This window comes from Parasteatoda tepidariorum, chromosome 1 (assembly GCF_982258835.1).
Source record: "Parasteatoda tepidariorum strain Cologne lab strain chromosome 1, Ptep-v5.0, whole genome shotgun sequence".
In the NCBI taxonomy this organism is placed as follows: Eukaryota; Metazoa; Arthropoda; class Arachnida; order Araneae; family Theridiidae; genus Parasteatoda; species Parasteatoda tepidariorum.
In genome coordinates this window covers 114,296,632-114,440,567 of record NC_141755.1, presented here as the reverse complement: position 1 = coordinate 114,440,567, position 143,936 = coordinate 114,296,632, and the positions used below count along the sequence as shown (strand labels likewise).

Below are 143,936 nucleotides of genomic sequence, written 5' to 3'. Positions count from 1 at the left end.
AATTAAAATTTTAATGAAAATTTCCACCTAACTTTCTTTTTACTTGCCACAATTAAGTATTTAAGTTGATTCTGATTATCAAAATACAATTCATTATAGTGCTAAAAACTTCAATATTGATGACAAGCATTCGTATTAAATAAAAATAATTAATTACTTAAAAGAGGAGAAAAGTGTTTGCTAATTCACTTTTTCAAAACGAAAATTAAAAACATTTTATCATGACAGACTTCATAATATGTAAAAGAAACTAGTAAATTATTTTTTTAAAATGGTTAATCATATTAGTAATTAAACATACAATAAATTCAAAATAACTTGTACATCTTGAATGCATAATTTTTTTTTTGTGTTTTTATTAATTGAAGGTTTATTGGCTATGTTTTTTTCTAGCCAGAATAATAACAAATGTGAAAACAATTTTGTTTTGTAAAAACTTGCTCATCAATTCACGATTAATAAATATACAATAATTCAGGTAAGTTTTGTTTTTAAACAGCCTATTCTATGAACTGTAGTGGTGCCATCTGTCAATCTATTAAGTAAAACTCCGAAACGGCTCTATAATTTTATTTAACATAAACTTTATCTAATTATATCATGACTTCCTTATTATGAAAACTAAATTTAAACTTACAATACCTAAAATATGTAAATTTATACAATTTTACTCATGTTAGAAAAATAATTCTCATCTAAAGTAGCCATTCCTTTAATTAACTACTCATTTACTAATGATAATTGAAGTATGAGTATTTATAAAATTTTGCTGTGCAGTCACATAACAGTCATTCATCTAAAATAATTATTCATTTAAATATATCCCTAAAAACCAAAGGTTAATTTTTTTTAAACTGATTTATAAAACTTCGAGCTCAGCAGGATTATTTTCTCTTTTTTTAAATTTTTCACCCAATTGTAATTAACATAAAAAATTTTTTGTTTCAATTACTTAATACTTTAAATCACAGATAGTTAAAAACCCAGATAAATCCCATTGCTTTCATAAACTATGGTAACATTATTTAAGTAAATATGGTTGCTTGCTGTGTTAATTAATTTTAGTATGGAAACGAGCTTCCATATCAGTGGCATACATACACTCAGGCGCGTCCCCTGTATGATTTGTAAATTTAGATTTAGGCTTTACACAAATTTTTTAAAATTATAATATGGAACAAGAAACATTCTATTTTAATTTATAAAATTAATTTTAAATTAGTTTAATATCATTTAATAAGGAATTAATAATTCGAGTGGAAAGGCGAAATCATAGCATTGTATACACTTTAAAGTGAAATTTATCTCATAGAGATAAGAGCTTGCACTGAATTAAAAAATCTTATAAAAAATATTTTTATTGCAATTCATTTAGTAAGGATACACAACCTTTTTTGACTGATGGTAATTTTAAATTAAACAACAGTGTTTCAGACACAATGCTATTTATCAGTCAACTTAGTAACATATTTGTAAAAATTAAATTCTTTTAAGCAAATTTATTCAAAGCCGAAGAATATCAAAATCTTACTTTGAAAAATAATATAAAGATTGGGAAAACTTGATGGTTTTTTTATTTTTTTTATCGCATCACGTAATACAAAAGGCATAAAATGAATTAATTAAAATTCTCTTGAATTGAAGTAAAAAATAGAAGAATATTTTGTAGAGCAATATAAATGAGGAATAATATTTTAATTCAAGAAATTAAATTGTTCTCATTTTTTTACTAAACATTTTTTTAACTTAACTCTATTTTCAAGAATGCTCTATTTCAGAGGAAAGTAAAGTTTTATCACTAAGAGGAAATTTTTTTTTCTCTATTAAATTTTAAATTAAACTTGATATTTTTTTCAAATTCAGTATTCTTTTCGAAAAATAGCTTCTAAATTGCATTTCTTTTTTTTTTTGTTCTAAAATTACCAATTTAATTTTACTTTCACGAATGTCTAAAGTTCAGAACAAAAAAAGTAAATTATTCGCCCTCTCAATTAAAAATCGGAGTAAAATAAAGTTTTCAATTTTAAAAATAACTTCAAAGTTGACTTTTTTCTTTTTAATTATCAATTTAACTTGACTTTATTTTCATAAATGTGTAAATTTCAGAAGAGGCGATGCACATTATTCGCTTCCTTAAATTAATTTCAGAGAAAAATAAAGTTTCGTACTTAAAAAATTGCTTTAAAGTTGAAAAAAAAATTGTTTTTTTCTCTATTTCTAATTTTAGATGGGGCGAAACTTATTATTGGCCCTATAATTAAGTTTCAAAAGAAAAAAAAATTTTTTTTTTGAAAATAACTTCAAAATGGAAAAAAAAGTAGTTTTTATTTTCTAAAATTACCAATTTTACCCTACTTAATTTTAGCTGCGAATGTTCTTCGCCCCCCTCACTAAAATTTCAGAGAGTGCGACTGTTCCCTCTGCCCCCCCCCCTCCCCTAGTTGGCACTCCAGGAAGTTGGGGTTATAGCAGACTAGTATAAACCGACCAATTACTTGTATTCTCCTTGTAATGATTAATGCATGCAATGGGGCGAAGATAATGGAATAAATTAATATTATGATAAAAAACAAGCAAATGTTGAAATAGAAAATTTATACGAAACCAATCGTTTAGAATTATGAAAAAAAATTCTGAAATTTCTCGTCATAATTTGGGTTAAACGAAGATCTGTTTACCAGATCCCCTCAGAACAAAGAAATAGGTTGAATATTTTCTTGAAAGCGGGTCTTTGACGGAAATTCGAGATTTAACTGTAAGCACAAAGAATTGATTGTTAAGAAAAATAATAGAGTTTTAAAAATTTAACTATCGACGCTTTCAATTAAAAAAATATATATGTATTTCTTTTCTCAAAAATTATATATATATATCTTTATATATAACCATCATAGGCTAGGATACTCAAGGCTGATGGGGGGGGGGAGATTTTCGACATTTCGAACGTAGTATCAACTTTCACATTCACGAAAAACCTTTATCAAAAAGGACTTTTTATCAAATGTTAATTATTTTTATTACTTAGAAATTTGGGCGAAATTGGACAAATATTTTCAGAAATATCAAATTTTAGCTTCAGGACAATTATTCGATACATTTCGTTCTAAAAGATTCCAACTTTTATACTGCCCTGCAGACCAATATATTCGGACCCTATTTCCTAGATAGTAGCTACTCCCAATATTTGAGCGTCAAGAATCCAAATGCTTCGAAAGAAGTGGTATGTTTATTCAAGAGAAAGCGCGTTTTCTCGTCCAATTTCATAACTCGTGAAAATTGCTAAGAATCTATAAATATAAGAAAATACTTTTTACTCGGCCTTTCATCAAGGAAACTGCGGTTTTTTAATAGGTAAATGGAGCCCAACAAAAATTCCAAATCTTTTTTTTTTTAAGAAAGAAAAAAATAGAATAGCCGAAAACTTTTTTTTATCTAATTAATAGTTTCAGTGAATTATAAATATTTTTATTAAACGCTGCAGATGCCATGAAGCAGTGTTCCCCAACCTTTTTATCACCACGGACCTGTCAACGTTAGATAATTTCATCGCGGCCCGCCAGGGGAGGGGAGGCGTTATAATTGCTTATATTTTAGATTATTTTGATTTATTAATTTTAATTTAATTGTATTTAAACATGCCTTAAAAATAAAATACAGTTACACAAAATAAATATAAAGGGTTTTAACTAACTAGAACGTTAAATCAATGAGAACCCTGAGCTTGTTTCTTTACAATGAGACGGTTCCATCTGGGGGTAATTGAAGACAATAATACGTTACAAACATTAAAAAATTTATGCCGCTACCGTCGGGGGCCCCTTTTATTTAAATCGATAAAATTTTAATGGAACACCGATATTTTTAATTTGGGGTATAAACCTAGGAATTTAAATTTAGTTTCAATGAAATGGGCAGCTTGGTACCATTTGATCCACGGACCGGGGATAGGGGAACACTGCCATAAAGGATATAAAATCGTATTTTCTCTAGAGCCTCATACATATAAAACATATTTTCCCTAGAGCAGCGTTTCCCAATTTATTCCGGATACAGAACTCGAAATCATTGATGTGGCAGAACACCTATTTAATAAACAAAGAGAGACTACCATTAACTTTGAAATGAAGAATTGATTTTTGTAATTGCTTTAACATTGTTAATATTAAAATTAGGTGCTGTGTCAGATGGACGAACTCTTCTGGACTTGTTCTAAATTTGTATTTAGTTTATGCATGAACTGAAAATGAATAAAATAATCCGAATTTCAGGAAGAAAAAAACAAACAAATTATACAAACATTGAAAATGGCTATTGGAGAAACACTTTTCTTTACAATTAAATTTGTTTACTTTTTTAGTATTAAAAGTTTGTTGGACACTACTAGTGCATTTATTTAAAAAAATCGCAGGAAGCTAAAGTGGTATGATATCACTTAATTAAAAACTTCATTTGTTTTAAAACTATACCGATTAGAAATAACATTCGACATATTTCACGCGCTCAAAAATAGGCGCTCAATTTCAAGACTTGCCAGACGCAAATGAAAAGAAAAACAGCTCATTTGAATTAACATTAAGTTGCCAATGAAAAATGAAGGGGAAAAACAAAACTACAGAAACTATTTTAAAAACAGCGAACTTTTTCAGTGACAATTTGCTTGAATAACTTAGAAGAAATAATCAAAATATTTAATAAATAGTGATTAGATATAAATATAATTGTAGCTTTCAAAAATTTTTACTAATTGAATTTTATTTTATAACCAACTCCGTAGCCTTGCAACTTTGAACCTAATCCAGAAAATAAAATATTTCCAGTATCAAGAAATTGGGAGAAATTTGCCTTCACGGAGGACTAACCCGCATTTCACTCCCACGGCTAGCCAGGCGGCAAGGGGACTCTAACCCATGATCTGTCTACCACTGAGTATATTTCAGCACTGGTCGGATGCGGAATTCCTATCTACCCGCAATCGCTGGAATTCGAACCCGGTTCACCTCACTGGAAGGAGTGCTCGCCTCTATCCCCTGACACATCACGGCTCAATTTGATTGAATTTCTTATTTTATTTTATTTTATAACCGTCGTTGAACAACCGACCCAATTTAATGGGTTTACGACTGCTAATGTTCAACTCCGTAGCCTTGTCATTTTAAACCCAATCCAGAAGACAAGGGAACTCCTGGATAGTGCATTGGAAGAAATTTTGCCTTCCTGGAGGAATCTTTTTGATGGAGGTAACCCGCATTTGCGTCACATGGAGAGGAAAACTACTAGAACCTCCCACGGCTAGCGTAACGGCAAGGGGACTCTAACCCATGGTCCATCTACCACTGAGGATGTTTCACGTCATTACTGTGGTCGGTGCAACTCTCTATCCCCTACTCTCGGTACCCGTTTCGGGAACTAGTATTCTAGAGAAACGTGTCTTTTTTACGACGCATTCGGATTTTTGACTCAAAACATAAGGAACAACCACAAATTGAAAAATACGGTCCAACAATTTTGTTAATTTGAACTAAGAATTTTATTTCTTACATCGAAGCAGAATATATTTTCAATGAGCCAACGTACTTTTAGTTATTTAGCATTAATTTAAACATTTTTGTCTTATAACATAAAAAAAAAATTTATTGAAATTTTTACATTGCAAGCTGAATCTTTCTTTGTTCAAAGCCTTTTTAAACAATTTCGGGAAAATATTTTGTTATTTATCAATTACTTTTGAAATTTAACCACATTCGAATTGGATTTTTTTTATACCCTTGTGTGGAAAATGGAAATATTTCCGCATCTACATTGCTTAAAACTACCGATAGTTCAAATATTAATAGTTTTTCGGTGTTCATTTTTTTTAATTTTACGCAATGTTGTTTACTATATTTTAAATGCATCGTTCATTGAAATTCCTAAGATCGGTGGTCGCAGCATTGTATAAAAAATTAAACAGTGGTTAAGAAGTAAAGAGCTCCCGCAACAGCCCGTAGTGGGTCATGGGGGACAAGACGGCACAAATACGTGACCAACGGCATGACCGTGGGAATGTGAGAAGCACTGCGCACTGGCCACCTTTACTTCACACACCAACTAATACCATCGATCTGAAGCTAAGTGAGCTTAAAAGCGCCTTTATAAATCGAAACCCAGCTCTTCTCAATGACAGTCTATTACCTTAACCACTGAGCCATCAAGGCTCAAAACAGTGTTATATAACTGTCGTTGAACAGCCGACCCAATTTTGGGTTTACGACTACTAATGTTCAACTCTGAAGCCTTGTCATTTTGAACCCAATCCAGAAGACAAGGAAACTCCTCGATTAGTACCCCTAGAAGTATTGATTTGTTATGGGAACATAGAGGACTTTGTGCCTCGACAGATTTAATGTGCATCAGTCACCATTTACTACACGGGGAGTCTGCGGCCGGCGGGTATCGAACCCACAACCTCTTGGACATGGGCCTAGTGCTCTACCAACCAGGTTATCCCAGACCTCAAAACAGTGTTAGGAGAATTTCGATAATTTTCACCAAATTTAAAGTTCAAACGTTAGAAGACTCTCCCAGTCGGACCTAACTGTCATCTTTAAAATTACCATCCAGCACCGACTAGGTAGCTTTCCATAGTAATAGTAAATACATATTACATAAGGCGAATCCAGCCGACCGAAGACTCTCCGTGTAGTGACTGGTGCACGTTAAATCTGTCAGGTCATAAAGTCCTCCATGTTCCCATAACAAATCAATACCACTGGGGGTTTGGAGATTGATCGTTTTCTGGTTCAGGTCAAAATTACGGTCTGTGAATGTATGAATGAGTGCGCCCTATAAACGGGTGTGACGTATGGGTGTAAAAGAAGTCGAATTTTTAGCCATAGATGGCACCACTGGAAAAAAAGAACAAAACGCACTCCCTCTGCCTTAATGGCCGACAGCAACAACGAACGCTTAAATTACAAAAAGGAATAATAAAAAAAAATTATATTTACATACTCCCCGCTCAAGAATGGTGACTGGTGCACGCTGAATATGTCGGATCACAAAGTCCTCCATGTTCTCTTAAAAATAGAAACCTCTGGGGGTACTGAAATGGAGATTCTCCGGTTCAGGCCAAATTACGATCTGTGGATGAATGAATAGCTGTATGAATGGGTCCGCCCTATAAACGAGTGTGGCAGAAGTCAAATTCTTGACCATAGCTGACACCACTGGAAAACATGAACAATCGCACCGCATCTGTCTTTATACCAGACGACAAGAACAACAACAATACATATTACATAAATTATTTATCTATCTATTCTAATAGATTATATAATAGTTCCTCTGACAAAGTTGACGACCTCTCTCAGATCGTACTCCTTTCTTTCTTTAAAGAAGTATATTAAACAAAACGCTTTAGCGGAAAAGACGAAGAAGCTTTTTTTTCATGTGGAAATCCACGCAGTTGCCGTGCACTTGCATGTTAAGTTTTTCGCATTCCATGTGTTTTCACTGTTATTTTTGAACATCTTGTGAAAGATTATAGTAGAACTAAAGTAATGAACAGTGAGCAAAAATATAAATAAGCAAAAACACCTCGATTAACTTTTGATCCAATGACAGCAACTTCAAGGGTTGAGGTAATCTGTTAATTAGTTAGCGCAGATGATACTTTAAGTTACGAAATATCAGATACAATAACGTATTTTCTCTGAATACCAATTTTCCTACGGATTCTCGACTCCCAAACTAAAGGAGATTGACGCAATATGGAAAATAGGGTCCCATAGTTTGGTGAGAGAAGAGGTCGAAAGTTTGATCACTTTATGGTTAATTTCACTTTTTGAGTATTTCGTCCTAAAACGTTTTAAGAAAATAAGACAAGTGCTAAACACATCGAATGTTCTTCAAGCAACTGAAAATGGAGACAAATGATTTCAGTCGGCACTTATCTGGAACACGTCATGAAAACAATCGATTTTACAGCAAAAAGTATTGTTGCTGTCGTAGGGAATTAAGGAAACGGATGCGATTGTTCTTGTTTTTCAGTGGGCCAAGAATTCGACTTCTGCCACACCCATACGTCCCACCCTTTTACAGGATGGACCCATTCATACATGCATTCATTCTTCCACTGATCGTAATTGTCACCTGAGCCAGAGAACAATCAATCTCCAATTCAGTACCCCCAGAGGTTTAATTTGTTATGGGAACATGGAGGACTTTGTGACTACATAAATTTAAAGGGCACCATTTACAGCACAGGGAGTTTTCGGCAGGCTGAATTCGAACTCCCGTTCTCATGAACGTGGGTCCAACATCCTTATCGTTACTGTGAAGAAAAAAAAATGCATGGAAATTTTCTGCAGAAATTACAGCAATTTTTTACAAGGCAAAAATTTTTTTTAAATGCTTCATAAATACATTAAATAATTCATTGAATTCCATAAATAAGAACTCTCATCAAGTTCTTAAAATCCTACTATTTTTACGAAAGAACACACCAATAAAGCTGTTAAAACCCGTGCATAGGGTTTCATAACTTAAGAAGCTCATTTAAATTTGCAAATGTTGACATTTTAATGTTTACAAATGATGTTAACATGAGGGGAAATTTTCTTTAACAATTATGCATTTTAAACATGAAATTTAAATTTACAGTTTAATTAAATAAAAAGCCTAGATACTTTTTTATATACAATACATCAAAAAGCATGATATTTAGGATCAAGCCAAGAAAACAAATATTTTAAAGAGGACTGGAATTTACATGCCAAGTTATGAAAATAATGCAGATAAGAGCAGATAATTGAAAAAATGATTACAAAAAACGAAACATCATGGTTTTGTTTTGAAAAGAATTTGAACACATAGTAGAGGGGAAAAGATAAATAGTTTGGTCCATTCTCATAAAAAAAGTAGGAAATAACATAATTTTCAAAATTAATAACATGTAACGAATAATATAATGTAATATATTAAAACCAAAAGGAAATGCACAGAGGAAGAAAAATGCTGTATAAAACAGTTACAAATGTATAAAACATTAATAAATATATATAATTATATCATATATATAATATCTTTTACATATATATATAAAACATAGTGGTCAAGGAAAATAATGCTACAACTAAATTTAGAGAAGTTCATTAAAATATGAGAAAATAGATTTTACAAATATCATACACAAAACTAAGTCAAAATATAAGCAAATTAGTTAGGTGGTTAAAAATAAGTAAACTATTATCAGAAAAAGACTAGTTAAACAAACAATAAGTGCCATATTTCCCCCCTTTTGCATTAACTATGCATTTAATTTCTTAAACTTTCTCTTTGGTTGGATTCAGATTATCTTAGAAGTGGATTGTTGACCTTTCAGAATTAATATTTTTATATTGTTTAAATATTTTTATTATAATAAATAAACATACACTTTTCTATTATTAAACTAGTTAAGAAAAAAAAATTCTGAGCAAATTGTTACTTTTATTATTTACTTTTGAGTGCACTACATGTTTTGTTTTGCTACAGGCATGTTTTCTTTAAAAAAAAAGTCAGTAACATTAAATACATAATTATAAAATATCTCTATGTAACTATACAGTTATTCATATATTTATTTAATAACTTTGTGTTCTAATATTTGTTAGAAATGCAGAATTATTATTTTGCTACAAAACTAATTTAAAATTACATTTTAAAACTATTTATTGGCAGTGATGATATTTTGATTAGTTTTAAGTATTTATCTAGGCCTTTAATGTTTTTAAAATATAAAGTTTGTGTTTTTTCATACTATGAATGTTTAGATAATGAGCTTTAAATAATAAAATAAGCATTAATTACTTATTTTGTAATTGATTAACTTTAACACATTAACTTTAATGTTACTAATCTGTGAAAACATCAGTTTAAAATATTAAGCTAATAAAAAATAGATTTGAAATTTGTGAGTAAGAAATTCAGTATTTTACATTCAATCATCTAACAATTTTCAGAGTTCTGCTTTCTGTAACAATATACTACATGCTCATAGCTGGCAATTCACAAAGTTACTTATTAATAAATAACATAAATGATTACATAATTGCTTAATTTTCATTCTTTTTAAAGCAGAAGAAAAGTTTACTACAAAAAGGCTCAAAAGCCTTTTTATACGCTTGAGGATTCTAAAACAGATACAATAATAGAGCTTCTTTATAAAAATGAGAAATCGAAAGAAAAACAAAAAGACATTACTCAAATTTCTCTTTCTATAGAAATAAAACTCAAGAGAATAAAAATGCTAATAGAGTAAATATCACTTGGATAAAAAAAAATTAAAACTAAATATACACAAAAAATGTCAAATCAACTTATATACAATATATACATGAAAATTCAATTGTCATTGCAGAAATTACTCTGCAGAAGGTAATGTTTTTCGTTCAGTTCCTTGATTCATTCATCTTTTATTTGCAATTTATTTTGCAGTTCTTTGACAAGACAAGTCAATTTCTTACAAGTCTCAGGCAACTGAAAGAAGAATTAATTTAAATCATTCATCATCCAAAGTTAATTTAATTTTTCTATTTATAAAAGACGAATCTTTTATAAGTAGTCATGTTTAAAACTTCAATCAGGCACACGGACAATAAAAATAAAAAATTTGGTTTCAAGCCAAAGTGTTTTTAAAATAATACAGTCAAACCTCCTGTCATTGTTTCAGTATCTTCCTGATGCGTATTGTCTTGTTTTGAGGCAAATGCTATTCTGATAATGTGAATAATGCCTATTTATATCTTTTTTGAAACAGGCAGAAGAATATCGTTCAAAAATTTCACCAACGTTGTTTTTATAAAATAAATAAAGTTATTTGGTTTTAAGAATAGAAACAATTAACTCCTGGTGCAAATTGCGGTTTTGTTACTGTTTGGCTCAAATATCACTGTTGATGTTTATTTATAAGCAGACGAAAAGGTTGAAACTTGTGTTGCTGCAGTTTTAAAATATGAATGCAAAAGCAGAAGAAATACAAAGACTGCAAAATGGAATCACAATCAGTGCAAACACTAATGGAAGACAGGACTCCCACTCTTTTAACAAAGATAAAATTAAGCCCTTTTAAGGACTTTTTTTTGTAAAAATTAAGGACTTTAAAAATAGAATGATTGTCTATCATTGAAAATACATATATCACCAGTGACAGAACCAATTATTTACCTTTCTTAAAAAAAATCAATAAATGGAAATAAATAATAAAAAATAGTTTTATTATAAGTAAGCACTGATATAATTACATTAATTAACAGGGCATGCCAAAGAAGTACCAGGCAATTTTTGCAAACCTGGATTGTTTGTTTTTTTTTTAAATTTTCAGGTTGTCAAAGGTTAACATCATCTATGAAACTAATCTGTATTCCAGTTTTAATTATTTTATTAAAATTGAATTGTAAAACTAAGTGCAGAAATTAAGATTTGCAATTTTATATTAGAAAAAAGACTAAATAAAGAAATTTGGCAAAAACATTGAAAAAATTATTACAAGTTCTTATATTTTGCTACTAGACCTTCAGTTGTGAGCCAATCTTGCTAAATATTCAGTTACACCAAAAAAATTGTTCCTTTTCTATTAATAAAATGTTTCATTTATAAGAGTAAATATTAAAAGAATGAATACTAAAAAGTTGAGTTACTCATGAGAATAGTTTTCTTAAAGCCATGTTAAACTAAGTCGTATTTCAAGTAAAAACAGGCCATACTAATATCTAAGTACATTAAATCATTCCACTATTTTTTCATTACGCTTAACTTAACATATTGTTTTAAATTCATTGCATCAAATATTTTTATGAAAATTTCTATGGAATAAAAATACAATTATGTTTGAGAAAAGGTATAGTTTTCAAACCAATATGTTTTCTATTAGTTCTAGGTGAAACATATAAATAAAAGAGTCAAAAACGATTTTTCAAAAGTTTAAACACATTCCTATGGCCAGAAAAGTGATAAGGTTCCTTAATTAAAAAATAGTGATAAATTATTTTTGCATCATGCATAGATTTTTACTAGTAATATTTCTTTATCACCCTCTATCATTCTTAATAAAATACTATCCTCTATTATTATTATGATTTGATATTTTATTCAGTTTAAAGCTGAAAGGGGTATTCTTTTTTTATAAAAAAATCTTGCAATATCACTTTATCAGGTAAAAAATATTGAAAAATTTTATGAAAAACATATTGAAAAGGGTATATATTTACAATTTCGAAATTATTAGTAAACAGCAAATGTGTTATATTTACTTTTATGATGAATTTTAGACAAAATTATTTCCAGCAAAACCTGTTATTAGGAATTAACTTTACGTAATGTTACTAAATAATCTGGCAAAAAACATGAACTAATTTTAAAGCAAACAAAAATTGAATAAGAATTAAAAACAGTATATTAAGTTGGAATGTTAGCAGAATAAAATGATTATTAAAATCTATGAATCTTTTAAATGAGGAGATCTAAATTTTTACGTAACAATCTGCTTATTCTTAAGAAATAAAAATAATAGCATAAAAATCTAAAACTTCAAAAAAAAAAATGTTGCAACAAAACAAATTATAAGTAGTAACCAAATATTTAACTTTCTTGTTATTTGCAAATCATGCTTTTTTACTTGGTACTCAGGAAAAAAATACTTAAAAGTATTTTTGAAAAAACTTTAAGTTTTCATTAAAAAGCCAATTAACCAGGATTTTGATGAAAAACGTAGGTGGGTTGGGATTCTTTAAACCCTGTTTATTACAGATTGGTTTAATTTTCAGTACAATCATGAATTTAAAAAAAATGTTACTGCTTTCTATAAATTTACAGTTAATACATATTGAAAAATTATACAAATTTATTTAATTCTTCAAGATTTTAGGAAATAGTTTTTGTTATGGATTCTAGTTCAAAAATACTTCCTGATGCTTCTGTTCATAGCATTTTACTTAATTCCTATAAGCATCATGCATCATGTACCTACCTACTTACCAATATAAAAAAGTTATATATATATATATATATATATATATATATATATATATATATATATATATATATATATATATATATATATATATATATATATATATATGTATATATATATATATATATATATATATATATATATATATACTTTATGTTACGTACTTACTTTTTATGTTACTTAAATGTGTAATTATAAAAATATCAAATTAATTCAGTTATTGAGTAGTAGTAGTAGTAGTTCATTTACGTCGCACTAGAGCTGCACGATGGGCTATTGGCGACGGTCTGGGAAACATCCCTGAGATTGATCCGAAGACATGCCATCACAATTTTGATCCTCTGCAGAGGGGATGGCACCTCCGCTTCGGTAGCCCAACGACCTGCAAGCGAAGTCGAGCACTTTACGGTAGCACAGTTTAACGAGGACCAATACCGCACACCCTCGGTCCCTACGCAGACTGATCCAAGTGGTCACCCACCCGCACACTGACCGCAGTCAGTGATGCTTGACTTCGGTGATCTGCTGGGAACCGTGTCTTGACGATCAGTCCACTGCAGGACGTCAGTAATTGAGTATTAACTAATTAGGATTTCTGTTTTTTGTAATTTTTGTTTGCAAAATAAAACGAAATGCTCATCAAAAAAATTACAATAAAATAAATGAGAGTTGTTTGGTTACTTTTAACGAAACTCGCAGAACATTTGTAACTATTAATACTTCGGCTGCAGAACAATGAATACAACAATTCTCCTTGCTGCAATTTCGGGAAACTAACCTTCTAGAAATCTCGGTCATTTCGGTGCTGCTTTATTGAAATTACATACATTTGAAGACTTGAGTGCTCAATTTAGCCTATTAAACCTTTATCAAGAAGAAGGACAGATAGAACAGTTTAGTGAAAGACATCATGATGTTGTAGTTCATTTACGTCACACTACAGCTGCACAATAGGCTACTGGTGATGGTCTGGGAAACATCCAATGATCCTAAGACATGCCATCACAATTTTGATCCCTTGCAGAGGGGATGGCACTCCCGCTTCGGTAGCCCGATGACATGCCCGCAAAGTCGAGCACTTTACGGTAGAACAGTTTAACGAGGACCAATACAGCACACCCTCGGTCCCTAAACAGACTGATCCAGGTGGTCACCCACCCGAACACTGATCGTAACCAGAGATGCTTGAAGCACATCACGAAGAATACAGAATCTTCAAGATTCGCACAGCCTATTGCGGGTGATACCACTCGGCTAGGGAGGCCCCTTTTCAAATTTAAATTTTTGTCTAAAATAATCGTTATCGGCATTTTTATGGAGTATATATATGTCCGAAGTCGAGAGTTTGTTCCTCTGTCCTAAGATTTTGCGACCAGGTTGTGACTGTCATGAATTTTTACATCGAAATTGTTATTTTTTCTAACAAATGGTTGTAGTTAAATACGATTATTTTGAAGTTTTTTTTTATATTCAATGTATATGGTGTACGTACATTTTAAATTAATAGTTTTGATCGAACTTTATGTAGTTTCAAAAATGGAAAGAAATCTGACAATCCTAAATCGAAAAAAAAATTATCCTAAATCGAATATTCTGTTGCACCTCCAGATCGCAGAGGAATTTTAAAATTAGCCAGTGCGAAGGTATATTTCAACAGCATCCTCTTCCGGTAAGTGATATATTCAATTACTTATTTTCAAAAAACTTTTCGCATTTTTGTTTAAATGATAATTTAAATAATTTACTGAATTGTTGTCTTCATTTATTTTTCTCACTGGGGCCGTTTTACGAACAGGCAACTTTAAAATAGCTGAATATTACAATGAGATTGTAAATTAGAAGACGTTGATAAAAGACATAGACGATAAAGCTCTGCGTTGCACTGTGGGCCAGAAGATTATGATCTTGGGCCAAAAGAAAAAAATTAATTTTCAACCAGAATATGTGTAGGCAGTTTTAATATATCCCAAATTAAGTATTCATAATCATTCCAAGGATTATAATTTACTTTTTGGACCGACGAGAGTACAATTTAATGAAAAATATGTTAACCAAAATTGTTTTAAATGTGACTTTTTAATTTTTATTTCAGAAATATATGTAGGAATTTTACCTTACTGTTACATTTTTATCAGAGTAATTAGTTAGTGTTAAATTATAATACAATTTTTCAATTTGTTGGATAAGTTAATACTCTTTACAAACTTATAGTTTATATCTTATCATTTGACATTTTACAATGTTTGAATGACTTTCGAAATTAGTTCCAAAAAGTTCCACGAGGTAATTAGCTGAACTTTTTTTTGTTTTCTTTGATGTTTCTTCTTTCAAAAAAACATGCCCCATTTTGCCCGTATTGCAAAGGTGGACTAAATATACCGAAAAACAAGTTATGTTTTTTTTCCAGGTTTTTGCGTTATTTTCTAATTTGAGTTATTTTGTAACATTACTTCGGAAATAAAATTTGCTTTTCATTTGTAATATAAAATTACAAAAACTATTATATTTTCATTGCTATATTAATTATTTAAACGTACTGTATTTTTTACTTTTGCTCGCCATATTTCAGCCGCCATTTTGTTTCACAATTGTATTTTTGAGTTCAACTTATATTGCTTTAATGTTGTCGTCTTGCATTGAATCCTGAATTTATAAACACATCAAAAACAAATTGTGATAAATGTTATTCAAAATATCGTTAAAAAGTGAGTAGAAAGAAAATAAAATAGTCAGATTTAAATAAATGCACAACGTTTGTACGCTTAAAGGAGTGGCTTAATAAGACATATTTCAAAATTACTGCAAGAATGTAATGCTCGACATGGCTATTCTTTGAGTTTTTTAAACTAAGTTGTTTCTTGGATCTAGCACTGGCTTTTTCGGTTTTTATAGAACGAACAGGTTTCTTTAGAAATGAGATTTTCACATGAAAAATTAAACTTAGAGCAAACAAGTAAAAATTAAAAAAGGGATCTTTTTTAATTATTTCAATAAAAACTATGCTTATTAAATTATAATGTGCTTATAAAAGCTATATACTTATAATTGCACATGAACTTATTATACTTTGTGCAGTGATCTTTGTAAGAATAAATTATGAATAGGATAATTAAACAATTAGGTAGCGATATTAAACACAAACTTATGCTCTTAGAATACCTTTTTATAGATGTGTAATCGAAATTTGGGTGGTACTCAATCTCAAAAATCCTTTTAATGTTTTGTTTTCTTTTCGGTACATTACTATAGGTAAAGTTAATTGAAAACTTTTTGTGCATAATAGTTTTCAAAACTAGTGCATCAAAAGATAATCTTATATAACGAATAGCTTTGAATATGTTAGTGGTTGAAAAATTCGGTAAAAAACAATTTTTCTTTTTTAATTTTAAACTCAAACTTTAAAATACGAAATTTAAACTAAATCGATGGAATAGTGATAAATTTTAAGAAACTGTTTCAAATTAAGATTTTTAAACTATACATGAATTAAGTTTTTCTTCGTGACTAATGAATGTCCTTTTCTTACAGCAGAAGCTTCACTATCATTTTCGTCAAGAGTGCAGTCTATCAGAATCACCAGAAGTCTGTGTACCTCTAAATTCCCGTCGATAGACAGAGCAACGCCAACAGAGCAATAGTTCATGGAAGTCTACTTGCAATAAAGTTTTGCCACACCCTACAATAAGTTAGTCTATATTTTTCTTCGAACTTAAAAATTATTTCGCAGCTGTAGTGAATACTTTTTTAACAAAACATTGTTTTAGAGAATTGACAACTGTTTCAAAATATTTATTCAAAATATACTATTTCAGTTGATGTTTTTTGTACAGTATAAAGTACGGAGACAAATATGTTACTCGAACCAATTGTTTCCTGTTTTGATCTTCATATCAGTATGCTTCTGCCTTTTTATCAGTTCAGAACTAGTTAAGAAATGAAAAAGAAGTCAAATAACTGACAGTTAAAGAATTTGTTAAACCTATGCATTCCTGTAAATTAAGCCGTATCTATTCTAATGTTAAAATCTGTTAAAATAATTAACTTATTGAAATTTTAAATCTGCCTTTTTTAAAAAAAAATTTAAACGCTTTTTAGTAATGAAATCTTTAATTTGCAAATAGTTTGACTGAAAATCATAAGTTGGACTTCTATTTGTGTGGCTTAAGTCTTTATTTAGTTAATTCTACGATAAATGCTGGAAGGAATAGTAATATGAATTGGCGCATTGAAACTGTAATCTATGTTAATTTCAACGTTAAAACAATTCAGTCTTCATAAACAGCTAAATAAGCAAAGTAATTTATAAGTTCAAATAAAAGTTTTAAAAAATTGCAAATCTTATATTTTAATTTCTTTAAAAATACAACAAATCTAAATGTTTTCAAAGCTTGAAACGGGAGAGATAAAAATCTTAATATGTTTTTGCATTTAAAGATGAAGGTTGGGTAAAAATAATTTCTAAAAATTAAATTTTTATGAAAAGTGAATTTAGATTTACTGGTTCTCTAACTTAAATCCAAAATTCCAACTCAATATGGCATTGTTTCTTTTTATTTTAAATGTGGATACAGATTAATAAATTGTTTCATTAAACGGAAATTTACTGTATTAGAGTAGTAAGTTTAAAAATTGTGATTCAATAGTAAAATATAATGGTTATAAGTAATGGGGGAAAAAACTAAAGGGGTAAAACTTAAATTGTAAAAATAGAATAATATTAAATTTAAAAACTAGATAAACTTACTATTAAACAGTAAAATGATAGAGAAATACAATATATAAATACGTTCACCGTAAGGGATAACAAAATTCAAATTTTCCAAGGGCTGGAAACCACTTTCAGTAATCTATATTGTGTATTCAGTAATCTGTATTGTATTGTATTCAGTAATCTATTGTATCAGTAATCATATTGTATTCAGTAATCTATTTTCTCCATAAATGCAACAGCTCACTTTTTAATTTCATGCATATCTCTATTTATTTTTTCACTTCATCATTATTTATTTTTTGTCCCACCTCCATAATTTTTTTTTAAAATAATAATCTCAATTTAACTTGGGCCAGCATTAAAAAATGCTTTAGATACACTAATAGTACAAATTTTGTTTAAGCAAGTAAGTGTTGAAGTTCCATCTCATTCTTTCATTAATGAGCTACATTATTACTTGATCATTTCACAGTAATTACAAAAATTACCAATGTTTACATTAAAATGTAACTTTTATTTTTCTTTAACAGCAAAAATTTGTTACATTTTTAAGGAAATACATAAATTTTAATATTAAAAACAAATTGAAAAGAGATATTAATTTAACTTTATCTACTGATTTTCTTTCAAGACTGACTTCAGTTTATTTATGAAAATAATTAAAAAATTCCAAACTATAGTCATAAATAGGGTTAACGAACAAATGTTAATAGGTTTCAAAAAATAAATCTTAAGATTAATAAACTGAGCAACCTGAATATGCAAACTGATTTATAAATGTTAAAATATGAGATGTTTGTTACGTATTTTACTTGAGAGGAAAAGAATTAAAAATTTCAATCATTTAAAAAAAAATAAGGACTGTTTTGTTGTTGACTAAAGATTTCCCAAAAGTCCCAACATCTTTTGTTGTGAAATTTTTTAAAGCCTGTAATTAAAAAATTGGTTAAATAAATATCAACTCAATCAATATAAGCTTAATTTAAATAATCCAATTCCAATTTCTTACAAATTAAATTTAAATTTCCAATTTCTTAAATTTTCAACCCAAGTGGAATAAACCCCTTTTCAAAAAGAAATATCAAATATCTAAACAGTTTAAAATAGCAATCTAGTTTAAATAATAACATTAATTTTAGAGCTATTTAATGTCATTCTCAAATAAGTGAAAACAAGAAGAAAAAAAAATTATGAATTTAATAAGTGATATTTATTAATATTTTATATAAAAGAATTTCGGTTATGTTTTCAATAGTTTATGGACAACTTTATTTTATATTACTTAAAAGAACATAATCAATTTATCAATACCACTAAATAAACAAATCACATATTAAACATAGATACCACTAAAATCATATATTGAATTCACACAATTACAAATAGCATAATAATTTTCATTATCAAATAATGTTAAGTATGATTACCCAAACCAACTCCTGAATAATATGATAAATAGATTATAAAATTCTCTTTAAAACTAACAAATATTTCTTCTTTTTTTTTTAAGTTAATGTGACAAACTTTAAATTTTTTGTAACTATACTGAATTTAATTTGCCTACATATGAATTATATAATACCTATTGTTAAACAATTGTATTTGTCATTTTTAATTCTTTTCCAGTTTGCCCTCTTTTTTTTTGGTTTTATTCAGTTTCCTCCACTGTTCTGGAAGAAATATGTTTCTGATACATTTCAAATTTTCAAATCCATGACTAATTCCAAGAATTTTTTACGACTTATTGAAGTTACTATTTTCTTTGATAAAAACAACCATATATTTAAAAAAGCATTGTAATAACATTAATTGAAATGATAGGTATAACCAAAACTGTTATACTCTGCATCTTCATATTTACAGATTTTAAATTTAAAAAACAGAGTAAAGAAAAAGTTGAAGCAATAAGATAGCTGAAAAAAATAAAATAATTTTTTTTCCCTTTCTCCTGCAGAATTATATTCTAAAGATACTTTTCTTGTTCATCTCAAAGGAAAGAAATATTCCTGATTTTTCTGTTCTAATTTCAGAATAAAAAAATTCGGCATTGACTGGCTTGCTTCAGATAGAACTTTAAATTTATAAAAACAAAATTTTTGAAATCACAGAAGTTTAAAAGATGATTCGCTCTAGAAATGATATTGTTTCATTTTTTGATAGAAAACCATAATTTTTAATCAACACAATAAAAACATTTTATACTTTAATAAAATATGACTGTGAGTGGGGATTTTGATAGAAATTTAGATATTTGGAACACCATGAAATTGGGAGAGGGGGAGGAATTCAATTTAAAAAATTAGATTTTTCAGCAAACTAAATCCATGACTTCCCATGATTTTTTTGAAAAAATAATTAAAATCATGACAAATTTGATTCAATACCGAAATTCATGAATTTTCATGATTTTCCAGGTCAGCAGATACCCTGTATGCTTCTTCCGGGATGAAATGCCAACAATGTTTAGATAGATATTTTTGTTTAAAACTTTTTCTATGTTTATTTGAAATAATACAGATTCCCATTAGAAATTAAGTTCAAAATTGGAAGAAAATATCCTTTTTTTTATTTTGTTACAATTAAACTGAATGAATTTATATGAATAATATAAAATTTAACTACATAAAATAGTTTTAAAGAAAAAACTGTTTGGTTTAAACCACATAGGTCTTTATTCAACTATCCAACCATCTATCTATGTTAGAAATTATTTCAAAAATATATGTTAAATAAAAATAAATAAAAAATTTAAAACTTTTAGAAAATTTTATTAAAAAAATTATCATTAATGAATGACTCACTCACTGCCTCATTTTGGCCACAAGACATCAATGAATGCCTCAGCTCATAAATTAAATAAAATAACGCGACTCTATCATGCGTCACACCAAAATATTAAACACTTAGACATTTAAAAGCCACCATCTTATATTAACCGCAAAAACATTGCTTTATATAGTTTGTCTAAAGTAAGAATTCCCCTAACCGTTTGTCTGGGCTTGTGGATGTGACTATGGTAATGAGGTCTAATCAAAGAATAAAACTAATTGACAAATTCAGAAAAAGACAAAATAAGTAAGTAATATTTAAAATAATAAATTAAAATCGAAAAGCGCTTAAAGTAGCTGAATCTAAAATTGTTTTATTTTAATTTATAAAGTCAGAAATACAATTCTAGCAGAAAACAACAAAAATTTTAAGATATGTGTGTTAGCAGGATAGTACTTCATCAGGGGACACACTGCCAGCCAACACACAGGAGCCTTTCAGTTGTCAGTGGTGAAATCAAAAACTGACTGCGTCCCCAAGGCCTCATAATGGAAAATCAAATAAGTAAAAGCAATTAAAAAAATTGAAATGTGAATGCAAAGAAAAATGAATGACAAACAGTCCCAATTTAAAAGTTCACAGCGTATGATTTAAAAGTACACAGACTAACATCTACTAAAGAGACGCCCACATATAAGAAAAATATAAATTGCCAAATCATTAAGAAAACTTTAGAAATAAGTCAAGTGCTGACCCTTTTTTGAAAATCCTGAAAAAATAAAACAGAAAAACATTACATGAGTAAAAATTTTAAAAAAGTGCTGCCATCTATATGGGGTAATGAAGTATAACTATTTCAAGTGGGGTAGCTGTTTAGAACAGGTTTTGGCTCGAGTCGACGAAAGAAAGGGAATCCTTTTCTTCGCCCTATAATGAAGAGAAGCTACCCTCCCTGAAATGCGCTATTCTTGGTTCCATAGCAGCTGAGGGCCACAGACTTTGTGGTGGGCAGAGTTCATATCATAGACAAACTATACCTATGCTTAACATATTAACCAATGTTCATAACGAGTACAAACTGGTTTTACAAGTAAAACTGGTTTAAAATAAAGTTTAAAATAATGACCACTTATTAATCTAAACAATTAAACATATTATAAAATAAAATAATGAACATGTTGCATTCAATTTTATAACAAAAAATTTAATCTTTAACAACTAGTATGAATGAGCATTAGAATTGTCATAGATTAAACCTCAAAAACAATTATTGCACTCAAAAAATTTTAAAAACTAAATAAATTAATATCTAACTATACTTTTCACTAACATTTAATTTAAAATATTTGCTTAACAAACCAATTGAAATCCTGAAATTTTAAGATTATTTAAATAAGTTTTAAAATGCATGTGTATATAGAAAATGAATTGCACAAACTCAAAGAATAACCAGTAGTCTGTTCAGGGTAAATTTACTACCGTTTAGCGGTACCTTCACAAAACCAACTTTTGAAAAAACGGTAGTTTAACAAAATACTTTAAAATAAGTAAGTTCAAAGATTCTCCACCTCTTAAAATTTTGTTTTTGTATCCCCATAAAGAAACTATAAATTCTAGAGTTTTTTAAAATGAAGCAATGAGATTCTCTCTCTATAAACTTTAAAGGAAGACAAAATTCAAACATTATTCTAAACATTTGAATATTATCTTCAACATTATTGTAAATTTATTCAAAGAGATCTGCATTTTTGTATGAAACGTTTTTTTCTCTGTGAAACTTTTTTCTGTATGACCTAGTCGAAAATTTTCTCATAATGAAAATAACTTATTTCTAGTACTGTTAAATGCAAGTTGAAATTTAACTGTGAACAATGGATTTTTAAATTTGGAAACAATTTTAAGCCCAAAATTTAACAATAGCGAAATTATTTTTTAATACAGTAAGACGCCAATTATCCGAACCCTTATTATCCAAACGTCCAATTATCCGAGCTACGTCCGAATTCGCCTTTTTTTTTTTAAAGTTTAGAATACTTTTTAACTTATCGACAATTTTTCTAAATTTAGAAGAATGAAAAATATCCACCACATCTGAAGACCATATTTAATTTACAGCCTTTTTCAGCAGTTTAACCTACATATCCCTTTAGCCCTCTTCAACTGAAAATTATCTTAAAAGAATGCGAGCTTCATTTTGACAACCTACAATGGTTGGAACGAGGAAGGTGTTTATGAATAGACAAGTGCTGAAGTTCTACAATTGGGGGATGGGTAGTTGTCACTTATGGTTAATGATTAGTAATAACAGTGCAGAATCTTAAATCTTGGAATAAAATTCTTAACAGAAAAACAAACAAAACTGAAGTTTCTGAATGAAGTTTCTTTTGGGTGAAAAGGTGACAGGTTATACAGCAGAAGAAATAGAAGACTGGTGTCGAGACAATGAAAATGACTCAGGATTTAAAATTCTAATTGATGATGAAATTGTTGTTGAAATTTTGAATGAAAATCGAAACTCCACAGACTAAGAGGAAGAAGTAGGTGATCAAGTTCAAGATAGTGGACTTTCTCATATAGAAGCATGCAATACATTAGATTTTGCACTGAATTGGTTAGAATGTCAAAATGATGTTGATCCAGTTCAGTTGATTTATTTAAAAAGAATAAAGGATATGGCTGCACAAAAAGAGCATCTTCTTTGAAACAAAAGTTTTTGCTAGATACTTTTGCAATGGAAAATAAAGAAAAATGTGGTAAAAATCAGTAATTGACAAAAAAATTATAAAAAAGCAGAAATATGATAAAAATAATTCAAATTGGAAAAAAAAGTAATACAAACAAATATTTAAAAATTTAAAAAAAATAAAGTTTTAAACACGCCAGAGCTATTTTAGATAGTACTGCTAGTCCTAAGCCTAGAAAAAGTGCGAAGGGAAGCAAGTGCATAAATAATAATTATTTAAACTAGATTTTAAACAACTTTCCAACTATCCGAACTTTTCATTATCCGAACCGCATTCGGTCCCGAGCAGTTCGGATAATCGGCGCTCTACTGTACATGGAAAAAATTTTACAAGTCATATATGATTTTTATTTGTAGTGACAATTTTTGAAAATAATTTCTTATTTTACCATATTTTTGTGTTGATTTTTTGATGTAACTTTTAATTTTCACAAATTATGCCTAAATTTTCACAAAATAGGTACCTCTCAAAAAAACCTAGACAGACCCCTAATAACTTTATCCTTAAATCTCATAACAGTTTTGAGTCATTTATAAAAGCAGTTATTTCTTTTAAATATATCTTAAAAAAGAAAACTCCAGAAATTACATCTTGATGAAAGGCCATTGTCTTAGTTGTATAACACAAAACTACCTTGCAAAGTCTAGTTTTTAGACTAACTAAATGAGAAAGGAAAAAACTAACTATTTTTAAACACTTTGATCAGCATTTAATAATAATTTAAATAATGCATAGTTAATTTTGAGTAACAGTTTATTGCTACTCAATAATTATGTAATGCTTAACTTTTACAAAGTCTAACTATGAGGCTGGGATAGCCTGGTTGGTAGGGCACTGAAGCACTAAGAGTTCATGGGTTCGATCTGCGCCGGCCGAAGACTCCTGGTGTAGTAAATGGTGACTGATGCACGTTAAATCTGTCGAGTCACTAAGTCCGCCATGTTCCGATAACAAATCATACCTCTGGGAGTACTGATACAGGAGTTTCATTGTCTTCTGGATTATTTCAACATTACAAGGCTACAGAGTTGAACATTAGCAGTAGTTGTAAACCCAAAATTGGGTAGATTGTTCAACGACGAATATATATATAAAAAAAGTCTAACTACGAACAAAAAAAAATTTGAGATAGTTTTGATGTTTTTAAATCTAACCAACCACAGTTTTTATGGGAAGTTTTACCAGCCAAAAAATTCCAAACTCTGAAGAGAATAATACACAATTTATGTTTATTATTATTATTTTTAAGAAGCAAATATTTTCTACCTGTGCTGTTTTATTTAAATACGATCTCCTCCCATTTCAACGTTCAGTTCATAGATATAAAGAAAACCTTCGAAAGATGCAACCATCACACACGAAACATTTTGTATTCTGAAATCATTCAATAAAATTAAACAATGCAATATGTATTACAAAACTGGACAATCACAACATTTATTTTAAATTTTGAAACTTTTATTACTTTATTAAGCTCAAAATGTTAAAATAAATGCTGAGTACAAAATGTTAAATGGAAAAAAAAACAAGAAAAACAAGAGCTTTAATTTTAAAAACACTATTTCCAAAAAGGAGTTTTAAGGAAAAAATATACATAAAATTTAAATTTGTAGATACTTTTGCTCCCAGACGACAGACTTTAACAAACCCCCAGCTTTAACAAACTTGTTTTTTATTATTATTTCATGGCAGTAAGTTTCAAAAAATAAAATGGCAAGAAATTTGTATAGTTCTCATTTTTCAAGTACTTACTTTCGGTGACATAAGTGATTTGAATGTACAGTGAAACCTGCAAAGTTGACCACCCTTGTAAGTTGGGCACCTGTATAAGTTGACCTCAATTATCAAGAACAGAATTTTTCCTATATAATATAAAGAAGCAAAAACCTTTGTAACTTGACCACCTGTCTATCTTGTATGTTGACCACTGAAATAAGTCAATTTTATCTAGGAGTATTATGAGATTTTATTCTAAAACCCTCATAAGTTGACCAGGAAAAAAAATTCAGAAAATTTTCTGTCATTCTGGCAATGTATGTTAAAATTTCACTTGTTTGGTGAAATAGTGTAAAAAGCTAATCTAAACCCTTTTGTGAGTTGACCATCAGGGAAAACTGTAAGGGGTCAGCTTTTGACCATTTCTTTCTTCAGTTCATTGAAGACAGGTGTGATAGTTGAAAAGTTGCTCTTCCAGTTGCAATAGTGAGCATTTGAATAAATGAATGCTCTGAAATATGCTTTGATCCTTTATTTATGGTCTTTGATCTTTAAGTGAAGTAAATAAATTTTAAAGTGTTCAAATAATTTTATTTTGTTGAAGTTTTCAAATTACATGTTTTCGTGTTCTGATATTTTAAGAAATTATATTTATTAAGCACTTCCCATGCATGACTAACAAAATAATTTTTTTCAAAAAAATTAGTTAAATATTAGAATTATATGTATCAAATTGAAGTTCATTCAGGTTTAAACACATTTCTTAAGATATTCATTTGCATATTTTCTGAATAAAATTTTTAAGTCAAGTAAAAAAGAAAAAAAAATTAAATATATAGCAACATGATATAGGAAATGAAATAGTAAACAATGACCCATCCCCTTTATAAGTTGACCACTTAAACAATGCACCACAAGTGGTCAACTTACACAAGTTTCACTGTATCATCAAAAAATTAGTTTTTTACCCATCAGCATAGGAAAAAATCCAGTAGATTTCATGAAATATTATATATTTCATGATAATTTTTGCATAATGTACTAAATATTTTACACATAAGGAATTTTAGGGATTTTTATAGTAATAAAAATAGAATTTTTTTTTAATATTTTCCAGTTAGGTTTCTAATCTAATAATGATACTGATGACTACCATAGAAATCACACATTTAAACATGGCAGTGAAAAAAGAAAAGAAAATCAGTTCAGAGAAACATAAAGAGAGAAAAACTAGTGATTTTTATTTCCACATTTGATTATCATGAACACAATGCCACATTTATATTAAAATCACACAAGCAGGGCAAGAGCAATGCTTTGAATGATCTTAAATAAAATTTGACTGGGTAACACTAGACATATTAGAGACATTGAAGATGTAAATTTTGTTGACCTTTTTTTAATTGTCCGTTCATAGTTATGAAAAGTATTTCACTCTATCTTATCAAATAATAGATATATAATAACACAGTTTATTTTTAAAATAATAGTATTTAAATTATAAATTATTTAAGAGTGAAAAAGACTGTATTAAAATATAATTTTGCTATTCTTTTTTAAAAAAATCCTGCTATTATATCTTTATTAAATTTCCTTTTCTTAGAGTCATTAATTTTTAGATATAATTAGTGAGATATGCACGATTCTGAAAATGGCACAAAAATTAAAGAATTTCTCAAAAAATAAGGAGAACTAGTACACACAGAGAACATTTCAAACAATATTTTTCAAATGGTATCTAAAGTTAAAAATTTTTTTAACAAAAATGAGTCATTTATTTAAAAATAAAGAAAAAAAAACATGTTTCAGGATGAAGGAAAAAAACAAGACACATTTAAGTAATAAAAAAAACATTTACTATTTCTTAGCTCTGTGGCTAAAATATGACGGGCTGCTACAAGCAATTCTTTGTGCAAGTGGGCCACTTCTTGCGGACATAGACACAACAATCCTATCATTCCTTTAGCAAACTGCGAGGAATATTCATTCACAACATTCTACAAAAAAAAAATCAAATTAAAATCACAGCTGGGTTAAATTATTATCTTAATATAAATTAAAATAAATTTAAATTAATTTAGGATAATATTACTCAGATAAACATAAATACAGTGCATGCTGCCTATTAAAATCACATCCATTTTTAGAACACTTGATTTTAAAAAGCAGCAAATTGTAAAAACCAAAATGTAGAAAAAGGCATTTCAAAATTGAATTTTAAACTAAATTAAATTGATTAAAAACTAAATTGATTACTACATTTATGTTTTATTTTTGCAAAATTTTAAATTAAAGATTCACCAAAGTTTACAGTTAAATCACAGTAGAAAAAATTAAATAAAATGCTCAGAAATTATTTTCTAAATATTCTAATTCACAACATAATAAAAAGAATTTAATAATCAGAAAAAATTCCGGTAGTTAAAATAGTTCTAAAAAAATTAATTTCCTCCTTCATTGTGAACTAATAAACAAGTAAGCAAGGAAATACGGGTGGAGGGATTAACCAAATATATCATCATATCAAGCCTTTCTTTTACCTGGCTTCAAATATAAATATACTCCATTTTTATTTTCATTAGCTTGACTTTATAAAAAATATTTATTAAAAAAAAGTAGAGAATGATTCTTAATATATTAGTCATTGACCTACTCACTTCATATATTCTAACTAGGTAAGCCAGAAAAGATAATGTTTTTATCTATGCATGCATAAAGTCAACATGTTCAACATCTTTGTTGAAAGATGGATTGCTCCTAAAATAAAACAAAACAAAATTTCTGTATACATTCTGCATTTTGTCTGCATTCTTCCCAAAGAACAAATTAAATGTATAAAATTTAATGTTTAACTTTGTCTCACAGAGTCATTGAACATAAAATTCTTTCACAGAATTCAATTGAATAAGCAAAAAACAAAACTGAAGAGTTTTACTGTATAAAACCACTCTGACTTGATCATTTCGTATAAAACGTAAAATAAGTAAAAAAGAAAGACATTAAGGTATACCCTGCATGCAAGTAGTTAATTTAAAAAGTTTCTCTCAATATTTTCTGCAATATTTTCACTGTGAACATTATAAAAATGAAATTAAAATGACAAGTCAGTCAAGGATAAAACAACAATCAAAATCAATAAAATAGATTTTGCAGCAAAAATCATGCAAGTTGACAATTTGTAATGTACCAATTTGATGGCCTAGTTTGAGAAGTGGTCAGTATTTTAAGAGGTGATGCAAGAGTGGTGGTAATTATAGTCTTGGTATACCTAGTAGGCTGATCAACGTAATAGGTTACATTGTACTCCAAAGTAAAATATTTGTTTCAATTAAGTAAGTTTTATTTTTAATAAGTGTAACAAAGTAATAAAAGCCATTATACAAGATATCGTCAATATTCCTTAGACTATTTTTTGAGTTGAATATATAACATTGTTTTAAGATATTTTGAAAAAACTATCTCTCTGTGTTGCCCTCTGTTGTGTGTGATGTGTGAATGTGGCCCGCCCTATGAACGGGTTTGTGGCAGTGTGGCGTGGGTAGTGTTGCTCGCCTCCGTGACTCACAGGTGCCCAATGGGCAACACTAAATGAGCAACACTTCCGGCATCTTTCGAGGTGAAGAACGAAAGTTCTAGTGCCTGCCGTTATTAAAAAAAAAAATATTTAAAAAATAAATTTATGATTAAGACTTGTTATAATTCAAAAAAAATATATATATATTTAAGGATCAGAGCAATTTGGAGTGGAAAAACAATACTCATTGATATTCCTCAGAGTTTTTCATTCAGTAAAAGCAAAAAAATATGGAATTCTTTTAAACAATGTCTATAAAAAATCTTGAGAAATTAAAACAAAACAGTTTTAGGAACAATTTGCCAATAAATTTCTGTACAGAGAATTTAAAATGAATTCACTCCTTGTGATTATTAACATTTATATTGCAAATTATAGGCCAATAAACTTTATTCACAAAATGATTCATTGCAAAACTAGTCCTCTGCAGCGTTTCTATATCCTCTGTTTATTTATAAATTGAATCATTGCAGAATTATCTTCCTCTCTTTCCTCCTCTTATTCCCTCATTTTATTAAGAATTATTCATAGAAGCATTTATCAATGTAATGGAAGCCGACATTTGAACTTTTAAGTGCAAAATAACTAATTAATCAAACAAGTGAAAAATCTAAAAAAAAAATTTAGTTTAAGATGCATTAATAAAAAATATAGTAGCCAGAGTAATGTAAAATGATAAATAACTAGTATTATTATGTATGCTATCAAATGATATCCGCTCAAGTCAATATTCTTCACCCCATGCAAATGCAAGTTAATAAACCTAAAGAAAAATCTTCCACTCAATATAATGCAAAAATTTACAAAAGTTGAATAATAAAATAGTTTTCAATGAATCTGTACACATAAATATATTAATACAATGAATTTGTACTGTGAAATATATTAATACAAAAGCAAATTCATCGAAAATGATAAATTACATAAATAATACATTCTTACCTCCACACTGCATGGTGGCCTTATGAAATTCTATGATTATTCTAAAAACTACTAATGTTTTCCTCATTTTGCAACTGAAATAAGAATATTTGATATGAATACTTGAATAACAATAAAACAGCAATAATATCAGTATAGGAGAAGTCACAAAATTCTAACATTAATCATATAGAGGAAATATATGTTGAGAAAGGAATCTGCAAAATTTCTCTTCAAGTTCTTATAAAAGCAGCAAAATTATAAATAGCAACATTTTATTAGCTAATCTGTTCAGGTGTAAACATCAATCTTTTGTAGTAAGGTAATTTCTGAAAAAATTAAAAAAAATTTTATCAAGTATTTAAAATAAAAAATTCGGTTTTGAGATGAAGCACAGTAAGTCAAATTTTATTTTCACTTTAAATTCTGTAACAAAAAGCACCACTCTTTTCCCACAATTTGAAGGGAAAACAAACTCTTAATCTTCTATTTATTATTATAAATGTAGAGAAGTAAATTAATAATGCTAGAGAAGAAAATGTTTAGTTTTCAAAAAATATTTTCAGCTATTCAAAATTTTGACCAAATAAACTTTACTTTGCACAATTTTTGTACCAGTATTTCAGCTTGCACCCAATATTTCAGTAAAATTTAGCACTTTTTTTAATCACACAGTATGGCTAATAAAAATGAATTCCTAGAAGTTTAAACTTTTCTAGATCCATGCTCTTGATTTTTATGTATTTCAATTATACTCAACAAATAACAATGCATGCAGAACAAAAACATACTGTAAGTTCTTGTTCTGCCTATAATGTTAGGGAAATTTAATTGATCAATAATTGTTACTATTTGGAAATATACATACCTGCTGGTTGATTTATACACAACTTATTAATTATTAGTTTTTTTTTTTTAAATAATATATATTATATATATAATTGAGTCACTTATTAAGAAGATAGTTGTTTCTTCCTTCCAATGATTTAAACATTAAGGACAAGATTGGTTTGTTATGAGGTAGCAAATGATGATTTGTAGGAAGCCTGTAAATTATTTCTAAAATTGTCTAACGAAGTTGCCGAAAAAAATAATACAGTTCAGTGGAAATAATTTTTAAGGAAATCGTAATAAAAAAGCAAATTAAAATATATAATTAAACAATAATTTTAAACAAATATTTTCAAAACCACAACAAGAATCATATTAGTTACTAGGGTTGAGCAACAAAACATTCATTCTTAACCATTGTGACAACAATATTTGATTTATATTGAGTAAATTTGAATACATATTGAGTATATAATTTTCAATAATGATAAATATCAAAAACCCAATTATCAATTACAGTTCTTGAACATCAAAAAATTGCACTCTTTATTGAAAATGATAAATATAGAATGTGATAATTTTAGGAGTATTATTGAGATTGATAATTATAGATTATAATATTAAGCTGAATTTTATATTTTGTTTGGTTAACAAAAACTTCACCAAAGACAATAGTGAAATTTTAAAAATATTGTAATACACTGTGAAATATGTATGTTTCGTGACAATATATCATAATATTAAAATTCTAATTAGGTTCAATTAGTTACCTTTTAAAAAAATTGTCAATAAAATATTAGACAACAGACAGATTTTCATGGTTAAAATATTATGTAACAAAAAGTAGAGTTCTCAAATTTAATTTTGAAATTATATGATGAAAATATTAAATATCCTATTTGCTAGTAAATTTAAAAACATTTAATAAATTGAACAGACAAAAAACTGCAAATACAGTGCAGAACCTCTTATCCGGAAATCAGAAAACCGGTAAACCAGATAACCGAAATGAAATTCGGAACCGGATATTAATTTTCTTCCTTTAAAAAAAATTTTTTGTCCCTACAAGATTTTGAGCCTATTTTGTTATTTAGAGCTTACGGCGCATCGAGTTGACGAAAGAACTAATTTAGAGGACGGATCAAAAGCTTTTTGTAGACGAATCTCACATAAGCACAAATAGCTTATATGTGTTATTAATGTTAATAATAACATTAGTAACATATATCAGCCTGTATATAATTTTTATTTCATAATTTCTTTCCTTATTTAAACTTAAGTGTATAATTATTTATCATTTTTTATTATTTCTAAAACTATTTCAAAATAATTTCTTAGTTTCGTTTTATAAACATTAATAAAACGGCATTTTGTAGCGATTCAGAAAACCAGAAAAATCAGTTATCCGGAATCGCGAAGGTCCCGATCATTCCGGATAATCAGTTCTCTACTGTATATTTAAATTTAAAAAAAGGTTATGCACATTATTATTAAATAAAATGCCAAAGATGAAGACATTAAGTAAGCTTTGTAGCAGGGCAAAGAACAAATCAAGACAGCAATTTAAAAATAAATAAAACAGAACAAAATTAGAACACATTTGGAACAGCAAAGCATTTTTTGAAACAGTTAGTTAAAAAGTAGAATTTACTCTACTTAATAGTAACGAAATAAAATTTCACAGCAAGAAATTACTTGTTCATAGCAAAAAGTTTTAACAGTTTCCAGAATAATTTTATCAATACAGAACAACAAATAATAGTTCCAAATCCAAACATGGAAAAATTTAATGGGACTGTTGCATCAAAAAAATGAACAATATCAATTCGTCAATATTTTACTCATACAAATATATAATTCAAATGTGTAATTGAGTTGAAGATTTCTTTAATCTCTTTAAAGTAGGGTTTCAATGATCTCAAAACAAAAATGCAATGAATATGCCACTTAACATTTATGTAGAACACTAATTTTAGCAAGCAATCCCCTAATTTATCATTTAAAAGTTTTATAACTGCTTGTTGACTGAAATCACATGAAAGAAAACAATCAATATTTGAGCAACTGGGAAATCTTACAAGATTTTTTATTGTATTTGGTGAAAATAATAAGTAAGCATATCACCCTTGAAATCGACATCATAAAAATTTGATGTTGCAAAATTGCTTATCAATTTTCCTTTCCATTGAATGACTTAATTCCCAAAGAGGTTGAAACAATGAATCCTCTGGGTAAGACTCTAAACCAAGTAAATAATCAATAGACAGTCCCTATATTGGAGCTACCAAACATTGCGATTTTGACAAGCACTTAAAAAAGAAAGAAAAAGGATATTGGATCAAAATTTTTCAATTCTTTAAATCTACTTTCTCAAAAATCTGCATTTTCATTCCTGGAAAATCGAATATTCAATACACACACAAAATTCAGGACAAATACGGATAAAATACTTTATATCAGGATCATCAGGACAATTACTAACCCTGACTTAATCTAATTTTTAAAAACAGCAGTCTTGAATATAAAAACAAACTGAGATCAAGCGTAAATAGAGAAAACCTGATTATTCTGCCAAGACATTAAAATGAGGTTGATTTCATACACACACTACATAATCTACAGACATTAGCAACAATGGGATTATTTTTTTAAATACTGTTCAAATTTTGTTATCTTAAACCCATATCAATGACTATTAACTGTGTTCATTAAGTTCATCAGCTATGTAAACTAAATAATTGACAACGTATGAATAAAAAAAAAATATAAAAGAGTAAAGAAAAAAAATTTAGATTGGCTACCTTCATAAAAAATAATACAGGATAGATATAAAAATACATACATTAAAATATACAAAATGATCCATTGGCATGACATGAAAATACATACATGGGTGGTTTTTTCAGCAATGAACTGTGGTTCTTCATCTCCTAAAATTCTGATGAAAATTTTTATAGCCTGATCCAAAAATGAAGGATATTGTGGATCACTAATAATAGTCTGAAAAAATAAAAGGATACTTTTATTACAAAATTAAAACACAAATATTTTATTAAAATATTCTTTTTATTATTGTTAGTCAAACATCTATTCAAATTTTTTTATTTAATTATTTATTATTAAAAAAAATATTTTTATAAACATTGCACGCTTAATTTCAATGGTGTGCCTCTAGTTTTTAGGTTTCAAATTCAAACTGTAATGTATCAAAATAAATATTTCTTTTTCTTCATTAGAGTAATAAAACTAATAACATGTTTATCATTAATAGTCTATTAATACTAATATAGGAGGGAGGATAAACAGTGTTTTTATGTCTCAACTTGCTTAAACAGTTTTTAAAAAGCTTTTGAGCTAAACATATCACTTGAATGCTCCTTAATTCTTAGAATTTAAATTCTTATTTGCCATTCAATTAAATAATTCAATGATCTTCATACAATTGGTGCTAAAACGTTTATTTCTAAATAAATAGATTTATCAATAAATGGGCAACTAAACTGCCAATTGCATTTAATGTAAAAGAAAAAAAATTGGTAAAAAAGTGAAAAATGAAACCAAAAAATTGGAGGCAAATTTAAATATCTAGAAAATGGGGAGGGGTTTGAAAAGGTTCCTGTAATTCGGTAGTCAAAATAGATTTGAATGCTGGGCTTAACGGCACAATGATTTTAATTATGGCATATATAATCTGCAAAATTATGAAAAATGAACTGTCATTTCTGAAACTGAAAAAATAAATTTCGAATTCCCCATACAATGACATTCTGAATATAACATTTTACTATATTAAATTTAAACCTTACTTCAAGCTCTCCACTCAATTCTGGCAAAGCTTTCAATTTACTTTCCTCCTCTATAAAGGAAAAGAAAAGAGAAAATTAAAGTTATGCAATATAAAAATCAATAGGAAAAGTGAATTAATGACAGATAAATAAACAAAAAATAAAATAAGCTATAATTACAGGTTACTACAATAAATACATAAAATATATTTGATCAAGGTTTTGCTTTAAAAAGAAATGTGGATTTGATTAAATTAAAAATGAGAAGTAAGAATATTTAAGTATGATTTTTGATCAGGTGCAGATAAATACAATGATTTATTTATAGGTATATAGTTATCTTTAAGTAAGTATGATTTAAGTAGATAAGTAAGATTTATTTATAAGTATATTACTTTGGTTATTTTATTTTTTGTGAATATCAATGTATGAGAATTGTAAACATTACCAACAAAGTAACATGAGCCATAAGTATATAGTTATTCATTAGGTAGCTACATCCTTAGTACAAAATATAATATCTATGTAATCTCAAATACTAAATTGCTATGAGAAATTTTCAAGTGAAAATAAATTCTGATTTTTCAATTCCCAATGACTAATTATTAAACTTACTTGCAACAGGATCTATGAACATTGATACATATGAGCAGTAAGTATTCATAACAGCAACAGGATCATTAATGGATGCTGATACACTCATTACTGGTATCCTTGCCATGCTTAACGACTCCAGAAAAAGCTATTCAATGATAAAACTCACCTCCAATTTTAACAATTCTATAAAAAAAATGTAAATATTTTTAAGAATTTGCATAAATTGTAAGGACTGCAATTATTCATAGGCAAAATTAGTAAACATGCATTAGAAATTTTAAAAAAACAGAGATTATTCTGTTTTATAAGAACAAGAAATGTTATATTAGAGTTTTCACTTAACACCACTTAAAGCTTCAGTCTCTAGCTGAGTTATATTCCATAAAATAATATAAATACAGTTGAAGCTCAATATAATGAATCCTCCGGTCCAAACAAAAGCGAATGAGATAACATGAGTTTGCTTTATCGTGTTTAATTATATTGCACATATTTACTTAGATTTTATACTAGATACCTTTTTAAAAAAGTAGAGTTTCAGTTATTTTGAGATTTATAATCCAAAATCAAAACAATATATAACTGCAAACTTATATTGCTTTAGGAACTGTGGATTTAATTTTTGCCTCTTACATGCTCGCACTTTCAGATCTGGTCAATATTTATTAGGTCTTAAGTACATATTCTCACAAACACATAATAACAACTAAGACAAGCACATGCATACATTTTTAGTAACTATTCGTTTGCGCCCAGTGAAGCAAAAAGTACTTGGTTACCCTTGATTAGTTTACCCTCACAAAAGGTTTAACAATTGCGTAATATTTCCACACAAATTAACTAAGAAAGCAGAATTTTATTTACAATTATTAGTTAAGTTTCTATACAGTAATAATGAGGGAAATATTTCCGTATCCTGATCTGTCATACCGACTATAAGGTAACAATTTATTTTTAAATTTGCAAACTAAAAAAAATAAATCAAACAAGTAGAAATTTGTCTGAGGATGGCTATGAGTAATATCCTTTCAGTAGGCTCCCTTTTACGTTATTTTTTTTAGTTTCTCAAGGACCACTGCATGAAAGCTGCCAAAACTAGGCATTTATTCAGCTATAGATCATGATACAGAAATCTTTCCATAATGAGGTACTTGATATAACAAGGTAAAATAAACTTACTGCAATAAGTGATTAGGGTAATAAAAGTTTAATAGGGTTGCAAAAACTACGGTTAACCAATTTTAAAAAGGGAGAAAAAAAGGAATTAAAAAGATTATAGAAAAACGGTCTTTACAGCAATTTAGACTCATTGAACTTGTATAATTATAAAGATAAAGCAACTACATTTATACCGGCACTAGGTTTGACAAATTTCCACGGCCCAAATATAAAAAAATGTTACACAAAATTTTCTTTAAAATATATTAGTAGCATTTAAATGTGCAATGCAAAATTGCTTAGCTTTTATATAAATAATTCCTATGTTGAAAGATTAAGAACACGTTATTGCGCTTATTACTATGAGAAATAAAAAACCATTCACACACCATTCTTAATTGACATTATCTAATGCTGATGCACATACTGGAATATTTCAAACTATTTTCATTAAATAATTAAGAGTATGCTTGGTGAAATGTTCATCACAGACTTTTGTTTGTTTACGAACTGATTTCATAATTATGTAAAGGATCCGGTTGCCTATTTCTGTACATGTTGCTAACCCGTTCAAATGGAAGTATTCAAATTGAAAAAAGCCATTGTCACTCAAGGCCAAAAATGCATTTTTTTTCTTTTTTACAATGTCGGACATAATAAATATAAATAAATGACTGAATAAAACCAAGGCTTAACACGATCTGCCGCAGACGCTTGCCGCAGCGCCAGCGTGAGACGGCAGATCGAGTTAAGCCTTGATAAAACAAAAAACTTCGTTGTCATTAGTAGGGAACATATCATCTTTCAAGCAACTTGAGTATTAATAAATTATTTATAAATAAAAAATTTTTTAATTTAAAGGGAAAAAAAAAATTTTTTTTTTGCCCCATCATTCGATCATCAGACTATTTAATACCCGGTAACATAATACGTGGTCCAATTAAAATATTATGGGTCAATATTAAGGTCTGATATCGGGCCTTGCGTTAATATTGAAAATTGACTTCGAATCGCCTCGTCATAAAGGTTTTTAGAAGACGAATTTCCTCATTTTAAAGCGATTGAGCGGACTATTTTAGATATGCGTACATAGTAAACTAAAGGGCCACATTGTGTATCCCCTATGAGGTCTATGATTATTTCCTCTGGTAGAGTACACTATTACCCGGTAATATAATACATGGACCAATTAAAATATTATGGGTCAATATTAAGGTCTGATATCGGGCCATGCGTTAGTTAATATTGAAAAATGACTTCGAATTTTTAAAGCTCTTTAGAAGACGAATTTCCAAATTTTAAAGCTTTACAGAAGACTATTTTAGATATACATACATAGTAAACTACAGGGCCACATTGAGTATCCCCTATGAGGTCTATAATTATTTCCTCAGGGAGGGTACTCCATAACCCGGTAATATAATACGTGGTCCTATTTGAATATTAAAGGCTAATATTACAGGGAGATATATGACCATATTTTTATACAGAATATAGACTTCGAATTTCTTCTTTTAAAAAACATAATATAAAATAAGTAAAAAAAATTTAAAGTCGACCCTTGCAGGGTTTCGAACCCAGAACTACATGTCAACCTTGCCCACAGCGCCACCAACTGCGCCACATTTCACATATCAGCCCCGCGAATATTTAACTTAAATATCCTCTTCTCGGTTAGACAACAAGACTTATTTTGGCCCATTGAGGTCCCACTAATTAGTTTATAACAAGTTCCTTTGGTACAATTGTTTGTTACATTAAACTCTAATTTCAGGCCCAGTTTGAAATTTATAGGTTAATATTATAGGGAGTAACGGGGTGTGATGTGTGAGTGCCTCCTGATACGACTTTTGCCTTTTTTCTGCCATTATTCGCTCTTTAACAAAGAAAAATAATTCTTTTCATATATAAAACACTTTATTCACTTAAAAATATTGAAAAAGAAGTTAAAAAAATAATATTAAATGAAATAAATAAATAAATAAATAAATAAATAAATAAAAAATAATCAGAATTTATCTGTTGATTAGCTATTATTCGCTATTTCATAAAGGAAAAATAGTTATTACTATATACAGAACACTTCATTCACGCTAAATTGTCGAAAAGTATATTAAAAAAACATTCTATAAAATAAATTAAAAAAATTCAAAGTTGTCCCTTGCAGGGTGTCGAACCCGGGACCTCCGTGCCTTCAAATCTAATTTTCCCACAGAGCTGCCAACTGACCCATGCTTCACATGCCAGGCCCGCGAATATACAGCTTAAAACACCTCCTAACGGTTAGTCAACAAAACATATTTTGGACCATTTTCGGCCCACTAATGTGTCTATAAAAAATTCCTTTGGTAAAATTGTTTGTTACATTAGACTCTAATTTCAGGCCGAGTTTGAAATTTATAGGGTAATATTATAGGGAGTAACGGGGTGCGATGTGTGCGTGCCTCCTGATACGACTTTTGTCCCTTTTTCAGCCATTATTCGCTCTTTAACAAAGAAAAATAATTTTTTTCATTTATAAAACACTTTATTCACTTAAAAATATTGAGAAAGAAGATAAAAAAATTACATTAAATAAAATAAATAAATAAATAAAAAATAATCAAAATTTATCTGCTTATTAGCTATTATTCGCTATTTCATGAAGGAAAAATAGTTATTTCTTTATACAGAACACTTCATTCAAGTTAAATTAACGAAAAGTGAATTAAAAAACATAATATAAAATAAATAAAAAAAATTCAAAATCGACCCTTGCAGGGAGTCGAACCCGGGACCTCCATGCCTTCAAATCTAACTTTCCCACAGAGCTACCAACTGACCCATGCTTCACATGCCAGGCCCGCGAATATACAGCTTAAAACACCTCCTCCCGGTTAGTCAACAAAACATATTTTGGCCCATTTTCGCCCCACTAATGGGTCTATAAAAATGTCCTCGGGTACAGTTGTTCGTCACATTAAGCTCTAATGTCTGCCCCAGTTTGAAATTTAAGGGATAATATTATAGGGAGATATTATATCCCTGCTATATTATATGCTATATATGGGATAATATTATATCCCTGCTTTGCGTATATTTAGCTTAGCATCTTCTTCAATATTTTTTAATGAATAAAGTGTTCTGTATATGAAAAAAAATTATTATTTTTTTGTTAAATAGCGAATAATGACTGAAAAAGGGACAAAAGTCGTTTCAGGAGGCACGCACACATCACACCCCGTAACTCCCTATAATATTAACCTATAAATTTCAAAGTGGGGCAGACATTAGAGTTTAATGTGACGAACAACTGTACCCGAGAACATATTTATAGACCCATTAGTGTGCCGAAAATGGGCCAAAATATGTTTTGTTGACTAACCGGGAGGAGGTGTTTTAAGCTGTATATTCGCGGGCCTGTCATGTGAAGCATGGTTCAGTTGGTAGCTCTGTGTGAAATTCAGATTTGAAGGCACGGAGGTCCCGGGTTCGACTCCCTGCAAGGGTCGACTTTCAATTTTTTTATTTATTTTACATTATGTTTTTTAATATACTTTTCAACAATTTAACGTGAATCAAGTGTTCTGTATATGGAAATAACTATTTTTCTTTTCTTAAATAGCGAATAATAGCTAATAAACGGTTAAATTTTGATAATTTTTATTTATTTATTTATTTTATTTTATGTTATTTTTTAACTTCTTTTTCAATATTTTTAAGTGAATAAAGTGTTCTGTATATGAAAAAAATTATTATTATTTTTTTTAAAGAGCCAATAATGACTGAAAAAGGGACAAAAGTCGTATCAGGAGGCACGCACACATCACACCCCGTAACTCCCTATAATATTAACCTATAAATTTCGAACTGGGGCAGACATTAGAGTTTAATGTGACGATCAACTGTACCCGAGAACATTTTTATAGACCCATTAGTGGGCTGAAAATGGGCCAAAATATGTTTTGTTGACTAACCGGGAGGAGGAGTTTTAAGCTGTATATTCGCGAGCCTGGCATGTGAAGCATGTATCAGTTGGTAGCTCTGTGGGAAAGTTAGATTTGAAGGCACGGAGGTCCCGGGTTCGACACCCTGCAAGGGTCGACATTGCATTTTTTATTTTTATTTTATATTATGTTTTTTAATATATTTTTCAACAATTTAACGTGAATCAAGTGTTCTGTATATAGAAGTAACGATTTTTCTTTTCTGAAATAGCGAATAATAGCTAATAAACGGTTAAATATTGATAATTTTTAATTATTTATTTATTTTATTTTATGTTATTTTTTAAGTTCTTTTTCAATATTTTTAAGTGAATAAAGTGTTCTGTTTATGAAAAAAATTATTATTTTTTTGTTAAAGAGCGAATAATGACTGAAAAAGGGACAAAAGTCGTATCAGGAATCACGCACGCATCACACCCCGTAATTCCTTATAATATTTACCTGTAAATTTCAAACTGGGGCAGACAATAGAGTTTAGTGTGACGAACAACTGTACCCGAGGACATTTTTATAGACCCATTAGTGGGCCGAAAATGGGCCAAAATATGTTTTGTTGACTAACCGTTAGGAGGTGTTTTAAGCTGTATATTCGCGGGCCTGGCATGTGAAGCATGGGTCAGTTGGCAGCTCTGTGGGAAAGTTAGATTTGAAGGCACGGAGGTCCCGGGTTCGACACCCTGCAAGGGACAGCTTTGAATTTCTTTTATTTATTTTATATTATGTTTTTTAATATACTTTTCAACAATTTAACGCGAATCAAGTGTTCTGTATATGGAAATAACTATTTTTCTTTTCTTAAATAGCGAATAATAGCTAATAAACGGTTAAATTTTGATAATTTTTATTTATTTATTTATTTTATTTTATGTTATTTTTTAACTTCTTTTTCAATATTTTTAAGTGAATAAAGTGTTCTATATAAGAAAAAAATTATTATTATTTTTTTTAAAGAGCCAATAATGACTGAAAAAGGGACAAAAGTCGTATCAGGAGGCACGCAGACATCACACCCCGTAACTCCCTATAATATTAACCTATAAATTTCGAACTGGGGCAGACATTAGAGTTTAATGTGACGATCAACTGTACCCGAGAACATTTTTATAGACCCATTGGTGGCCTGAAAATGGGCCAAAATATGTTTTGTTGACTAACCGGGAGGAGGAGTTTTAAGCTGTATATTCGCGAGCCTGGCATGTGAAGCATGTATCAGTTGGCAGCTCTGTGGGAAAGTTAGATTTGAAGGCACGGAGGTCCCGGGTTCGACACCCTGCAAGGGACAATTTTGAATTTCTTTTATTTATTTTATATTATGTTTTTTAATATACTTTTCAACAATTTAACGCGAATCAAGTGTTCTGTATATGGAAATAACTATTTTTCTTTTCTTAAATAGCGAATAATAGCTAATAAACGGTTAAATTTTGATAATTTTTATTTATTTATTTATTTTATTTTATGTTATTTTTTAACTTCTTTTTCAATATTTTTAAGTGAATAAAGTGTTCTATATAAGAAAAAAATTATTATTATTTTTTTTAAAGAGCCAATAATGACTGAAAAAGGGACACAAGTCGTATCAGGAGGCACGCACACATCACACCCCGTAACTCCCTATAATATTAACCTATAAATTTCGAACTGGGGCAGACATTAGAGTTTAATGTGACGATCAACTGTACCCGAGAACATTTTTATAGACCCATTAGTGGGCTGAAAATGGGCCAAAATATGTTTTGTTGACTAACCGGGAGGAGGAGTTTTAAGCTGTATATTCGCGAGCCTGGCATGTGAAGCATGTATCAGTTGGCAGCTCTGTGGGAAAGTTAGATTTGAAGGCACGGAGGTCCCGGGTTCGACACCCTGCAAGGGTCGACATTGCATTTTTTATTTTTATTTTATATTATGTTTTTTAATATACTTTTCAACAATTTAACGTGAATCAAGTGTTCTGTATATAGAAGTAACGATTTTTCTTTTCTGAAATAGCGAATAATAGCTAATAAACGGTTAAATATTGATAATTTTTAATTATTTATTTATTTTATTTTATGTTATTTTTTAACTTCTTTTTCAATATTTTTAAGTGAATAAAGTGTTCTGTATATGAAAAAAATTATAATTTTTCTGTTAAAGAGCGAATAATGACTGAAAAAGGGACAAAAGTCGTATCAGGAATCACGCACGCATCACACCCCGTAACTCCTTATAATATTTACCTGTAAATTTCAAACTGGGGCAGACATTAGAGTTTAGTGTGACGAACAACTGTACTCGAGGACATTTTTATAGACCCATTAGTGGGCCGAAAATGGGCCAAAATATGTTTTGTTGACTAACCGTTAGGAGGTGTTTTAAGCTGTATATTCGCGGGCCTGGCATGTGAAGCATGGGTCAGTTGGCAGCTCTGTGGGAAAGTTAGATTTGAAGGCACGGAGGTCCCGGGTTCGACACCCTGCAAGGGACAGCTTTGAATTTCTTTTATTTATTTTATATTATGTTTTTTAATGTACTTTTCAACAATTTAACGCGAATCAAGTGTTCTGTATATGGAAATAACTATTTTTCTTTTCTTTAATAGCGAATAATAGCTAATAAACGGTTAAATTTTGATAATTTTTATTTATTTATTTATTTTATTTTATGTTATTTTTTAACTTCTTTTTCAATATTTTTAAGTGAATAAAGTGTTCTATATAAGAAAAAAATTATTATTATTTTTTTAAAGAGCCAATAATGACTGAAAAAGGGACAAAAGTCGTATCAGGAGGCACGCACACATCACACCCCGTAACTCCCTATAATATTAACCTATAAATTTCGAACTGGGGCAGACATTAGAGTTTAATGTGACGATCAACTGTACCCGAGAACATTTTTATAGACCCATTAGTGGGCTGAAAATGGGCCAAAATATGTTTTGTTGACTAACCGGGAGGAGGAGTTTTAAGCTGTATATTCGCGAGCCTGGCATGTGAAGCATGTATCAGTTGGCAGCTCTGTGGGAAAGTTAGATTTGAAGGCACGGAGGTCCCGGGTTCGACACCCTGCAAGGGACAACTTTGAATTTCTTTTATTTATTTTATATTATGTTTTTTAATATACTTTTCAACAATTTAACGCGAATCAAGTGTTCTGTATATGGAAATAACTATTTTTCTTTTCTTAAATAGCGAATAATAGCTAATAAACGGTTAAATTTTGATAATTTTTATTTATTTATTTATTTTATTTTATGTTATTTTTTAACTTCTTTTTCAATATTTTTAAGTGAATAAAGTGTTCTGTATATGAAAAAAATTATAATTTTTCTGTTAAAGAGCGAATAATGACTGAAAAAGGGACAAAAGTCGTATCAGGAATCACGCACGCATCACACCCCGTAACTCCTTATAATATTTACCTGTAAATTTCAAACTGGGGCAGACATTAGAGTTTAGTGTGACGAACAACTGTACCCGAGGACATTTTTATAGACCCATTAGTGGGCCGAAAATGGGCCAAAATATGTTTTGTTGACTAACCGTTAGGAGGTGTTTTAAGCTGTATATTCGCGGGCCTGGCATGTGAAGCATGGGTCAGTTGGCAGCTCTGTGGGAAAGTTAGATTTGAAGGCACGGAGGTCCCGGGTTCGACACCCTGCAAGGGACAGCTTTGAATTTCTTTTATTTATTTTATATTATGTTTTTTAATATACTTTTCAACAATTTAACGCGAATCAAGTGTTCTGTATATGGAAATAACTATTTTTCTTTTCTTAAATAGCGAATAATAGCTAATAAACGGTTAAATTTTGATAATTTTTATTTATTTATTTATTTTATTTTATGTTATTTTTTAACTTCTTTTTCAATATTTTTAAGTGAATAAAGTGTTCTATATAAGAAAAAAATTATTATTATTTTTTTTAAAGAGCCAATAATGACTGAAAAAGGGACAAAAGTCGTATCTGGAGGCACGCACACATCACACCCCGTAACTCCCTATAATATTAACCTATAAATTTCGAACTGGGGCAGACATTAGAGTTTAATGTGACGATCAACTGTACCCGAGAACATTTTTATAGACCCATTGGTGGCCTGAAAATGGGCCAAAATATGTTTTGTTGACTAACAGGGAGGAGGAGTTTTAAGCTGTATATTCGCGAGCCTGGCATGTGAAGCATGTATCAGTTGGCAGCTCTGTGGGAAAGTTAGATTTGAAGGCACGGAGGTCCCGGGTTCGACACCCTGCAAGGGACAACTTTGAATTTCTTTTATTTATTTTATATTATGTTTTTTAATATACTTTTCAACAATTTAACGCGAATCAAGTGTTCTGTATATGGAAATAACTATTTTTCTTTTCTTAAATAGCGAATAATAGCTAATAAACGGTTAAATTTTGATAATTTTTATTTATTTATTTATTTTATTTTATGTTATTTTTTAACTTCTTTTTCAATATTTTTAAGTGAATAAAGTGTTCTATATAAGAAAAAAATTATTATTATTTTTTTTAAAGAGCCAATAATGACTGAAAAAGGGACACAAGTCGTATCAGGAGGCACGCACACATCACACCCCGTAACTCCCTATAATATTAACCTATAAATTTCGAACTGGGGCAGACATTAGAGTTTAATGTGACGATCAACTGTACCCGAGAACATTTTTATAGACCCATTAGTGGGCTGAAAATGGGCCAAAATATGTTTTGTTGACTAACCGGGAGGAGGAGTTTTAAGCTGTATATTCGCGAGCCTGGCATGTGAAGCATGTATCAGTTGGCAGCTCTGTGGGAAAGTTAGATTTGAAGGCACGGAGGTCCCGGGTTCGACACCCTGCAAGGGTCGACATTGCATTTTTTATTTTTATTTTATATTATGTTTTTTAATATACTTTTCAACAATTTAACGTGAATCAAGTGTTCTGTATATAGAAGTAACGATTTTTCTTTTCTGAAATAGCGAATAATAGCTAATAAACGGTTAAATATTGATAATTTTTAATTATTTATTTATTTTATTTTATGTTATTTTTTAACTTCTTTTTCAATATTTTTAAGTGAATAAAGTGTTCTGTATATGAAAAAAATTATAATTTTTCTGTTAAAGAGCGAATAATGACTGAAAAAGGGACAAAAGTCGTATCAGGAATCACGCACGCATCACACCCCGTAACTCCTTATAATATTTACCTGTAAATTTCAAACTGGGGCAGACATTAGAGTTTAGTGTGACGAACAACTGTACCCGAGGACATTTTTATAGACCCATTAGTGGGCCGAAAATGGGCCAAAATATGTTTTGTTGACTAACCGTTAGGAGGTGTTTTAAGCTGTATATTCGCGGGCCTGGCATGTGAAGCATGGGTCAGTTGGCAGCTATGTGGGAAAGTTAGATTTGAAGGCACGGAGGTCCCGGGTTCGACACCCTGCAAGGGACAGCTTTGAATTTCTTTTATTTATTTTATATTATGTTTTTTAATATACTTTTCAACAATTTAACGCGAATCAAGTGTTCTGTATATGGAAATAACTATTTTTCTTTTCTTAAATAGCGAATAATAGCTAATAAACGGTTAAATTTTGATAATTTTTATTTATTTATTTATTTTATTTTAAGTTATTTTTTAACTTCTTTTTCAATATTTTTAAGTGAATAAAGTGTTCTATATAAGAAAAAAATTATTATTATTTTTTTTAAAGAGCCAATAATGACTGAAAAAGGGACAAAAGTCGTATCAGGAGGCACGCACACATCACACCCCGTAACTCCCTATAATATTAACCTATAAATTTCGAACTGGGGCAGACATTAGAGTTTCATGTGACGATCAACTGTACCCGAGAACATTTTTATAGACCCATTAGTGGGCTGAAAATGGGCCAAAATATGTTTTGTTGACTAGCCGGGAGGAGGAGTTTTAAGCTGTATATTCGCGAGCCTGGCATGTGAAGCATGTATCAGTTGGCAGCTCTGTGGGAAAGTTAGATTTGAAGGCACGGAGGTCCCGGGTTCGACACCCTGCAAGGGACAACTTTGAATTTCTTTTATTTATTTTATATTATGTTTTTTAATATACTTTTCAACAATTTAACGCGAATCAAGTGTTCTGTATATGGAAATAACTATTTTTCTTTTCTTAAATAGCGAATAATAGCTAATAAACGGTTAAATTTTGATAATTTTTATTTATTTATTTATTTTATTTTATGTTATTTTTTAACTTCTTTTTCAATATTTTTAAGTGAATAAAGTGTTCTATATAAGAAAAAAATTATTATTATTTTTTTTAAAGAGCCAATAATGACTGAAAAAGGGACAAAAGTCGTATCAGGAGGCACGCACACATCACACCCCGTAACTCCCTATAATATTAACCTATAAATTTCGAACTGGGGCAGACATTAGAGTTTAATGTGACGATCAACTGTACCCGAGAACATTTTTATAGACCCATTGGTGGCCTGAAAATGGGCCAAAATATGTTTTGTTGACTAACCGGGAGGAGGAGTTTTAAGCTGTATATTCGTGAGCCTGGCATGTGAAGCATGTATCAGTTGGCAGCTCTGTGGGAAAGTTAGATTTGAAGGCACGGAGGTCCCGGGTTCGACACCCTGCAAGGGACAACTTTGAATTTCTTTTATTTATTTTATATTATGTTTTTTATTATACTTTTCAACAATTTAACGCGAATCAAGTGTTCTGTATATGGAAATAACTATTTTTCTTTTCTTAAATAGCGAATAATAGCTAATAAACTGTTAAATTTTGATAATTTTTATTTATTTATTTATTTTATTTTATGTTATTTTTTAACTTCTTTTTCAATATTTTTAAGTGAATAAAGTGTTCTATATAAGAAAAAAATTATTATTATTTTTTTTAAAGAGCCAATAATGACTGAAAAAGGGACAAAAGTCGTATCAGGAGGCACGCACACATCACACCCCGTAACTCCCTATAATATTAACCTATAAATTTCGAACTGGGGCAGACATTAGAGTTTAATGTGACGATCAACTGTACCCGAGAACATTTTTATAGACCCATTAGTGGGCTGAAAATGGGCCAAAATATGTTTTGTTGACTAACCGGGAGGAGGAGTTTTAAGCTGTATATTCGCGAGCCTGGCATGTGAAGCATGTATCAGTTGGCAGCTCTGTGGGAAAGTTAGATTTGAAGGCACGGAGGTCCCGGGTTCGACACCCTGCAAGGGTCGACATTGCATTTTTTATTTTTATTTTATATTATGTTTTTTAATATACTTTTCAACAATTTAACGTGAATCAAGTGTTCTGTATATAGAAGTAACGATTTTTCTTTTCTGAAATAGCGAATAATAGCTAATAAACGGTTAAATATTGATAATTTTTAATTATTTATTTATTTTATTTTATGTTATTTTTTAACTTCTTTTTCAATATTTTTAAGTGAATAAAGTGTTCTGTATATGAAAAAAATTATAATTTTTCTGTTAAAGAGCGAATAATGACTGAAAAAGGGACAAAAGTCGTATCAGGAATCACGCACGCATCACACCCCGTAACTCCTTATAATATTTACCTGTAAATTTCAAACTGGGGCAGACATTAGAGTTTAGTGTGACGAACAACTGTACCCGAGGACATTTTTATAGACCCATTAGTGGGCTGAAAATGGGCCAAAATATGTTTTGTTGACTAACCGGGAGGAGGAGTTTTAAGCTGTATATTCGCGAGCCTGGCATGTGAAGCATGGGTCAGTTGGCAGCTCTGTGGGAAAGTTAGATTTGAAGGCACGGAGGTCCCGGGTTCGACACCCTGCAAGGGACAGCTTTGAATTTCTTTTATTTATTTTATATTATGTTTTTTAATATACTTTTCAACAATTTAACGCGAATCAAGTGTTCTGTATATGGAAATAACTATTTTTCTTTTCTTAAATAGCGAATAATAGCTAATAAACGGTTAAATTTTGATAATTTTTATTTATTTATTTATTTTATTTTATGTTATTTTTTAACTTCTTTTTCAATATTTTTAAGTGAATAAAGTGTTCTATATAAGAAAAAAATTATTATTATTTTTTTTAAAGAGCCAATAATGACTGAAAAAGGGACAAAAGTCGTATCAGGAGGCACGCACACATCACACCCCGTAACTCCCTATAATATTAACCTATAAATTTCGAACTGGGGCAGACATTAGAGTTTAATGTGACGATCAACTGTACCCGAGAACATTTTTATAGACCCATTGGTGGCCTGAAAATGGGCCAAAATATGTCTTGTTGACTAACCGGGAGGAGGAGTTTTAAGCTGTATATTCGCGAGCCTGGCATGTGAAGCATGTATCAGTTGGTAGCTCTGTGGGAAAGTTAGATTTGAAGGCACGGAGGTCCCGGGTTCGACACCCTGCAAGGGTCGACATTGAATTTTTTATTTTTATTTTATATTATGTTTTTTAATATACTGTCCAACAATTTAACGTGAATCAAGTGTTCTGTATATAGAAGTAACGATTTTTCTTTTCTGAAATAGCGAATAATAGCTAATAAACGGTTAAATATTGATAATTTTAATTATTTATTTATTTTATTTTATGTTATTTTTTAACTTCTTTTTCAATATTTTTAAGGGAATAAAGTGTTCGGTATAAGAAAAAAATTATTATTTTTTTGTTAAAGAGCGAATAATGACAGAAAAAGGGACAAAAGTCGTATCAGGAGGCACGCACACTTCACACCCCGCTACTTCGTATGATATTAACCCATAAATTTCCAACTCGGCCCGAAATTGGAGTTTGGTTACAAACAATTGTACTAAAGGAATTTTTTATAGACCAATTAGTGGGACCTCAATGGACCAAAATAAGTTTTGTTGACTTACCGGGAGGAGGTGCTTTAAGCTAAATATTCCGCGCGATGTGCCCACTTAAAGCTTGGGGGGGGGGGGATTTTTACACTAAATTAAACGAATAGTTTGGGGGGGGGATTTAGACGAGAGAATTTTTATTTACGTACATAAATAGAATAAGCATTGTCATATTATGAGCAAGCAAAGTAGCACTATTTCGAAGAACCTAACATGGAAGGTGGAAGTTACCAAATTTTTTTTTTTTTGGGGGGGGGATGAATGCGTCCAAGTGCTTGGGGAGATGGGGACCACCACCGCATGCTAGTGTACCCAACCATAGGAAATAATTATAGGCTTAATAAGGGACAAACAATATGACAATCAAGTTTAATATGTATGTATATGTATAATATAGTGTTTATTATACTATGTTTCACCTTAAGTTGGCACTGCCGGGAAGGGTAGGAAATGTAATAAAAAAGTATATTTTTATTTTTAACGTTATTTAATTTTCTTACTGAAAATAAATTATTTGTGATACTGAAAAGTGAAATAAGTTCTCTCTATCTCTTTATTACATAAGTATCATTTCTGTATGCTTTGTTTTAAAAAAATTAAAAAAATTTTTTTTTAACATTTTATAAAGAAAACTAAATAAAAAGATCATAAATAAATAAATTTCTCATTTAAAAAAGAGGATTGGAACGAGTGCGGGGAGACTGTTTCATTTATTGTGAAGAAAGGGAGAACTCTATCCCCTGAGTCATTTTACCACCTGGAGTAAAATTATTCTTTCTGGATTATTCCTTACTGCCATATTCTCAGTTTGGAGAGGAAAACCACCTACGGTTAGCCTAACGTCAAGTAGACTCTAACCAGTGATCTGTCTATCACTGAGGATATTTTACATCAGCACTGTGGTCGGTGCAAGTCGGATGCGGAATTTGTATTGACCAATCATCGCTGGGATTCGAACCCGGTTCACCCCATTGGAAGGTGAACGCTCTATCCCTTGAGCCATCACGGCTCTAGGTAAGTGATATTGGTGAACGCCTTATAAAGCCACTCAGCTTCTTGAAGCTGGGTATATACTTTAGCTGCGAGCTGTCAATTTCTTAACCAACTAAACAGGGGTTCGAATCCCAGCGTTGACACCACACTATTTACTTCATTCCTTCAGCACATCAGGAGTTTCTACTGCCTGGCACTTCTCTTATACACGGTAAGGTGAAATGCAATAATATTCATACTTACAAAAAATGCATTTATACAGACCCAGAACCGAAGCAATCTATCCGGAGCTCTCATATAGCTCCCCACGTCACTCTTAGTTTTTTTTTTTTAATAATAACCTATTATCAGTCTTTTAAATTTTTCAGGCTTAACATTAAAAAAGAAAGATTCTCGCGTTTTTAATGCATAATTTATTTAAATACAGATAATTTGTGTCGGGTCGAAATATTTAATTTTCGATTGGATCATGCAACATTAGTTTTTCTTCTGATGTTTAATAATTATGACGTACAAATCCTAATACTATCTAAAATTCCTTAAATATCATGGTCCATTTTATAAAATAAAATTTAAATTAAAATCTAAAACTTAAAAACGCGCATAAATAAATAGTAAAAATGCTTAGCAGAGTTTAGCTCATTATCCAGGTGCGGAACTGCAGCATCAAAAACTGCTCGGCTCCCCTGATCATTTAATATGAAGTGATAGCTATGAAAGCATTATCTCATTCTAAAATAGTCTGACAATAAATTCCTTTGTTCACCAGATTTTTTACTTAAAATAAATACTTTAGGCTAGGCTTGAATGAACAACGTGAAGGTATCTAAAAAAGAAAATTAATGGCAAAAAGTTTTTTAATATATAGAAGATTAGCATTATTTGGTCCTTATCCATGTTTAGCTTTATTTATGATTACATAAAACGTGTCTGATATAAGGCGATTAAAAAAATCATTCACTGAATGATAAACTGAACAATCGTGTGTCTTTTTTTTTTTTTTTTTGCACTCAGTTTGGCTTTTTAAATAGTGATTTTGTATTTTGATTTCAGACATTCTGTGAAACTGGCGTAAAGGAGTCTCGTAATATCGGAAATGACAGAAGGCAATTACATTGGCAAACACCACTCTTTTTGAAAACAACAAATTTTCAAATGTAATTGGGGTTTTCATTTTTATTTTTCAGACTCTTATGATTTTGCTTCAAAATATTCTGCATTCCAAGAAACCTTTTAACTGTGAATCTTTTATAATAATAAAATAAAAACACTCGAGTGTTCAATATTTGCATCATAATCACCGTTTGTAATTAGTTTTCTTTTTTTTAATTGATTAAAATACTGTATCAATCATTCATTTTATTTATGAAGATTAAGCAAAGAATCATGTGAAATTTTCAAAAAAAAAAAAAAAGATAAAATTAATTTACATTTTAAATAGTCTTCTAGATCAATTTTAAAATTTTCCAGTTTTCAAATCTTGAATAAAAACGTCAGTAAATTTAAAAAAAAGTAACTTTGGTGTCCAGTTAACGGAGATCTGTCTAAGTGAGATCTCTCTGACAAAAACATATACTATATATCAGGGCTCGAAAAACCACCCGTCCTCGGCGGTCAAAAATTCCCCGCGGACAACGAATTTCTCGAATCCGACATCCGTGCGGACGGCCATTTTCCCGTTATACATTTCAATGAGTGGTGATACATTTTCAATTTTTGTTATCTTACAAGAGTCTAGCGCCTCACTTCTAAAATGACCCTTTAATCTAGAAATACAGCAACATACTGAGCATGGTGGAATTGATGTTTTCTCTGTCTCCCGTACTGCAGCGGTTGAAAAGGACTTTTCAGCAATGAAGTTACAAAAAAAAATAAGCATTACGTACTGGTCTTAAACAAGAAGCGTTAAACGCAATTATGAACATCTACCTAAATGGAAAACCCCTTTCAGATTCTTGTGCAGAAACCTCTGTAAATCATTAGCTTGATTGCGGAACTGGCAAACGTCATATTTGATTCATTTCAAAAACGCAGTACCCTCGGATAAATTGACATTCCAGATAACTTGACCTTTGTCATTTAAATTATTTCATAAAAGAAATAAATTATTTCATAAAAGAAATAAATTATTTTATAAAAGAAATACTAGGTTCCTATTAGTAACCTAGTATTCCTTTTATTACTGTATAATGCAATCCTAGTATTTGTAATCCTAGTAACTACTAATTCATTGTGCAATTTATATAAATGTTTGTAATAAATAAGAGAAAATTACATTTTTATTTATTTAGAAGCGACGGGTTAGTTTCAAAGGAGGACGGGTACATTGTTGGACAAGCCGTCCTCGGGGACGGGTAAAATTTCTGAGTTTTTTCGAGCCCTGCTATATATAGGTTCCCTGATATGGAAATATATTGATAAAAACTAACTGCAATCAGAGCAACGCAAGAATCAAGCAAGCTGATCATCAGACTCTAAACCAGTAATTTTGTCGCTTTTAACGATCTCCAAATTTGACTGCATACCAAGAAAAAAATAAATTTAAAAAAAATGTTGTTTACTTACCTTTAATACACTGTGAAAAATTACAGGTCAATGAAAATAGGGAAAAAGAAAAAAAGATAATAATAAAAATCTGGAGAAAAAAAATATATATGATTCACACTATTGTATTGATATATTTTGCTTTGGCTATATTTATACAATATTAGAAAGCACTCCTTTTTGCAGACATAATCGTGTGAGCTGATGAAAAGATTATATCTTTTATTTTCCGGATTTTTCTTAATTTTTTTCCTTCAGATTTTTATTATTATTATTTTTCCCTTTTTTCATTGTTCTGTAATTTTTTTTTCATGTTTTCTCCAGATTTTGAACTTATTTTATGAGTTCTATTTACTTGCAGCTTAAGCGCATCAAATAAAACTTATTGTTTTTCCTCTTTTTGTATTTATTTATTATGCTATATATATATATACCTTGTAACTATTCACATAAAGTGTTGGTCAAAATCTTTTTAATCCAAATGTTGAAACAGAAATTCTGTTACCCCTATAAATATTTAAGAAAACTCTCTGACTAAAAGCCAGAGAAGTTGACAGGTCTATGTTTGTCATGAGATTGCGGAGCCCTAACCTTCATCACCCTCTTGGCATACAATGGGCTGTTGTAAGAATGCTTTGATCTTATACTTGAACTATAATGCAGTGAAGAACAATGCTTGGTGCTAATTTTCAAATAAATCTCTTGGCATGATTCATTTATTTTTATTCTTTCATTATTCATTTTGCTTATTTTCTTGATGAATGTAGCAAGGAAAAAGTTATTTTCACAATTTTAAAGTAATATTAAAAAATTAAAAAAAAGATAACTTGTAAAGCCAAACTAAAAATTCTTTATTTAAACTATTAGCAAATGTTGATACATGCCTTCAAATCATATTTAGTACAAAACATTTGAGTTCATTTGAACACTTGCGATAAAAAGTTTTTTATTTTAAATTCTACACATGCAGCAGCCTATGAAGGGTTTAAGCCTACTGAGCCCATACAAGTTTTTGTGACTTTAGGCTCTGGAGTGCCAGAGCAAATATTGGGTGATCAACCAAGTGTGGAAATCCCCAATGTTTGGTACTCATTCAATGTTCCCACTCAATTTCAGAAGGAAAAAAATTCCCTGACTTTTCCAGGTATTTCAGGAAAAATTCAGTGAAAAATAAAAAAAAATCAGTGAAAATTTTTCATCAGAAATGATTTTACTTTTTATTTGTAGTGCCAAATACTAGATTTTGTGACCAAAACAATATCATTAGAAGAGGAATAAAACATGCAAGTTTGGCTAAAATATTAAATTTTTGCAACAAATAACTGTAATAGATATCAGAATTATTTAACTCAAAAGTTTACATAAAAACTGTGGTCTACCAGTAAAAAACTTTTTAAGAGAGGGGGAAAAAAAACTAATTATTGCGATTAAAAACTTTTTATTTTTTAACATAAATGATACTATCTTGTGATTTTTTTCTATTTTTTTTAACATAATTAAACCTATTTTGCAGCAGGCCTCCCATTCAATTTCTGAAGAAAAAAAATTCCCTGACTTCTCCAAGTATACTAAGTAAATTTCAATGGAAATCCAAACCATATTTTATCATACTATGCAATTTTTCATCCAAAAATTTTAAATTTTTTATTTATTTGTAATGTCAAATATTAGATTATGTGAGCAAAATCATATAATAGAATGAGAATGGAAATATAGAAATGTTTCTCTAAAAAAGGAATTCCAGTTTAGACATACTTTAATATAGTCCTTTTAATATAGACATACTATATAAAATGACTCTATTAGATGCTAAAATTAACTCGAATCTCGATAACTGATTACTGTTACTGACAATTCTAAGACTGATCTATTACCAGGTATGTTGAAGAATTTTTCCAGGTATTTTGTAAAAAATTACAACTTTCCCTGACAATTAGAGTCAAAATAAAATTCCCTGAAAATTTTAGGTTTTTCGTGTTTTGCCTGCCATTTTATTGACCCACTGAATGGATGAAAGGCTGTGTCAACCTTGCCTGGTCCGAAGCAAGAACTCTGAACCTAAGAATAAGAGTGCAACTTTACCACTGAGCCACCGGGACTCTTTACAGTTAAAACAAAGGCAAAAGGTATAACAGACAGAAATTTTTTTTTAAATACAGGGTATCTGCTACATTTTAGATTTTCAAATCCATGACTTTCCAAGAATTTTTCTTTACTTACAATTGAAGTTACAATTTTCGCCGACAAAAACACAACCATAAATTTGAAAAAGCATTGTAATAACATTAATTGAAATGATAAGTATAACTAAAACTGTTATACTCTGCATTTTCATATTAATAGATTTTAAACTTAAACAGAGTAAAGAAAGAGTTGCAGCAATAAAATAGCTGGAAAAAAAATACAAAAGCAAATAACTAAATACAGTCAGATATATGTTGTTATTTAAAGTTGTTTTTATTTCTTCTTAAAAGTGTTATCTAAAAAGCTTAAACTAGAATTTTAAATTGATAAAATAAAAAAAAATTCTGAAATCACATAAGTTTAAAAGTTAATTAATTCACTCTAGAAATGACGTTCTTTCCTTCATTTTTTGAACGAACACAATACTTTTTAAAGAACAGGTTAAAAACAATTTATATTTTAATAAAATATGACTGTGAGTGGGGATTTTGTTACAAATTTAGATATTCGTTTTATTGGAACACTGTGAAATTGGGAAAATTCTATTTTAAAAATTACATTTTTCGGCGACCTAAATCCATGACGTATCATGTTTTTTTTTTTAAATAGTTAAAATCATAAGATTTTATAACAAATTTTGTTCATTACCGAAATCTATGACTTTCCATGATTTCTCATGACTTTCCAGGTGCGCAGTAGAGATTTTTTTCCTTTGAGGCACAGTAAAAAGTAACTGCTATTTTTTTATTATACAATACTATTACAAGCTTTCAGTAATATTCCCTTATAATAGTTTAGTTAGAGCATATAATAGATTGGTAAAACTATTATAAGCTCTCAAGTTTAGTATTAGTCAAGTTTAGATTATCAGTTATAGTAATATTTATCTGTATCAACGTACATTTATCATTTATAAATGTATTCTTAAAAATTCAACGTTGTTTTACTTGATAAACAAATATTTAAAGCTAATATGAAACAATATTTATATTTTTATTAACAGAAAATATTTCATGTTAAAAGTATTTTGATTATTTATAGTATTATGAGCTTTAAGACAGTTTTGGAAGAAAATTTCCAGTATTACTGTCAAAAACCAGTTTAAGAAATCCAAAAAACTCAACCTCCAAGGTATAAAAACCTTTTTTAAAACCCAGGCACAAATTATCACTTTTGTATTTTTTTTTAACAATAAAAGGGATGAAAATACTGTATTTTTTTACTCGAAAAATCAATTAAAATGAACACTGCATAACACTCATACAAGCAAACTTCAATTAGAATCAATTAAAAAAAACAATCTCTTGTTTGCAACTAAATTGAGACCAAGTCATTAATAGAAAGTGACTTTAGTTCAAGTAAAAAAGAAATCAAAAATTTAATAAATATCTTCATTACATAAATATTTCACAACAAATAATCTCTGTGTTCAAAAGTCGTATTCTTCTATAACAATCTCTTCATCAGGCAATATCTTTACATTTTCATCTGACATGTTAGCATCATCAATTGGGTCGCTCTCCAAAACAAAAGTGGTCTTTTTCATCTAACGTCTTTCCCACTTGGCTATTAATATATGAAATTTTACAACAATAAAAGTAAGTAATCATTAAATCAATAGTAATGAAAATGATTATCAATAATGGTGAAAATAAAGATTGAAAGATAGAGAAATGATTTTTTTTTCCTTTTTGAAAGATATAGAATAATTTTCAATTTAAAAATAAAACATCCTTAAACTTATGTTTGTTTTTCATTAAATTTAGAAAACTGAATTGACAGAATACTACTAAGTATAAAGAAGTCATTAGTAAAATAAAATTTTCAGATAATTCTTCATACCTTGCACTTTCGCATTGCTTCAATTTTATATTACAAAATTATTTGCAGTAAGAGTAGGGGTTATTTCCTGAGCATATTTGAAGATTTTCTTAAAGTTAACAGATTTTTTTTTCTAATATTAAAATCAGAAACACAAAACTATGATGAAAATTTTAATTGCTTTTCCTTAATTCATTTAAAGATATTAAATTAAATGAAATTTAAAAATTTAAGAATTTTTTATTTATTTATTTACGGAATTTCTGAAATTTACATAAAATATGACTTTTTATCTAATATACATTTTTTGCTTGATATATGTGCCTAATTTTGGGAAAATGAAGATATAGAAATTTTGAATATAAGAACATGAAGATTGTGCTGCAGATTGACTCAGTAAATTCTGCTGTAAGGTATATAAGTTGCACTGCAATGCCATAATCAAAAATACAAAAGTAATAACCAATCAGAGTTTTTAAATGAAGGAGTACATTGCATAAAACAGATTTCATAAAACAGTTTGCAAGAACGTATTTAAAATTGATTTAAAATGGTTCCTAAAAACAAAATGCAACTTTCTAAACTAGCTAACATGCGGTGAATGAAATTATCACTAAGTTACAAAAGTTAAATTAAAAATAATGTAACTCTAGAGAAAAATATCAGAAAGTCTTTTTTTGAGTAGGGGTGTACGTTGAAATTATAATAATATTTGTTTTCTTTGAAAGGTGTATCAATTATGAAAGAGCAAAATCATTGATCTGTCTGGTTTTTTTTAAGAGGTACCTATTTTGCGAAAATTTAGGCATAATTAGTGCAAATAAAAAATTATATTTAAAAAATCAACACAAAAATATGGTAAAGGAAGAAAATATTTTCGAAAATTGTCACTACAAATAAAAATCATTTATGACTTATTTCTATATATTTTTCCCCATATATTCAAAAAAAATTTTGGTATTGTAAAATTTTGGGCTAAAAATTTTATCTAAATTACAAAAAGCATAAATCTGTAAAAAATCATTGTCCATAGTAAAATTTCAACTTGAACTTAATAAAAACATGCATTTAACAGTACTAATACTAAAAGTTATTCTAATTATGAGAACATTTTCCTCTGGGTCATACAGAAAAAAGTTTCACACAGAAAAAAATATTAGAAATGTCAGTTAAAAGAAATTTACAATAGTGTTTATGATAATGTTCGAATTTCGACTTCTTGTAAAGCCTGCAGAGGGAGAGCCTCACGTTTAATTTTAAAAAAACTCAGTGGGAAAAAATTCGCTTTGATATGGCGTAAACGACCGATTAGGTTTCCCACATTGACTGAACACGTGCTACCGTTTTGTAAAAGTCAGTTGGCAGGAAAGCTCTTCTTTTCCATAGATTGCAACAAGGACACAGATTTGCATGAGAACTTGCTTTTTTATTTGTGAAACTGCCGTTTTTCCTAAAGTTGAATTTGTGAAGGTACCGCTAAACGGTAGGAAATTTACCCTGGACAGACCCTTGAGCTCAGTATTTATTTAATATCCATAAAAACAATACAGTATAACCCTACAACAACACAGAATTCAATATAAGTTAGCGTTCCAAAATCGTGCAATTCTAAGATGTATTTATTACTTAATTCTATATATTTAAAGAATAATTAATACATTTAGGTATATATTTATAAAATAAAAAATACCTTGGAAAATATACTAAATTAAAAAATATATGACACTAAAATTTTATACTTTTACTGTAAAATATATAAAATTGTATCTATTATTTGAAATCAAAGTTCTAATTTTTGGTTAAATTAGAACTAATCCATATTGCCTTTATAGACAACTGCATTTAAATCCTTAAAAATATTTTCTCACAGCGCTTCTGTTTTGAGATTAAGCTCTTTTGTTCTCCTATACAGTTTATTTTTATGTCTGTACGGTTACCTACGGTTATGTACAGTTACTTTCTTATGTTTGTATTGTTTAAAAAATGATTCCAAGGAGTAAAAAATAAAGATTAGTTAAATAGCTGCAAAAAACAAAAAAAAATTTTAAAACTATAATTTTTATTTCTCAATCATAAGACCCTTATTTTCTTGAAGAAATCTTAAAATAGTTTTTAATTTTGGAGAAATTGTAATTGTTAGCACCTCTGAAAACAGCACAGGAGTGTGATGCTATTTTCAACATTTGTTTTGATGCCAGTTGATGGTAAAATCAGAAGGAGTAGGTGTGAACAAATTGTGTAAATATTTTCATAAATAAGCAGACATTCAATTTCAATATGAAGATGAAAGAAAAGCCATGATCTCCAAATAATCTGCTGTTGAAAAATTTAGTGTTAAGAGTTACGATTCTGAGAAGAAAAAGAATGGAACAGTCTTCTTCTCTAACTAAAGATAGTATTATCTCAATATGTTTATCTTTAGCGCAACTTTATATTTCATTTTACAACCGCATTGAACAGTCAAGCCAATTTCAGGTTTACAACCATCAATGCTTAACTATGTTTCCTTGTAAATTTTGAACCCAACCCAAAAGACAAGAAAACTCCTGGATCAAACATTGGGACTAACCAACCCTTGTAATGTTGCACACAATTTTTGCACAAAACTTAATTTATAATCCTAAATTGAGGTACAGTATTTCAGAATTTTCAATATTTATAAAACATTTTCTTGAGAGTGTAAAGACAAATGTATCTAGTCCATCTAATTGAAAAAAAAAACAACACAAAATTCTTCAAAAAAGACAATCTTTTACAAGGTCTAACATCAAAGCAAATGTACTACATTAGAGAATAAAAAGAAAGATAGTATGCATACAAGAACAAAGTAATAGCAATTGTATGTGGTCACCTTTAAGACAAGTTGGAATATTTTTAGATTTAAAAATATTTAACACATATTTTTTTCAAAATATAATTTACAATTTTATTAAAAAATATAATTGATCATTTTAAAACTAAAATCAATAACAATAAAAACCAAATTGAAGAGAATTTAATTGTTTGAAAGAATCAGGGGTGATTTTGAGCCGAAGTCAAAAAACCTGAAAATTTCTTGAGTAAAATCATTAATGATGTATTTCAAAAAATAAATGTCTTTATAAATTTAAATCATTGATATTTCCACAACATGAAATTCTAAATAAATTATATACAACATAATTTAAATTAATAATTTTGTAAAGAGATGCAAAGAATAAATTTTAGTTCCTAATATTTCTAAATAAATTATACAACAATTTTTATGCATAAATGTGCTCAATGATTTCTTGAAACTTCTGGGTCTTGGAATTTATGAAATTTTCGGATTGCGGTAAGCAGAATCATCTCTGAAGAATATTGGACTTAATACAGCTTAATTAGTAGATTGCATCACTACAAGGTTTTAAAAATTAAAAAATTAACATAAAATGATAATTAATTACCTAAAAAACTTTTTTATTTTCATATCTCCTTAATTCTTTTGTTAGTGTTACATGAGCTAAAATAAAAATAAAAATTGTAACAAATATTTTTAATCTATTTATTATGTTTTTTTTCCAAATAGAATATTAAAGTGTTAATACCAGGATTTAAATTCCTTATTTGTAATTTTGAAAGATAAGGAACTAAGTCAACTTGTAGCTGTCTCATACTAAGAGAAGAGCCTGAAAAGAATAGGCAATGCACTTAATTCCTAAGCTATAAAAAATATCCAAGTTGAACAATAAAATGTAAATTAAAAAGTTACCAACATTTCATAACCATAAATACCCATAGCTGCCAACATGGATAGGAATAAATCCAGTAGATTTTAAGAAAAAATAAAAATTTTATAACTGTTCCATAATTTTTTAACCGTTTTGGGAAGTTTGGGATTTTTATAGTCATCACAATACAAAAACTTTATTACACTAATAAAGTTTATTACACTATAAAACTTTATTACACTAATAAATAGTCTGCAATATTTTCCATTTATGATTAATATTAAATGAATTTGAAATGTTTCTTTTTATTATTTTTAACTTCTATTTTAAAAAGACAAGTAAATCATTATTGATGATTAAAAGATTTTACTATTTAAGTACAGAATAAAGCAAACTTAAATTTTCAGAAAAAAGAAAAGCTTTAAACTAATTACAATAAGTGAGGCTCGTTCCATTATGCACTAGCAATACTTATTTAAGTATTCAAGCAAGTGATAAATTGTGTAAAAATTCTATTCCGATTAAGGATATTTTTCAAAAACTTAATCAATTATAGGGAATTTTCTAAAATGTACGAAAACCAGGAGAATTTTTATTATACCAGTAGACCTGGGAAAAAAAATGACAAAATCCAGTAGTCATAATCCTGGAGAGTTGGCAGCTTTATGAATACCCATTTTAAAAACATCATCATCATCATCAATGGCTCGACAGCCAAGGGTGGGCCTTGGCCTTCTCAAGAAGTTTAAACTTCTGAAAAAGTTTAAAAACATACAAATGCAAATTTTGAATATTTTAGGTGGATCTAAGAATCTAGTTAAAAATTTCCAAAGTCTAAAAAAGTTAAAGCTTTCTAGGAAGATCAATGCTTCCTAATAATGAAAAAAAAACCTAGAAATATTTTCTCTGAGAATTGTAATCTATAGTAACTGTTAGGTTATTTTAAAAGATTTTGAGCAGAATGAAACTTTTTAGAAAATTAGGTTATTTATGCCCAATCAAATTTTATATCAACTATAATGCATGGAAGAATTAGTGGCTTTTGGATTTGGCTTTGGTTTCTCTTTGAATTGTGGCATTGTAACATAGTGTCTCTTTTATTATTAGAAAAAAATAAAACTATAATTTCTTTCCAAGAAAAAAAAAACTATTTTGAGAGAATTTAATGAATATTTACAGTTATACTGTTTTCAAAACTCACAACATAACAGTTTAGACAGCAATGAAGCATTGACTGTATTATTACTGCAGGAAGCGTTGCCAAATCTTCCAACAATAAATAAGCACCTTTTAAGAGTTAAAAATATATTTTTAATCACTATATACATTAACAAAATGCAAAATAATTTTCAAATTTTACATGATCATGATAAAATAACCAGTTTCTGACAACGAACTCTTTTCTTGATTATATTAGCTTTTATAAAAAGATCAAGAGTTTTTCCAGTCTGATATCAGGTGGTGGAGAATGAAGTCTAAAATTGAGAATATCTAGCAAAATGTAGCAAAGTTGCACATGAGAGAGCAAGAATGTCAGTGAGCCCAGCTCAGAAGAATCGCTTGCAGACCCGCAAGTATTTCATCAAACAAGTAAAATGATTGGCACTTTCATACGCTATGGATCGAGGGTACATCGAAATGGATTGTGGTTTAATGAATTGTGAAAATGTTGAATAGAATAATGTGAAAAACACGCTTCTGCATAATATGCGGCAAAAATCAACAAAGTAAAGAAAAAAAATCAAATTTTTGAAAAGGGAAAATTAAGCAGTCTTTAAAAACACTGAATAAAAAAAGCATCTTAAGGGCCTTTAAAAAAAGAAAATCGAAGATCCTTTAAGCACTTTTTAAAAACTCTATGCACCATGTATTAAAACATAGAAAACAAAATTCATTTTACAAAACTGCAATTAATCTTCAACTACTCACATAAGTACAGTGAAGTTAAGATATTTTTACTAAGTGGTAATGCTGGAAGCAAGTTTATAATTTTGCTTTAAAAAAATAAAAAATAGGAACAAAGTAACTATTAAAATAAAGTCTTACCACTAAAAGCATACTTCAGAGATTTTTGCAACCGCCTTTGCTGTAAGATAAAAAAAGAAATAATAAATAAATAAAATTTTAAAAAAATGAAAGCAGATACAAAATTACAAAACAATAATTTTGGCTCAATCAAAGAATCTTCATATATACCTTAGATAAATTTTCGTAAAATTGAGGTTTGTGCAGTGCTCTCCACCTCCTATTATTCACAGAGGACAAATTGAACATCAGACCGCTAGACGCCAGAGACACCATAAAATCATTCATTGTGTCACGACTCTGAAACAAATATATATATAGATATATACATAATTTACCTTAGAATAATGGTAGAGACAATTTCAGCTTTTGACTTTTTTTAAAATTTCTCAAGGATTTTAGTTCATGAGATTTTTTTTAATACTTAGCTATAAAGCTTTCAGAAGTTTGAGAAACCAACAATAAATTACAAAAAAAAAAAGGATTTTTTAACACCCTATGCCAGAAAGACAATCAAGAATCTTGTATAGATTATTTTGGTTGTTATTTGCAATTACAGCATAAAATTTCATGAACCTAACTAAATATTTATGGAGTTATAGACATTTAAAAAAAAAAATTTATTTGTCGTATGTTTTTTAAATTTTTTTTTATAACTTCAATATCTAATATAATTAAACAAAATTGCCAGAGAAATTCAAAATTAGTTACAAAAATATGGATTTAAAATTTGAAAAAAAAAATCAATAAAAACTACTTAAGATATGAGTATTTAAAGTAGCTCGCTTATATTGCGCACACACAGAAAATTAAAAAAAAATTCATATTTTTGTAATGAATTGTATTTTGGCAACTAATGAAAATTATCTAAGTTAAATAAAGAAATCTCAAAATGATAAGGGTCTTTCCACAAGTTTCATTTTATATTATAAAACAAGATTTATTAAAAATGATGTCGGAAAAAATAGACGAGACTACAAAATAAAATTTGCGAAAAACGCTAACCTTTTGTGATTTCTTTTAAAAAATACAAAAATTACTTAGAAAATTGCTTGAGATTTTTGAAATTTTTAAGATATTCAAATCAGTACTCTTTTCATCAGTTGCTAATTGCGGTTCACCGCAAAATCAAGGTTTCCATTAAAGTTAAAAAAAAAAAAATTTTGTGACTTTTTAAGGTATACCAGGTAAATTTCAATGAAAATCAAGATCATATTTTCCTCAGAAAACTTTGATACTTTTATCTGTAATGTGAAATATTTGATTTTTTGTGTAAAAAAATGTCATTAAATGAGGATGGGATTATTTCAGTTTGACAAAAATGTGCAATTTTTATAACGAATAATAGATGTCAGAATTATTTAACTTTAATCTCAATAACTGATTACTGTTACGGACAATTTTAAGACTGGTTATTTTCCAGGCATGATATAGAAATTTTCCAAGTTTTTATAACGAAAATGCAGCGTTCTCTGACTATTTCCTGATTTTTAGAGTAAAAAAAAATTCCCTAACAATTCCAAGTTTACCCTGAGCTACGGGAACCCTGAAAATTATGAAGAAAAAAAAACAGTTTAATCCAGATCCCCACAAAAAAAAATGAATAAATAAATTAAATATCTAAATAAGTTGTTCTTTAAATATTTTGAAATAAAGGCAAATAAAGGCAAAGATCATTTCATCTTTAGATAAAAGAGAAGAGCAAGAAATAATAATTTTTATGTGATTACTTTTTCTTTAAGTCTTTCTTTAGGAAATAAAGATTAAATTTAATTTTAATAACCTTAAGACTAATTCGAAAATTTTTAGAAAGGAAGAAAAATATAATGCATATCTTCAGACATATGAATATGAGACAAATTATACAGCTAAGAATTTACTTAACTAAATTACACATGGCACAGAAAAAATAAAAATTCAACTAGAACAAGTGATTCCAAGATTAGGGACTGGAGTATATTAAATAAATCAAATGTCACATGACTTTCTGTTCCAGAAAAAAATTTAACGTCCCAATAAAACCTTTGACATGAAACAAATTGATTTAGAAACAAGAATTTGATTCAGCCAAATGGTTTCTTTAATGAACATACAACAATTCCTTTTATTTCATTTTTTAACCGTTGTTGAACAGCCGACCCAATTTTTGGGCTTAGGACTACTAATGTTCAACTCCATAGCCTTGTAATTTCGAACCCGATCCAGAAGACAAGGGAACTCCTGGATCAAGTATTGGAAGGAATTTACCTTCCGGGAGAACTTTTTGATGAAACTAACCCTCATTCGCATTACATGGAGAGGAAGACCACTAGAACCCCCAGGAACAGGCTGATGGCAATGGGACAGTAACCCATGATCCGTCTACCACTAAGGATATATCACGTCAGCACTGTGGTTGGTGCAAGCAAGATTCGGAGTTGTATCAACCAGTCATTGCTGGGATTTGCGCCCGGTTCACCTCATTGGAAGGCGAATGCTCTATCCCCTGAGTCATTGCGGCTCAACATACAACATTTTATTTTATTTCATAACCGTCGTTGAACAGCCGTTTTAATTTTGGGTTTACAACTACTAATGTTGAACTCCGTAGCCTTGCAATTTTGAACCAATCCAGAAAACAAGGAAATTTCTGGATCAGTACCCCCATAGGAATGATTTGTTATGGGAACATAGAGAACTTCGTGACACGACAGATTTAACGTGCATCAGTCAACACTTACTACACGGAAAGTCTTTGGCCGGCAGGGACCGAACCCAGAACCTCTTGAACATGGATCCAGTGCCCTACGGACTAAGGAAAAAATTCCTCAATCATAGAGCCTTTGGGTATTGAAAATTTTGCCCTACTTTATAATTGAGGAAAGTTTGCACAAGCTAATGGGCACTCCATTGAAATTTAAGCTAATGTAAATATAAAAACAAAGTATTTGGTTTTAAAAAGAGAATTATTTTGGGGGTTATTGTTCCCACTCTTCAAATTTGTGAACTAAAAGATACATAAGAAATAGAACACTATTTCTCAAAGTTTTTAAATAAATTATTAGTAGTTTAAAAAAAAGTGATACATACATTCCATAGAGTGCTGACGTAATCAGCTTCACTTAACCAATGTGCACATTCAAAGTTAGCTTCAATATCATCAACAAAGGGAATATAATTCTCTTGCAAAAACAAAGTAAAAGCTTCGGCAGAAATAGATGTTTTATCAAACACTTCCTAAAATAATACAATACAAGATTAGTAAACATCAGCAAATGAATTAAAGTGATAATTATTAAATACAGAATGCATTGCATACCTGCCAACATTGGAGAAATAAAATAGTGGAAATTTTACTAGCGACATTTTTTAGGCTATGAGTAATGTTTTGAAACATTATGCATAATCATGTAAGTCAAAAAGAAAAATTCAAAATTGAAATTAAAAAAAAAACACTTACATTTAGCGAAGTAAAACATATGTATATAAATCTTAATCTAAAGAAGATTTTTTTTAAAACCATTATTTATAATTACTTAAACTATTCTATAACTGTTGTTAAACAGCCAACCCAATCCTGGGTATATGGTTACTAATATTCGACTCCGTAGCCTTGTAATTTTGAACCCAACCCAGAAGACAAGGGAAATCCTGGATCAAGTATTGGAAGGAATTTACCTTCCGGGAGAACTTTTTGATGGAACTAACTCGCATTTGTGCCAGATGGAGAGGAAAACCACTAACTATCAACAGCTATTAACACTAAACATTATGCAGTACTGGCAATAGCACTATCCGTTGAGGAAAAAGAGAAGTATTTTTGCCTTAAGCGGTTATTTTATCAACAATTTTTGAAAAAAATTTTTGTCAGCAAATACGGAAAAATTTGAGAATAACAGGAGATAGTTGTAAAGTACAGGAGTGTTCGTTAAAAAACTGGAGACTAGGCAGATATAGCATTGCAACCAATACATCTATTCCATAGACAAAATGTTATTTTAATGTCTGTTAGAAAGTTTGAATGCTCATTCCAATAAAACATGACATTTTTGTTTAATTTTTTTATAAGAAAATCACATCCAAAATAAGTGTTAAACATTTTTGCTCTTTCAAACACTTTGTTTTAAATTAACAAAAATATGAAAGCTCTCAGTAGTAGTAAAGATCATAATATTTTTGAAAACAAAAATATCTGATGTTTTCATATACATGCAAAATTTTAGTATATTTTCAATATAAAAATTAAACAAAATATTGGCAAAGAGAAGAAAAAGTTCTCAAACGTTAAATGTTTTTACTGTCACCGATACATCAGAATCTGGCTCAAGTATCAGGTCATTTTTATTTTACTAACATTTTAAAACCACACTAATTCACTCATTTCTTTTCGTTAAAATATTTGAACATAAAAGTAACTTTTCTGCGCTGTTAGTGCCTTTGCACAGCTTGGATTGAAAAAAAATCTAAAGCTAGAAAATATTTTTTCTAACCTAGCTGTTGAAGACAATTAGACATGAGGCTAGCCAGATGCTTATAAGAAAATCACATCAAAACAGAAAAGTCTTCTGCTTGCAATACATTAATACCATTAGTAAATTTCTTTAAAAAGGATTCAATAAATTCATGACTCATATTTTTCTAGTTTGAACTCTCTCTTTTTGTTAAGTTTTTTTTAAAAGATAAAACTTGAGGTATTTGTATTCTTCTTGATTTTAGTATTGCTTAGATTTAAGAGCTATCTGGACGCATGTTATTTAGCAGAAATGTATTTTAGTAATCAGCATAACAACATATGCTTAGAAGAGAAATTAAAAATTTAGAACAAAGTAGATAGAATAGCAGAAGAATAATATTTTTGTCAAAATAAGTTGTGCATTTATGAGTAAATACTTGCTGTAATTTTAGGTACTTATGATGCAGCAACTTCATGTTTAGAAGAGTAATTTCATTTAGACCACACCGTACGAGTCCCCATATCAAGTGTTGACTATATAGATAAATACCTGTATATTCGACTCTAAGAAGAAGCCTAGAATCGAAGGCGCAAAAATTTGTAAGTCAAAAGCTCAGGATGAATACTTGTTGGGTGGGAAAAAGTATCTAATTTGACTAGAATACATTGTTTTAACAAAAACCTCACATAACAAATGCATTGTATGGCACAAAAGATGACATCATATAAGAAACACTTGAAATCAAATGTAATAGTGGGAGAGGACAAAATCTTTTTCAGAACATAATACTGACAGTTTGAGAAATTATAGGTCCATATAAGTTCTTAATGCTGGTAAAGCACTTCTTATTAGTCCTCATTTAATTTTTTTTTTTTTTAAAATTCCATGCTGTTGACCATTAAGGCACTGGAGGTGTGATTGTTCTTGTTTTCTAGTCTATGCCCAAGAATTTTGACTTCTGTCACACCCATATGCAGTGTTGCCAAATTAGGTGTTTTACCCCGAAACTTAGGGGGATGTTTTATCTTCAGTGGGTATTTTAGGGGAATTTGTTTTTAGGGGTTTGTTTTAGGGTTATTTGTGAATTTTACTAGTTTCAATTTGGTTACATTCTAATATCAAATTTTATAACTGAATGTGTGAGATGGTAATATGAAAATCAATGTTAAACCAAAACAAAAAGATTAAGATTTAATTTTAGAACTAAACCCCTTTGTTGAATGTAGTAACTTATTACTGAACTCGATCAACCAGTACGTTTGGTGAATTTGAATACAAATTATTTAAAAATTTTAATGTGCATGGTTTAAAAATAATGACAAAGGATAAACAAAAAAAGAAGTACGCACAAAAGTACAAGAAAGATTAGGAACACAAAAATCAGTTTAATGGTAAATTAATAGTACAATTGTTCATCCTTCTTTCAATTATCAGCACATTATTAATTTCTTGATAATAAAATATTAAAAAGTATTAAAGCAACATTTCCTATACATTATTTAACTTTTGTACTATTTTATAATACTTATACATATTTAAAATTTTGGGTATTTTTAAATTTTTAGGACATTTTACAACGCCATCTGGGGTGATTGGTTACTGGTCCTTGACAAAACTGCCCATATGTCACACCTATTTATAAGGCAGACCCATTCATACAATCTTTCTTTCACCCACAGATCGTAATTTTGACCTGAAGCAGAGAATGATCAATCTCCTATCAAGTAACCCCAGAGGTATAATTTGTTATGAGGACATGGAGTACTTTGTGACCCGACAGATTTAATGTGCACCAGTCACCATTTACTAAGCAGAGAATCCATGGCTCGATTCGAATTCCTGTTCTCGCAATCGTGAGTCAACCAGGCTATCCCGGCCTTTTAATGTCATAAGTGTATATCAATAAAACTCTTTACTCTATTTTTACTATTACTATATTACTCATGGGCCAGGATAGATTGGTCGGTAGGAAGATGGCTCCATGTCCGAGAGTTCGAACCCCGCCGGCCGAAGACTCCCCGTGTATTAAATGGTGACTGATGCACATTAAATCTGTCGAGTCGCAAAGTTCTCCATGTTCCCATAACAAATCAATACCTCTGGGGGTACAGGATTGGAGATCGATCGTTCTCTGATTTAGGTAAAAAATTACGATCTGTGGATGAATGAATAGGTCCGCCCTATAAAAAACGGGCTGTGACGTGCGTGTGGCTGAAGATGAATTCTTGGCCATAGGATGGCGCCACTGAAAGAACAAGAATCACACACTCTGCCTTAAATTTGCTTGGTTTCACCAAGCAGGCTTGCCCGTATGGCAAGTCGCTTTAGAAACAACAACAAACCTATTTTTTATGTGAAACAAAAGAAGAATTTGGAATGTGGCTTTCACTTGAAAGCAGTTTAGATTTGAATAATGACAGTATTTATTTCTAAATTTTTTACTTCAGGATAAGAAATGAGAGGATCCTTTTCAAACATTTTCAGATGAGTAGGAAGTACATCTTGATTTGATTTCCTTGATGCATCACCTAAATAAAATAAATATCAGCATTTAAGTTATTTAGCAAGTACCACAATCAATATTGAATCCCATAGGAAATAAACTAAACTTATGCTTGGAGTAAAGAATTTTTCCCAATGCATGAAATAGAAACAGAGAGGAATCCCTTTTACTACCATCTTCAGAAGAAGAAACACTCCCTTGCACAGATAAGGGCTTCTTAAAGTCTTAAAAAAATATTGATAATTTTAAAATTGAAAAAGAAAATTAATAAACATCAACGAAAGGAAATGCTAACCCATACAAGATCCTTAAAGTGCAAAAAGTTGCAGTTAAAGTCATCAAATTTAATGTGAAAATAAATATGAAACTTCTGAAAAGTTTTTTAATTTTATTTCCAATACCCACCCATATTAACATTTTGTCAATTTAGATATTTACAGTGCACATTTGTCGGCCACTCTTTCAGGGGTACCATATCAGGTGGGCCAACGTTGCTCTCACAGTAAGGACAGATACTACAGAACATCCATGCTTTGCATGGGATTCTAACCCAAAACTTTTCTGGTGCAAGGTCAGTTCCCTGACCCCTACATAGTCTGGTCGGCACCTCTTGAAAGTAAGAGAAAGAAACAATTTAAATTTTAATTAATCTTTCCTTACACAATATGTTATTATTGTTTTATGATTTTTGCTGTATTTTTATAAATTAAGACATTCAATAAACTGAATATATCACTCATTCAGAGAAACAAAGTGAAGTGTTAAACTAAGCATCCTACAAGTTATGTTTTTTTGCTTTTTTTTCCTCATCATGTAGTTCACACAATTTTCAAAATGTTTTAAATTATGACAACCAAGAATCTATAGCAGCCATGAAATTCATATAAAAATAATATTTGCACTCTTATTTAAAATAGAAATGACAAAAAAAATATTAAGTGGCTTTTAAAATCTCAGAAAAAAATATAACTTTAATTTCAAAAACTTAATGAATAAAGAAAAACAAATTCTTTTTCTACTTTTTCTGTTAACATTTAATTTCTTTAGTTGAAAGTCAACCTTAATGTCATTCAGTCATTTTCCTATTTCTGTGAACTTTGACTGCATTTTCTTTTCTTTTTTATGGATATTTTTAAATAAAAATTATTGAATAAATTTTTGTAATTTTACTCTTTCACTTTTAAACGAGAATATTTTTTCTCTTTCAGGAATCTTTCACTTAGATGTAATATTTTTAAATGTTTGTTCATAGAGTTCTGTTGTTTTAAAAAATAAATAATTTAGGTTTCTTTTCTTTTTTATCAAATATTTTTTATGCTTAAAATATATATGTTTAATTTCGACTGAAGATTTTTCACATATTTCTTCTTTTTCTCCTTTAACATTAAAAAAATTTAATGCTTAAGATAACATATCTCTAAAAGCTTCTGAAATTTTTTAAATCACTATGTAATAAGTGTATTGCAAGTTTAAAAAGCTATCTTTTACTCCTTATAAACAAACAATATTCAATTGAAATAAAAAGTTAGAAAGCAAAAATAAGCAAAAGGAAATTTTAAACATATGTGTGTTAATAAATGCTAACCGAAAAAATTTGCTAACATACATATCTTTAAAATTTCGTTTTGCTTACTTTTGCGTTCTAACTTTTTGTTTCAAATGCTTACATAAGACAGATTTGGTTTTTAACTGCTTTCAGAGCCTTACCATTTTGACTTATTAATTTAACCATAAATTTTTATCTTAAAATTTGCTTAAACCAATTTCATACTCTGATTGCAAACAATATTCATAATACTCAATACTCCTCAATAATTTTTTTTTTTTTTTGCACTCTAAAAGTTTTTGTACTAACAGTTTTTAGTACTAACTAAACTAAAGTTTTGCTCATTTTTGGTTTCGAATTTTTTATTTCAATTGTTTACATAAGACAGATTTGGTTTTAGCTGCTTCTAGCACTTTTCCATTTTGACTTATTATTTTAAAGCTTTAACCTAAAATTTTTATCTTAAAATTTGTTTAAACCAATTTCATACTTTGATTGCAAACAATATTCATAACACTCAATACTCTGTAACAATTTATTCATGCACTTAAAAAGTTTTTGTGCTAACTGAAAAAAAAAAAATCTTATAAATATATAAACATTTAAGGGAATAAACTTTAAAGTTTCTTTATTTTTATATGATAGACTTTAACAAAGTTTCTAAGTTATTTTAAAAAATTAAATAAAAATAAAAGTCAAATCTAAGATAACACTATCAAAACCATAGTGCTTTTGTGACACACAAATTAAAAAATCACATAAAAATCATTATTAATAAATGCATTAATGAAAGTCTATAAAGTCTATTATATAATGGAAGTTCATTATATGATAAAATTTAACAATGTTTCTAAGCTATTTTTAAAAATGCAATATAAATAAAAGTCAATTCCAAGATAAACCTATCATAACCATAGTGCTTTTGTCACACACAAAATAAAAAATTACATAAAAATTAGAATCATTATTATATGCATTAAAGAAAGTCTATAACATTTAACATATAATGGAAGTTCATCATATGATAAACTTAAACAATGTTTCTAAGTTATTTCTAAAAATGCAATAAACATAAAGTCAATCCTAAGATAATTTTATCAAACGCATAGTGTTTTTGCAACACGAAAAATGAAGAATCATATGTTTATAAAAATTAGAATCCTTATGTAGATAACGTACAAGACATGCACATGAACTGCATAGAATTTATGGCATTCCGTATATCTCCCAAAGAATCCCCAACAATATTTTCAATTTCAGACTTGCTTAGTTTTTTGTAGCAGGAATGCACCTAAAATTTAAAAGAAATGAAACTTATTAATTTGTCTCCTTCAATGAGATCTGAAGTTGAATGCAGGAGACACCTTACCTTTGGTGAGTTATTAATTTTTGTGAGCACTTTCATCATCAAGGTTGGGGCAATTGCATTAAAACTAAAAAAAAAGTAAAAAGTATTCAACAAAAAAATTATTAATAACATGTAAAACACAAAGATTTAAAGCAAAATTCGTTGAATTCATAGTTTTCAATAATACAAAATAAATTAGATACTTATACAAAATAAGCATTAATAAAATAAACAGTAAAACTGTTTACTGAAACTTTTTCTTTTGCATTTATAAATGTGTTAATTTTTTTAAAAAAAAAGCCAAATTTTGTTTAATAGGGAAGCAATCATTTGATGTTAGTTGGCAATATCTTCTAATTTTTAAATGTATATTTTTGTAATTATGAGAGTGCTTAGGGTTTAAAAATGGTTTACTTTTGTCAAATCAGATAACGGAGGCTCACAATTGTCATCGGTTAACTGTATTTTTAGTTGAGAAATGCTCATTTTTAGGCACTCCATTCTGAAAATCCTAAAATTTACCATATTTTATATAGTGGTCAACAAACATGTTCAAATACGTTATGTTACAAAACCAACAAAACAAATCCAAAATACTAGGTGATGAAAAAAATATATTACATAAAAATTGTAGTGTATCAGTCAAAAATCTGTTCCCTGATCTATCTCTGTTTAATACACATAAAAGTAGCATTACAATAAAAGTATTTACCTAAAATTTTTGATTTTCAAAGAAAACTGCAGATCCTTAGGAAAAAGAGAACCTTCAAGACTTTAGCATTATCACTAATGATGAAAATGACTGGATGATAAGACTGAACAGCGTACCTCCTTTTGAGAACAAACACTTTGTTTTAAAATAATGAAAATATGTAAGCACTCAGTAGTAAAGATAATAATATTTTCGACAACAAACATATTTGATGTTTTCATATTTATGCAACATTTTGGTATGTTTTGAATGCAAAAACCAATGCAAATTAAATTTCCAATGTAAAAAGTTAACCTTACTTCTGATAAATATTTTCAGACACTATACACAAATGTGAACATAGAAAAACATTCATTTTATGTATGTTCATAATATATTTCAAATTCACTTTCACCTTTTACATTTAACAAACATTAACATAGATTTGTGCATATATAGTGCTACAGTTTTATGAAACTTGTGGCTGAGAGGTAACAAAATGTTTGCAAAGGAGAAAAAAAATCTTATAAAGATCTTCCAGGGGTGACTGTGAGCCCAACTCATAAGTCCTGAAAATTTCTAGAGTAAAATCATTCAAAAAATTAATATCTTTATAAATTTAAATATTTACTTTATAAAATAAAATTATCTTTATTTATTGTAATTTTCAAAACATGATATTCTAAATGAATTATATGCAACATAATTTAAATGAATAATTATGTGTAAGTTTACTTTTATCTCTAATCACATTTATTATTCCACCAGAAAAAATATTTAAAAATAAAAGAGATGCCAAGTATAAATTCTAGTTCGAAAATTTTTTTAATAAAATATACAAGAATTTTTATATATAAATGTGATCGATGATTTCTTGAAACTTCTGAACTTTGGATTTGCGGAAACTTTCAAAACGCGGTTAGCGAAAAATCCGGATTTTTCCGGAGCTCAATCACCCCTGATCTTCCATATTTTTTATTTAGGAAATGTATATTTTGCGATGTTAATAAATAACAATTCCAACGTAGTTGCCAAATTTTTTTAAAATCAAATTTTCATTTAAATAGAATTTTTTTTTTATTTAAATAAAAAAAAAATTATATATCCTAGCCAAATTATCTGATAAAATACATTAACAATAAGTTATGAATTAAACGTGCAATTTTAAAACAATAATATAGCTAAAACTATTAATATTTCTATTTCAAATGCTATTCAAAAAATAAAATAAAAATTTATTATTACAAACTAAACATCTAAATATTTAAGGACAGGGAAGCAATTTGACAGTTAGATACCTAATGAAGAGTAAAATAGTTAGTATCAGAACACATTAAAGAAAAATATTATTGAAAGTTTCTCTGGGCTATATTTCATCAAAATAGTTATCAGTTTTTAAACACTAATAGCCAGTAAATATGTTTTAAAAACACTTAAGGCATTCAAATAAACATAAAATTAAATGGGTATAATTGAACTATGTTAAATTTCTAGCCGATTGCTTTGCATAAAGTTAGTGGAAAATTATAATTTAACAGTTTGACACTACTCTTATCCACTTTCAGTCTCTAATTTTATTTATTTATTAGTATATTTAGAAATATAATAATTTACCCTTTGGATAAAACCTTTTATATTTTTATATTTTTGGATAAAACCTTCATTATCAATGAGATCAGACTTTAAAAAGCATCACACAGTAAAGAATGTAATTACAAATATATTTTCGACCTAATGATTAATCATAAATGGTCTCAATTATTTAAAAAAATCAATTTCAAATCAGTGGTTTTCTTAAAAAAATATATAGTTGATTTAAAACATGACTTAAATCAAAAGATTTAATTCATTTCAACTTTGTATCCCAATAATAAAAGTGAATTTTGAGTTTAGTAGGGTTCCAATATTTGTTAGTTTTTATCATGTAACAAAAGCGGCAGCAGCAAAAATTTGCCAAAAATATTTGACAGTGAAAAAAAATGCACAGGGGAAACAAAGTTGCTCTAAGAATTAATTCAAATTTTAAATAAAAATATATTTTCTCTTTATTTTTACATGAATTCTTCAATCTAAAGTAAAAACAAATGAATAAAAAACAAATATACCTTAGAATGCAATGAAGCAGTGTCGGATCTCTTATAAAAGCATTTGGAAACTCCTAATGGAGAAAAAAAACTTAAAAAAGTATTTGGTGCATTTTTGAAAGAGTATAAATAAATAAAATTAATAATACACAATATTTATTTGAAACATAAACTATAAACATGATTTAATGAGGAACTCAATAGTTTTCAAGTAATTTTTATTAACGCATTTATAAAACCAACTAGAAAATTATGAAAAAATTACTGTTCAGAAACATTTTTATTTTTAAAAATGACTAAATAAAAAAATGTATGAATAATCGGAAACTATTTGCATGTCAAAATCCAAAGTTATAATATTCGGAGAAAATAATTGAAGTCTCATAATTGAACTTAGATAAATATTTTTTTAATAAAAATTAATTACGACAAAGTATTTTTATTAGAAGAAAAGAATTAAACTTGATACTTTTTTGAGTAAGACCAATATAAAAAAGTTAACACAATAAACTGTTATATATAAAAGCTTGTCACAAGCAGCCATCAATAATATTTGTAAGAAAAATGTACTTGAAAATTAATTAATTACCATAAATTATTTTTATGTATCACGGATGAAAAGCAATTTTTGAATCATGGGAAACAATTTGAACATAGGAAACATTTTGAAACAATTATAACAAATTCATAGGAGTGCAAAAAATGGTAAAAAAACAAACAGGAAATTAAAATTTTCATCTGCTTCAAACTGCTAATCAAAAAAATAAATTTTTTAATAATTAGCTTGAAATTAATGTGATGGTCTCACTTACAATTATTTTTATTCGTTTTTCAATTTTTAATTTTTTTTCCTAGTTTATTTGTTCAAATTTAAAATTACATTTCATAGCAAATACTGAACCTATGATAATAAACAAGACATTAAAAACAAAATTGTTGCAATCCAATAATAAGAGAAAGGTTACAAGTAGATCAGTAAATGAAGAATGCAGTTGGAAAAACATTTGTTTTGTTATGTTTATTTTCTTAGTAATTTTATTCAAGACAGTTCAGGGATTAAATTGAAAACCCTATAAGCCACTTTTGGTTAGAAGTGAATTTTACAAATAGGTGAATAGGTTCTTAGTGAATTCTACAAATTTATCTTTCCTACTTCGCCTTTTAAACTTTTAGAAACTTCCATACCATTCCAGTGGGCAGTAATTATAATTTCTTTGTGCTGTATTTCTGAGTCCCCATGGACAACAAAACAACTTTGGGAAGAAGGGAGGACTCCTTCAATTTTTAAATTATTACAACAATCTCATTGACAAGTAAAGTTTGAAACAGTTTTAAGTCGAACTTGAAGGAGAAAAAAAAAATTTTGCTCTCATATCCACGAACAATTATCTGAGTTCTTTGTTTCAATGTATTACATTTTATAGAATTGTGTTCTAAAAAGAAAAAATTATACAAAGTGTGAAAAATTTTTTTTTTAAACATTTAACATTAAGTTACAATTTTTTATTATTAGAACAGTGTTTTCATCATAGAAAAAAAATGGGTGAGAATTTCTCACCCTTTCTCAAAAACAGGGTGAGATTTCAAAAAGTTAAGTGAGATTTCTAAAAACTAAAAAAACACAAAAACTCTTGAAAAAAAAATCATTTCTTTAATTATAATACATTTTTAACGTCTTCTATTTTTTAAAGCATTGAATATTTTTGGTCCATCATCAAAGAAGATTTTGCCTTTACAAGGTATTTGTCCATCTTACATAAGTGTATAAAAACTTTGAACGTCTTACATGAAGAAACCTTACCTACGGTAAACACGTGGTTGCAGAGAAATGTGTTCTGAAAGGGGTTCCGTGGTTCTGTTCTGTTGCTCGAAAAGTTTCTGAACAATACTGGTAAATAGGGAGGCTAGATAATGAGGCAGATGTTGAAAATAATGAAAGATCCAGGAAGAAAAGTGAAACGGATTTTATTCTAAAAGGCGTAATTCGAAGCTTTTTCCAAAATGCGAGAAATTGGCGAATTTTGAAATTCATTTATAGAATGCGCAAATTTCTCGGGGTAATCATTTTTTAATGCGAGAAAAGAAAAAAATATGCGAGATTCTCGCGTTCTCGCGCTGTAGTGAAAACACTGATAGAAGAAAGGGGGGGGGGGAATTTCATTTTTTTAAAATAATAATAATAGTCTGTATTTTAGGATACATTTTAAATAAGCACTTAACTTATTAAAAAATGTAACTCATGTTTGTTTTTAACAATATTTTATCATTTTTCATACAACAGAAAATGAATTAAATTATCTTCATCATAATGTAAACTTAGTTTTTAAAATGTACACAAGATCACTATGAAGCATCTTTAAAGAAAAGTCAACAATCCATAGAAAAATGAATTTCCTTATTAAAATAAAAGGCCTTAATGCAGGAATGAGATTAAATTTTTTTTTTTTTAAAAATAACACAGAAATTTAATTTTTTTAAATAAAATGTGATCTTAGTTTCCACTCCTAAAAATTTCCTTGTTTGATAATTAAATAATTGAATAAAGAAGTCTCACCTCAATAAGCATAATTCTTTTACCGTTTGAATATAAGAAATATTTTGAAGATTGTAAGAGAAATCGACTGAAGAACTGTGCTTGAGTTTCCCTGGTGGTTATCTGATCTCCAAAGCAGAACAAGCCTAGCAGACATTTTAAAAATATTTAACATTTATACAAAAAGAAAATATCATTTAATTTTTGGAAGGTATAGAAGATGTTAGAGAAGTCATATACAGGCAAATAAAAAAATTTTTTATGCAAAAATCCTAGTTTGAATAAATAAATAATGGACAATTACAACATCTCTTTTCTTTATTTTCAATCCTAACTTACTGAAAATTCTCTCCTGAACAAAAAAATCTAATAGTTTTTTTCCTTAAATGCTTATTTATTTAATTATTAAACGTTTAAATTGCCCACAAAGGCCTCCGTAGTGGATGCAATCAAAAACTATTTCTGATTGGTTATGACGTCGCATGTGCTGAATGGAAAATTTTGTGAATTGAATTTACGGTGTCCAAAATAGAAAAGATTTTAAAACTTCTAACTGTACATTTATCACTAAAATAACTAAAGAAATGGTTATGCAGCTCTTCACAGAGAATCAACTTTTCTTCTTTGGTGAAATCAATGGTGTTAAAATTCACAGAAAATATTCAGGGGTCTGTCTAAGCTTTTTAAAGTGGTACCTATTTTGCGAAAATGTAGACATAATTTGTGAAAATCAAAAAGTATATTAAAAAGCCCACACAAAAATATGGTGAAATAAGAAATTATTTCAAAAATTGATACTACAAATAAAAATTATTTATGGCTGGTAAATTTCTATATAAATTTTTCTCATATGTTCAAAAACAATTTTGCTATTGTAAAATTTTGGACTTTAAATTGTATCCTAATTTAAAAATCCATAAAAATCATTATCCATACACAGTTTCAACTTGAATTTTATAAACACATACATTTAACAGTACTAGCACTAAACGTTATCTTCATTTTATGAGAACATTTTCGACTGGGTCATGCAGAAAAAAGTTTCACAGAGAAAAAAAAATCTTTCATAAAAAAATTAATAATTAATTAGAATAAATTTAAAATAATGTTCAAAATAATAGTTCATAAGTTAGAAAAGTTCCATTTCAAATCGAAATGCGTAACTAAAAGAGGGTTTATCGTTTTTACAGGGATATAACAACAAAATTTTAAGAAGACGAGGGTAGAGAATCTTGGAACTTGTTTTTTAAAAAGTATTTTGTGAAATTACAGTTTTTCCTTAAGTTGAATTTGTGAAGGTACAGCTAAACGGTAGCAAATTTGTCCTGGACAGAGCACTGATATTATTTTATTTAAGTTCTTTTAAAAAATAAAATAATGTTCCATTGCAGCCCTATAGCCTAATTAAAATCAGTCACAATTTGGATAGAAGTAGTACACATTTAGATATAAGGTGGATGATTTTATTATTCGGCATAGCATAAAAACAAATCAGTGTTTTCATAAATCTAGTACATTCAAATAATTCTATCCATCATCGTTTACAATCTTTGTGCTAATGTTCAAAAAATCAGGTAATGTAATCTAATTTTGCCTCCTTTTTTTCCTTAACTAGAGTTGAAGGATTTTCTTTAAGTAAATATTTAGTAATGCAGTTCTTTCTTCTTCGCTATATGTTAAATATTTAAACACACATTAAGACTCATACATATTCTCAATATTATTCTTTGAGTAAATAGGAATTTCTCCACATAGAAATTATTTTTATTTTCAAATTTATAATTTTTAATTCCTTTTCCTGCTATAAAGTATTTTCAAAATATGGTAACTGTTATTTTTTCTTCTAATTTCTGCAAATCTGCTTGTCAGAGCTTGCAAAGAAGAATTCTAAAATCGTAAAATTAATGCATTATACATTTCTAAGGAAAAACTGTTTATTGAAACAGGTGGAAAAAAAAAATCTCAGGTTAAGCATCCAGTAACCCCAAAAACGAATCAACACTTTCAAGAATCTATGTGCTTATACTTAAATTTTAATTTAATTTAGCAACATAATTTCAGCGAATAGCTTTAAACTAGACATTTTTGTTTTACTAAAGCTAAAGAATTAAAAATAACTTATGCAAAATGAAAAGAAATTCTAATGCACATTTTTTAATTATTTATTAAATGCTTATAGAGACAGTAATGTTGATATCTTTTTTGAACATTTTTAATTCTGCGAAAAATTATTTTTATATGTATTTATAAAATTTAATTCCTGTTTTTGTAATGTGGAACTAAATAAATACACATGTTTGATTTGAATACTCTTCTGGATTAATGCAATTAAAATAAAATTAATAAATTATACTATAATATATTAGTTTAGTATTTTTTTCTTTTTACTTATTTTATTCATTTATTTATTATTATTATCTTTATATTTTGAAAGAATGAATTAAAATTTTTACTGGGCTCACAAGTTTTATTAAAGGCTACTGCTATGCTGAAGATAATTTCCTGCATTAAATTCAAGCTAGAATAAATAAATAATATCAATAACTTAAGCTTTTCTACATTTTTTAAATCTAAAACTATTCTCTATAAAAAAAATAGATTCAACATTCTTTGAACTTAACATGAAAATAAATCTTCAAAATTAAATTGAAATATACTTTAAAATTAAGTTTAAGATGGCTAAAAAAATTAAAGCACAAATTTATTTTGCATTTATAATGCATCATTTTAATCAGTAATATTAGACATCCATAACTCATTACAAAAACCTTTTTATTGAACTAAAAATTAAAAAAAAAAGTAATATCTATAAAAATTCAAAAATAAAAAAAACTTAGAAAAATACATTTCAAAAAAATATTCTGCCGAATATTTGACTGATCATTCAACCAACTGAATTTTTCACAGAAGGGCCAAATACTCGTTACATCCCTCCCTAATTTAAATGCAATGTTATTGCAACTAGAGAAATTCATAAAATGGCGGAAAACGTGAATTTTTAAACTGCTCACTGTTTGTAGTTTAGATTTCAATTTTTTGTTGCTTAAGTGATTTTTTTCGATAAAAAAAAGAAAATGTTTACGATATAAAAAAATCTAATAATTATTAAAATAAAATAATAAAGTACGTTACAAAATAAGCATTGATTTTTATTTTGAACTATCACAGTTTTGTTTTTATTTTAAGCTTTTGTTTAAAATCTATAAATTTTCTTCAATTAAAATATTTAATTTGAATTTATATTACTTAATTATGACTAAACTTCTTCCTACTTTCATTCTGTGGGCATTGCAGTTTTTTTAAATTTATTAGAATTTAATTCTAAAATGAATTTTCGTATAGCATGATATGATAAAAAAAAACATTTATTTTCTTCAATGCTTATTTATTTTGATAAATCTATTGTTCATATAATAAAAATAGCAAGTTTTTTTTTGTAAGAAAAAAGTATAAGTTTTTTTATTTTTGAATGAATTCTAATAATGGAACACTACTAAGTTATTGATATTACTAAGTTTATTGATAAAAAAATGGAATGCTAATGATTAAATAAACATTACTACATTTGTCATTAACATGTCTAAATACATGTGCGGCCCTTCGTTAGCCAACCTGCTAAGCAAGTGGCCCTTCACTCAAAAAGGTTGTGCACCCCTACTTTAAATGATTAAAAAAATAATTTATATTATGTATTACTCAACTTTAATCTTAATTTTTTTTACCTGATTTGTTTCCGCACCTGATATAACTACTGTAATAAAACATTAAATCATACTGTTTTAATCTGATACTTCAAATTTTTTTTAAGCTGATACTAATCTGATAACTAAATCTAAATTTAATCTTTTTCTCCATTCTTAGCTATTTTTATTCTATCTTCTTACAGGTTCTGGGTAATCTTTATTTATGCTCTAGTAAGCATTTTTGTTTGCAGATCTATATATTTATAATTTTTCTTTATTATAAGATTATACAAATTTAAACTTAAGAGCAAATTTAAACTTATATTATGAAATTAAGAAAAAGAAATTTACACAGTTTTATTCTATGCATGTATGCCTTTATATAACCATGAAGTGCATCTATTATTATAAATTCATTATACATATATTTATAACGATAAAAATATCTTGCAGAAAGATATTGGTTCTAGTTAGGTTTGTCGCAGAAAGCCAGAAAAAATTCCGCCACCGGGCCCACCCTAAAAATTTCCTCAAATGATAAAAGAAGTTTGAATTTCTATTTTTTTCTCTTTGTAGCAACAGATTTAAAAGCAATTGCTTACTTTATGCCTTTGCGAGATGTTTATTTATAATTTACTGTGCATAGCTCAGTACATTTCAAAATTAAAAACAATTTGGAGAATGATAAACCAGAAAATATATTTGAATAACTGGAATTTTTTTAACATTTTCTAATAAAATTCAAAATAAAACAAACTTCTAACTTATTTACACAGACAACTTGAATTAATCAACAACATAACGAAATTGTAGGTCTTCCTTCCTTACTCATCATTATCATAGTTGGCCAGACAGCTCAATGTGGGCCAATGCCTTCCTCTGAAGATTTCTCCACGAGGACTTCCGATTTATCTTTGATCTCCAATTCTTTTTATTAATTGCAAGAAAATCAGACTCCACCGAGTCAGCCTATCTCAACCATAGCCTTCCTCACTTTCTTGCTCCAGTTGGTTTAAAAAGCAGCATCATTTTTATTGTATTGTCATCACTCATTCAAATCACGTGGGCCATCCAATTTATTTTATTTATTTTTATGTATTTAATAATACAGTATGGGACCCCTAATCCGGCAGCACTTAATCCGATCTAATTTTTTTGTTTTAAGAAATTTTAATTGATAAGAGGAAAAAAAATCAGTTATATTCTCTTTTTATTTGGAATTTTATTCTGTTGAAGCAAGTAACTTTATTTTATCTTTAAAAATAAAAAAAAGCAGGAAAAAAATAAATCAGTGTCAAAGGAAACATCTGTTTCTAAAGCAGTTTAAAATAAAGTGAAAGGGGAAAGTAAAAACACCTGCATTTCCAATGAACAAAATAAAGAAATGGAAGTTGGAAAAAACTGATCAATCAATCTTGACAGCTGTGCAAGTGCTACTGGTTTGTCCCCACATTTCCCTCTCCAATTTGACCATAAATTAGCCACACCCTTTTGACATTAAAAGAACCACTTGGGGTACAAGATGAACTATCCCTTTTGCTGCTTTTTTATTTGATGTAAATTATACTCTTTTGTTTTCTTATTAGTTATTAACTGGAATTTTTTTTAATTTTTTTTTATCGTATTTAGTTGTTAGCTTGTTTTTTTTAATTGTTATTAGTTTTTAGCTTGAAACTGGAATTCCGAGGAATTTCCGAAATATGGAATTTCATCAGTCCCATTTGAGGTCCTATACTGTATAGGGTTGTTTATAAATCTTGTATAGTTCAAAGTTATATCTCATTCTCCAGTAATTGTTTTCATTTACAACACCAAGTATACTCTGCAAAATCTTTCTCTCAAATATTGCGAATACTTTTCCTCCAGTTTTGTTATTGTCCAAGCTTCAGAAGCGTATGTCAAGACTGACCGGACAAGAGTTTTGTAGATTAAGAACTTTGCTTTTCTAGAAAGAAACCTAGATTTAATAATTCTTCTCAGCCTTATTTGCCAAATAGAGTCGGTTTTTTATTTTAGGAGTCATTCTGCTGTCAATGGTAATAATTGATCATAAGTAAATAAAACTCCTTACTGTTTCAAATCCATAAGAATCTATTACAAGATAGGAGAATGGGACTCTGTTTCTTGAGAATAATATATATATTTTTTTCTCTACATTTATAACTAAGCCCATTTATCTTGCAGCCACCTCAAGGGCAAGAAATGCATCTTACAGGACAGGAAGGGAACGAGCAGATTATTAATTGTTAAGGTTGGAGTTCTTATGTAAGAGTATCAAGTAAAGTTAAGTATTAAAGTATTATTATTAAGTATTAAAAAAGTATTAAGTAAATAGTTTTGTAAAACATAAATTAGATAAATGCCATAAAGCTTCTTCTTTTTAAATTTAAAAATTATACGAAACAAATAAATGTTTTCCAAATTTATATTGTGATTATTAATTATAAATAATTTATTTAGTCTAGTGTAAAAAACTTTTATGTATATTTTTCTATCAGTTCTTTTATTTCAGTTGGTTTGTAACAGTTTCTTTTTATAGAAACTCATCAATTTTAACATCGAATTTTAAATTATGTGAGTGTATGCTGAGGATAAACTAACTCATAAATTGTTCCAAATTATTTTTATATGAAACGGCAAAGTATTGTTAGACATGCGCTCCTTGAAAAATGGTTTCAAGCTTTCAAAAATGTTACTTTCTTTAACTATGCTGATGTAAGTTAATTGTCAACATTTATTAATTTTCAAAAATGTCAACATTTTAACTAAAAAACATAATGTAGAGGATAGAGTTTAAATAGCAAGGTTAGAGAATTAAAAAAAAAAGATAATAATTTGGTTTTCGGCTGCTTACTAGGGTCAAGGTTTTTGCTTCATCAAGGGAAAACTGATGGCCAATGTGAAAATTACATAAATAACCATTTAAAAAAAATACATGTTTTGTAACATTTGTAAAACTTTCCGAATTAGAATTTTTAAAGAAGTTAGCTACCTACTAATATAAGAGTTCACTCTTGTAATTTCCAATCCTGTATAAAATATCCTACTACCCTACACGGGGGCACAAAAATGAGCACTTCATAAGATTTGCGAATAAGACTAAGTAAACTTGGTTTGCAGTATAAAGAATGGATATTATTTACATACTCATTTCCTTAGTTCATAAAAAATATAATTTAAAAAATTAAAAGAAAGGAAAATTTAGGTTTATAATACCCCTAATTGAACAGGAGTAACAATTGTTACAGTTTTTACAATACTTTTTTAACTCTGACATTCTTCTCATGAGATAACTTCTATTGCCAACGATTTTGTCCTGTCTCCTGATCAGCACTCAAAAGAACCATGATCTTAATACAGCTCTTCCGGCTTCTCACAAAACAGTAATGAATCATTCAGTTGCGTCCCTTCGTCGAATTCTATCACAGACATAATTCTGGTAGGGAAGTACGGTAGTGTATCTACCACTACATATATATACAGTTGAACCTGTTTATCTCGAACCTTTTAATCTCAAAAACCTCTATAACTGAAAATTTCTAAAATTCCCAATATTTACTGTCTAAAGTCAATGTATTTTCCATGTTTATGTCGAAATATTTTTTTAAAACCTCCGTTTCTCGAATTTCTAATAATAGAGCTGGTTTTAAGAATAGCTGAGAAGATGATGAATAAGAGGTGGAAGGCATCAGCAAAGATGATGAAACTGCAGTGCCAGATTTACCAGAATGGAATGGAAAAAAACTCTAGTTTTAATGTTGACATTAATTTTGAAGATATTTACAAGTGGACAACTGCCTGGCAACATGCGGAACATTGACAGATGCGGAAATCATAGATAATGTCAATGGAATATCAGATGAAGAGGCTAAAGATCATATTGATGAATCAAAAGTGAATGCAAAAGAAGTAGAAAAAGCTGTAGAATTCTCATAAACTATTCTTGAATCCCAGGAAAATTTTGGCTTTGATGTATTTATGATCTTTCTAATCTCAAAAGAATAGTCTAAACAACATAAGGTTATAAGTCACAAATCATGGAAAAATTATTTTCAGTGTTAAATGTATGTTAAAGAAATGTTATGTAAATAGATGTATGTGGTATAATTAATTTACAGAAATGAGGATATTTTTCTACTAAAAACATTTAAAGCACTTTTAATAGAATTTCCTAATTAGTATACTATAAGTACCTGTATAACTTGAAACCTCTTTATCTCAAATTTTTTGCCTTTCCCGTGAGATTTGAGATAAACAGGTTCGACTGTAATTCTAATTCACTAGTATACAAGACATGTTAACTCGATTCTATGTAGAGCTACCTTTACATAGATGAAGATTGATATTGTTGATAACTACTATCCCCCCAATGTATACTAACTGAAATAAAATAATAAGCTATGCACTGAAAGACAAAATTATTGAGAAATGTTAATAATTCGTTTAAGAGAGGGTAAAAGGGCTCTAGTAGCGTAAGGGATCCTAGATCCTAAGGACCCATAGCTTCCAAAAATCTAACAGGATCACTGATGAGTTTTAAATGAAATATCAATCTTCTCAAATTATTCTTCTTATGATATATCGTTATTATCCCTTTAATTCAGAGACAAGGATTATGTTTTGAGAAATAATGTTAAGAAATAAAAAATAATGAACTGCAAAGATCAATTCAGAATAATTTATTTTTTTGATGTTTTCTAATCTAAATTTATTTACTTTTCATTTGATATTTAACTGACAAATTGGGTTCTTGTCTTATTTTTACAGTAATAAATTTGCAAATTTTTTTTAACCATTTGAGTTAGTAATATTGAGTTCTTTAGTTATAATATTGTTTGTAAATAATATTAAGCAATATTAATATGTTTTATATAACTAAGCAATATTAATAGAACTTTTAAAAGGTCTCTTTTACATACCATATGAGAAAAGACAAGGTTCTAAAGTGATGCAGAAAGTATTCCCGCCTAACAACCCCATTTGAGATAGCACAGGCTGGTGTCGTAAATTGTGTTTTCGCAATGGAACATAACCAACGAGCAGTTTTTTATGTGGCTAAATAATATTATTGATGCTTGCATTTCTAACTTCTGTAATTACTTTCAATGAATGCATAGCCTATAAATATTCAAACTGAATTAACTCACGTAAATATGTATAGAAACTTAAACAAAACAGTTTAGAGGCTGTCAATGTTACCCAGATAATAAAAGCTAAGAATGTATTTGAAATAAAAATTACAAGCTACAATCTATCAATCATCTCACACAGTTTCTCAATGTTTTAAGTTAAAATTTCAAAAATGATTGAAAATTTTTATCTTTTTTATTTTAGTAGTCTCCATAAATAAAAATGAGAATGTATTTCACAAATAAAAAATCATTTAATTTTATAAAGAAAAAATTTCTATGATTTTCTTTCTTCATAAATGCAACAATTAACTTTTTAATTTCATGCAACTAAAACAAATATAATTCAATTCCATCCCAACTGTGTACCAAAATCAATTTAACAGGTTTACTTTGATTTTTAATGAACTTCCTGGAATTAAATCTCTAGCCAGCTTAATTAAATGTTAACATTAGATATTGTGAGATTAGTACAATTGGCTTGAATTTTGGCTTTGTCCATTTTTAACGGATCTCTTTCTGTATTCCAAACCAACAATTAAATATGCACTTCGCAACTGACATTTAATCAGACAGGTCATAGTGAGTTTATCTCCCATGGATTATTCGTATTTATATCATTATTCACAATACATTATTTTTTCTTAAAATGTTAAATGTAAAATAGACAAAAAGAGCTCTGCATTATTATTTTATGAAATAAAAATTTTGTACAGTCCTCCGTTTCCTGATTTTAATCATTTATGATTTATTTTATTTTCAACATATATCGTCAACAATTATTATCGAAGCAACATCACCTATCCCAACTGGAATTGTAAGGTTAAGTACACTTTCTAAGTTTGTTTTCTGTTAAAATCAACAAAATCTACTTAAATTGTTTACTTACATCGCCTTCAAAATAATCGCCACATCCAGAATTTGATCATTTTGTTAATTTATATATTTGTTCATAATATTTAATTTTTTACATAATTAAAACTAAAGAAATAAATCTGTTTGCTATTAAAGTTATTGAAAAAGACATTAAAAATACTTTCTCTGATCTCTAACACATGTATTTGGTTGAGTCAGCTGTCGTACAAGTTCTTGATCAACTTCAAATATAGCTTTGTTTTGATCTGCAACCATGTCTGCATCATCACCAGGATAATGTTTACAGTAAATAGTGAGCATCGTTTGTAAATTATTTCTAAACAAATAAAAATGTAGGAAAAAATTAATGAAGTAAAATCATTTCATTTCTTTTTAAATTGTTTGTAAATAAGCAAGGAGAAAAAAAAAGGATTTTCATGAGAACAAATAAAAAAGCATATAATATGTAGTATTTTTGACATATTGGTTCAATTTTTCAACTTATCAAGTACAATGAAAAATAGGAAATATTGATGTGTCATGATATCCATCGAGTAAGGCAGTTGTCATTTTTTTTTAGCGATTGCAAAGTCTTACATTTTGAAAAGCTTCGGACTGATATTTTACACATTAAACAGATTTATTTTTAACCTAAGAAAGTAAAAGTATTATATTAAAAAATATTCACAATTTCTTCTGTTTTCAAGTTTATTTAAATCAAGGCAATGCATACACATGAAAAAGAGAAATATATGGTTTTTCTTGTAATCATTGTTTTAGAATGAAAAATTTGAAAAACTAGTTTGAAAGTATAATTAAAAAACATGTAAGCTTGATGTGAGTATGCTGCACAGAAGTCAAAGTAAAAATAACATTATGATAATTCATGCTCAAATTAAAAAGTAATGTAACAATGGTATAAACTATACTAATAAAAAACTATAGGGACAAATATATACAAAAACAATATTGATTGGAGGATCAGGATAAATCTAATCAAAGTATTCATAAGGAAACTCCAAACAGCATTAATAAAGGTTAAATTTGTATTTATTAATTTATTGAAGAAAAAAGCTAAGGAAAAAACTATGAAAAAAAAAAGAAAAAAAAACAGAGATCATAATATTAGGGATGATTTTCAAAATTGTTAAAAAAAAATTAAGCCAGGGGTCTGTCCAGACATTTTGTGAAAGGTTCGTTTTTGTAAAATTGTGAAAAAATTACTCGTAATTTGTGAGCATAAAATAAACGTTAAGTAACATTCTTTCAACCAGGGTCCTGCTTTTATGAACTTGTGCAAATAGGGTCCGGTTATTGCAAAAAACTTTTTCAAGGAGTTCTTAAATTGCAAAGACATACAAGATTATGCTCAACAAATTATAATTAAAAAAATTAAATTTTAAAAAATAAACAGCAATTGCAGCTACTAAATTAGCTATGCAACATATAAATATTTGGTATTTAGCCTATAATGCTGAACGCAGAATATTAATTTCGGACGAATAAAGGAAGAAGCGTCTGCCGAAGACAAAATTTAGTTCATTTACATCTGTCTTTCTCTCCCCCCCTTCCTGGAAAGGGTTTATTCGATTAACAAAACAATAATGAAGATAAACAAATTTGTGAAGTGTTTGATTAAAAGATAAATTGAAGGGTCCGTTTTTAATTTAAAATATTTTGTGAAGGGTCCATTTTTATGAAAAGATATTTTGTGAAGGGTTCGTTAACGGACCCAAATTTCTTCTAAACAGACCCCTGGAAGCTGTTCCCTAAAGAAAAACTTATTAACAATACTTTATGTATGATTATTCTTTTTAAAAATGTATTTGAAAGAAACAGAGTCCCATTTCAACAAGGAAATTAATCTTAAAAAAAAAAAAAAAAAAAAGAATTTGGACGAAATGGAGTGGCGGGAAAATGGAAAGTGTCGTAAGCTTTAAAAAAATAGCATTCTTAGCTTACACCTCCAATACTTTTATTCTAAACATTTAAAAATATGGTCTTTTTATTCTTTAATTTTTTTCAACTGAATTTCCTTTTGATGATGGAAGGCATTGCAATCAAACATTATCTCTCTGATCTGAACACTTCCAAAGAGTTTTTGAGAACGAAAATTCAAAATTAGTAAAAATTTTATTCTAGTTATTTATTTATTTTTATAATTTTTTTTTCCTTAAACACTCATGCCTTACAGAAAATCGTCCCATTCTATTGGCGATCGAAATGGGCTACAGGTGGCATAGAGCAGAACTCTCTACGTATGGCAACACTTAGCATGCCTTCACCATTAGCGTGTGGAGAGTCATAGAAGAAGGAAGTTTCTGTCTTTATTTTCAATTAGATTAAAATCTTTTAAGTTAGGAAACTATATGGAACTGAAAACTACATTAAACATAGTTCTAAAAGAACGCGTGATGGAAATTCATAAAATTATTTTGAACAATTAAATAAGAAAAATATTAAGAAAAGACATTCCTATACAAATGAAAAGAGGAGGAGAGGGAAATGTGCCAAAGGCATGGAAACGGCATCGAAAAAAAAATCGAACAATTTATTAACCCGCTCTGTTGATGATGTATGTTCATTTTTGTTTATGAAATACATTTAAATTAAAAATATTAGTTTGAAATTAAGAAAGAGTTTTTTCTTTTACAACAGACAGAATTATTGTTAGCTTGTTTAATTTTTAATTTATCAGATTGCAGCTAATAAATGTTTACGAATTTTTCTTAACAACCTCCCTTAATTCATACTTTTTTTAAATCTCTTTATCAAACATGCTAGTAAAAGCAACAACAAAAAAAAGTGTTGCAAATTAATATTTAACCCAGGAAAATACATAAAACGCCATTCATATTTGACAAATTACAGCAGAGATAAGTAGAGTGAATCAACAGCAAAACAGGTCTAATTGGAGGTTGAAACCTGAAGGTTGTTCCAATAATTGTCTTTAACCACTTTGTTTCCTCTTCCAACCAAACCTGATTCATTGCTCCTGAATTTTTGAAGAGGGTTTGAAAAATTGGTGGTTTTTAGGAAACATTATGCATATACTGTATAAAATGATAATAAAAATAAGCCAGAAAATTTAAATTTGCTTCTGTATGATTTCAGCAATAAATTTAGCCATTTTATCTTTTTCTTTTTTTAAGTAGCACAAAAAATCATTCAGTAAATATATATATATAAGTTCAAAATGTAGAGAAAACAAGGGTGAGTATAAAGTGTTACACAAAGAGTAAGATGCAAAGTAAAGAAAAAAGTAAAGTAGGGTAAAGGTAAAGTAGGGTAGGGTAAAAAGGGGTAAACAATTTTAGCCACGGATTTGCCCGAAATGGATATGCACATGGAAAAATTATATAAATTAACGAAGAAATTTTTTTTAGTAAATTATTTTAGCCACAGATTTGCCCGAAATGGATTTGCATATGGAAAAAATTAACAAAGAAAGTTATTAGTAAATAATTCTGGCCACGGATTCGGGCAAATACGTGGCTAAAATTATGTGGAAAACGGGCAATATTAGAAAGCACTCTTTTTTGCGGATATACTCATGTGCGCAGATGAAAAGATTATATCTTTTATTTTACAGATTTTTTAAAATTTTTTGTTCTCCCCCCCCGGTTTTTTGTTATTTTTATTATTATTTTTCTTTTTTCCCCTTGTTTTCTCTACATTTTGAACTTATATGAGTTATATTTACTTGCAGCTTATGCACAATAAATGAAACTTATTGTTTTTCTTAATATTCTTTGTGTTTTTTTGTTTTTATTTATTATGCTATATATATACTTTTTCTTTCACTGTTCTTAAAACTATTTTCTCTTCTTTTTATTTTACAGCTTTTTTTTAAAAAAAATAATCAAATAAATAAATAAACAAATAAAAAAAATAGTCAAATTTACTAGAGCCGGTGCAATGAAAAAGTACCAAAAACAAAATAATAATTATAACAATAATAATAAAATAAAAATAAATAAAAGCACATAAGTAATAAGACAAGATAAGTAAAAATGAGGTTATTCTATGAGCAGACCTATTGATGGTCTAAATTTTATTGGAGAAAAATTAATTTAGAATAAGAGAAGCATTCAAATTGACACAATACTTACGTCATTGGTCGCTGCTGAACAGCTTGTCCAGGAGTAGGGACTTTTAATGTATAAATATCCTAAGACTGTAGAGCATACATCAATCTAATAAAAACTAGAGTTTCTTTATGTTGGTACTGCTTACTTGGATTAGTGTTTGAATCTGAAACAATTTAAATAAAGGAACAAAATTAAACGTATAATTTGATAGGGAACACATATTAAAAAAATAGTAATGGCAAGTCAAATATTCAGGCAAAAATAGTATTTAATTTGTAAAGAAATAGCATGAAACACAAAAAATAATGTAGTTTTTTCTTTTTAATTTTTATAATGATAAAAGAAATAACTCAAATTTTATGAGGATAGCATGATAGAAGAAATATGAACAACATTCACTTTTTCTTTGAGAAGAATGTAATCTTAGAAACTCTTTTATAATTTTGAAAACTATGTAATTTTTACCAGAGGAATATCTTACTATCAAATTTTATTCTTACACCTATGGTGACAGCAGAAGCATTGCAACATAGCACAAAAAAAGTTGAAAAAAGATTAAGAAAGTATGCCACTAGTTATATGCTATATTTTTTATGGGTTACAACAGCGAACAGCAAAAATAAAGGGAAAAAAACTAGCCAAAGTGAGATTTTGATAAAATCATAAATACATGCAATTTTAATGGTATTAGAAAAAGGTACGATTCTGACCATATTTTTTTTCATTGTGATTAACAAAAATTAAAAAACTACTTTTTAAAAATAATTTGTTTAAATAGTTTTGATAAACTATGCTTTAATGCAATTCCAATAAAGCATGTACATTAAGGAATATGTAAAACAGTTTGAAATATCCCTTTGGAATTAAAATTAATATTAATCTTCTAAAGCAAAAATAAGCCAAATATAGCCTAAAAATATAAAGAAAATTACATGTAAAGTTGAAATTTAAAAAAAAAATATATTCAACTGTAACTAACTTGGGTAACAAGGAAAATTGAATTTATTGATTTATATATTACAGAGTGCGTAGCCAAATCTTTCAACCAAAAATAAGCACCTTTTAAATACTTTTTAAGTACACAAGAAATACTTTCAAGCACTATATACGTTAACAAAATGCACAATAATTTTCAAACAGCTCACATGATCACTCTTTTTTTTGATTATATTAGTCACCATAAAAATATTGAGATATTTATCGATTCGATTTCAGAGGGTGGAAATTGAAGCCTTAAATTGAAAATATCTTGCAAAATGCAGCAGCGTTGCACATGCGAGGGCAATAATCTCACCTGACCAACCTCAGTAGACGCACCTGTGGGATCCAAAGTATTTTATCGAACATGTAAAACAATTGGCGCTTTTAAACGCTACGGATTGAATGTAAGCCAAAATAGATTGTGGTCGAATGAATTGTTAAAAACGCTAGAACAATACAATGTGAAAACTACTTTTTTTGCATAGAAAATCTACATGGTAAAGAAAAAATTCTCATTTTTGAAAAGGGAAAATTAAGTACTTTTTAAAAACACCTCATGAAAAAGCGCCTTTAAGGGCTTTTAAAAACGAAAATAAGTACCTTTAAGTACTTTTTAAAAATGCTACGAACCATGTATTATTTGAATTTATTGATGTGACACGTTTGCCTAAAAGGCCTTCTGGTCAAATTTGAAATTATCATTATTACCACATTATTACCATTTTAACCACAAACCTAAAAAAAGTCAAAAAACTTGGACCTTTTTAATGTTTTGTAACAGCCTTGGTAAAAGTTTTACAGAATTTTGTAGAGTGAAGGATAATCAATGATTGAGCTGGTGCCTTTTTTTTCCAAATTTTTACAAAATTAGAAGGACTTTCAGTCATAATATATAAGTTGCTATCTATACTTACTAGATTTTTGGATGGACACCAGAATCAAACACACAGCCCCCTGCTTTCAGAGATGTCAACAACAAAAAAAGAAGATATTTACTTGTTAGTAAAAAATCTAAAATTGACATAAGGTATTATTTTTTCAATAATGCAATTTTTGTGAAACAGAAATGTTAAAAAATAATCCTAAAAATTTCTTAAGCTTACATAAAGGAAGAAAAGGTGAACATATTGTATTAATATAATATACAATTAAAATCATAAAAATTGGTTTTAAGATTAGAGAATCTTTCAATTTCAATATAATTTTCTTATTTTACTTTTCCGAATAGTTAGAGAATGGAATGGTGTAAAGAATGCAATTTAATGCCACAAGAATCAAAACTATCACCTTAATGACTCATAATATGTCCATCCAGTTCCAATTAATATATTTTCATCAAAAAGCTCTTCTAGGGATGGCACAAATTCTGAAAATAGAAAACTTAACTTTACTTGAAAATAGGGTTAAAATAAATTTTTGAAAACAATTTTGTAATTCCCCCCCCCCATTTAAAATATAGATACTGTACTTGACATGGCAGAAACAAACCTGTTAATTGATATATGATTTAAAAAGTGCTTGATAAAATAACTAGAGAAAATGAGTTTAGATTTTTGGAAAGAGCATACATTTCTTTTTTTTTTTCTTTTTCTTTGCCTTTCAAAAAATATTTTTAGTTTGAATTCAAGTTTTTCTCAAAATAAACTGAAGTTTTATATAAATTTTTATAACAATAAACCAAACATTTAAAAAAAAATTCCAGATAACAAATGGGAATTCGTTAAATTAAGGCTAGCAATCTTTTTCAAAAATTCTAAGAAGTAACTGTAACAACTGTATATTTTCAACAGTAAAACAGAATGATAAACACCGTAAACTCTTTTAGAGAATGATTTTCTTTAAAACAATAGTAAATTGGGTTGAAATTATGTTTAAAGTGAAACTTAAGAATTGGAGAAATCTGTGAGTTTGGTAAGCTCAGCTCCAGAGAAATGAGATGCTCTAAATAGCAACTAGCAGTTCATGAAGACCCCTAATTTTCAAGCAAAATACAAAATCTTGTTGCTAGTGTTGAAAAATCTTTGTTTCTAAACACTAGTGATTTTCAAAGCACCTTTGAGCATTAGTCTATTTTTGAATTGTAAGCTGCAAATAATAAAATCATCATAAAATCAGTTTTCTTCCTGTTATTCAATAGAAAAGTGGGTAGCAAGTAAATTTCGGTATATTTATCCGAGAGGCTCAACCTTTGGAGGGCTAATAACATTCTTGAAAACGTTTAAAAACCAATTAAATATTAAAGCTAGAATAAATTAATGTTAATAATGCATTCACCCCCCTTTTTTTGGTAAATATAGTTGATCTATAACTACTAATAATTAAATATTTGAATTCCAACTTCCACAAACCAAAATAATTTAAAAGCAAAAAGAAGAAACAAAAAAGTTTTAAATTTTTTATTAATTACAAAATATACATATTTAATCTAGTATTCTTTATAAGATATTTAAGGTTTATTAACTTGACTCACTTAGAAAATGAATTTTTTTTACTGTTCTAATTAGACATGTAAGACTTTTTTGGAGGAAAACTAAATTCACATTGTATAAATATATGAAGAAATAGTTATCAATGTTGAAAAATTTGTAAGACTTTTACATTATTGAACATACGTAATATCGTAAGAACTATACAAGGATATTTTTTCAAATGAAACATTTTTTATACATTTATATTTTTTAATTTAAACATTATTAGCAATTATACCATTGAGTAAAATCTTTTTTTAGTTGTTTGTTCATAGTTATGAAAAGTATTTTACTCCATCTTAGCAAATGAAAGATATATAATAACATAGTTTATTTTTAAAAAAATAGTATTTAAATTATGAATTATATTAGGCTGAGAAAGGCTGTTTTAAAATATAATTTTGCTATTCTTTTTTAAAAAAATCCTGCTATTACAAACACTTCTACTAATTTCCTTTTCTTAGAGTCATTAATTTTCAGATATAATTAGTAAGATATGCACAATTTTGAAAAATGGCACAAAAATTAAAGAATTTCTCAAAAATAAGGAGAAATTGTACACACAGAGAGTTAGTCATTTATTAAAATTTCTGAACTGAGAATTTAAAATTAGTTAACTCCTTGTGATCATTGAGATTTATATCGCAAATTATAGGCTTATAAACTTTTTTTATAAATTGATTAATCGCAGAACTATTATCTTCATCTCTTTCCTTTATTCTTTACTTCTCTTATTCCCTCATTTTATCAAGAATAATTCATGTAAGCATTTGTCATTGTAATGGAAGCCTATAATAATACCTTTTTAAACTTTTAAATACAAAATAAATAATTAATCAAACAAGTGAAAAATCTAAAAAAAAATCTTTTATAAGATACATTAATAAAAAAAAATAATAGCCAGAGTAATGTAAAATGATAAATAACTAGCAGTATTATGTATGCTATTCAATGACATCGGCTTAAGTCAATATTCTTTTTCCCATGCAAATGTAAGTTAATAAACCTATAGAAACATATTCTACTCAATGTAATGCAAAAATTTACAAAAGTTGATTAATAAAATAGTTTTCAATGAATCTGATAAATCATATAAATAACACATTCTTACTTCAAAGCTGCATGGTGGCCTGAAGGTCTTATGAAATTCTATGATTATTCTTAAAACTACTAATATGTTTTCCTCATTTTCCACCAAAAATATGAATATTTGAATAAAAATAAAACATCAATAAAATCAGTATAGGAGAAGTTATAAAATTCCAACATTAAACATATAGAGAAATATATGTTGAGAAAAATATTTGCATAGTTTCTCTAAGTTTTAATGAAAGCAACAAAATTCTAAGTTTATAAGCCTTTTCTTAGAGTAATTAATTTTTAGATATAATTAGTGAGATATGCACAATTATGAAAATGGGACAAAAATTAAAGAATTTCTCAAAAATAAGGAGAACTCGTACACACAGAGAGCATTTAAAACAGAAATATTTTTCAAATGGTATCTAAAGAAAACATTTTTTTAAAAAAATTAGTCATTTTTTTAAAAATAAAGAGAAAAAAAAACATGTCTCAGAATAAAGGAAATTTGCAACTAATTTAGGATAATATTACTCACATAAACATAAATACAGTGCATGCTGCTTCTTAAAATCACATCCGTTTTGAGAACACTCGAATTTTAAAAGCAACAAATTTTAAAAACCAAAATGTAGGAAAAAATCATTTCGCAGTTCAATTTTAAACTAAATTAAGTTGATTAAAAACTAAATTGATTACTACATATCTGTTTTATTAAAACAAAACCTACATTTGACATTAACATGAGCTACATTTTTTAACTTAGGAGGGTTTTAAAATATTATATTTGATAAGTGAAATTTCAAATTAAAGATTCACTATAGTTTGAAAGCATATAACAGTTTCTAAAACATTAAATATCCTTTTCTATTTTGTAAAGTTCATTTTAAGAAATTAAGAGTTCTTCTGAAATCCATTGAAGTTAGATTTACCTTATTGAATGATTGAGGATCCATGACATTGAATGATAGGCATTTTACAATTTTCTTAGTACATAAACAGTTTTCTTTTGGATTCCTTTAGACTCCCCTTTTCCTAATTTTTTTAAACTTTTGCCCTTCAATTTCAACACAAAATGCAATCAACACCAATAACTTTGTTCATAGAGAACAGATAAAAATTGATTATTTACATGTATACAAAACTTGAGAATATAGAAAATTCTAATCATTCAAACAAGAAAAAGCAACGTTTTTCATTGTTTTAAACAAAAGCCTTACAAAATTTTGTCACATTTTTCTGTATTTAAAATTTGTTAGTAGTGCGCTCAACATTGTTATACCACATTAGAGTACTTCTAAGCAGCAAAGGGATTTCCTTAAAAATACAGGATAAAAAATATTTATTAAAAAAAATAAAGAATGATTCTTAATATATTAGTCATTAACCCACTCACTTGATATATTCTAACTAGGTAAGCCAGAAAAGATAATGTTTTTACCTGTGCAGGCATAAAGTCAACATAAACTTCTTCGTTGAGAGATGGATTGTTCCTAAAATAAAACAAAACAAAAATAAAATTTCTGTAAACATTCTGCATTTTATCAGCATATTTCCCAAAGAACAAATTAAATTTATAAAATTTAATTTTAAACTTTGTCCCACAGAGTCATTGAACATAAAATTCTTTCACAGAATACAATTGAATAAGTAAAAAACAATACTGAAGAGTTTTATTGTATAAAACCACTCTGACTAGATCATTTGGTATGAAATATAAAATAAGTTAAAAAGAAAGACATTTAAGGCATATCCTACATGCAAGTAGTTAATTTAAAAAGTTTCTCTCTGTATTTTCTGCTATATTTAGACTGTAAACATTATAAAAATAAAATTAAAATGACAAGGGAGTCAAGGATAAAACAACAATCAAGATCAAAATCAATAAAATATATTTTACAGCAAAAGTCATGCAAGTTGACTATTTGTAATGTACCAATTTGATGGCCTAGTTTGAGAAGTGATCAGTATATTAAAAGGTGATGCAAGAGTGGTGTTAATTATAGCCTTGGTATACAGATTTCAATTATAGAAAAAGAAAAGACATTCCAGCTTCAATCAAGGATAAGAATAAAAACTGAGACCAATAAAATAAATCTGATTTCATTTGGATACAACATTTGTTTTAATTAAAAAAAAGATTAACAAGCTTTTATTTTTGAAAAAGATTACAAAATATCAAATTTTTTGTGATATTGACAAATATTTCTCAGGCTAACTATTTTGTAACTAAATTATGAGCTGGTTGTAAGATATTTAAAAAAAATTATATTCTAAGTTTAGATGATTTGATCCAAACAGAATAAGAATTAGAAAATTATATATCCACATTGAGATGCATTTTATCAAAGAGAATACTTTATCGTTATCTTATATAGGTCATGTTGCGAATTAATTGAAACTTTATTGGATGTATGAGTTTTTCTATAAAATTCTAAATTATTTTTTCATGACTGTTCTGAAATTAATCAAAATTATATATTTTAGTGATATTTCACATTGCTAAATTTAAATTAGTTTTCATTTAGATACTAGAAAATTTGAATAAAACAAATACTATTATAGCAAATATGAGAATCAATGCTAGATAAATTAAAAGTTATGTAAATACTGACTATGATCATTATCAACTGAAAACTGCTTCCAACTTCTAGAATCTAAAGTGCAACATTTTTAATACTTCCAGAGATTTCTTAGTTATCTTATATAGATATATTATCATCTAAGAGTAATTTGGCAAACAAAGAGACAATTATCACTTCATAGACTTTTTCAATGTTGAAATATAGTCACTAATATTAAACTTTCTATGGTAAAAAAATATTTGAGTAATGTTAAAATTAAGTTACCTCTGTTGAGCTGTGGGTTGTAAAGTATTAGTTGTCATTATCAATGGCACAAATTCTTCGACATCTTTATGAACACTCATTTTATATAGCTGGTACATCAAGACAACAATTATAGGTAGCTATGTCAGTGCCTTTAGGGACATAGTAGCTATAGGGATTAAATAAAATTGTAAAAGAAATCAAATATATAAGCAATATAAAAAAAAAAGAAAAATCACAAAGTAACAATTTTTACTGCTAGAAAGTAATTTTGTAATTTTTAGTATAAAATTTTTCTTTAAACACACATAAAACTGGAGAACCATGCCATTAATTTGGTTAAGAGAACTACCAGTTATTGATACAATAAATTGGTATGCCTTCATTGTGTATTATAAGCAACAAAGTATGACATTTATAAAAGGATGGGTGAGTTCAGGGACAGGGAGCTTTTAGAGCTTGCTCAAAGTCCCTTCGGTTTCTGAAAAGTAAACAATAATTTGAAAGTTGAGTTTTTGAATGATCCAGTACATATTTTTCACATGACATCATTTTTCTTAATCTAATAATTTTTTTAACAATATTCAGGAAAAACAAACAAGAAAAACAATCAAAATTTAAAAAAATAATGAAATACAAATCACGATTTTTGGAAACCTAAGGAACATTCTTACTGATTGATTCTTCTGTTTAAAATGCATCAATCAAATTTTCAATTTCTAAGTTTCATATAAATTTTAATTTTCTTGAAAAGGATAAAATAAAAAACTGTTTGTGTACCATTGCAAACACTAGCATAAAAAATTAAAGTTTATTTTTAAAATATTTTAATTCAATACAAAATTGTTTGTTAATAAAAAAAAATGTAATAACTCTACTCTTTATCTCAAAATTAAAGCAAATTAAAAAAAAAACTGTATTTGAATTATATAGCTAGAATACCTAAGAGCAAGTTCCAAAATCTCCAAGGCAGAGAACTAACCGAAAGTAAAAGGACACAGGTAATGCTGTAAGTTAAATAAATATTACACTAATACAGTGTCTTTTCAATAACTTAAGAAGGTTATTTTTCAATTTTTGTAAGTCTTTCAAACTGAAACATAATAAAAACTTAGCTTGAAAAGTAAATTTCCAAATTCTAAATTTAACTTCTTTTTTTTTAGCTTGAATATTTAACTAAAGATAGTTAAGTCAACTGCATGTTTTAAAAAAAAAATTATAAAATATCAGAAATGTAAAAAACCACACAATGTATATTTTTATGCAATCTGTAGTCAAAAGAAATTGTATGTAAATCTTTCACATTTATTTAATTTAATATTTATACTGTGAAAGATTAACAATGCCTGACTTTCTAAACAATATTTTAATTTTCATAAAAATTAAAATATTATTATAATATTGTTATCATTAAAATTAAAATATCTTCAGCTTAATTTAAAAAAAGTTTACTCTTAAAAACTTTGTATTAAAAATGCAACAAAAAAAGCTAAATAAGTATATGTAATTCAAAACTGTGGGATAGGACATTTAACAAAGAATTTAAACTCTTAAATAAAAATTTTAAAAAGTTTAATTTCAAAGGTTTGTACTGTATCTAATTATTCTAAAATAGTATAATTACAAGTTAGTATAATTACAATCATAGGTAGCTCTGTAAGTTCATGTAATTAAGTTGATAAATCCATAGATTAAATTTATACTAATTAATAATAATTAAAAAATAGATTCTTAAGATCAAAATTAATGTTTTCTTTTTCTTTTCTCTTCCAGCCTCTTCTCTTGTAATTTATTTAAAATTAATGTTTTAAAGTTAGAGTATGTTCCCTACTAAATGCTGAATCTTATTTTGCACTGAAAGGGTTTTGTTTTAATTTTAATCATTTTTAACCCTACAAACTCTCTATAAACAAAAGAATTTAACCTGCATTTGTTTTATTAACTAGGATATTTATTTATTTATTTTTAATTTAATTCTATGAACGTTAAAATTTTAATGTTTAAACGGACTTTTGAATTATGTAATGTGATAAAAAAAATATGAATTTTCCCATTTTTTAAAAAATTTATTTCTATTTATCAGCTCTTTTCTCATAAATTGATTCTGATTGTTTTTTTCCCTGGGTAATCAGTTCTTAATTTAAACATTTAAAAGTATTTAATTTTACGCAAATATATTATAAGGTTACCTGATAAAAAGAATTTAGTGCCAAGAGTAATGATGTTTTTAAAACAATTGCTACCTATAATTGCTGTTAACATGCCTGTCTAAATTCTTGGGCATGCAACCCTTCATAGGTCAATTTGCTGTGCATGTGGCCCTTCACTTCAAAAGGTAGTGCACCTCTATTTTAATAATAGTAAAAATTTTCCTTAACTTTAAAGGCTTATACAGATTGAAAGCATGCATATTTTACAGATTGAAAGCATGCATATTTTACAGATTGAAAGCATGCATATTTTACAGATTGAAAGCATACAGATCATACAGATTGAAAGCATACATGATTTTTTTTTCAAGAGATGTTAAAGTTAATACAACTAAAAATTGATTAAAAGCATGCATACATGAATCTTTATTTCAAGAGATGGTTAAAGTAAATACCACTAAAAATTGACCTGAAGTTTGAATAAATTAAGCAAGAAAAAAGATTCCAAGCACGTTTTAGAATTAAATTATGGAAAAAATGCTTCTCACGTTAAACTTTTAAATGAAGTTACTTCATAACTTTTTTAATTTTACTTGAATATCATTTTTAAATTCAATAGCATCAAGAATAATAATGCAAACAATTATAAAATGCAATTGAAGTCTTCAAAATTAAAATATGAATGAGCTTTAAGAAGGTTTAGAAAGAAAAACAGACCTTTTAATGGGCTCCTAAAACCATATTTAAATTTAAGGCTTTTTTAGGAATGGAAACCCTTTTATACTTGCGAATAAGCTAATTTTTAAATATTACCAAGGCTACAACAAATAGTCTAAATTTTATAATGGTTTAGCCAAATAACTATTTTTATTGCTTACTCAGAAAATACAATAATCTTATTAGCATGCATTTAAAAAGGCTTTTAAACACAAGACTTGAAATTTTGATATTATATGAACTAATAATTAATTTAATAACTAATAATAACAGATTCACAGACGCTAAAATTATTTTTACTCACCATCTGAGTAGTTGAATTTGGACCCCTTTTTTAACTTTTCTCAATTTGAATCAGTGTTATGGTAAATGTTTCTTTCAATAACGGTTCCAACGTAGCTGCTAATAAATTTTTTACTTTTGGAGTAGGTCGTGGTTCAAACATAAGAAGCAAGTAATTAGGCAGATCTTTGTAAATATTCTTTACATAAAGCAGAAACATCTGTATCTATTCTTTAAATATATCATTATTTTCACACCACTGCATGCAACCTTTAGATTTCCCAACCACTTAAGTTTTATTTTAAGATATGGTACATTGTGGTTTAACAGGCCATGTAGGTGAAGAGTACCAAAACAAACAATATAAAATAAGTGAATAAAAAAAGTATTTAACCCCATAGAAATAAAAAAAAGAGGTTTTAATTACATTAAAAAGATTTATTTAGAACAAATTACCAATGAATGGAGAAACTTATAAACACTGAATGGAGAGAATTTCTATATTTTTTAATAATTCTTTTTTTAATTTATTTTTCTCTGCTTAATAAATCATGAAAATTTTAAAGATTTCTTTCACACTGGACTTTAAAATAATAAAAAAAGTATAAATAATTCAAAGTACTAATGAAATCTTCCTGTTGTGTTGTGGGGGAATCATTGATATTTCATATCCCCTAATATTTTGAGTTAGTCACACTAAAATTAAAAAGAACCCACAATATATTAATTTTTTTCATTATAACTTTCATTTAAATTTAGTGCAAAAATAGCATATTATTATATTTAAAAAAATTAATTTGTGACTAAGACTAATTATTATTAAAAAAAATTTTTTTTTTCAGGATCATAGCAATTTGGATTGGAAAAACAATACTCATCAATATTCCTCAGAATTTTTCATTAATGAAAAGCAAAATTTTAAATTCTTTTAAGCAATATCTATAAAAAACCTTGAAAAATTAAAACAACAAAACTTTAGGAACAATTTGGCAAGAAATCTCTGTACAGAGAATTTAAAATGAGTTAACTCCTTGTGATCATTGACATTTATATTGCAAATTATAGACTTTATAACTTTATTTATAAATTGATTAATCACAGAACTATTATCTTCCTCTCTTTCCTCTATTTTCTCCTTTTTTTACTCCCTCATTTTATCAAGAATTAGTCATAGAAGCATTTGTCATTATAATGGAAGTCTATATTAATATTTTTTTAAACTTTTAAGTGCAAAATAAGTAATTAATCAAAGAAGTGAAAAATCTAAAATCTTTTATAAGATACATTAAATGACATCCACTCAAGTCAATATTCTTTTCCCCATGAAAATGCGAGTTTAAAAACCTATAGAAACACATTCCACTCCATGTAATGCAAAAAATTTACAAAAGTTAATTATTAATAAAATAGTTTTCAAAATAGAACAAGTGTGAAATATATTAATACAAAAGCAAATTCATTTGAAAAAGAAAAATCATATAAATAACACATTCTTACTTCAAAGCTGCATGGTGGCCTGAAGGTCTTATGAAATTCTATGATTATTCTTAAAACTACTAATATGCTTTCCTCAGTTTCCACCTAAAATATTAATAAAAATAAAACATCAATAAAATCAGTATAGGAGAAGTCATAAAATTCCAACATTAAACATATAGAGGAAATATAGGTTGAGAAAAATATCTGCATAATTTCTCTAAGTTTTTATGAAAGCAACAAAATTCTAAGTTAATAAATAGCAATATTTTATTAGCTAATCTGTTCAGATGTAAACATCAATCTAATGTAGTTAAGTAATTTCTGAAAAAATAAAAAATTTAAAAATTAATCAAGTATTTAAAATTAAAAATTCGGTTTTGAGATGAAGCACAGTAAGTCAAATTTTATTTTCACTTTAAATTCTGAAACAAAAAGTGCCACTCTTTTCCCACAATATGAAGAAAATACAACCTCTTAATCTTTTATTTATTATTATAAAATGTAGAGCTAGAGAAGAAAATTTTCAGTTTTCAAAAAATATTTTCAGCTATTCAAAATTTTTACCAAATAAACTTTACTTTGCATAATTTTTGTACTAGTATTACCTCGAAGAGATAAATTTAATTTTAATTAGAATATTATTTATAATTACGGGCTTACAAATCCTGGGCACACGGTTGCCTAAAGACTTACAGCCCAATATTTCAGTAAAATTTAACACTTTTTTTAATCAAACAGCATGGCTCATAAAAATGAAATCCTAGAAGTTTAAACTTTTCTAGATCCATGCTCTTGATTTTTATGTATTTCAATTATACTCAACGAATAACAATGCATGCAGAACAAAAACATACTGCAAGTTCTTGTTCTGCCTATATAATTCAAATGTGTAATTGAGTTGAAGATTACTTTAATCTCTTAAACACTTTGAAGATCTCCTACATTTATCCAATCACTTCCTTTTTCAATCTAAAATATGATCACAGTTTTGTTAAGTAAATTGTTTTCATTAACTATAAAAAAAAGAATGGACAAAAAATTAACTTCTTAAAATATTAACTTAAGTATAAAAAATTTGTTTTAGTAATTTGTTTTTTTGGGCTTTAATGCTTTTATAATGAACTTGAGGTACAGGCTTTTCATTAAGCATAACAATAACTTTTAAATAATTTACCACATATATAGAAACTACAAATAAAAATGGTCTAAAATACATTTTTTTAGACATAAATAAATCTAAATAATCAAAAATACAAATTTAGGTATAGGAGTAAAATAAAAAATAATAGTTTGATAACTTAGTGCTAACTCTATACTATAGACAAACATGTAGTGAGCATTTACACAAAATTTCAATAAAATAAGACAAACAAATATTTAAAATATCACACCAATACCAATAGAGAAAATTAATGAAGCAGGTTTTGAGATACAGCAACTGCACTTATATTTAAAAAAGAATGAAACGGAAAAACCAGTTTGTGTTCTTTTTTTTTTTTTTTATTTAGACACAATAAAAAGTAGTGGGTACATTTAATTAAATTTGTTAACTAGCTATATTCTCAAGATTAGAATGTCAAAGATAAATTTGACCTCAATTCCAATTTAACTCTCAATGAAATAATAAAAGTTATAAAATAAAAAAATTTAAAAAGAAAAACTTTTCAAAGAGTTTTTTTTCCTAGCACACATTGCTAATTTTTAGGAAACTTATAAAATAAACAAAAATCAGGAGAATTTTTAATGAATCGGGATAAATTAACAAAATCTGGCAAAGCTGATAACTACAAATTTATCTCTTGAAATAAAAGTACATGCTGTTAAATAGCATTGCTATCAATCAAAGCAATGAAGAAACTACTTTTCGTAATCTTCTTAAACATTCTTTTAAATAAAGCATCTGAATGGCGGAGAACAGTTCACCAAACTATTCGAAAATGCCTCTATATAAATTTCAAAAAAATTTCTAATTATATTTTTGTACTTTACAACTTAGATGCAATTTTATACCAAACTCTGGAGTGATTTTCTTTGTCAAAAACTCCATTTTTTAAGCTTTTTAGTGCACCAGTAAGACTTTAGATGGTTCACAATGCTGAATTAGTTGCATGATTCCTTTAGCATCAGCATGTGCACTGAACAACATATACTGCACAGACATTTCAACTTCTACCTATTTAAAATATTCATGTCATGAACAGAACTTCAGATCATAAATTTATTAAAACTAATAACTAAGTTAATAACTAACTTACAATCTGGCGATTTTCAAATTCAATTTACTTGGCACCGCTAATGACTTTATGACCAATCGTTCCAGATACACAATAACCTGGCACAATTAACTATAAAAAAAATATGATCAATTTTAATTTGAACAAACATTTTTAACATATACATGATTTCTAAAAAGTAACTTAAAATAAAGTAGCCCCTCACTAGGCCACAAGGAAAAGGTTCATCGTATTAAAATGCATTTCTGCCAATTTATGCTCTTTGCAAGATCGATTTTCTTAAGTGGTAAGAAATGAGAGTTGAAAAATCACTTAAAAACTTAGTTATGGTTACAATTATTCGAAATTAAGTTTAGGAATTCAAATGAAATAGTGTAGGGAACCACTGCCAAACTAGATTCGCCATCACTTTAAATATAAAAATTATAAAAATATAAAATGTAATCTAAAAAGATTTTTTAAATTCCTTAATTCAAGCTAATAGATTTTGAGACAACCAGTAGATATTTTAACCTGCCTAAAACCTCACATCTTTTTTTCAAGTCACTTAAAAACTTGCCTTATTATAAATGTAACTATCATTGTATGTATCATTTTACTCTAGTGTATCATTTTTTAATCAAGAATTGATTTCATTTTCAATGATAAAAGTATCTACAAGTGTCACAGATGAAACAAAGCTATTTGTTCAAAGCACTCTTGAGTAGGAAAATATTGACAAAGCTCTTTGGCATTTACTGCGTTTCTGAAAGTTTATACAGACGGACCTGTTTATATTGCATCTTTCGAGAAAAGCAGAAAATTTGAAATAAAGAGGTTTTTGAGTTATACAGGTACTTTAAAAAATGTAATTTAATTAAGAAATTTGATTATAAGTGCCTTAATTATTTTTTGGAGAAATATATAGGCATTTCTGTACATAAATTACACCACATATATCTATTTACATAAAAAATTTTAACATACCTTTAACACTGAAAATAATCTTTTTAAAGATTTTTGACGTCTAACCTTCTTTGTTTGCTATGTTGTTAATTATTAGAAATCGAGAAACAGAGATTTTGAAAGAAACAAGGAAAATGCATTGAATTTAAATAGTAAATGTGAGGAATTTTAGAAATTTTGAGATATAGAGGTTTGAGATAAACAGCTTTAACTGTAATAATAAAGGTCTTAGTTCAAGATTGAAGTTAATTTGACATGTTAAAGTTGAAAAAACATGAAAAATTAACATGTATTACTGTAAGTATTACTAAAAATTTAATACGGGGAAGCAAGCCCAGTCTCATCCTAATCGAGAAATAAAACATGATTTGTTTAACATCAAAAAGAAACTTAATAGCATTTTTTTCAAGTAATAAACAAAACTAATAATTCTTAAGCAAGAATAGAATTATCTACAAAACCCAGTAAATGTAAGACAATTTAAAAGTTTTATAACGGCTTTCTTAAGAAGACAAGCGAAAGGGATTAGAACTATTGGAACAGAAAGATATTACAATTTCATTGAAATGACGCGTTAGAAATAAATCTGCAGTGAATAGAAATTAATCAGCAAAAAGAATTTCCAAGCTACTGAAACTATTTACCATTCCATTAATAATTAAAAACTGCTTTTGTTGTTTTCATAGAAAAGTTTTAACCCTTGAGATACTCCTTGGATAAAACTGTATTTCAAAAAACTGTAAAAGATTCTCTTATTTCTTCTACATTAGAGACACAGGTGATTGTGACTCAAAGTGAAAAACCCTGAAATTTTATGCGTAAAAACTCGATAACAAGTTATAAACTTATATACAATTCACATTTAATATAAGTTTTTGAAATAAAGATTTATAAATAAATTATCTACCTTTAAAGAATATCATACTTTTATGGTAACTAATTTAAAAAAAACTTAATTCTTATAAAAATTGCAATATTGGGTTCTAAATTTGTGTGAATATTAATCACGATATTGGATTTAATAACGGAAAAATACAAATCCCAATATTGGATTTTTGAAACTCATAAATAGAAATGGGGATGCATTATTTTTAGATCCTGTGAATGTGAATAGCGACATTGGATTTTAAATTCGCGCGAATGCAAATAGCGATATTGATTTCAAAAATGCGACAATACAAATTGCGATATTGGATTTTAAATCACATGAACACTAATCGAAATGTACGATTCTTAAATCACGTGAATACGATTCACAATGAGAAACTTTTAAATACGAAAATCGATGTTTGATAATAAAATCACATGGATATGGATCGCAATATTAGCGGATTCCGGTATAGTTTCAAATATTAAATATGACCGACTAACAAGAAAATTAAAATTGCCGAACAATCACATGTATGAGAACATCTCTTTAACACGATTTAGTGAAGGTTTCAAAATTTGAATTGCAGAACTTACTTTAAATTTTAGGTTAATTTCCAGCACAGTTTCAAATAATAAAAATTACCAACTAACAAAAAAAAAAAAAAAAAAATCAAAATTGCATAACAGTCACATGTATGAAAACGTCTTGTGAACGTGATTTAGTGAAGGTTTCAAAATTTAAATTGTAGAACTTAATTCTCACTTTAAAGTTTAGGTTGCAGTGAAAATTTTGTCAGATTAAAAGTTTTTATTCGCGGAGTCAGCGAATCAATGGTCTTGAGATACGCAGAATTCTGCGAAAAAATCACATGCTCTGCTCCTAGACCTGAAGGAATGGTGTAAAAAAAGGGGGGAAGGTACGTTCGGAATACAATCAGCCCAGCAGAGAAATATAAAGAAGGGAGAAAATTTTTTAAATCATTAATAAAATTTTAAAATTGGAACTATGTGAAATTATAAGAGGAGTTATTATAAAGCAAATCAACAAATATATTGAGATATTTATATTGAATAAAACAAAAAATGCCATGTATCATTGTAAAAAAATAAATACTTTAAGTGCTACACTTGATAAAATTTAAAAATACTAAAATTAGATACTCACAATGATAAAATTAAAATATTTTTAATGAAAGAAAAGATAAAATATTTTATTTGTTTAAATCAACTAACTTGATATGTCTGAAATTAAACATAAACATATTACGGTGCACAAATATTTTCTTGATTTTTTGGTTGGTTCAAGCTATGAACATCTTAGAAAAGGTGGCAGCCTAAATGAAAAAAGAATATTAGAGTGAAGAATTTTTATTCACATTTTAAAATCAATAATGTAGGTTTTTGTACATCAATATATTTACTTTTTCAGTTAGATCAACAGCAAAATAGATGGGTATTTTAAGATTCATCTTCTCCCAGTAAATTTCAAGAAGAATGCACATCTCTTGAGCATGACCCAGAGCAAAAACTGGAATTAAAACCTAAATGAAAAATAATAAACATTTATGCACAGATAATAAAATGCATTCAAAATTTATGAGTAAAATGGATTCGAAAAAAAAAAATTCACACTAGTTTAAACCTCTTTATTAACATAAAAACTAACCTTAGAAATGTAAAGATTTTTTTTAACAATCTAGTAGCACAATTATAATAAACATTATATATATAGAGAGAGAAAATATGTATACCTGGTGTTGAAAATGCCATATACTTATCTCCTCATATCTATTTCATTATTAGTAAAAATAAAAAATTAAAACTGAAAAATCTGTAATAGAAACTTTTTTTATTCTGTTAATCACCCATAACTTATGTAAGTAATTTAACGTTGATAAACTTCTTTCAAAAATCAAAAGACATCTTCTTTTAAGAATCAAAAATTTGTTACTAAATTCTAAAATAATTAGTAGCAGAAAAAACTTTAATTTACAAGATAAGGATAAATATATAGTATTTTTTTTAATTCAGTATTTCAGAAAATATTATAGATATTACACTTATAGAAGGATAAATTTCTTAAGTCTACAAGGGATATTGAAAATATTGTTAAATAAAACTTCACATTAAAAGAAGAGAAAAAGTGGCTTTAACCGCTTTTCCTCATAATTTATTAATGTTACCAATTTCTCTTAGAAAGAAGCATTTTTTTCTAGATCACAGATCAAAAAATACTAGAAAAAAACTAAAAAATTTTTTCTTAATGAAGATTCCTTTTTATAATATAAAAACTTTGTATAACTAGTATTTCACTGTACATAAAGGTTATAGATTCTAAAAATTTCTGTAGTTCTATTTCAACATCCTGGATCCTAATTATTTCTTAAATTTTAAACCAGTACAAACAATTAATAACATAACATATTATTAAAAAAAATCTACATGCATTTAATCTAGATAAATTTAAAAAATAAAGAAGTATGTTTTATGATTAAAAAAAAACTTATGATTAATGGTTCTTCATTCCATTTCTACTATTTAACTGCAATATATGCTATCTTAATTTCTCTAGACCAGTGATTCTCAACCTTTTTTTTTGTTGCGGCACACTTTTAACGATTTCGAAATTTGACGGCACACAATGAAAAAAATTAGATTTAAAGTAGTTTAATTACCTATTTTATACTGAGTTAAATAGTTTGTGATAATAATTTTGAATGTGAAATAAAATAATCTGTACTTCAAAAGCAAATTTATTAAGGGATTAATTATTTCTTTCAACCAATTTTTTATTAGTTAGTAACAGTTATTTATTTTTTGCTAGTTATTAATTGTTAGCTTGCTTTCTACAGTAATTAACTGTTAGTTTTTTTTGCATTAACTGTTATTTTTTTGTGATTTCTTTTTAACTAGTTCTTTTGCTAATTATTAATTGTTAGCTTAATTTTTCTAAGTTATCCTTTGTTAATTTGTTTATTAATTGCATAGCTTACTTTAGTGATTACCTCTTATAACATTTTTTAAAATTGTGTGTCATATATAATTTAAACACTTCCATCTTATTTTATTATTGTCAGAGACAAGACAATCGCCGACAAAGATGTTCACGTGGTTAAAGTGTGGAGAAATTACAAAAAGTATATATGTATATATATATAAATTTTTCTTTAATTTAAACTTTACTCATAATAAAAAAAAGGATTTTAATTTTTATTGTATCATTTCTAATATTTGGCGGCACATTTTAAGAATTTGGCGGCACACAAAAGTGCCGCGGTACAGTGGTTGAGAATCACTGCTCTAGACACTAGTCTTTCATGCTGGCATTTGCTACAGTTAAGTAATTAGTAATTAGTTTCATCCATTAAACAAGAACTAGTTGTTTAAATGGGAATGCTTAAAAATATATTAAAAATAAAAGAAATTTTGGCTTAAAATATATTCAAACTAGAAATTCTTTAAGACTAAATAATTTTTAACTGTTAAAAAGGAGGGTTTTTTGTATTTATAGACAAATTTAAAAAAAACAACACATATTTTTTTTTTTATTTTAAAAGATATGATACCCATCACTGGATATCTTATTTTTACACCGATTGTAACCAATTCCTTTTAAATTAGGCTTTTCTAGACCATTTAAATTAAAAAGAGTTAGAAACAAAAAAAAATTAGACTGCTAAAATAGAATCCTTGTCAAATAGGCTTTTCTACCGGATTCAAATTAAAAAAAGTTTAGAAAGAATTAAAAAAAAAAAATCAACAGTAAAAATTGAATCTTTGTTAAACAGAATTTTTCACAATATTCAAATTGAAACTGTTTTAAAAAGCAAATGCACATGAGAATCACAGAAATAGTAATATTGCCAATAGTAAAATGTGTTTTAATTAATGCATTAAATATACGAAAAATTTTTTGAACACATATTATACAGCTATAAGTAAACAGAGTGCTTAGCCAAATATCTCAACAAAAAATAAGCAGCTTTTAAGTACTTTCTAAGCAATCAAAAAATATTTTTTAACATAACATAACATAAACTTAGTAGGCTTTACTGTATAAAAAAGAAACTGAAATATTTAATATTACTGTAAATTAAATATTTCAAATAATAAATCTTGCCCAAATATTTCAATATTTTTTTAAATAACTTCATATATATCAAATATTTCAAATACTTATAAATTATGTTATTTTATACTAAATAAAAATTAATGCAATTTTGTTTCTCTGTGTCCATTCATAAGAGTATAGTCATTGAATGTATTTCATTTTAATGAAATAAAAAAGTCAGAGTCATGCTAATGTGAATATAGTTGTTTACTTGCCTTCAATTAATATTTATGTTGTCTCATAGTAGAAAAAATAATTATTAGTAAGTAATTTTAAAAACTGAATGAATAAAATTAACATGTTAGTGTACTAGGATGTATTTTTTCGTATACTGATTTATATGCTACAGTGTAAAGTAGAAAGCTAAAAGTCCTGCCTGATGATTTCCTTTTAAATTTGCTTGAAACATTTCTGAAATTTTTAAATTTAGAATAGGGTTAAACTTTTATAAATGACATGCCTTGCATCCTAACAGTGATAAGACACTATTTTTGTACATTCAGAATGCAATGGGATAAACTGGATAAAATAGAAGAAATCCTTAATTATCACAGAGAACAAAATTAAAATTTATAAAAATTCATTGAAACTAAGTTTTTAAACAGGTTTTGTTCATTTACAATGAATTTGTAAATTTAATACAAAAGATAAAACTAAAACTATAAATTCCACATTTAAATTTAGTCATAAAACAAAAAATTAAGGATGATAAGCTTTATTAAGCATTATTCTATACTTATATTTTATTCTATACCAATTTGGAGTGAAAGATATTATTCAAATAAAATTAATTTCAATTAATTATCATTTATTTCAATGCTTTTGTTCTAAGCAATTTCACTTTTTTATGTCCTAATCACACTTAAGTTCAGCATTTAGTTATTATATGACAATACTAAACATAAAAAATTATTAATGTTATTTACACAGTAAAACATAAAGGCCTTGCTTAGAGTTACTCATTAATTTAAACATATAATTTTAAATAAGAAAAAAAGCCCCCCCCCCTCCCTAAGAGCAGTTTTGTTCCATTGGGGTACAAACTTCATGATCTTGTTTAAACTTAGTATACAGAAACAGTAAAACATTAATGCTAGTACATAATTTACACCCCTTTGAAAAAAATACTTAGATTAAGCTATTTTTCTATTAATGTATTAGCATTAGAGATGTAGAAATTAAAAAAAAATTTACAGCTAATTTAACACATTGGACATTTATTATTCAGAAAGGTATCAACATCTCACAACTGAATATGGATTAAATAAAAAATTGTGTATTATTCATATTCCGAAACAGATTTGTATGATCAATTCTTTAAAAAAATTACTTGATACCTATATAAACTTTTGCATTTAAAAAATATATTTCAGGCAAATCTCTCCACCTTTAGGTGTTACTTTTGAAGTCACAAATAATGGGAATTATAATCAGAATTTAAGGGCTATTAAACCATAACCACTCTCAAATAAAGAAAACTAAAAAATTGAGATTTCAATAATTTATATGAGCAGTTAATTGAATTTTTCTTCAAAGTTAATAATGAATTAACTATTTTCAATGTAAGAAAAACTAAATTGTATCTTAAATGTATATAATTTTGTAAAATTTTAAAGAAATATAGATCCCATTGAATTAGCAATAAAACTGATGACTGATTTTTTTGGACCATTAAGAAACATAAATAAAAAAAATGTGATTGTCAATTAAAATAACTTTGCACAATTTCTTGATTCATAAGAATTTAGGACAATATATATCCTTCTTAATGAAGAAAAAATATTTTATTTCTTGAAAAAAAAAAGTACTTTGAAAAATTCTTATTCATAAATGTTTTAAACTAAAATTAAAATGCTTTAATTATTTATAGATCAATACAATAAGTTAAAAGTATTACACTTATTATCGGGAAAGATTTTACTTACCAGATGAAACAGTGAAGACAGAATTGTAGTCAGACATAGTAGCTTGCTTGGTTGAATCATCTTGTATGCGCACAGGTTGATTTGTTTATGATCCTTTGTTCCAAAGCTCTTGCCATATCTTCCTGTTGCTCATAATGATGAGTAACCAAAGCAACAGATTCAACTTTTGTTTCAGGTTCCTATAAAATAAATGTGATTTTACTTAAAATAATTATTTATACAATTGCAGAGGTACACTAACCATTATTTATACACTAAAAGCTTATGGAAATTTAAAGTTAGAAAAATTTTAAGATGTATATAACTGTTAGTTTGTATTTTTCACAAGTATTTATTAAAATTTTATGAACTTTCACTAGAAAAGAATAAAACGCTTAATGAACATTTATTTTTAATTTATTAATGTATTTCAGTTAACAAAATTACGTTATTATCTAGTGAAAATGTGAGAAATTTTTAATGGCCACTTTAAAAAACTAGCTGCCTTTTCAAAAGGAAAATAAAGAAAAATAATATAATTTTAGTTTTTTTATTGACTTTTATATCTTTGAAAAATTGACAGTTAACAGAATTTTTTTTCACAAAAAACATGATTACTAAGAAGCAATGATTTCATTTAACCACATGCAACGACAGAAAATTCGAAAAATAGAAGGGTGGTTTAAATAATAACTAACCATCAGGTCAGCTGATAGCTTCTTGTTTTTGACTACCAGTGATACCAATATCAATTCTTTCATATTTGTAATTTTCAGCATCCAAAAATACTTCAAGGATGTTCAACATTTTCATCCTCTAGGTAAGAAAACAAATAATATTTTAAATTAAGTACATAAATAAGCGAAGTTACCAACATAAGAGAAAAAAAGAAGAAAAAAAAAACAATCCGAGGATTTTTCAAAAATGTAAATTTTACACCAACTCTCAAACAATGTAGATAAAATTCTAGAAAAAAGAAATTTTAGAGATTTTACAATCAATTAAAAGAAACTGGCATTTTAAATTTGCTGCACATCTTTTAGCTTGCAGTTGTCTTTAATTGAACTTTAATACTACTTGTATCTATCATTTTACAAATGATGACTGGAGACAAAAGAACTGTTGCTCTCACATGGACTTCAGAAGGAAAACGAACTAGAGAGGTTTTATGGTCGAGATAGAACATTGCAAACTTAATATCTTTATATATAAGTTACAAAACAAAGAATTAAAGATAATACTTCAATTAAAAAATAGCAATCGGAATTTTGAGAAATGATAATGTTTATAAACATTAGTACATTTCAGATTAACAAAATTAAGTATTATAAATGAACAGAAGAAGGTCCTTGAATGTTGAGCACTGTCTTAATGAATTGTTTCAGTTTTATAATCTTCTGTGTTAATAATTTCTACCAGAGTAAATTCCTTGTTTACTTTGTTACTGAATAAATTTTGATACTTCAAAAATGGTAAAAATAAATTATTGGTTTAAAATCAGTTACGAAAGATTGCACGAAAATATTTCTACGCTTTTAGCTTACTTGTTTTCCGTGACTTTTCAGTTTCTTTGGAATTCAAAGTTTATACGGGGTTAGATAAAAGCGCACAGCGAACTATTAAATGAACATCTCAAAAAGGAGCAGAAACAAGAATAAATAACTCTATTTTAATTGTGGAGCATGGACACTAGAGTATCGTATGGAAGCCTAGCTTAATGTAAAATTTCCCCTACAATTGAACTTGAACAAAAAAATACGGAGTATCTTGTATGGATACAGAACCTTCTATTTAAGCTGAATTAAAATTTTCATAATAATTAAAGTACTTAGGACAAAATTGTATTTAAGTTAAATTAATTTTTAAATACATAAAAATATTTAAATAATTGATAGGATTAGTTAAAACAGGAAACAATTTCCCAGAAGTCAAAGATTTTTAATGACTTAGTTATTATATTCAAGAAAAAGTTAAAAATAGAATAACGATGCTAAAAATTAAAATTTAAGTTTTAAAATTAAAAACACCCATTCGATAAGATCATTAAAAGCGAGATGCCTAAGCAAATACAGCTAGTGAAGAGATAAGTCACAAAGCAAAAAAAAAAAAAAAACCAAAAAAAAACGCTCGAACTTAAAATTGGTCAGGGAATCGGGGGGGGGGGTCGAAAAAATTTCTATCTTTATCCTTTTAGCAGAGTGCTGTGTGCAAGCGAAGAGAATTGGATGGTGGGTAGAGGAGGAAGTTTGTTTACGTGCGCCGTTGCTAGGCAACCAGAGTTAAGAAAATTGTTTCTTTGCTCTTAAAAAGAAGAAAGATAATATTTTAGAAAAATTTAAGAAGTGCGCTTTCTTTTAATTGGGATTGTATCATCTATTAAATTTAAAATCGCCTTTGACCTTTTGGCTGAAGAGGGCCTAGATTCATTTGGGGTAATTTTTTAGTTATTTTTTTGGCAAACGAAAAAAAAAAACGGTTGGAATGTTGAGGTCGAAGTGAATAACTTCATTCCTAATGAACCAAGAGACTTTAGTAATAATTCTAAGAGTTTTATTTTTGAGTGTCTGGATGCTCATACGATTTGCCTAGGAATGGGGATTCCGTAAGTAAGGATGGGTCTAATGATGGAGGTATAGGATAATAGTTTCGATTTGAGTTTACTTTTACTATTTATATAGCAACTAATTTCACCTTGAGCAGCCTTTGCTTTGTCGAGAGTTTTTGTAACTCTCTGTTAAATGTAAACTGGAATCAAGAGTGATTCCTGAATATTTAGCATTTTTGTCCCAGGGATTGAGTTCGTTAAAGACGGTCAAGGGAGAGGGAAAAGAGCTAATTCTTCTTCTTTTTTTTTCCTTTTAAAAATGACAGCGACAGGTTTAGAGGCATTAATTTTGATTTTCCAATCAACGAGCCAAAGCATCAAATCGTCTAAGCATTTTTGGAGATCCTTTATGATTTTTGATAATTCCCTTGAATGGGTAAAATGCAGTAACACGAAATTTGAAACCAGGGACCGGGGGATATTAGTAAAGTAAAGACAAAATAAGAGGGGGGAAATGAGAGTACCTTTCGGGGGACTTTAATAGTTTTGGGGTCTCAGATATGATTACGAAATTTTACACGGAAAAATATAATATTAATGAATGGGTTTGATAATATGAAAAAAATGGGTCGAAAAACTAAGTCGAACGAGCATGTAAGAGAGGGCAAGGTCGGCCCCATGATATTTACTCACATTTTCTGGGTCTTCATGATCAAATAATTCTTGCTCTTCCTTATCATTTTGAACTAGATTATGTCTGAGACTTATATAAATGTCCATAATAGAGCTACATCTCAAATTAATAAAATCAAATCTTAATAGTGTATCTTAAAATTATTTAATTTTCTAGATATTTCTTTGCATATGGATTAATAACAGTGCCACGAATTTTAAGTGGTTATTTCTACTTCTTGAATTCTACATTTATTGTATACTATTGTCTACTCCAAGTATAGGCATTCCTCCCCATTGCTTTCTAATTATTATTAATATCTGTGGACTGATCGTTAAGAGATCACCCCAGCAGATCACCGAAGTGAAACATCACTGGCTGCGGTCAGTGTGAGGGTGGGTGACCACTTGGATCAGTCTGCGTAGGGACCAAGAACATACGGTTACAAAAGCGTAAAGTAAAAATTGCAAGGTAATAAGTAGATATAGTCTCATTTTAAAAATACATTTCTTTTTTTACTGTGTTTTTAATTAATTCATTAATTTTGAGAGTAATGAATAAAATTAAAAAATAAAATAAAAACATTGAAAAACTTTCAATTTTGAGGAAAAGATTTCAAAGGGATAACGGGAAAGATAGTTCTAAATTTAATTAAAACTATCTCCTTTATGATTTAAACATTGTAAAAAAATGTTTTCCTTCAAAATTTAATTAGACAAATATTTTGAAAGCACGACAATATATAAATTTTCAGATTCAAATAAAAGTTATTTATTAAAATATATTCCACAAAATATTAACAAGATTAATATTATTAATCATAGCGAATTTATATAGATCTCTAAACAATTAAGCAAACTAAAAAAAATTCATATTACAAAAGTAAATTAGTGAATGGCTCCTAAAAACGTTTATTATTCTTTGTTACTTGGTGCAGAATTTAAATTTCTTTAATAAAATGTTAAAAAAAAATTAAAATAATTTTGAAATTTAATTACAATGAGTATTGAAGCTAAACATTTTTACCCTACATTCTTAATATTTAACATATCTGAGAAAATTTACTTTTTTATTTCAACTGCTTTTAAATAAAATCATTAAGATATGAATTACAGTTTTTTGGAAGGGCAAATCTGATTTTTTTACATAACTAAACATAAGATTTTTGCAGCATTTAAAACATAAAAGCTCCACACTTAATGCTTCTTTCATACCTTGGCACTAAATATTATATAGTTATATCATAAAACAGCTTAAAAGTGACAATTTTAAAAGTAATAATATAATAATTAATGAAAAGTAATAAGTAAAACAAAAAGGGAATAAAGTACAATAAATTTTTTGCAAAAATTTTATGCAATTGGTGGACGGTCCCTGAAGTAAAAATATTATGCTTGATATTTTCAATTTACCTAACTCATAAATTAAAACTTGTGGTTTGCAGGTCAATAATAACTTGTCTTAGCCATTAAATTTTATTTCGTTGGTGAGTTAACGAGAATTTTGGATGGACTATCGAATTTCTATCAAATTCAAAATTACAAGGCTTTGTAGTTGAACATTGACTGTCGTGAATCAAAAATTGTTCAATAACCGTTATAAAATAAAATTGTTAAGGAGGCATAACTTTAGTGAAACGGAAAAAGAATTACCAATCAGGTGCCCTGGGTTCAATTCCCAGCTCTCACGGAGCAGGCAGTAGAAGTAAAAGATCATCACTGCAAATGGGTAGCGGATTAAAACCCCTTCACCGTTATCATGTGCGGTTTTGGCGGCTTTTCTCTCTATGAAACGTTTGCCTTTTTCTGTGCAGGGAAAAAGATATATTCGATATTTATTGTCATACAATGGAAGTGCGGGAAACATTTTGAAAGTGTCTTTCGAAACAGTTAACAGGAACAGCAAAAATATCACACGTGGAAAAAAAGCTATTTATTACTATATTGTGCTAAATCCATTCTTCATAAAAAATTAAACATATAAATAATAGTAATAACATAAATTTATCAAGCTTCTGGTTGAGAATATAATGACATTCTTTTAACAATTTTGTACATCTTTTTCTTTAATAAACAGATATTTAATAGTATATGATGTGTACTTTTCTCATTTGTAATGTATACCACCATTATGGAGTTTAAAAAGATTTCAGATTTCAATTTTTAAGTAATGTTAATCATGTAATTTACAATAAAAAAAATGTTTTTTTCTAAGTGAGATATAAAAATTTTTAGGATAGTTTTCGACATTCAAAGTACAAATCGAATATTTGGTTCAGACGAATAATATACTGCAGGGAATAGTACCTTAATTTTTTTTCTTTTAAAATAATATCAATTTATTTTAAGTTCGTTGATAAATTATTGCATTACAAAATAAAATGCTTATAAAATCTTCAAATAGATATTAACACAAAACTTATGAACTAAAGAAGAACCTATACCATTTATGTTCAAAAAACTAAAAATAAATTGCATTTTAACATCAAACGTTAGTCCGCGATAAGTGCCAAAATAAGTTTTAGATAACTTTTGTCCAATAAAACATAAGTTAATATTTTACCGTTAAACAACAGTTCATTTTATTTTATAGAAGGCGTTGAACATTAAATACGTAACCAATGTCATCTCCAATATTCGGTCAAGCATTGGGACATAACTAGCCTCCGTGAAGGACTTTTTGATGAAACTAACCCACATTTGTGTTATATGGAGAAGAAAACCACAAAAACCTCCCACGGTCAGCCCGGAAGCAAGGGTACAATATTAACTCTTTGTAGTAAGTCGTTAGTCAATAAAAATGTGGGGAAATTTAGTATCTTTCGTAAGCGTTGCTCATTACCATCTTCCTCCCAGTTTGTCAGAAAAAATGGACTTCAAAAATAAGCTTAGAGGCTTTCGTTATATTTGCAAAATATTGAAAACTAATTTAGCATGAAGTTGAAATTTTTACTAAACTATGATGTATTGTAATAAAAAAATACGATCAATTCTATGACGTAAATGAATTTCATCATAAAAACAATCAATTTTGTAAAATGGAAACAATTAGATTCCATATGAAGTTATTATTTTAAAAGGTTTTTGATAAAACCATTAAAATATTTAGTATTTGCATAATGAATTTGTCAGCCGGCATAATTTATGTATTTGAAAACAAATACTTTAAAAATTAGATTACATGAGCACCTTTTCTACAAGTCCAAGACAACCTAATGTTGCCAGATAAGCTAACTAATGTTCTAAAAATCACAAGCGAGAATTTTGCCCCTAAATTTCTGCATGTACAAATTTGTTAAAACAAGTTAGCAACAAAAGTAACGTTATCTCATCTATCAAAATTGTACAAAGTTTTAGCTATTTTATAGCATAGACACTAAAGTTTGAGTTTGCAAAACTGTCATAACAAAAAAGGTACGGTCGAAACTCATTCCTCATAGATGAAACTCAAGTTTAAATTTCAACCCAAACACTTGTCCCTTAGAGAAAATTTTAAGACCAACGTAAAGGCTTGTTTGCCCATCCACAAAATTAGTTTTGACTCAAACAAATTTCAGCTAGTTTATTATTTAGAAACTAAACTCTTAAATTTCGCACTCAAATGTTTGCCCATAATACCAAATTAAAGGAGCCATCCAAAAACAATCGAAGCAAAGTTTACTTTAATTTTAACCTACAAACAGAAAGTTTTAATTTCACCTCCAGAAGTTAACTCATCGAGCAAAATTGTCTTCCTAATGAAAATTTTCATTTTCCTATTAATCAAATTTAAGTTATAGAAAAGAATAAGCGTAAGATAGCTTTTGCTTTGAAATTTAGAATACTGCCATCAAATATTTCATTAATAATTAGAATTTCCTTTCCTTTCATTTATTTCTTTTCTGATTAATAAAGAATAAGGGAGAAGCTTGAAATTCATAATCATTAATTTATTTTAGAATTACGAGAAACAAGTCACGTTCATTAATGTTTAACATAGTAATATTTTGAAAACTCATTCTTTGCCCACAGCACTAAATATGATAATACGGCCTATCTGATAATTATTTAGTTTAAGGAAACTAAATAATTGTCTTTAACATCTAATTGTGTATATGTAGGATGACATCTCAATAAAATTATGGTACTTGGAGTTTTCATAGCAATATATTGCAACTTAAAATCATCAATACTAAATTTACTATGAAAATATTCATGAATTCTGATTCAAGATTCATAATTAGCAAAAAATACTACAGTTAAGTTTTGTTCTGTTATAATGAGACAATATGTTTACCATATTTGAAAAACTAATTTTTAGCTTAAGATCCTGAAAAAACAAAAAATAATTTAAAAAAAAATTTTTTTTTCAGAAATTTTTTGTTGTTGTTATAATTGTACTTGACATCTGTCATTTGGGTAAGCTGTTTTTAAGTTTGATCATGTAACTTAGATTTGTAATAAGCAAACATAAAAGTTCATGCATTGCACAAAAACGTTAGTACTTTGTTAGCCCATCAAACTTTTTTGCACAAAAGTAACATTTTCTAGATCATTAATAGGAAATCGGTAGCCCAATAAAAAATTTCATTTAAAAATTCGTATCATCCACCAAAGAAGAGTCATGATAAATAAGTATTTAGCTTACTTTTTATACCCGCCAAAAAAATTGTTACTGAATCAAGTTTTAGCTACTTTATGACCTAGAAACTACAAGTTTGACCTTCGCCTTAATACGTTAAACCTTAATACGTTAACCCATAATAAGAAATTGTAGGACAAATCAAAAATTTTCGTTAGCAAATCCACTTATCGAAAAATATGGCCTAACTCATAGCTAACTATAAACAAGTTTGAATTTTATCATAAAACGTTAGTTCATTGTAGAAAATGACTAGCCCAGAAAAATTTTGTTTGCCAACATACCAAAAAGGAAAAAAAAAACGTTTCCCCTCACTAAACTATTTGTTGCCTTTATCTCAGACACGTTAGCTCACAGAAAAGAATTGCGTCTACGCTTAATCCGGGCAAAAAATTTTCGTTTGAGTTAATTTTAATGCCACAAGTTAAAAGCAATCAAGTCAAATGCCACAACAAGTTAAGCATAACATGGAATCACAAGTTTGAATATTGCCTTTAAACGCCAGCCTGGTATAGACAAATAATAAGCCTAACATATTAATTAGTCTAGTAACCGCAGAAAACTTAGATAAAGTTTTTTTTCTTCATAGAAACTAGAAGTTTGAATTTGGCCGCCAATTTTTAGACCATAATGGAAAATAGTTGTCCACGTTAGCCCAACAAAAAATTTTCTTATTTAACAAAAACTTTTTTTCAGCTAAATCGCTTAAAAATATGGCCAAAACAAGTTTTTTTTATATCTTTTGACTTTGTAACCACAATTTTTAGTTTTACTTCCAAATATTAGCCCAATGAATATTTTCATTAGTCTACAAACGAAAAACTTTTTAGCTATCACGCTTTGAAAGTTTGAATATTGCCTTTAAACGTTAGACCGTGATAGAAGATCGTTAGTTTACGATAAATTTTCCATTGTTCGTTGGCCTAAATAAGTTAGGATCCAAAACAGTTTTAGAAAACTTTTGAAAGAAAAACTCATAAGTTTGAATTCTATTTCCAAATACTGGCCGATTGTAATAAATCGTTAGCTAAAAGCTTTAATAAGCCTTGCACCAAGGAAAATTATAAATTAGCTAAAATTTTTAAACATACCAAAAAGGTTGAATTTCGCTCCAAATTTTTGAACTACTTATGAAATTGTCAGACGGCACAAACAAATCAAAAATTTACGTTAGACAGCTCAAAAAAAAAAAAAAAAATGAGAACAGTCAGCACCTCTTAAAGGGTAGTCATTGTTTCCAATCAACTATATTTCAATAAGCGGCAAAAAAAAGTTTACACCAGAAATATCTTTCAGCGAAAATTTGAATATTTCTTCAATACATTAGACTAAGTTAACAAATCGTAATCCCAGCCAGCAAGAAAGTTATGACAAAAACAATTTTAGCAACTCAAAAAAAATTGAAAAATATGAAAAAAATTTGCCAAATAAGTTAGGTTACCAAATCTTAACACATTATTAGAAAATTCAAACATACGTTAGCCTAAAAGAGTTTTCGCTTCTTAAATCATCGAAAAAAAGTTATGGGAAAAAGTTTTTAGCTTACTTTTGACCTAGGAAGTTAATATAAGTTATTGTTAGGAATCGAAAGTCCACAGTATTCCGACACATTTTTTTTTGGTAGCCTACTAGCGAAATAAAAAGTTACGTCCAAAGCAAGTCAACCCCAACCGTCTTGAATAACCTAAAAAATTTAACCAAAAAAAAACACACACGGTCAGAAATATGCTTTATCCATTATCATATCCATATGTATCGTTAGTATATCGAACAAAATCGTTAGAGTACATTAGCCCACCCCCCAAAAATAAATTGGAAAAAACAGGTTTTAGCGAATTCATTACCTATAAACCACAATCCGAAATTTCGCCACCAATTTTTAAACCATTATAGGAAATCGAAAGCTAAGCAAAAAGTTTCGTTAGTTAACCAACTACAAAAAGAGTAACAGCCAAAATAACTTTTTGGCCTACTTATTTCCAAAAAAGTTTAAATTTTACTTCCAGTGACAGTGTCAAAAAAGGTATGGTCAAAATAATTTTTTCTCAAATCTTGAATAATAAACTACAAGTTTTAAATTCACGTTTTAAATTTAATTCATGTTTCTCTTATTTATAGTTATTTTTTTAAAACGTGAATCTATAAAGCTAAATAATTCAAAGTTTATAGTAATTGAAATAAAAAAATACGTTATTTAAAAGCAAAATTATTTCGAAATAGTGCTAATTCATATAGGAAAAGCATAAGAAATTGCCATACTATCATTGCGTGATTGACTTTCTTCCGTCCTGAGATAGCTTAACTCTTTATTTTCCCTCACAAATTAAAACTACTTGTTCTAGAAAGACGTATTTCGCACGTCAAAGTGTTTTTCACACAAAATTACCAATGACGTGCTGTAGACGTCAACAGCAATTATTACAGGAATAAAATAGACTTTCGTGGTTCGAGAAAAAGTATCATTTTTACAAAATGCATAGTTTTTAGTACAATATCCATAGCTGCCAGCTTGTACGGATACTAAAATATAATTTTTTTAGTATTACATTGAGATTCAATATCAGAGTTTTGGGGTACTAAATCTTGTTTAAAGTTTCAAAATTTTTTTTAACTACGACGACAAATCAATATTTTTTTAAAAAAAAATGTGTATTTAAGATCTATTTCATGGCCTTAGAGATGTCTTGATAGTTTTGTTCAAAGAAAATTGTTACGAATTAAATTGTTTTACTACCACTTTTTGAAAAATCTTTTTTAACAATCGGACAAGTTGGCAGGTATGATTATCGTAGGTTTTTAAAAGATTTGTCAAACTTACCTAATTTAGAAAAAAGACGATCTTTTATTTGTTTTCTGACAATATTCTGCCGTCTTTATCTCTGTTTATTAGTAGCAGACACAAAGCCATTCATTCTCAGGAAGGAAACCAATTCTGTTTTATTAGTTGAACAGAGCATTTTAGTGAGCTAAAATGAATCTAAACTATTTATTAGTTTCACCTGAAAAAAAATTGACATCATAGCCTGAAATGAAAATATTTTTTAATTAATAACTATTGTAATAATTTTTAAAGAGGTAATAAGTAGACTTATGACTATAGAAGCACTAAAGTTAAAAATAACAACAATTTTCTTCTCTTAAATTTGGTGACTGAAAAAAAAAGGAAGAAATATTTAAAAACTTTTTTGCAATCAAAGTTGTAAATATAAAATTAAAATGGCGATAAAAAAAATTGAGCTACAACAAAATAATATCTTATAATTTACAGTAGTTATAATAGATATAACTCTTAACTGCACTTTGTCATACATTATGAAAAAGAAAAGGCACAATATTTTAATATTGAAGTTTGATAACGTGAGTTTGGTTTTAAATTAGCTCAATCCATTTTTCAAAAATTTAAACAAAAGAAAAAAAAGTTTCAAGAATTTAAGGGTGCTTAAATCTTTTTTCTTTGTGGAATCAACAAGTCCAACACTACAAATATAACATTCTTCAGAAATTATGTGAAAAAAAAATTACTTCAATTGGATTGAGTCGATTTTAAACCAAAAACCTAAATTGATTTTGACAATCAAAAATTTTTCTCTCAATTAAAGTAGGAATTAAAACGAGATATTACACACACACTTAAGTAATTTTCATCAGATCGTTTAAATAATAAAGAAAGTAAAACTAAGTTTCAAGTTCCAAAACCTGCATTTCTTACACTGCAAAGTCATCAGAAAATATTTTTTGTCAACATATTTTATTTTTAAATTCTTTTTTTATAGTAAAATAGTTTAACTTAAGTGCGAGTGAATTTGTGAAATGTTTGCGTTGTGTGATGCATGCGCTTCGAATACAAAATATTTCATTTTCTTTTGCGTCACACAAAGTGTGTCAAAACAGTTCGCCTTTTTCTTACGTTGTGTCATAAACAGCTTATGTGTAATGTACAACTGTTAATTTTTTTTTTTTAATGGCGGGCACTTGGAGCTATTGTCCATTGGCCACAGAAAGTGCCAGAACTGCTAATTCTCTTTTCGTTACCCAGTGGGCACCTGTGGCGAAGCCACGGCGGTGGAACACTACCACAACCCGTTTATAGGGCGGGTCACATTCACACACAAAGGAGAAAGGACTTAGAACACAGATAGAGGGAAAGAAACATCCATGCCTTGCCCGGGATTCGAACACAGAACCTTTCTGATGCAAGGACAGTTCCCTGCCCCCTACACAGACTGGTCGGCACAACTGTTAATTTTGGGATTCCGCATATTTCTTTCCTCAATTTTTGTACCATTACGTCTGATATCCCTGATATTCGAACGTTAGAATCATAAATTATAAAAAAAAAATTTGTAGATAAATCGAGAGGAAATAGATAAATTTGTCCAGAATTCCTTAAGAGGAAATTTTTATTCAATTTTTTGGTTACGCTAGACATTAAAATAAGCATTCAAACGAACGTTTATTACCTTAGATAAACAGCTTATGCACAAAGTGATAGTGTGGGAAGAACATTTACTATTTTTAAGTTTCCTTTGAACCTAGAACTCAGAAGACATTCAAATCTCTTCATTATCCATATTTACTTAAAGTATTACCTTCTGTTTTATGTCATAAAACAGACTTTCGCGAATCAATCAAGCTAACTTAGCATTCAGGGAAGTCTTTCCATAGATTAATAATATAGGTCGACTTCTGAACTTTGACAGTCCATTTGGCATCTGGGAATAGACTGCCCAAATGGAAGTCTGAATAAGATACAAAATGACCAAAGCTTAAAATCTTTGAGGCTAAAACCACCACGAGAAAAATTCGTTTTAAAAGCGAAATCTTACAAAAAGAAGAAGAAAAAAAAACGTTCCTGCAGTATTAAATTTCCTATCAAAAACTTTAAGGCTCTTAAAATGTATGTATCAATAAATATAAAACCTTAGTAGTAGACGCAAGCTTTGTGATAAATATTTTAGTTCGGAATTAAATTCACATTTTAATCCGAAGGCGATGAACGTTTTCTATAAAGTACAATCACATTAGTTATATTTCGATTTTGATTAACTTATGCGTTATGCTAATTTGAAAATGTATTATTTATATAAATATATATATATATAAATTTAATAAATACTTAGATAGGGGGAGTGAAGTAAAACGGGGCATCGATTTTGGGACAATTAGTTGTGTTTTCTGAGGACAAACTTTAAGTTGCATCTTACTAGTTAAAAAGGTCCTACTATATTGGCTTCTTGTTGATAAATAATTCACGGCTGCAGTTTAGATAAGTTTGTTTTATTACGTTAACTCTCTAATGTTCCCTCGATTTTAAGCTATCCTTATTGATAATTATAAAAATTCTTTTTAGTTTAGCTCATTACATGTTTACTAAGGATTCATATCTTAAAAAACAATATGGATTTAGCCCGATAATTAGCACTATTCCGTTTCGATAAACTCGGCTCACGGGTAAAACTGAATATTACCGGTGCCCCCCCCCCTTCCTTGACCTGTGTCTATGCTGAACTCACAAAAGCTGCAGTGTAGCAGAGGAAGAAGATAACTGCATCCAAAGCTAAGCAAAGGTTTTAAGGGTTCCAGAACAAAATTTGTTATGAGTCCTATACTCAAAGCACAAAAAGCCCGATTTTCATATATTGTAGAATTTTTGAAGACCTTTTATTCAAAATTTACATTTTCATATAGATATTTCCTGCTATTTTCTTTTTTTTTTAAAAAAAAACTTAATAAGAGCTATATTTTTCGCAAAGAAATTTTGATTGGGGCCTCAGCAGCTATGGGACAATTTTTCCTACCTTTCCCCTCCCTTCGAGTATGACCTTGACTACCTTAACATGTAAATTACAAGCATATTTTTTTTACTTGTCTTACAAAACAGAAATGTCTGCTATTTTTTCACTGAAATTCCAGTGTTTCAAAACATTCCATAGAGTTAACAGGTGTACCCACTAGTGGGTTAAAACCATAGGTTAAAACCGATTGGTTGGACCATAGGTAAAAACTCTATGGTTAAAACCGAATGGTTTACATTTTTTCTGAAAAAAAAATCCTTTATAAAGAAAGCAGAACATCTATGACTTTTCGAGATTGATAAGAATGGATATATTGGTTAAATAAGACAATTTCTAGATTGAATTGTTTAACTCTAACTGGTCTTCGATTCTTAGCTACCCAGTATTATCTCTCGATTTAAAATATATATAAATTGGATAATAATTAGATTTATATTATATTTCCTTAACATTTGGTTTATTAGTAAAAATAAAACCATTTTTTAATTGGTACATACATGCTCATAATGAAAAAACTTTATTTTCCTAATTAAAACGCATGAAAAATATTTTTATGCGTAAGAATTTAAAATTAAGGCATGCCTATGATAATTTTATCTCTCTTTTATATATCAATTCAGGTGAATACTTACGATATAAATTGACGAATTGTAAAATTAAAATTTATAAAAGTCAGAACTTGTGTTATTTTTTTTTAAAATCTGAGAGCAAAATACTTTCGTTTGAAATATTCAATTTTCCAATTAAAAATTATTCAAAATATGTGAATTTTTGCAGAGAAGATAGGCGTAATTGACAGAAATCTCACTATATTTAAGAAAAAAAATAAAGTTATTTCCGCCGTTTCGGAAAATTTTCGCTAAGCGTGCCTCCTACTGCCATTACTCAAAAACTATTAAATAAAACGAAATAAAATTTTGCATATTTCTAGAGATTTAAAAAAAAACATTCTGATATCAAGATATTATTAATGCAGTCATTATTATTATAATAATTACTTTTCTGCAAAGCGTTATTTAGTTTAGTAGAACTATTAGCAAGGGAGTTAAATTTTTATTTACTTTTTTTTCCAGCTACGTACTTTAAGGGCTGAAAATGCGTAACATGTCTTATTTCATTTAAATTTCGTATTACTACTTTAAGTGTAAGTAAATTGTTTATATTGATCGATTTTCTGATATAAATAAAAAACGAACGAAATGATAAGCATACGATCAAAAAACAAAACAAAAGAAATAAAAATCGAATAATTAAAAATGCTTGCAACCATGTTCTTTTAGGAATAAAGAAAGTAAAAGGTTAACGCTCTTAAAAATCTCAAATTAGCGTCAAAGTTGTTAAATTTTAAAATGTTGATTCTGTTTTATATTATCTCGAAAGGCTGAGAAAAATTTAATATTTTCTCTCCCTTTTGTATAGAACCGAACTCAATTATTAGCAATTCATTTAAAATATCATGCAAGTAACAAAACCATCATAGTTCATAAGATGATAAAATAATAAAATTGATAATTTTTGTCAAACCCACGGACAACCAATTAACGTTAATAATTCATTTACTTTTTATGATCAAGGGACAAGGCGGTCTTTCAGAAGAAGTTTGCCTCAGGTAGTGGGTGTGGTTTGCGCGAAAAGTCTAATCCGATTTTATCAGTCTATGGGTAATTTTAAACTCCTGAATTGAATGTTAAGCTAACTAACACATTCTTAGATGCTTTCTATTTATAAAAATACAAAAGAACATAATAAGAATATAATAAGTATACAATAAGTATACAATAAGTATATAATAACTATATAATAGGTATGTTTATATATTTATACTTATTAAGCAAGCATAAATAAACATATACTATTTTACTATGCATCAGGACAAAAGTATATCCCATAGTAGAATAGAAAGTTTTAAAAGTTATAAATTCTAAATTTGCATAGCTGTGATCTCAGTTGAATATAGAATACTTTGAAATATAAATAAAGAAATAAAATATTTTTTAGAAAACAAAAGCCATAATTTGATTGAAACCACAACCAAAAATTGTACTATTAAAACTTTCTTATTTAGGTAATAAAAACAAACAATAAAACAAGTTAAGCTAAAGAGAATTGTTTCCCATCGAAGAATAAAAATTATTAATAGAAAAATATAAGAATAAATGGAAAATTTCAAACTATATAGCTGTTTTTCTTTATTAACATTTTAGAGGATAACTTTTTAGTTTTCAAAAAGCATAATTGTTAAATTTTTTTAATCGAAGAAAATTTTCACCATGTATCTATTAAGTACAAATAAAAATTAAATAGAAGCAGAAGAGAGGATGAACCTTTTGAGACTTACGTGTAACAGTTTGTTTTAGAATTCTCATTTCTATATATTGTATATCTGGGCCATATAATTTTGAAATTTTCTTTAAAAAATAATATTTTAAGACAAATTTGGAGAAAGCTTCCTTTTCCTAACAGTAACACATTTAAGATGTGCATACTTATGATGCATCCATGTATACTTGCGTGACTTATCTACATTCATGCAATTGCATTTCACAATATTGTAAATACACAATTTTTAGAGCAAGATGATTCAAAATGTAAATAATTATACTTTACTTTGCCATGAGATAATTAAAGCAGCTTTTTCAAATCCAGAAAGAAAATAACTGTACGTTTAATTAAATCAATTATTAAACTTTTACCATCTAAATTTTTTTATTTGGTAAAATGCACAATAAATGAATGAATTAATTTTTCCAAATCTTGCATCACATCAAGTTAAAACAAAATTTTTATAATAATAAATATACAAAAATTTAAGTGACACATTGCTTGCTTATTATACCATCAACAATAATTATTATTTTTGTTCTTATCTTTTTGAAGTTCGTATATTATTTCAGATGAATTATTTGAAAAAAAAAGTAAAGTAAATATTTCTTTCCTATTTCTAAGCTTTTGCGCTAAAAGTATAAAAAATTTTAAAGAAACAAAACAAATGAGACAAATTAATTATGCTTTTTTGTTTACTTCCATAAATGCAAAAGCTGTAATTATGCATTTAAATAACGAAGGAGCACAACCTTAAAATAGAGTGAGAATGTTTTCTTATTTCGCACTTACAAATTGTAAGGTACTCGTAATTCAGTTATAAATTACATGAAACAAAATTTCGTGAACAAATCATTGCATTTAAAATGGTATGATGAAATCCTTAGCTGAATAAAAAATATATATAAATGATTTTGCTGTGTACTGAGGGTGATAATTGAATAATCATTCAGTTATCATACTCAATAATCAAAATAATTTTTTTTAATTTTTAGAGAATTCCTCATGTTAGAAAAAAAAAAGATGATTGTAATTTTTTCAAAAAGAGAAAGATGAGTATTATAAATGTAAAACAAAATTAACGGTCACACTGGCCAGAGGGTGACTAATAAAAAAAAATTGCGATTAAGAAACCACCTCTTAATCGACTCATTTTTTTCACAGAAAATACAATTATTTTAAACTTGTTTTGAAATAAATTAGTTATGCTTATCATTAAATATAAATGCATGTTACACTGTTAGATCAAATACTCAAAGAACCCTTAATTTTACAAATTGAAAACGTTACATACAATGCTTTAAAGTTAACGTAAATCTATTTAGAGAGGTCAGGAAAATTTTTCTTCTTAGAAATAAGCTCTGTAGTGTTTTCATATTTCGAAAAATGCTTCAAAAGAAGTACTTTACATAAATACAATTAGATATTTTCCATTCCTCAGAATTTTCAATTCTTTAAAAGTTGCTACTAAAGACCTCTGGCTGATAGCAACACTTCCTAATTTTGCAACTATAATTACATAGAAATTGCTTGAAATGGTTAATATGAGTAAATAGGTTTTTTTATTTTTTAGAACATGTTCACATTTCTTAAGTTATTAGTTTTCGATTCATTGCTCAATATATTTGATTTTTTCATTCATTAATTTTTAAAGACAGTGGTTAATTTAATTTTTTCTCTCAGATGTTTTGAACATTACAACAGTGTAATTAAAACTTCACAAAAATCCATATTTTTACATTTTCACAATATGTAAATACATAATATAAAAATTATGAATCAAACGTTTCTGCACTTAAGAAAGCTCTTTTTTTATTTTTTGCCTCCAAGAGGAAAAAATTACTTTAGAAGCAGCAGGGAATTTCGTTACCTAAATAATTTTTTTTTGAAAAATGTGCGTTAATAAACAGTATATGATTCTAAATTTTGCCTCAACGCAAATGATGTGCTTTTACTTCATTTCAAAGAAGGATATTGTTTCTCTTGCAGATTAATCAGGCCAGAAATTTGAAGTGTGTTTTAGAACGCGTGCACTAAATGTCATAATTCCATTATAAAATTCTCTGAATTCACAGAAACTTTCGATTATTGAAAAAAACAAGTGCATTCAATTTTGTTTTCGGGCAACATTCCACGTTTTCCTCTGATATGAAAATACTTACCTATGATCCCAAAAAACAAAATTTATGTGGCACAATTTTTAGATGAATTGGCTCTATGTTGTCTGGCGGAACAAATAAACCACAACTCATTGAAAAACATGCACTTAAATTAAATACTTTTGAAAAAAAGAACATGTGTATTAGAAAAGAAAATTCCTTCTAAGGGTATTTGATTTCACATACATAAAAAACAAAATTGAAACAGTTTAGTAAAAGTAAAAGAAAGCTCTAAAAATAAAAGTACATTGGGCAAAGCAGCACTCATACATTTTTATCCTTTTAAAACACATAAAACGTTCTAACCTCAAAAATATTTTTAAACAAAACTGATCTGCTGAATTCTTTTTAAATAAGCAAAAATTGGATAATGAAGAAACTCTCTTAATTCCTATTGACTCCCAAAATGAGTAAATCTATATTTCATATAAAAATTAAGATATTAAATTTTTTTTTAACAAGTCTGTATTTTAATTTTTTAACAGATTGATGCAGTTACTTTTAAGAAATCGACTGTCATCTTTTGTAATCCAATTTTCTCTTAGTAAAAATTAACGAAATTTAATTTAGCCTAAATCCCCGGAAACTAGATAAAAGTTCAAAAAACTCTCTAAAATAAGATACTCAGTCACACCTAGCCTTAAAGAGACAAAATACCATCCGTCTTCCTTTTCATGCAAAAGAAGAAAAAAAATGTTATAGTGATCGAAAGTTACGAAAGTCAATTTCGAAAGTATATGAAGGAAGTTCGATAATTAAACAGCATGTTTTAGCAGCTTAGCTCTCAAAGTTTTTCGAGTTACATGTTTATGAATTATTCTCTAAGAAAATTGAAAAATAGTAAAATTTCAGTAATCTGCAGAAAAATATATAGAAAAAAGTTCCAATGGTTCCAAAAGTTCTAATCAAGATTAACGCCTGAAATTGCAAACATAAAAGAAGATGAACGTCACTGGGGCCCCGGGTGCGTGAAGCTCCGTATTTGCTTAAATCTACAATTCTTATTGACACATATCAAATCTTTTTTAAGGCGCGATTTTTTTTTGAATTTACAAATCTTTAAAGTTTCAAATTTATAAAAATAAGAAATATTTTCATTCAAGTATTCCTTAAGTTTAAAAAATTGCTTTTAATTCGTAAAGAAATATGTAATTTTTCTTCTTTCAAGAATTCAAGATATTTGAAAACAATTCGAAACATAAATTTAAAAAAGAAATATTTTACAAACAAAACAGTCTTGTAGATTTAAACAAACCCCCTGGGGAAAAGAATTTTTGAAGTAGTTTTATTTTTAAGCAGAAAAACTTAAGTTAGCTTCTATCAACTGTAATTTTAAGTAAACAACTTTCAAGTCACGATAATGAGCTCTCATTTTAATTATTTAATAGGTTAGAATTCCGGTTTTGGGACTGCACCCAAAGCCTAGGTAATATTTAAAAATCAGTAACTCTAATGAAATACAGATCATGAATTACATTCATCCCTGTCATATACTCATAAGTGTCACATACAGATTTTCGAAGTTTGTCTTCTGAGTTTGATTAAAAATTTCAATGATTTATAGTTACTTTATTTTCAAAAACTCGTCAAATCGCGATGTGAGATGCAGTTGAAAATGTTGCTCTTATTTAATTAAACGCATAGAAAAAAGTTCAAATTTGAACATTGCACTAACCGGATCAGAACTTTGGAAGACGCAAGCTTTAAATGAGAAAAATCAGAAACTTGTAATCCATCAAAATATATGCTAAAATATCAGACAATCAAACTATAACTTGATTACAAAGATTATTTCGCTATTAAATTTTATAAAATTCAAAGTATTGATTGTGCCTTTTCTACAAAATTTCAAGCATTGTTTAGTTACACAACTCAGGGAAAAATAAGCAGTAAAATGAAAAATTGTATATGGGTCATTCTCACGAAAACTGTCATTTTTCAGTTCATAAAATCCCAAAAAAGTAAATGGAATAAAAAGCTCTGAAACTTTTTATATTAATAGAAATATGTAATGGCATTATAAAGAAAGTATATATCCTATAAATTATACTTAATATTTAAATTAATTAATTTTTTAAATAATTAATTTATAATTAATTAATTTAATAAATAAATTAATTAAATAAATAAATTAATTAATTTAATAAATTAATTTATAAATTTTTTAATTTATTTTTCAAATTAATTAATAAGTAAATTAATTATTTTCACTATTTAAAAAGTGAGGGAATGACACTAATAGTCAGGGAATGATATTTTATTTTAATACATGTTTTTATCTAAGTTACATCTACCTAAAGTTTGAAAATTATAACATACTAAGTATATCTAATATTTATTATAATTTAGTCTTATATATTTAATAGTTTTTACAGGTTTGGTAAATAAAATTGGCTGGCACGATTGAACAAAAAAAATTTGATAATATACTCATCTTGAATCATTCCCTCACTTCAGCGTCATTCCCTCACTTTATACACTAGTGAGGGAATGACGAATTCAATAAAATTTAAAAATAACAGTTAGACCTAATTAATTTCTGAAGTCAATCGCATACAATTATATTCATACAAGAAAGCAACCAGGATTCTTTTTGTGTAAATATAATTTGCCGATATACAGAGCTTTGAGATTTTAAAAGAGCAGTTGCTGAAAATTTAAACAGTTGAGCAAGTTGAAGACGAGGCAGTTCTTGGTTATCGCCACAAGCTTGTTGTTGAGATTGCACTTTTCTGTTGAGACTAGGTGCCTTTTTGTGTTCGTTTCTTAATTTCAAAGAACTAGTAAAACATGAAGATACAAAACAAAAAAGTGAATAATAATATGAGCCCTACTAGCTGTATTTGTATGAAAACGAGGAAATTTATAAATAGCGAATCCTTAAAAGCACGTTAGACTCTTATCCCTTTCTTAATGGTAAGTTAATACTTGGGTAAATTTGATCAGGATATAAATAGTTATCCCCTGAAAAACCGAAAAGTAATTTATTTGTAGCCGCTTATGTAACAATTAATAACAAAATGTTAAAACAAGCAATGATAATACTTACCTATAATAACAAATGAGTTCACGTCGCTTAAAACGTAATTGATCTCAATCGAAGTACAGGCGTGTAAGCCCTGGACGAAATTTAATTTTTTTCACAGACTCGATCTATGGCCCTCAAAATAATAAAAATATCTGAAAAAAATGGCCCCAATAGTTTAGTCAGCGGATGAAAATTAGGAGTCCAAAAGAAACACGAGGCGGAGGGAGTAAAAGGACCTATTGTTAGGGGTAAAATTTTCTGATTCTCATTAACTTCCATCCATTCTTTTGCTTATATAGACAATCATTTAAGACAAGATGAGATGAGATAAACCATAAATGTCAGACGCAACCGATGTTTACGCGAATATTGTTTTTTCTTCAATCTACAGAACTGATGGCTAAAAAATATTTTTGGGGAAAATGAAATTTTTATGAATATTTTAAATCATTTTCCATAACATAAAAGCCGAACTTTTAACAAAAATGAAAAAAAAAAGTCAAGAATTGTACTTATCCATTTCCGGGTCCGGACAATTGTGCAACAGGATTTGCAAGACATCATCCAGACTTGCCATCAAAATTTAAAAGACACCATCCTACAAGAAACAGGATCAAATATTACAAATCAATTTAAAGAATATATAAAGAATAATAAGACTAATACCAATAAACGAAACAACCATTACCAATAAAATTAAAATAAAAACTGTGCAATGTTGGATAGCTGGATAGTCATTGACATAAACTGAGATAAATAAAAAAAACTGCTTTCTTTTAGAATTTTTTTTACTTTACTTTAAATCTGTTTTTCGTTTGATTCATTTAAAGATATAGGTCCCAAATTTAAAATAACTAAACCTTTAGGAAACATTTCAGAAAATCTTTTTATAACTATTTAAATTTTCTATAAACAATTTAAAAAAACATCTTTTATATTATAAATATTATTATAAAAAATGAACATTAACTCATTTTTATAAATATATGCTTATACATTACAATTCCAGTCTTTGCGCAAATTAATATCTAATAATGCTGGTAAAAGTGCGATTTCCCCTTGACCCTATGCTATAAGTTCAGGTAAAAAAAAAATCCAACTTTATTAGCGTTAATGATTTTATGTATATATAAAATAAACATTTTATAATCCTATGACTCCCTAAATTTTAATGTAAGGAAGCATAAATTACATCAACATTTTTAACTGTCAAAGCCTCCAGACACTCTAGCTATATAAAGCACTTAGTTACAGCCTTAGTTATAAAGTACTTACTACACCCCCCTCCCTGACGGTTCAACGCTGAACTAACTAGCTGGAGACTCGCAGATCAGAACACTATTGCAGTCACAAGCAGTCCATAGTAGTTTGACCCTTTACCCACAAATTTGCTTATTATTGCCACAATATTGTTTTGTTAATCGAATAAACCCTTCCCGGGGGGAGGAGGAACAGAGACTGTTCGAGACAAACTAAGTTTCCCTAAGTTTAAATTCCAAATGTAGTATTCTCAGAAAATATTTCTACTTTTACAAGCATCGAGTGCGCATTCTTATTTAATATTATATCATATTTTTTTTGTAAATAAATAATCGATCGATTTATATTTATTTATAAAATTAATTAATAGAATATTATGCAAATAATATCTGGCAATTTTTTAAATAAAATATTATAAATTTAAGAATTGTTAAAGTTTACTTAATGCGTAACACATTAAAAGTGATGCATTACTAAGTTGTGTTATTTAAAATATGTCAATTGAAATTATTAAAAATGTGAGTGATTTTATTTCCATTATTCGTCCGAAATAAATATTCTGTGTTGAGCAGTATAGGCTAAATACCAAATATTTGCATGTTACATCTCTAAATTAGTAGCAGCAATTGTTGAGCAGAATCTTGTATCTATTTACAATTTAAAAACTTCTTGGAAAGGTTTTTTGCAATAATAGGACCCTATTTGCACAAATTCACAAAAGCAGGACTCTGGTTGAAAGAATGTGACTTAACGTTCATTTTATATTCACAAATTATGAATAGTTTTTTCACAATTTTACAAAACCAGGACCTTTCACAAAATGTCTGGACAGACCCTTGCATTTGTACAATGCTTTGTTAGTATGGCCAATAAAAAGTTTGCACTATATAGTACTCCATTGTGCGGGGCATGTTTCTATTTTTATAAGTTTGGCGACGAATCCGCGGAACATTCTACTCGATTCTATACGATTCTTACAAAACTCCGTCCATCTATCACTTTGAGCTGTGATGGCTCAGGGGATAGAGCGTTCGCCTTCCAATGAGGTGAACCAGGTTCGTATTCCGGAGATGGCTGGTCGATACGAATCTGCATCCGGCTTACATCGACCACAGTGCTGACGGAAAATATCCTCATTGGTAGAAAGATCATGGGTAAGAGTCCTTTTGCCGTCAGGTTAAGCGTGGGAGGTTCTCGTTGTCTTCCTTTCCATGAAACGCTAATGCGGGTCGGTTCCATCAAAAAGTCGTCCACGAAGGCAAATTTCTCCCAATACTTGATCCAGGAGTTCCTTTGTCTTCTGGATTTAGTTCAAAATTACAAGGCTACGGATTTGAACATTAGAAGTCGCAAACCCGAAAATCGGGTCCGCTGTTCAACAACGGTTATAAGATAAAATCTATCACTTTGAAACTCAGCTTCCAGACCAAAAATTTTATCGTCAAAATGGTCACTAAGGTTACTTCCAAGACGGCAAAAGTGTGGCCAAACTGATACATAACGCGTTATTTTCTCTCAAAATTACGTTAGAATCACGCCCCAGTCTTGCAAATTTTTTAACTAATCTATTTATTTAGGGTCGGTCTGAAACATTTAACTCATAACAGAAGAATCTTTACAAATTTAAGATAGATTTGCTAATTTGTAACAATACTTTGTCAATTAAATATTATTTCAAAATTTAATGAGGACGATTAAAAATGACTGATAAGCTGCATTAATTATACAGTCCCATACTAAGTATGCTTTAGTACTAATTATTTAATAATAAAAAAATAGCAAGTGAGAATAAAAATAAATAAAATGCTTTTATGGCAATTATTTCAGGATAATGGAGCTCTAAATATTACATGTTTCTTAACAGAATATAGCATTAAATAAAATATTATAGGTACAGTCAGCAAAAAAAAAAAAGATATCACCCTGAATAACTTTTGTTCTAATGATCGGATTTTCACGATCTAAGTGTCAATCTTAATGGTTCCCGGGGGTGACCTCAAATATGCTAATTAATTAGTGCTAACTATTAATTAAGTTACGAAATCAGACACAAAAACGTACTTTCTCTGAATAAACATGTATTTTTTTTTACATATTTGGATTTCTGACCTTCAAAATATAGGGGGTAGCCGCAATCTGGGAAATGTGGTCCCCATAGTTTGGTCAGGAGAGCGATCCAAAGTTCGTACCCCTTAATGTTAATTTCGCTTTTTGCGTTTTCAGTCATATTTTCAAAACTAATGAAGCAATTCAAAAAAAAATTGCACCCACTCATAAAACTCATTTACCCAAAGATAATTTCACGAAAAAAATAATTTTTAATATTTATTTATTATTTTTTATTATTTAATTAAAGTGAGGATGAAAAAATATTGAATTATAAGGTATGAATTTTTTTATACCATAATAATCTACATATTTTTCAATAGAAAAATCTAAAGTTTCAACTGTTTTTATTTATTAGAATCTGAAAAAAATTAAAATTAATTATTTTTAAAAAATTAATTTGGCGACAATAAAAAAATGATTAAATGGGGCGATTAATATTAAAATGTGATAAACTTGCGAGGAACTTGACTTCACGCGCGTAGTGTAAAATTTCGTAGTGTAAAATTTCATTCGCTAATAATCGTTTGCTAATCTTTTTATTTTTATTTCTTTCAAACTATAAAATACGATGTTTCTTTTTAGTCATTTAATAATGTATTTGTAATTTAGTAAAGAAATTATGAATAAAACATTTTGAATAAAAAACACTTTATTCAACGAATGTCTAGTTTTATAAAGGCGTGCTTCTGATAGAATATGATTATGCACCAGATTGTGCTTACTTAATGTGATTATTTTTTAATTTTTGATTTTCTTATTCAATAACTGATACAATTTCAATAATATACACACGTATGCATAGATTTGGAATAATATATTTATCAATTTCTTGAATATATATTTTATAATTATTAATACGAATGCGTAGTCAACATTTTTAATCATCTTAAAACTTCCCCCGGTGGCTGAGCGGTAGCGCTTCGCCCTGTCGCTCCTCGGGCCGGGCAAGGCTGACTCAGCCTTTCATCCCTTCAGTGGGTCGATAAATAAGTACCAAGCATGATTGGGAACTAAACACTGGGGGTTCCGCGTTCGGCTGACCACCTGACCGGAACATCTGCTCCTGCACCCCAGAGCCCTAGGTCCAGAAAACTGAGATGGGCATAGTAGGCCTTGGCCCTCCATGGGCTGTCGTGCAGCTGAGTTTAGAGTAGAGTTTTTTAAAACTTCTTTACATCTTATATATCGCCTTAATCTTAAAATAAATTTGTAAATTACCTGTCTATGCGTGTTTCGCAGAATTATTTTTCTAACTTTTTTATTGAATTTTAATGCAATTTTTTTTTAAATTCTATTATGTATATTTTTTTCCAATAATATACTAATCAATTGTTTAAGTACTTTAATTTATGTTTTTCTTTAAAATAAAATTACTTTTTAAATGATTGCTAAGTTCTTATTGAAAGAAAACTTAAAATTATTGCCAGCTATCTGAGAATTAAATCTTGTTAAGAAATTAAAAATATTCTACTGATCACACTCAATATCATTCGAAGCAGAACAGCTGACTATTTACTAAAAATACTATTGTTTACGAAAAATGAAGATAAATTAAAAATTTTATTTTTTTTATTACTTCTTATTTATTCGAGTAATGAAAAGTAAATGCGTATGTGCGCACAGGGGAAAACTTTAACAGATTGTTTTTATTTTTAAATGAACAAAAAACTATGGGCATGCAATTTTAATTCAACATTCAAAGTTAATCTTGTGCGCTAACCCTTTTAAGTTACCCTTTTGTCTTAAAAAGATGAAAATATTTTCTTTAAAAGTTGTTTGTATAATTTCTCAACTTTTGCACAGTTCAAAAAAATATTGCTATATCAGGAAAATGTTCGATATGCCTTGTTTTGTTAAACAACTACTAAAATAAAAAATTGCAAAAAGATTTGAAAAATGTGCTATTTTTAGAATCATCATCTCAAAAATTGTTCTTTTACTCCATTTGACTTTTTTCTTCTTAAATAACTTATAATCATAGTTTTAACACACGTTTTGAAGAAATTATGTATACAAATTTCTCCTAATATTTCGTAATAAAAAAACAAGAATATTAATGATTAATGAAGAAATACAGTGAAACCTGCCAAGTTGACCACACTTGTAAGTTTTACACCTGAATAAGTTGACCTCAATTATCAAGAACGGAAATTTTCCTACATAATAAAGAAGCAAAACCTTTGTAACTTGACCACCTGTCTATCTTGTATGTTGACCACTGAAATAAGTTAATTTTGTCTAGGAGTATTATGAAATTCTATTCTAAAACCCTCATAAATTGACCAGAAAAAAAAATTCAGAAAATTTTCTGTCATTTCGCAATGTATGTTAATATTTCACTTGTTTGGTGAAATAGTGTAAAAAGCTAATCTAAACCTTTTTGTGAGTTGACCATCTGGGGAAACTGTAGAGAGTCAGCTTTTGACCATTTCTTTCATTCATTCATTGAAAACAGGTGTGTTAGTTGAAAAGTTGCTCTTCCAGTTGCAATAGTGAGCAAATAGGCTTGTATGCGTAGTAATAACAGAATAAATTTTAAAGTGTTAAAATAATTTTGTTTTGTTAAAGTTTTCAATGTTTTCGTGTTCTGATATTTTAAGAAATTATTTTTATTAAACACTTCACATGCATAACTAACAAAATAATTTTTTTTTTAAAAGTTAGTTAAATATTAAAATTATTTCTGTGTAACAAATTGAAGTTCGTTTAGGTTTTAAACACATTTCTTGAGATATTCATTTGGCCATTTGCTGAATCAAATTTTTAAGTCAAGTAAAAAAAAAAATTTTAATGTATAGCAACATGTAGGAAACGAAAAAGTAAACAATGTCCCACCCCTTCTATAAGTTGACCACTTGTCTACGTTGGCCACTAAAACAATGCACATGAAGTGGTCAACTTACCCAAGTTTTACTGTAATTGTTTCATTGAACCAGAGTAGTTAATTGTTTTCGTAATAATCGGCCTTACAACTATTTAACATAGATTCTTGGGACTAGGCGTCACTTCATGCATGTCTTTCGAGATTGAAATTTCAAAGATAAAATGTAAAAATTACAAGAATGCGTAAGTTGGTTTCAACTAACAAAAAAAAAGGGACAAAGTCGTTGGCAAAAGAAGTTATCTAATGAAAAGAGTGTCAGAGTTGAAAAATTATTGTAAAAACTGTAACAATTGTTACTCTTGTTTAATTAAGGGTATTATAAACCTAATTTTCGTTTAATCATGTTTTTTAAAGAACTAACGAAAGGAGTGTGTAAATAACATCAACTCTTTTTACTGCAAACTAAGTTTACTTAATATCATTTGCAAATATTAAGAAGTACAAATTCTTGACTTGCTCCTTAAAATAAAGTTTTATTTTAATCGTAGTTGAAGAAGTACGGATATAGTTAAGGGAGGTATGCGACATTCGGAAAAAAAAAGTCGTGTGATAGAGATAGTTTTAAACAGAACGAATTAGTTCTTTTAATTGAAATGCTGACAATATCATTACAGCATTTTGGTTAACAAGTGCCATGAAAAAAGGTTCTGAATTTAAGATATGGATTTTAATATATTTTCCTATTTACATACCTCCTTGATCTCCGCACCGTTTTAATATTCTGTAAAGCATAAAATGAAATAATGTTGAATAAAAAAATAGATTTCAAATGAAATATTTTATTTTCCTTAATACAGGGTATCTGTTACATTTTAGATTTTCAAATTCATAACTTTTCATGTCTAATTCCAAGAATTTTCATGATTTAACGAAGTTACTATTTTCTCCGATAAAAACAGAATAATAAATTCAAAAAGCATTATAATCACATTATATAAAATAGGTATAACCAAAACACTGCAGTAAGAACGCACTTTAATACAAAACCCCTCTATTTAAGCTTTTAGCTCAATTTCCGGTTTTGGTTTCATATTTTGTAATGTGGCAATCTTTTTCGAAAATATTTTAAATAATTCTTTAAAAATTTCACGTTCATGTAATAAGTTCATTTGAATTCGCAGCTCGCTTTATAGATTTCGTTTCATGTTTTATTCTGTTTCTTCTGTATACTTAATTTTCTGATTTTGCTTGATATTTTTACTTATTGTGTTCCATTATGTTTGTAATTTTTTTGTAAAATTTTTTTGAGTGCTTCTCAAACTATTGCATTGATATATTTTACTTTGGCTATATTGATACAATAATAGAAAGTACTATTTTTTTGCTGATATAATCGTGTAAGCTGATGAAAAGATTATATCTTTTATTTTCCGGATATTTTTAGAATTTTTTTTTCCGGTTTCTTGCTGTTTTATTTTTTATTATTATTTTTCTTCCCCCCTTTTTTATTGTTCCGTAATTTTTCCCAAGTTTTTTCTACATTTTGAACTTATTTACTTATTTTATGAGTTCTATTTACTTGCAGCTTATGCGCAATAAATAAAACTTATTATTTTTCGTAATTTTCTTCGTGTTTTTTTTGTTTTTATTTATTATGATATATATATATATATATATATATATATATATATATATATATATATATATATATCAAAATGCTTTTAAAATGCCTTATAACATTTATTAAGTTTTACAATTTTATCGAAAATAAATACCGTGATTTCTATAAAATTTTGCGATTATGCATCAGAATAGGTATCTTTTTTCAGGTCCACCTTTGCTTGATCACTTTTTTTTCCTTTCCTAAGAAACTCGAAGTGTGGGGCAAAAGCATTTAACCCTACAACTCTTCATAAATTTATGATAACTTATGAAAATTTGGTTTTAATTCAAAACTGTCATACAAATTACATTAAAACAGCTTTACAAAAATAAATAATGTCAGATAAAAATTCAAAGATTCTATAATCTTGGAGAATCAAAAATAATTTATTAATTTATTTAAATTTCCTTTTTAAAGGAGATTTAAAAAAAAAAAAAAAAAAAAAAAAGCCCAGAAAGCAACGTGAAAAATTCTTTTGGTTGCTTAGCAACGAGAAGCACTATCTTTTCCCATCTTGTCATTCATTCAGTTTCTTTATGGTTGTTATAAATTATTTCCCCTTCTATGGCGAGGTAATTTGGCATATTTTTAAACCATCGCCAGATATATAAATCCCTATTGCGACCTAATTTACAACCCATTTTTTTCGAAATTTTGTCTACCCCCCCTATTTTAAGGGTCAGGATTCCAAATATGTAAAAAAAAATACATGTTTATTCAGAGAAAGTACGTTTTTGTGTCTGATTTCGTAACTTAATTAATAGTTAGCACTAATTAATTAGCATATTTGAGGTCACCCCCGGGAACCATTAAGATTGACACTTAGATCGTGAAAATCCGATCATTAGAACAAAAGTTATTCAGGGTGATATATTTTTTTTTTTGCGGACTGTACATCTAAAAATATATCTTCGAAAGAATTTTAAAAAAACACGCTCGAAATTTTTTTTTTTAAAAAACCGTTTTTTAAAACCGGCCAACCCTTTTTACAAAGCTAGTTTTTTTAAACCGCTTAACACTGATTATAAGCAGCATTAATGTCTTAAATTTGGATTGAGAATATAGGTTCGATGATATTAAATTGTTGAAAGCGCTTTTCAAATTGATCTTGAAGTAATTGGAGGTTGATGACAAATGTTAATAAGACAGTTTCACTGTCATCTATCATTTTTCTCGTGTTTGGAAAATGTACAAGATACTTCATTTTCAAATGTGATATCCAGAATACTAACTTAGTTCTGAACGAGTTTATAGCCCTTATCATTCTTGCTATAAGTTTGTCTTTTCCCTGGAGCTCCAAGTTTAAATTATTTAGTTTTTCAATCATGTCTGTTACGAAACATAAATCTCCTAGCCAAAGAGGATCTCTTAGTTCTAAAAATATTTGATTTTTGGCTGCAAGATAATTTCTTATTTCTTCGATTAAATGTATAAATCTATCAAGTACTTTGCCTTTACTGAGCCAGCGTACTTCAGTATGTAAAATGAGGTCAGCATCATCAGGATTTCGTAACAGGGCCTTGAAAAGTCAAAGTACAAAGGAGCTGCTAGAATTAAGTTAACTATTTCGGTAATAATTATTATTACGTGTAACAATTGTACTAATTTACCGCATTAATTTTTGCATATCATTTTATGGGAAAATTGAAATATTTTATCGTTGGGCACAAGCAGCGGGCGCACCTAGACCGATCGACGGGTGCCATGGTCTATAACCATTGTAACTCAGACTCGACTGTTATCACTTGCGTTGAACTGCTTACTCAAGTTTGAGTTTACGACTATCGATGTTCAACTCCTTAACGTTTTAATTTCGAACTTAATCCAGGAGATCAGGGAACTCCTGAAGCAAGCTTGGGAGAATTTTGCTTTTGTAGAAGACTTTTTGGATGGAACTAACCGCATTTGCGTAACATGGGGAAAAAAACCACGAAAATCTCCCACGTTTAACCTGACGGCAAAGGGACTCTAAGCCATGATCCGTCTACCATTGAGGATATTTTACGTCAGCACTGTGGTCGGTGCGAGTCGGGTGCGGAATTAGCTTCAAACAAATTCGTTTTCTGTGGCACCTTTGTAAGTGCTAATCGAGACGCAGTTTTTTTTTCAGCAAAAAA

General features: G+C 28.0%; 3 protein-coding genes across 12 annotated transcripts; all 3 read right to left on the bottom strand.

Moving 5' to 3' along the window:
- Positions 1-26,786: 26,786 nt before the first annotated feature.
- On the bottom strand, positions 26,787-36,442 carry LOC122272712 (transcription-associated protein 1). 3 transcript variants are annotated; one of them, XR_006227232.3, is made up of 7 exons: positions 36,182-36,436; positions 34,655-34,819; positions 34,061-34,110; positions 33,144-33,254; positions 29,445-29,518; positions 27,586-27,685; positions 26,787-26,925 (listed from the first exon to the last, which is right to left on the bottom strand). XR_006227232.3 is itself a non-coding variant. In XM_087150715.1 (6 exons), the coding sequence occupies exons 2-5, from the start codon at positions 34,758-34,760 to the stop codon at positions 29,486-29,488; spliced, it is 300 nt and encodes a 99-aa protein (XP_087006841.1). In that variant the 5' UTR covers positions 34,761-34,819; positions 36,184-36,435; the 3' UTR covers positions 26,787-26,925; positions 29,445-29,485. The 3 variants fall into 3 exon arrangements, 1 of the variants encoding a protein (XP_087006841.1); XR_015428989.1 differs by lacking the exon at positions 34,655-34,819 and having other exon boundaries at positions 36,184-36,442; XM_087150715.1 differs by lacking the exon at positions 27,586-27,685 and having other exon boundaries at positions 36,184-36,435.
- Positions 36,443-52,984: 16,542 nt separating this feature from the next.
- Positions 52,985-90,935, bottom strand: LOC147816750 (cell cycle checkpoint protein RAD17-like). 6 transcript variants are annotated; one of them, XM_087150658.1, is made up of 13 exons: positions 90,794-90,935; positions 86,863-87,018; positions 77,036-77,160; positions 72,419-72,537; positions 71,728-71,791; positions 71,538-71,649; positions 68,752-68,837; positions 64,946-65,092; positions 62,048-62,176; positions 61,898-61,937; positions 59,729-59,809; positions 59,588-59,643; positions 52,985-55,907 (listed from the first exon to the last, which is right to left on the bottom strand). In XM_087150658.1, exons 5-12 carry the CDS (start codon positions 71,764-71,766, stop codon positions 59,588-59,590), a joined length of 690 nt encoding a protein of 229 aa, XP_087006784.1. In that variant the 5' UTR covers positions 71,767-71,791; positions 72,419-72,537; positions 77,036-77,160; positions 86,863-87,018; positions 90,794-90,935; the 3' UTR covers positions 52,985-55,907. The 6 variants fall into 6 exon arrangements, with proteins under 6 accessions (XP_087006784.1, XP_087006811.1, XP_087006795.1 ...); XM_087150685.1 differs by lacking the exon at positions 59,729-59,809; XM_087150669.1 differs by lacking the exon at positions 86,863-87,018.
- A 1,891-nt stretch (positions 90,936-92,826) lies between these two features.
- On the bottom strand, positions 92,827-114,641 carry LOC147816749 (integrator complex subunit 11-like). Of its 3 annotated transcripts, XM_087150691.1 has the most exons (8): positions 113,520-114,640; positions 112,843-113,021; positions 108,228-108,347; positions 105,013-105,102; positions 102,776-102,859; positions 98,151-98,298; positions 96,743-96,794; positions 92,827-93,119 (listed from the first exon to the last, which is right to left on the bottom strand). In XM_087150691.1, exons 2-4 carry the CDS (start codon positions 112,900-112,902, stop codon positions 105,037-105,039), a joined length of 246 nt encoding a protein of 81 aa, XP_087006817.1. In that variant the 5' UTR covers positions 112,903-113,021; positions 113,520-114,640; the 3' UTR covers positions 92,827-93,119; positions 96,743-96,794; positions 98,151-98,298; positions 102,776-102,859; positions 105,013-105,036. The 3 variants fall into 3 exon arrangements, with proteins under 3 accessions (XP_087006817.1, XP_087006823.1, XP_087006825.1); XM_087150697.1 differs by lacking the exons at positions 92,827-93,119; positions 96,743-96,794 and having other exon boundaries at positions 98,150-98,298; XM_087150699.1 differs by lacking the exons at positions 92,827-93,119; positions 96,743-96,794; positions 98,151-98,298; positions 102,776-102,859 and adding exons at positions 103,649-103,726; positions 104,768-104,930 and having other exon boundaries at positions 113,520-114,641.
- Positions 114,642-143,936: the final 29,295 nt, after the last annotated feature.

Coding starts and splice junctions, on each gene's coding strand:
- LOC147816749 (XM_087150699.1), bottom strand. CDS start 112,902: ATGATTCAACCAAGCAAGCTACTATGTCTGACTACAATTCTGTCTTCA. Junction 108,348..112,842: donor TGTCTTCACTGTTTCATCTG/GTAAGTAAAATC, acceptor TTTTTCATTTAG/GTTTTAATTCCAGTTTTTGC. Junction 105,103..108,227: donor CTGTTGATCTAACTGAAAAA/GTAAATATATTG, acceptor TTTTTTTTATAG/TTAATTGTGCCAGGTTATTG.
- LOC122272712 (XM_087150715.1), bottom strand. CDS start 34,760: ATGGCAAGGATACCAGTAATGAGTGTATCAGCATCCATTAATGATCCT. Junction 34,111..34,654: donor GTTCATAGATCCTGTTGCAA/GTAAGTTTAATA, acceptor TTTCCTTTATAG/AGGAGGAAAGTAAATTGAAA. Junction 29,519..33,143: donor TTGCTGAAAAAACCACCCAT/GTATGTATTTTC, acceptor TTCTTATTTCAG/TTGCAAAATGAGGAAAACAT.
- LOC147816750 (XM_087150658.1), bottom strand. CDS start 71,766: ATGATGAAAGTGCTCACAAAAATTAATAACTCACCAAAG. Junction 68,838..71,537: donor GCAGTTCATGTGCATGTCTT/GTACGTTATCTA, acceptor TATTTTATTTAG/GTGATGCATCAAGGAAATCA. Junction 62,177..64,945: donor ACGTCAGCACTCTATGGAAT/GTATGTATCACT, acceptor TATTTGTTTCAG/AGTCGTGACACAATGAATGA.